Raw genomic sequence first — 144,179 nt, forward strand, 5'->3', positions numbered from 1 at the left:
ATTTATCAAGCTGTCTGAAAGTCAGAATATTTCTAGTTGCCCATGGCAACCAATCACAGCTCAGCTTTCATTTAAACAGTGCTCATGAATATTTTAATGGAGAGCTGTGATTGGTTGCCATGGGCAATATTCTGACTTTCAGACAGCTTGATAGATCTGCCCCATTCGGTTGCAGCGTTCTCTTGCCTTCATTTCCCGACACTACTGGTTAACAGATCTGGTCAAGGATGTGCAGGATTTTGTGGGTTCCTGCACTTCCTGTGCCCGAAACAAACCATCTCCTCTTAAACCTGCAGGTCTTCTGTTGCCGTTACCGAAACCTAGCTGCCCGGACTTCATGGACTACCTCTGCACATAGCTGGGGGGTCCAGTTTGTTTCCCGTTTCTGGTGGTCCCTGTGCCATCAACTACAAGTGAAGCTGGACTTCTCATCTGCTTCCCATCCTCAGTCCAATGGACAAGTTGAGAGGGTTGATCAGCTATCTCCACCATTTTGTCTCCGCCCAACAGGACGACTGGACCACACTACTCCCATGGGTAGAATTTTCCTACAACTCCCTGGACTCTGAGTCTGCCGGTTCTGCCCCATTCTTTGTTGTGTTTGGGAGACATCCACATCCACCCCTACCTCTCTCCATCTTCTCTCCAGGAGATAAAGTGTGGCACGTGCGTCTCCGCTTCCTAGAGCGCTGGCCATTTTCAGCAAAATTATTTAAACCTCCACTCCCTGACGGATCTTTGTGCCTCACAGCCTGAGAGAAAGCTCCCTAGTGATTATCCTGCATTCCTGTGTGTTCCCAAGTAAATCCAACAACGAGGAAGCAGCACTCCGTGATTCAATGGTGATATTTATTGCACCAGTGGAAAAAGATATCTTTTTCCACTGGTGCAATAAATATCACCATTGAATCACGGAGTGCTGCTTCCTCATTGTTGGATTTACTTGTGTAAGGGTCTTCTGAGCCAGAGTCCCTAAAGCGTGCACCCACATGGATCTCAATCCAGGATACCACAGTGCCACTCCACCAACTCCCCTTTCTTTGCCTGTGTGTTCCCATGTATCCTGCATTCCTGCTCCCGCATGTTCCTGCTCCTAAGTCCTGTGTTTCTCCATATTTCTGTGTTCCTGCATGCTGTGTTCCTGTGTCCCCCATGCCTGTGTTCCTGTTCCCATCTGCCTGGACCTCCCGTTGCTGACCCCCGATTGGACTTGATATTGCATCTCTGCCGCCTGCCCTGACCCTGTGTCTGGACCTGACCATGAGACTTTCTTCCACTAAGGTACCTCGGCTGCCACCGTGGGCTAGTCGCACCTATGGAACGACCTGGTGGAACCCTGCCAGAGCAAGTCAATCCCGCTTTGCGGCAGGCTTTGATGAAGCTCCATACTGGAGCCTGGATCTTTGTGTAACCAAGTGTCCCTGGTTTATTCATGCTTAATTTTGAGTGAAGATTTGCTTTAAGAAGTATCTACTAAATGCATCCAACAGTTAACATGATCTCTGCATAACCTGAGCTGTCAAATACACTGCCAACATTGAACATAGGAAAGGATAAGATGGAGGAAGTGGTTTCTTTGGCTGCCATCCATTCAGTTCTGCTTATAGCCTAAATAAGCATGAATTCAACATAATCCAATTTTGGCTGAGGCACCAGTTTTGCTGCTCAAAAATTGCTGAAAATGTGGATACAAAGGCACAGAATATATCAGTTTAATATGTGTTGCGGGTTTTAGGATAGCAAGATTGTGGTAGCTTCAACTTAGGTTCTACATGTTGCTGAATTCTGTAAATCAAGGAATGTAAGTACTACTCTACTAGGGAGTGCAACATAGCTCCATTTACTTAAACTGTTGTTAGGCAATTGTGCCATACAGGGCAATTTCTAGGAGCTTTGTTGTACAGGACGAATCTCAAAAAATGCCCCCCCCCCACGTCATTAAAATATACTGTATACAGTCATCTACACCAACACATGCTCATATATACAGTCACAGTCTTCTACACCAACACATGCTCATATATACAGTCACAGTCTTCTACACCAACACATGCTCATATATACAGTCATCAACACCAACACATGCTCATATATACAGTCACAGTCATCTACACCAACACATGCTCATATGTACAGTCACAGTCATTTACACCAACACATGCTCATATATACAGTCACAGTCATCTACACCCACACATGCTCATATATACAGTCATCTACACCAACACATGCTCATATATACAATCACAGTCATCTACACCAACACATGCTCATATATACAGTCACAGTCATCTACACCCACACATGCTCATATATACAGTCATCTACACCGACACATGCTCATATATACAGTCACAGTCATCTACACCGACACATGCTCATATATACAGTCACAGTCATCTACACCAACACATGCTCATATATACAGTCACAGTCATCTACACCGACACATGCTCATATATACAGTCATCCACACCAACACATGCTCATATATACAGTCACAGTCTTCTACACCAACACATGCTCATATATACAGTCATCAACACCAACACATGCTCATATATACAGTCACAGTCATCTACACCAACACATGCTCATATGTACAGTCACAGTCATTTACACCAACACATGCTCATATATACAGTCACAGTTGCAACATCCCCCACCGGGGCCTAGCCCTTGCGGTGAGGCCTGGAGACAGCCGGCGCCCGCGGTACCGGAGTGGCTGGCGGTTGCGGCCTAAGCACGCTATTGTCACGGTGCTTGGTACGGGGAACCGGAGGGCTGTCCTACAGCCTGGCAGGTCTCCAGCAGGGTGGTGTTGGCAAGAAAAGATGAGGGAGAGGCTGCTATAGCGGATCTCCCTGGGGCAACCCCTTAATGTCCCGAGTGTGAGTCTCTGTGTGGTGGACAGGGTGCCCGGTGATGCAGGCAGGGGTAGTAGCAGGGACCAGACGGAGGCAGAAGTTGAAGGAAACAACTTACAGTTCGTTTATTGCAACCGGCAGGAACTGCAGAAAACGTGCCTTTAACAGGTGGAGTACTGGAGAGGTATTTGGAGGGAGCCACAGGATGTAGATCACCAGCCTGGATGTAAGAGCAGGCTGGGAGGCAGCTGTGTCCTAGAGGATGCTTCAGCTCGGTCCTGGATCTCTTCAGGTATCACCCTTGAAGGTAGGATGATACCCCTTTCCTCGCTACACTAACTCTAGTCTTATTGCTCCACTTCAGGCAGGGGCTAGGCTCTTCCTGCACTGGTCTGGTATGCTAGAGACTCTAAGCTACTGCTCAGCGAACTACTCACTGCTTGTGTCCTGCAGACCCAGAGGGCCTGACTAGGACCGGTCTCTCTCCTGAGAGAGATTTCTCTCTAAGAACCCTAGAACATTCTTGGCCAGGGGGTTTTATTACCTCCCTTTGGTCAGGTGGTGGCTGCTCCTCCAATTACCTCTCAGTGCACAAAGACAGGATGTAACACAGACATTGGTTGACATAATTACATCACAGATTAACATCTGCCTTGCCAGGCAGGATTAACCACTGCAATTTCCCCTTTGATCCTATAAGGACCATGTAGTGTAATGTGGTGTTACCTACAGGTGGGACGTATTCGCAAGCACTACCTCGCCATTGCATCGGCGAGGGTGTTGCATACCCCGGGGGCAATTGAAAGAGCCGCCCTCGGCTCGACTACAGATGTTTTGGGGCACAGAGGGGGCCAAGGACACTTCTGGGAAGTGCAGGCTATGTGAGGTGTAGGGACAAACCGCCCATGGTCCTGGAGACAGGCACCTGGGTTGGTGTCGGACTAAGACAAAAATATATGTAGCTGTATGACAGTTGGTCGCTGACGCCATTAAACCGAACTGTACAGTAGGAAAGGTGTGGTGTCATGTCCTGTAATCCACTCCTTGCACCAAGGCCTGTATATTTGTTGTATCAACGCTTCTTCCCTGGCGGCAATTATATGGTGTCTATCTGCATTGCATGAGCATATGCGACACGAGTACCTCCTGACTGACAACCTTACCCATGTATGAGTGGCATCCAGGTGCTATCTCTGTAACACCCCCGGTCCCCTAAAGACCCGCAGTTTACGGACTACCCCCATGTGCAAACCTCAGTTTGAGGGATCAGGTAGCGGTCAGTGTTTTACATAGAAAGACGGTCCGACACAGCCACACTACAACCTGAAAAGCCTATGAAAGGGTTAATGCAGACTACTGGCAGATATGACAGTGTGCAACAAGTTAGCAAAATCACATTGGCTTAGCAGCCCAATGGGTACACATCTTATAACATAACGTTACAGATAGATAGGCTACTCAGAGTAGCACGGTAGCAAATGTCTCTTTTCCTGCAAAGAAAAGGCATAAAAAGTGCATGCAGAATGTCCGTACCTAAAAAGGAAGGCATTAAGTGCAAAATAATAGTCAATAGCAGTAGCAGCTTTTCCCTGGTGTATCTGGCGAAAGTCTCTCAGAAGGTCTCTAATGACAAAGTCCATCTTCTGGGTACAGCCCTTGATGTGGGGGAAAAGTGCACTGAAAAGCAAAGGGTCTCCTCTAGTGTAGAGGGACAGAGTCCTTTGAAGAAACTCTCTGCTGTGGCAGAGGAAGGGTGCTATCATAGCACATGACAATGTATAATCTCTTGACTGAGATAAATAAGGGTAAGAGTCTCAGGAAAGTCTCTGGCTCTATAGGGATATGGAGATAAATACACAATATGTACAGTGGACATAGTACCTGGAGAGGGCGACAGCCCTTCAGGGATTAGTCAGTATCGCTGGGTTCAGCAAAGACAGGATCCAGCTCCTGCAGGGAATCCTGTGCATCCTCAGCGGGAGTAGGTGCCGGCTGGGGACACCCGGTGGCAGCAGTGGGTACTGCAGGTGCAGCAACATCCTCCGAACCTTCAGGGGGAGGAGCGCTGTCGCCCGGGGTGTCGGCTGTTCCAGCCGGGGGCTCAACTGAGCCAGGGACCACGGAGGGGTCCAGAAAGAAATAAACAGGGCCCTGCGGCAGCGCCGCAGCCCCTTCCAGCTCCGGTTCTTCCGGGGCCGGGTCATCACCCCATTGGTAACCGGCAAGGGGGGATGTGGGCCTAGACGGAACCTCCGGACAAGGTTCGCTAGCCGGGATGTCTTCTCCCACCGAAGAGCCGCGGGACCTGGCAATGCTGCCGGCAGGGGAGACGGTGGGGGTGGCGCCCTGGATCATGCCCGGCCCATGGATAGCAATGGGACCCGTACTCACAATTACTGTGGATGGGGCATTCACGTGGGTCACCGCCCGGGGACTTGCAGCCGAGGAAGAAGAGGTGTTCGGAGACTCCGGCCACTCGTCGTCCTCATACCAGTCGTCCTGCGGGAAGTAACGGTCCTCATCGGAGTCGGGGATCCGGATCACGCCAGCCACCCAGGGTCCTCGAGGTCCTTCCTGCAGGGAGAACTCGATGCACTCTCCCGGCTTCAGGTTGTGCAGGCTCTCTGGCAGATCAGGCCTCTTGACAGACCGGCGGGGTATAAATACTTCCCGGCCGGTGTAGTCCTGGGTGGCGAAGCCATAGCCCTTCCGCTTGTCGAAGAACCGGACCATGCCGGTGGTGCGATTCTTCTCGACCCAAGCTCCAGCTGTAGATCGGCCGGCCATATACCGCTGGGCCTCCTTCTCTCGGCGTCGCTGGTCCGAGACAGCGTCTCGGAGTCGCCGGCGGGCGGCCTCACCTCGGCCTTGAGGCTGCGGAGGTTTCGGTGCTGGGGCTCGTGGCTCCGGTTCAGGCTCGGATCTCCTTGGACGACAGGTAGGTGCCGGAACAGGAGCAGGAACCACCGGAGGGTCAGGAACCACCACAGCGGGGCTAGCAGGCCGCGCAGCAGGAGTAGTAGGCCTCGGAGCAGGTGGAGCGGCAACACTAGGCCCAGGCGTTGGCTCAGCAGGAGTCGGGGCCTCCCCACGTGGCGCCTCCACATGGACCCGCGGTACCGGGATGGTAGCCGGGATAGGGACGAGGAACCGCCCGGGTGGGATCTGGTACTGCGTCACCGTTTGGTAACATGTCCTGGTGACGAAGGCCCGAGTCAATCCTCGGTGCAGCCGATGTCCAGCGGAGGGTCTTCGGACGGGCTGCGCAGAGACCACCACCATAGTCTCTAGGACCTCATAAAACTCCGGACGCTCCACAGGAGGGAAAGGCGGAGGACCCCACATGGCGTTGTCCTCTCTGTCCAAAGTCCACTCCAGTTCTGCCGCTTCTCTGAGGCAGGGCAGGAAGTCCGCCTCGAGCCAGTGGGAGGAGTCCAAGTCCTTCCCGCCAAGAGCTGTGGCGGGCTCTAATTTTTCCTGCGCCACAGGAGGCGGGGTTCGCGCCCTTCGTGCGTGGGTGGAGCTTGATGCGTCATCTGGGTTTCCCGCCAGTGAAGGTTTTGGCGGGCTTGAATTATTTGCTGCGCCACAGTTTCTGAGGTAAAAATCTTTAGGCGCGGCAGCGCCGGATGTAGCAGAGCTGGTACAGTTCTTGCCAGGATTAACCTCTGGAGTGCGGGAGCGGCGCTCGACAGCACGTGGCAGCAGTATAACACAGTTCATTCCAGAAACACACAAGTCCTTGGGCCTAAACCCGGATGGCAGCTGGGTTAGGCAGCACAATCTTTTAATAAAGGAAAGTCTTTAATGCCGTAATAAGGCACAGAAGTCTATATCCTGTTCGTGACGCCACTTGCAACATCCCCCACCGGGGCCTAGCCCTTGCGGTGAGGCCTGGAGACAGCCGGCGCCCGCGGTACCGGAGTGGCTGGCGGTTGCGGCCTAAGCACGCTATTGTCACGGTGCTTGGTACGGGGAACCGGAGGGCTGTCCTACAGCCTGGCAGGTCTCCAGCAGGGTGGTGTTGGCAAGAAAAGATGAGGGAGAGGCTGCTATAGCGGATCTCCCTGGGGCAACCCCTTAATGTCCCGAGTGTGAGTCTCTGTGTGGTGGACAGGGTGCCCGGTGATGCAGGCAGGGGTAGTAGCAGGGACCAGACGGAGGCAGAAGTTGAAGGAAACAACTTACAGTTCGTTTATTGCAACCGGCAGGAACTGCAGAAAACGTGCCTTTAACAGGTGGAGTACTGGAGAGGTATTTGGAGGGAGCCACAGGATGTAGATCACCAGCCTGGATGTAAGAGCAGGCTGGGAGGCAGCTGTGTCCTAGAGGATGCTTCAGCTCGGTCCTGGATCTCTTCAGGTATCACCCTTGAAGGTAGGATGATACCCCTTTCCTCGCTACACTAACTCTAGTCTTATTGCTCCACTTCAGGCAGGGGCTAGGCTCTTCCTGCACTGGTCTGGTATGCTAGAGACTCTAAGCTACTGCTCAGCGAACTACTCACTGCTTGTGTCCTGCAGACCCAGAGGGCCTGACTAGGACCGGTCTCTCTCCTGAGAGAGATTTCTCTCTAAGAACCCTAGAACATTCTTGGCCAGGGGGTTTTATTACCTCCCTTTGGTCAGGTGGTGGCTGCTCCTCCAATTACCTCTCAGTGCACAAAGACAGGATGTAACACAGACATTGGTTGACATAATTACATCACAGATTAACATCTGCCTTGCCAGGCAGGATTAACCACTGCAATTTCCCCTTTGATCCTATAAGGACCATGTAGTGTAATGTGGTGTTACCTACAGGTGGGACGTATTCGCAAGCACTACCTCGCCATTGCATCGGCGAGGGTGTTGCACAGTCATCTACACCCACACATGCTCATATATACAGTCATCTACACCAACACATGCTCATATATACAGTCACAGTCATCTACACCAACACATGCTCATATATACAGTCACAGTCATCTACACCAACACATGCTCATATACACAATACATGCTCATATATACTCTCACAGCCATATACATCAATACATGCTCATATACACTCAGTTATATACAGGCTCGGACTGGCCCACCAGAGGACCGGTGCATCCTCCGATGGGCCCCAGGTTCTTCTGCTACAGCAGGGGCCTCCATCACCATCGGAGGCCCCTGCCAGTGAAAGCATTGGTACTCGATGCGGCCATAAGCGGCAGCTCCAGTACTATTGCCAATGTAACACAGCGTTCTGCCATTAACCCTGTGCGTGCGACGTTGCAAGGAACTTTCACCAGCGTGCGTCACACTGTGAAACCAGCGCGTGATGATGCAATCACGATGCCGTGCGTCTCGTTACTGTCTAGTATACAGTCCCAGTGCAGTGGGTAAGTGAGTTTTATTATTTTTTGAACTATTCATAGTCCGGAACAAAAATAAGTAATTATGGGGCTTTTGTAAATGTGCCAAAATGTGGGGCCATTATATGAGGACTACAAATTACAAGAGGGGAGTTACTAAACTAAATATATAATAAGGATGGCAGGATAGTATATAGAATAGTATAGGGTCAGAAGAAGACTATATGTAATGAGGGGGGTCATTGCAGTACTATATATTCTAAAGGGGGCGCTACAGTACTCTAAATTAAAAGGGAAACCATTGCAGGATTGTTTATATTAAGTGGGAATATATATAATAATTCACATATAAAGGATAGGAGGAGTAATACTGTGCTGTGTCCATACATACAGGTTAGGAGTAGTAGTACTGTGATGTGCTCATATATACACAGGATAGGAGTGGTAGTACTGTGCTGTGCCCATGTATACAAGATAGGAGTAGTAGTACTGTGCTGTGCCCATACATACAGGATAGGAATAATAGTACTGTGCTGTGCCCATACATACAGGATAGGAATAATAGTACTGTGATGTGCCCATACATACAGGATAGGAGTAATAGTACTGTGCTGTGCCGATTCATACAGGATAGGAGTAATAATACTCTGCTGTGCCCATATATACAGGATAGGAGTAGTAGTAGTGTACTGTACCAATATATACAGGATATGAGTAGCAGTACTGTGTCCTTATATACAATATAGGAATAGTAGTAGTGTACTGTACCGATATTAACAGGATAGGAGTAGTAGTACTGTCCTGTGTCCATATATACAGGATAGGGGTAGTAGTACTGTGCATGGTCCCATATATACAGAATAGGAGGACTTTTATAAAAAAAATATTTCATTAGAGGGAAACAAAATAGAAGAAGAATAACTAAGGATAGCATTATATAAAACATAATTAATAAGTAGGAGCACTGTAAGACTGTATAAATGATTAATTGGAAATTATATATTAAGTAATAATTTTGCGAATGATGTCTAATTTAATTTATTAGGGGTTCAGTATTATTAACTCAAGGGCTACAGTTTGTATTGTAACATACTGAGGAGTCGCAGTGTAATATTTAATTTATGGAGAGGGCACAGTATGGTTTTGTTATGTGGGTATATTTGATATTTGTTGGGGCACAGTGTGGTCAGTTCTGTTGTAATAGGTAAATATTATTTAGGAGCACAGTGTGGGACATTGTTATCCAGGTGACTTTACATTGAAGTGACTGTGATACTTTTAGTTGCACAGTGTGGAGATATGCCACATGGCGATGAAGATATCTGAAGATAAGTAAAAACGGGGAGAAGTTGTCCTGCAGTTCAGTACCCAAAGAAAAAGACATATGACATGTGAGGTACTGTATCCCACTTCTTAATCTAATAACTGTAATTACTGACTAACTATCTAGACTATTTCCTTAATGTCAGTTCCTAAACTTCTTTATGTGGTGCAGCAAGAATATGGAGGAGATAAAGGATTATTGTTAGGTATTCTTATTGGTAAGTTAGTGCTGAGCAGTTACACTTACATCCCTGATATTTAAACCCTGGCAAAAAAAATTATCAATGTAGCCACTGTGAACTCATTTAAATATGGAGTATTTCCAGGTAGCAGTATGGTGGGCCCCAAGAATAAATTTCTCTGGTGGGCACCAGGCACCACAGTCCAACCCTACTTATATACACCCATATTACATGCTCATATACACCCATATTACATGCTCATATACACCCATATTACATGCTAATATACACCTGCAATGTCCCTGCCAATGCGCATGGCAGCGGAGTAGTTGCAAATAAGCCCTTTCACTACTCAGTACATATAGAGGTAATTGAGCAGCGGTAGATTCTGCCTGGACAGGCAAGGGTTAAAGGAATGTTAATGTTATCATCCAATGATGTTCCACTATTGTAACTGGAGTGTGATTGGAGGAGGAGACCACCTGAACAGGGATTAACTAAACCCATAGTCAGGGGAGGGGTTAGCTCTCTTGGGACCCAGCTTCTCACCGAGGAGCATCATATCTTATAGCACCTGCTCTTACTACAGGCCTGCTAGGCCTCAGCTCTCACTACAGAGCTACAGGGTGTCAGTCCACCTTCAGGGCTGATACTGAATATACTCAGGATTAAAGCTGCAGCTTCCAGCATTGGACACAGCTACATCCCAGCCTGCCCCTGCATCCAGGCTGGTGACCACACTCCTGAGGATCCTCTCCATGATCACTCCAGTACTGCACTTGTACAGAATCGTTTGGCGTGTTGTTACCATTGGTTCGAATAAAGAACTGTAAGTTACTTTTATGAACCACATTGCCTCCGTCTGGTCCCTGTATACGGCTGTATCACCATCAAAGGCGCCCCATCCATCTACCAGGGACACATACTACAGACTCTAAGGGCTGCCCCAGGGAGAACCAGTACATCAGCCTCTCCCTCAATATCATTTCTTGCCAACACCACCAGCCAGAGACCTGCCAGGCTGTGGGACAGCCCTCCGGTCCCCATACCAAGCACTGTGACACTAGCGTGACTAGGCCGCAACCGCCAGCCACTACGGTATTCTGGGCCCCGCTTGCCTCCAGGCCCCAAGAAAAGGCCAGGCCCCGGTGGGGGATGTTGCACACCCATATTACATGCTCATATACACCCATATTACATGCTCACTGTATGGATTAGCTCTGGGATCGCAGTCTCCTGGGATAGACAAGCACTTTCCGGCACATCACAGTCCAATCCAGACAAGTTGGGTGCAACTGGCCGCAACCAGTTTTATTAACTTCTTTCAAGCAGGAACAATGGCAAAACAATACAGAAATAAAATCCTATGCTGAACTATACAATACAGTAGTTTCCTCAGTACCAAGAAACTGTACCTACAGCATACAGCAATTGGCAACTCACATAAGGTTTCCCAGGAGCAGAGAGAGAGACTACTCTTGTGCAGCTTCTGACTTTTAAAGCAACACCTCAGAGCTGCTGGTGATAAGCTCCAATCACCTCAATTACCTGGAGTGGCTGAGCGGAGTAGGGACCAAGCCCTACACTCCAAACTGCAGCAGCCAGGTCCTCCTGACCAGGTTTTGGCTTCCTAGAAAATGTAGGACAGAAACCTACATACATGCTTATATACATTCACATGTGCAAGCCCATATACACATGCCTATTTACATGTTTATATCTACGCACACTTGCTCATATACACCCTCTTTGTGGTGGAGGATACAGTTCACTCCAGGACTTCTCTCCCGAGGTGAAGCACAGCCACCATCACCCTCCTCCTCATTCTTCTCTGACCCATCCTGCAGTAATCTCCTGCATTCACATGGGGGGGCTCCAAACAGAGTATGAACAGGGGCAGAATAAATGGCAGCTTTTTATCCTCTCTTTTCTCCTAGATGACAACTCAAAAACCCTCTAGAAGCCTGGTCGTTAGAGTATGAAGGAGCCCCTGCCTGGCTCCTGCTTTCACACAGGGATAGTTACCACCAAAGCTCTTCTCTTTAACATGACCTTCTATATCCAGTTCAATGGCTGATAGCTAAAAGGATCCTAACTAGATAATACATGACCTGTGCAGGTGAGAATAGAGAGCAGCTGGTAGAAACTTCTGGATCCTGAATCATACAGGCTGCCATTCTGCCGCCTCCATTGGGCCTCTGATATCTGCTGCCTGAAGGAAGATTTTCATCTTGCCTCATAGCAGATGCGTCCCTGGGCATAATCCATATTTCAGCTTCACCAATGCCCCTAATAATTACTGTGGGTTTAGAAAAGGGAAAAAAACAGGCTGGAACCGCGCTGCTCAATGTTCGTTTTTTAATTCAGGATTATAATGGACAACGCGTTTCGGAGGCGGAATGCCTCCTTCATCAGGTCCAAACACAAAAATATCTATAACAAAGATAAATAGGTATACAAAAATATCTATAACAAAGATAAATAGGTGCACATATTCTACTAAATACTAGATACAGATGGAAAATACAATTACAAAAGGTCATAATTCTATATATATTATAAAAGCAAAAAACATATAAAAGAGGTTTATAAAATGAGAGCTTCTAAGAATATGCACCTCAATTGACATATGTAGAGGTACATGTATTAGGTTGCAAATGTGTAAAATAATTTCATAAATAGATAAAATTGATTAGACAAATTCATAGATATCTAAATAATTAATAGTAGTTGGTAGTTAAGAAGGAGGAAAGAGATAAGAACAAAAAGACGATAGTGAAAAATGTCAGTTGTTCCGATAAATAAATAAATAAATAGATGAATGAGTATTTATAAAATTATTTCATAAAATGACTGATAATTAAATATATAATGGTAATGAGTAGATCCCTACCCTATTGTACTCCCTTGGATGATTGGTCCCAGATGTAACGAAAAAGGTACCCAATGTGGTTCTACAGGTTAAATGAGAGAGATGAGGGCGAGGGTAATAACTTTTTAATACAAAAGGGGAGTGTAGTGGGTACAGTGTGGGTATCTTACCACAATTGGGATCGGACCAGAAGGCAAATAATAGAGGATCTGTGGAGAGACATATTGTTATGGGGTGGGATGGGGAATCTAGTTTAGCGGTGGGTATGAGGGAAAAAATATACTCACAGGAGATGCAATGCGGGCCGGCGTGGGTGCTGTGTTGCGCGCCCCTGCCGGCTCCGCTAATGGTTTAAATGGACATAGAAAGTGGGTAGTGCGCATGCGCGGGCGGAGATGCGCACACGCAGTGGTACGTACTTTATGTAATTTCTTCGGAGTGAATGGCGCATGCGAGTACAGATATACGCGCGTGCGCTGAAAAGACAGGATCGGAGTGTTGGAGAAGAAGGAGCTTCGGGGACAGCGCTGGATAGTAGGAGAGGTTAGTTAAATGAGAGGAGTTGTGGTTACTAAATTGTGAAGGTATGAGAGGCAAGTAAAATGAGTGAAATAGTGACAACTATATTGCCCAATATATGAAATATTAAGCAAGTATGAGTGCATAGTACACTATGGTTATTAATATCTAATGATATAAAATATTGAACCTGTAAGAGGGCATGATGCATAAACTTAGAGAATATTAGACATATAAGGGGGGAATAGTGTATGGACTGGATGGTAGATTCTCGTATTGTAAATTGGAGTTGGATGGTAGATTCTTAAGAAGTGAGTTAAATGCGTTCCAGAGTTTCATTTAATCCATAAGGACACATGGTGTTCAGCTTAAAAATCCAATAATTCTCTCGTTTAATGAGCTGCGTCAGACGGTCTGGGTGATCTTTGGGGATTTGTTCAATGGGCAAAAGAGAAAGTTGATTAATGTCATTATTGTGGTGTTGATGGCAGTGTCGTGAGACACTGTGGAGTTGGAAGCCACTTTTGATTTTGCTTCTGTGAGTGTTGATTCTTTCTCTTAGCGACTGTGTGGTTCTGCCAACATACTGAAGATGGCAGGGACATTGAAACAGGTATATAACATAATCGGATGCACAGTTAAGGAATTTGTCAATTTCGAAAGTCTCTCCTGTGACCGTAGAGCAAAAAGAGTGTGTGCGGTGTGAAATGATATCGCACGTAAGGCACCTAGTACTGTTGCATTTAAAGTTCCCTTTTAGATCTGGGAATAGGGATGGTTTCATTTTCCCGAGGTGATCTACCTTTTTGGGTAGTCGCATCTTTGTGGGGGCTAAGATGGTTTTCAGCGTGGGGGCTCTTCTAAACGTGAGTTGTGGGTTGGGTGGAATGAACTCCTTCAGGTACGGGTCCTTGAGGAGGATGGGCCAGTATTTTGACAGCACCGTTTTGATAGTCTTATGGTCGGATGTGAATGTGGTGATGAAATTTGGTCCTCTGTCTCCAGTTTGATCTGTGTTGTTTTTTCCGTTGTTACTCTTAGGTAACAGGCATTCTTTTTGTGAGAGTTTTTTGGTTTTTGAGTAGGCGTCTCTTATGATGTTCTGCGGGTAGCCTTTTTCTTTGAATCTTTTGCGTAAGATCTGGGATTGTTTGTGGAACATAGCATCTTCTGTACAATTTCTTCTAATACGCTTGAACTGGCTGTACGGGACATTCGTAAGCCAGCTCTTATAGTGCGCGCTGTCAAATTCTAAAAAACTATTGACATCCACTTGTTTGAAATATGTGGATGTAGATAGGCCATTTTGTTCTTTGTTGACTGATATGAGGAGGTCGAGGAATTCGATCTGGGTTGTAGAGAAGTTTAGGGTGAGTTTGATTCCCCATGTGTTTGAATTAATTTCATTGACAAATTCTAGGATTTCCTGTTCGCAGCCATCCCAGATAATTAGAATATCATCAATGTACCTCTTGAAAAGTACAATTTTGTCTGAGAAAAGGGCGTTTTTTCTGATCAGGGTATTCTCGAACTCGCCCATGTAGATGTTTGCGTAACTCGGGGCGAAACGTGTGCCCATTGCCGTACCTCGTTTCTGTTGGAAAAGCTCTTTTTGGAAGGCAAATACATTGTGTTCGAGGATGAAACTAATACTCTGAATAAGAAAGTCTGTTTGGGGGAGAGGTATGGTCGGGTCCCTTAGGAGAGTGTTTCGTACCGCATTCACCCCCAATGAATGTGTGATATTCGTATACAATGAGGTTACATCAAGGGTAAGAAGTATCATTGAGGGTGTCCAGGTGAAGTTTTCTAATTCTAGGATTAGTTGGGAGGAGTCCCTTAGATAAGTGGGTAGGCTCTTCACATGTGGTTGCAAGAAATGGTCTACATACTCTGATAAATTACATGTGAGGGAATTAATCCCTGAGATGATTGGTCAACCTGGTGGGTGTTCCGGGTTTTTGTGTATCTTCGGGAGATAGTAGAAAAGAGCCATCCTTGGATTAGTGGGAAGGATGAATTCCTTTTCAGATCTGTTAAGGATCCCTTTCTTAAATGCATCCATCACAAAGGTCTTTGTTATAGATATTTTTGTGTTCGGACCTGATGAAGGAACGCGTTGTCCATTATAATCCTGAATTAAAAAACGAACATTGAGCAGCGTGGTTCCAGCCTGTTTTTTTCCCTTTTCTAAACCCTTCGACAACATCCACTATCACCAGCAATATTGGATTGTCAGGTTACCGCAGCAGCTCCTCTTCCCAGATGCAAGCTACCTTTATATTTATGCTAAGCATTATTGCCAATTCCTAGTGTTTGATTTAATGCTATATATCTTGCGCTGTGTTTCAACCCTTTTTCTTCATATTTATCACCTAATAATTACTGGCAGGTTTCTGCAATAACTATGTCAATGGCTAAGAGGTGTCCTCACTACAACAGGAAGCAATTACATAACTCCTAAACTATTACCACTAAGATCATCATGCATAGCATGTATGCATGCAGGACACTATGAGGGAAAAGCTGGAATTAATACCTAATTTAAAAGATGCCCACATGGCAAAATATCAGGCACAAAAGATTCTGAGGCATACAAAGTTTGTTTACACCTCCTAGTAATAAAAGGCAATTATCATATGGCAGGCCTCCTGCTGTCATCACTAGCAGGGGGCTTGTCAGTGAATGTTAGAATCTATTTAGATGAAAGTCTCCATCTGAAAATTGTCAGCCTTCGGGGGCCACAGGTAGACAGTCTGATCAGACCTTTCTCAGGCGCCAGACTTAAAACATAACTTATTGTATTAACCCCTTAGAAACCACGCTCTTTTGCGCCCTGATGACCAAGGCCTATTTTTGAAAACCTGCATGTGTCACTTTATCCGGTTATAACTTTGGAAGGCTATAACTTTCTCAAGTGATTTAGATTTTTTTTTCCATGACATTTTGTACTTCAAGTTAATGGAAAATTAAAATAAATACCATTTATTTATGAAAAAAGGTGAATTTGGTAAACATTTAGAAAAAATTTGCTATTTTCAATCTTTAAAATGTTCTGTTTTTCAAACTGATAGTCTTACTACCCAAATTAGTTACTAACATTTACCATATCTCAGCTTTGTGGTGGCGTCATTTTAGAAGTGTTCTTTTGTTTTATTATGACACTAGAAAGATCACAATTTAGAACATTTAACACCCCCCCCCCCCACATATCACCCCGTTATATTAACTTCACCCCTCAAACTATTCAAAACAGCATTTAGGAAGCTTGTTAACCCTTTATGTATTTTACAGAACTTCAAACAAAATGAAGGTTTGATTTGGAATTTTTAGGTGGCATGTCATGTAGAGCCCCTGGGGCCACATTCAGATGTGGCATTTTGGTTGCGTTTTGAACACAATACAAAGGCTCCACCTGCAATCGCATGTTGGGTAAAATTACATTTACTGTTACATGTTACATTACATGTTAACTAAATAGTTATCATGTTGGAAACACAATGGGGCAGATTTACTTACCTGGTCCATTCGCGATCCAGCGGCGCGTTCTCTGCGGTGGATTCGGGTCCGGCCGGGATTTACTAAGGTAGTTCCTCCGACGTCCACCAGGTGGCAATGCTGCGCTGAAGTCTGCTGAGGCCCGCCGGAATGCACTGAAGTTCACCCACCTATACCTGGTGAAGGTAAGCGCGAGTCCTGCAACACTTTTTTTTTTTTTAATGCCGCTGTTTTTCCATATCCGTCGGGTTTTCGTTCGGCCACGCCCCCTGATTTCCGTCACGTGCATGCCAGCACCGATGCGCCACAATCCGATTGCCAAAATCCCGGGGCAATACAGGGAAAATCGGCGCAAATCGGAAATATTCGGGTAACACGTCGGGAAAATGCGAATCGGGCCCTTAGTAAATGACCCCCAATGTTACCAAAATATGTTGGCTTCAGGTACCACAAACTTTTATCCCAGAGAATTTGTAAACTTTTTATCATGTGGTGTAGGGGGCATTTTAACCCCATGCCACTAATAGGCTTTTTTCTGTTTATCGCTCCCCACTTTCAAAAATTAATAACTTTTTTATTTTTCAGTGTACAGAGCTGTATAAGAGCTTGTTTTCTGCGTTACAAATTGTACTTCCTAGTGGCGGTATTTTATATTCCATGCTGTGTACTAGGAAGTGGAAATATAATTCAATATAATCTGGCCTTTATGGGAGAGTGGCAAGATGAATTTCTCAAAGATATCCATAAAAAGTCTTGTTTAAAGTTTTCCACAAGACACCTGGAAACACCAAAATGTGGAAGGAGGCAACACAGCTGATCATCCTGAGCACACAATCCCCACTGTCAAACATGGGCCTGCTTTTCTTCAGCAGGGACAGGGAAAGTGGTCAAAACTGATGGGAACAAGGATGGAGCCAAATACAGGACCATTCTGGAAAAAAACCTGTTAGATTCTGCAAAAGACTTAAGACTGGGACGTAGAATTATCTTCCAACAAAACAATGGGGGTCATTTACTAAGGGCCCGAATCACGTTTTTACCCGAATATTTCCGATTTACGCCGACTTTCCCAGAATTGCCCTGAGTATTTGGCGCACGCGATCGGATCGTGCCGCATCGGCGCTGGCGTGCACGCAACGGAAATCGGGGGGCGTGGCCGAACGAAAACCCGACGGATTCGGAGAAACCGCTGCATTTAAAAAAAGTGTCGCTTACCTGCACCCAGCAATGGATCTTCAACTCCTGCTGACCTCGGCGGACTTCAGCGCAGCAGCGACACCTGGTGGACGTCGGAGGAACTGCCTTAGTGAATCGCCGGAAGACCCGAATCCATCGCAGAGAACGCACCGCTAGATCGCGAATGAACCGTGTAAGTAAGTCTGCCCCAATGATTCCAAACATAAAGTAAAATATGCAATGAAATGGTTCACAAATAAATGTATCCAGATGTTAGAATGGCCAAGTCAAAGTCCAGACCTGAATCCAATCGAGACCTGAGACCATCCAACGTCACAGCTCAAGCTGTTTTCCAAGGAAGAATAGGCTAGTATTTTTTAGTCTCCCTATATGCAAAGCTGATAGAGATATACCCCAAGCAATTTGCAGCTGTATTTGCAGCTGTGACGCTCCAAAGTATTACCGTATATACTCGTGCATAAGCCGAGTTTTTCAGCACAAAAAATGTGCTGAAAAATGTCCCCTCGGCTTATAGACGAGTCACAAAATGAGTAAAAAATACTTAAAAAATAATAAACTAATATACTCACCCTCCGGTGGCCCCGATGTGCAGTGCTGCTGTCTGTGCGGGTCCTCTTCTGGCTTCCGCGCCTGTCTTCTGTCCTCTGTACATCGCGCTGGGCGCCGTCATTGCTCTCTCCCGGGCGCGATGTACAGAAGTCATGGAAGCCAGAAGACGAGCCGCGCGGACATCGGGGGAGCAGCGCTGCAGATCGGGGCCATCGGTGGGTGAGTATATAAGTTTATTTTTTTTTTTAATGCTGGGCTGGGCTGTATACTTCTGGGGGCAGGCTGGGCAGTGCTGTATACTACTGGGGGCAGGCTGGGCAGTGCTGTATACTACTGGGGGCAGGCTGGGCAGTGCTGTATACTACTGGGGGCAGGCTCTATACTACTGGAGACAGGCTGTATACTACTGGGGGCAGGCTGGGGTGGCTGTATACTACTGGGGGCAGGCTGGGATGGCTGTATACTACTGGGGGCAGGCTGGGGTGGCTGTATACTACTGGGGCAGGCTGTATACTATAGGGGGCTGGCTGGCTATATACTGGGGGGGGTCTGTGACCAATCCATTTCCAACCCTCGGCCTATACTCAAGTCAATAGGTTTTCCCAGTTTTTGGTGGTAAAATTAGGGCTCTCGGCTTATACTCGGGTCGGCTTATATTCGAGTATATACGGTAACTAAAGGGGGCTGAATAATATTGCAGGCCCCACTTTTCAGTTTATTATTTTTTACAAATGTTTAAAATTGCCAATAAATTTTGTTCCACTTCACAATTGTGTCCCACATGTTGATTCTTCACCAAAACAATTACAATTTTATATCTTTATGTTTGAAGCCTGAAATGTGGCAAAAGGTAGAAAAATTCAAGTTATTTTACATATGCACAGAACCCTCTAATTTACGTGTATACAATACCTCCATAATGAATACATACAGTCCTCCCTTTTAACTTATACTGTGCACCCCTTAATAAATATAGATAGATACTGTGGCGCCTCTTTTAACCTCTTAACGCTCAGCGTCCGATATATCGGACGCTGAGCGCATGCCGGTTCAGCTCAAGATCTGAGCCGAACCGGCATCGGGAAAGACGGGGTGCCGGCTGTGACTGATAGCCGGCACCCCAGTGTAACACCCGCGATCGGAGTTGTCTCCGATCGCGGGTGCTTAACCCGTTAAATGCCGCGGTCAGCGCGACCGCGGCATCTAACATGTATCTGGGGGATCTTTCCCCCACGATCGGCCCCCCCGAACCGTTTTCGGGGTGCGCCGATCGTTGCTATAGTAACTCTGGGGTCCGATCTGGACCCCAGAGTTACCTGCAAGAATTGCCAGTAAGATGGCGTCTGTGACGTCATCTTACTGGCACAGTGCCAGCCTATGCAAGTGTATAGGCTGACACTGATAATACTCTGCAATACATGAGTATTGCAGAATATTATCATGAAGAAGCAATCAGATGATTGCTTCTTCATGTCCCATGGTATAAAAGTGAAAAAGTAAAAAAAAAAGTTATTCAATAAAAAAATAAAGTCATAAATCACTAAAAATGCCCCAAACCCCCAAAACATATAAAGAGACATATAACTCAAAAAAAAGTCTAAATCATAACACAAACCCCACATATATAGTATCACCGCGTCCGTAACAACCCGTAGAATAAAAGTAAATCATTATTGAACCCGCACGATAAACGCCGTAAAAAAAAACTGTTATAAACCCTCCAAAAATTATGATTTTTACCTTTTCAATCCCACAAAAAATGCTATAAAATGTGATCAAAAAACCATATGTACTGCGACATGATACTGGTGCAAATTACAACATGTCTCGCAAAAAATAAGCCATCAACCAGCTCCGTAGCCAAAAAAGTAACAATGTTATGCCACTTGGAAGACGGCAATACATAAATGATAGATTTTTCCCCACATTAGGGTTTTGTTTGACAAATTTAGTAAAACGTAAGAAAATATATTCATGTTTGGTATCCCCGTAATCGTATCAACCCATAGAATAAAGAAAACATGATTATTAGTCTATACGGTGAACACCAAAAAAAAAAGAAGTAAAAAATCCAGTACAGAATTGATGCTTTTCTACTCCTGTCCTCAAAAAACGTTCCTAAATTTTCAACAATAGGTGATACAAACCCCAAAATGGTAACATTGGAAAAAGCATCTCATCCCGCAAAAAAAATGGCATCACATGGCCCCAATAACGAAAAAGCGAAAATTTTATAGCCTTCAAAAGGGGCCAATGAGGAAACTAAAATCCTGGCAGCTGCAGCGCCCTCCTTCCCTTCTGCACCTCGCTGTGCCCCCATAACACAAGTCACAGCCACATGTGGGGGGTCTTTGTACTCAGGAGAAATTGCAGAACAAATTGTATGGTGGGTTTTCTCTTTTTATCTTTTGGAAATGTGTAAATTTTAGGGCTAAATGAACGTATAAGGGAACAATATGACCATTCTAAATTTCACCTCCATTTTGATTCAATTACTATGAAGATCTCAAGGGGTTAACAATCTTCGTAAAAGCTGTTTCTGATAGCTTGAGGGGTGCAGATTTGAAAATGGGTTGGTTATATAGGGGGTTTTGATGCTAAATATGTAAAATTTCATTCCAAACTGTATTTATCCCCAAAATAGTCAATTCTGAAAATCCGGAAAAGCGATATTCTATTTGCAAGCCGCGTGACATCAAAATAAATTATCCAGACATTTCAGAAATTATGAAAATGTAAAGTAGACAAATGGGAAATGTTATTCAGCAACTTATTTAGGTGGTAAATCGATCTGCCTGAAAACGCAATGATTTTGAATTTCGAAAATGGCAAATTTTTCCAAAAATTTATCATATTTTCTTTTTTTTTGTAAATAAATGCAAAACTTATCTGCCAAAATTTACCACTAAAATGAAGTACAACATGTGGGGAAAAAACAATCTCAGAATCGCTTTGATAAGTAACAGTGTTCAAAAGTTATAACCGTATAAAGAGACGCAAGTCAGAATCCAAAAAATCGGGCTGAGCCTTAAGCTACAAAATGGCTGCGTCCTTAAGGGGTTAAAAACCATACTCCCTTTATTAGATATATATGTGATGATGGAGCCATATACATATCAATGACCGACCCCATTGATCACACACTGTAAACTACTAAGGCATCACCCATCTAGGTAGGGGGCACTGCACAGGTAAACAAAGGGAGAAAACCAAAGAATCCAAACAATGAATATTCAAAGCTGCAGCTTAAAACTTTATAAAAATGTTCTCATTTTGGTTAACACTGTAAATAGTATGAAAAATGACTCCCTCCTACATACATACATAATATTTAATTACTATTCTGAGTTGTTGAACGTACAAATATGCCCCCTCTATTGGATATATATATCCAATCTGTAAGAGATGTGATATATAATAGAGAGGGCACAGTATATATACTGTATATCTAATAGAGGGGAGCACAGTATATATATATATATATATATCTCCCCAGAAGTCACTTCTCAACCTCTCTTTCTCCTTTGGTGTCTTTCCCTCTTCTTCCAAGCATGCTGTTACTCCATTACAGAGATTAAAGACTTGTCGGCAGTTAACAGCATTGGACAGGTCCAGGGAAACCTTTCCTGGAACCATCCAATGCTGTTAACTACTGACAAGTCTTTAATCTCCCTTTCATCTCAAAACTCCCGGAACACCTGGTCTATTCTCCACTGATCCGCTATCTCTCTGCTAAATCTCTCCTTGACCCGCTACAATCTAGATTCTATGTATTTCACTGAAATTGTTCTCCAATGATCTCCTCACTGCTAAATCCAAAGGTGACTATTCTCTCCTAATTCTCCTGGAACTCTAAGCGTTTATCTACCATCTTTCCACTATTTACTATCAGAGTCTATCCTGACCTCTCCATCTCAGTCTGTGAGATCACCTTAGGCAGAAGCCCCCCTGTTTCAGGGTTGTACTGGATGGAGGATGGAAGACAGGAGGCCACAATATGAGGGGAATGAAAGACAGGAGGCCACAATTGGAAATGGAGGAAAAGAGGGGCCCCATTGTTGGAGAGAAGGGCCACACTGTGAGGACACAGAGGAGGGGGAGGATAGGAGCATTGCTGAGTTGTATAAGGGGGTATTGTATGAGTCCATAGGGGGATTGATCACTGAAAAGGGGCATTATACTATGTGAGGCCCATTAAGGTCAAAATTATACTGTGATTGGGGGTGGGGCAATAGAAGGGGTTTAGGAAAAATTGCGGGGACTTTCTGGCCCTCTTTCTTGAGCCCAAAATATGAGAGGTATGGCAGTGAGCAGTGAGCACCCAGTAGGAGCAGGAAGTGCTCTTTCAGAAGGTAACAGCCTGTGCAGCTGCAACAAAGAGGGCATTTTAAAAGTAGATTTTAGAAAGAAGGAGGCCGTGGATAATAAACATAAAAGATTACCACAGTCACAGTGCCTGGATCTATGAGTAAGTGTTCCTGCTTTATTATACTTCATTTTGAAGTAGATTTCCTTTAAATTTTCCTACAATTCTCTATTATTGGTTTAAGGGGCTTTTTGGATCCCTCTTTAACCCCTACATGCACCAGGACGTACTATAACGCCCTGGTTCTGCAGCGGTGTATGGATAGAGCTCACGGGCTGAGCTCTCTCCATGCACAGCAGGTGTCAGCTGTATGTTACCATCCCATGGGCGAGGCCATCTTGGATCGCCAATCACCGCCCCCCATGACATCATTGGACGGCGGCGATTGGCTGCCATGGCAGCCCTCAGTTTCATTAAAACTTGTAGGCTCGCCATGTGTAATGATCTCTAATAAAAATACATAAAAATAAATAAACAGTAAAAATCATAAACATCATAAGTATTGCCGCATCCCAAAATCCCAGTTCTATTAAAATGTAAAAAAGATTATTCCCGGCCATGAACACCATAACGGAAAATGTCACCCAAATGTCCTGAATTGGCACGTTTTCCCCATTTTTCCATCCATGAATACTTGAATAAAAAATTATCAAACAGTCAGATAGGCCCAAATTGATAAAAAAATAACAGCCAGGACATACCGCAAAAAATAACACCTTACATAGGTCCATACACCAAAGTGTTAAAAAGTTATTGGCCTCAGAATTTGACAACATGGCAAATATTTTTGATGTACAAAAGATTCAACATTTTTAAAATCTATTGAAACCTAATAAAACCTATATAAATTTGGTATCCCTGTGATCGTAGCAACCCAAGGAATAAAGAGAAAGTGTCATTTGGAGCACAGCATAAAACACGTAAAAACAAAGCCCACAAGAAAACGGCACAAATGTATTTTTTTGACAATTTCACTGTACTTTTAATTTTTTTCCAGCTTTCCAGTACATTGCATAAAATATTAAATGGTGCCAATAAAAAGTACAATTTGTCCTGCAGATAACAAGCCCTAAAACATCTCTGTAAACATAAAAATAAAAAAGGTTTTTCTTTTAGGATGAGGGAAGTTAAAAACAGAAACACAAAAAGTCCTGTAAGGGTTAAAGAAAGTCTACCATCAAAATGAAGCATGATAAACTAGAGACACTTACTCATAGATCCATGCATCATGACTTTGGTAATCACCTTATATTAGTTATCCTTGGCCTTCTTCCTTCAAAAATCAACTTTCAAAATTATGCTTATGAGAAGAACATGTCTCGCCCTCCCCATGCTCTCTTGCTCCTACCTCTGCCTGTGTAATCTAGCGGAACAGGAAGTGCAGTGGGAGGGAAGATCTGCTCTGCTCATTGTAACTGACTAAGGGGCACGGAGCGGCTCATTAGTATAATTATAAACGTTGATTTTAGATGGAAGAAGGCCATGGATAAAAAATATAAGATTACAGTTACACAGTTACAGTGCCTGGATCTAGGGGCAAGTGTCCCTAGTTTATAATGCTTGATTTGGATGGTATATTTCCTTTAAATTGGCTGTATAATCACTTATGACACTATGGGGCATTATGACATTTACTTACCCACTCCACAGAGTTCACAGAAAGTGCATTTTCCAGCGCACTGTGCTGCAATTCACTAAGATTGTGCGTGTCATATCCTGCATGTGTCGCTTCCCCGCTCAGATCCGCCGGAGTTCACCTTCTTCTTCCTGGTGCATGTAAGTGCATTGTATTGCGACACAATTTGAAAGTTAAATCCTGCGCTCAGTCCGAATCAGTCAGATCGTCCGACAGCACGCAGTAGGCCAGTGCAGATAAGCCAAAAACAGATTGCGTGTGAAACAATCCAAGCGCAGACACCTGTTAAATGCCTGTCAAAGCCGTGCATATACCGAAAATGGCGCACAGTCCGATGAAAGTGAGATCTGCAACCCTTAGTAAATAAGTCCCTATAAGTTTAATTATTTGGGTCTGCACAACACTAAAGCTATGAAGATTCAAAAAAGAGGATATGCTTGGCAAATTATCTTAGTGGTCTCAAGACCATGAAATCCACAAATTGTGTGGAAATTAACAGACAGGAAGGCGTTTAGTAATTTACTCTTTTCTTATTTAAGAGCTGGAATGTCACAATGTGGACTAGCACATAACTAGAATCATATACATGAAGTATACGAGGCGATATCTAATGTGTTTAGGATTTTTACTGTTTATTTATATTTATATCAGTTCTAAGGAAAGGGGGGTGATTTGAATTTTTAGGGTTTTTTTATTATCATTTTTTATAACTTTTTTAAAAAATTATTTTTACTATTTTTCAGACTCCCTAGGGTACTTTAACCCTAGGTTGTCTGATCAATCCTATCATATACTGCCATACTACAGTATGGCAATATATGGGAATTTTCCTCCTCATTCATTACAATGTGCTGATCCGGGGTTGTCATGGCGACGGATCGTGCTCCCTGATTATGTCACGGGGAGCGACGATCCTCGGCAAGATGGCGGCAGCACAGATATGCAGCACAGACTTAGCCTGGTAAGGGGTTAATCACAATAAGAAAAAATATATAATTTCCTTACTAAGCTCAATGGGAGGATTTATTAATTCTGTCGCAACCTCGACAGTCGCCATCTTGGATCAGACTAAAGAAAGCATAGCCCGCTGTATTAAAGTAGCGCACGGCTTTAAGTAATTAATGGGCAAACTGAACTAATCAGTCGGGTGCCATAAAAATGCTGACATAAATGAGATGCACCAAAATCTTACATGGACTGTGCCTTTTTTACATTATTTTGATTTCAGACCATTTTTTTCCTGGTCTGTCTTTTTTGCGCCTAAAAATGCAGACAAACTCTACATAAATGTGGCGAATGAGGGATGAGTCGGGATAATTCATCTGCCCCAATATGTTCTTTGGCTTGCAACTGTAGTGAAGGAGGATGATTGGGACCTTTTAATTGCTAACTAATATCACTTATGCCGAAGCTATATCTATCTATCTATCTATCTATCTATCTATCTATCTATCTATCTAACCTTGGAAAATAAGCAGCACTCCAGGCATCAATGCGGTGTAAAAAAGTGGTTCTTCTTTATTCCATGTACAGTGGTAGCAACGTTTCGGCTCCAAGGAGCCTTTTTCAAGCTTGTATATCCCAAATAGCAGGTTTTTTTTGTTGCTGAAGTGAAAAGGAAAGAAATCTGTGTAAAATCCACAGAGTTTCTGGAGTCATTTCTGCTCCTATCCCAGGGTATCCATTTTGGGGATCTGTATATTCCAAAATGCAGTTCTTTTTTGTTGCTGAAGTGAATAGGAAGAAATCTGTGTAAATCCACATCGTTTCTCGAGTAATTTCCAATCCTAGGGTGTCCATTTTGGGGGATCTGTATACCGAGTGGTGTAACAAGACCCCAGTGGGCCCCGAATCCGGTCCCCCAGATACCTAAACACTCCCTGCCTTCCCTATCCCGCACATTTTACTTCGAATATATATACACTCCACAGACATACACATATTAACACAAAACACATATATACACAAACACATATTAACACAGCCCCATATATACTCTACACACGCTATATTTACGCTACACATATAAATACACACCCCATATGAAACACTGAAATACTGTTGCACATAAATATATATATATATCCACATACCTGTACAATACTAATAATATTGCAGTAATGAATATACCACATACATAAATATATACCAGCTGCGGAAAAACTGCACATTACTATACATACATGCTCACTGCAACCAAGTTTTTTGCATAAGTATTCATATTTCCTTTATTTTTCATTATTGTAAGTTTACCACATGTACATATTTGTCTTCTAGTTGGTATATACACTCACCGGCCACTTTATTAGGTACACCATGCTAGTAACGGGTTGGACCCCCTTTTGCCTTCAGAACTGCCTCAATTCTTCGTGGCATAGATTCAACAAGGTGCTGGAAGCATTCCTCAGAGATTTTGGTCCATATTGACATGATGGCATCACACAGTTGCCGCAGATTTGTCGGCTGCCCATCCATGATGCGAATCTCCCATTCCACCACATCCCAAAGATGCTCTATTGGATTGAGATCTGGTGACTATGGAGGCCATTTGAGTACAGTGAACTCATTGTCATGTTCAAGAAACCAGTCTGAGATGATTCCAGCTTTATGACATGGCGCATTATCCTTCTGAAAGTAGCCATCAGATGTTGGGTACATTGTGGTCATAAAGGGAAGGACATGGTCAGCAACAATACTCAGGTAGGCTGTAGCGTTGCAACGATGCTCAATTGGTACCAAACGGCCCAAAGAGTGCCAAGAAAATATTCCCCACACCATGACACCACCACCAGCCTGAACCGTTGATACAAGGCAGGATGGATCCATGCTTTCATGTTGTTGACGCCAAATTCTGACCCTACCATCCGAATGTCGCAGCAGAAATCGAGACTCATCAGACCAGGCAACGTTTTTCCAATCTTCTACTGTCCAATTTCGATGAGCTTGTGCAAATTGTAGCCTCAGTTTCCTGTTCTTAGCTGAAAGGAGTGACACCCGGTGTGGTCTTCTGCTGCTGTAGCCCATCTGCCTCAAATTTCGACGTACTGTGCGTTCAGAGATGCTCTTCTGCCTACCTTGGTTGTAACGGGTGGCGATTTGAGTCACTGTTGCCTTTCTATCAGCTCGAACCAGTCTGTCCATTCTCCTCTGACCTCTGGCATCAACAAGGCATTTCCGCCCTCAGAACTGCCACTCACTGGATGTTTTTTCTTTTTCGGACCATTCTCTGTAAACCCTAGAGATGGTTGTGCGTGAAAATCCCAGTAGATCAGCAGTTTCTGAAATACTCAGACCAGCCCTTCTGGCACCAACAACCATGCCACGTTCAAGGGCATTCAAATCACCTTTCTTCCCCATACTGATGCTCGGTTTGAACTGCAGGAGATTGTCTTGACCGTGTCTACATGCCTAAATGCACTGAGTTGCCGCCATGTGATTGGCTGATTAGAAATTAAGTGTTAACGAGCAGTTAACGGACAGGTGTACCTAATAAAGTGGCCGGTGAGTATACATATTACAGTGGTGGCCAAAATTATTGGCACCTCTGCAATTCTCTGCAAGTATTGGCACTGTTTGAAAAATCATTTGATACTTCTCTAATTTGCGTAATTAACAGCACCTGTAACTTACCTGTGGCACCAGGTGGTGGCAATAACTAAATCACACTTGCAGCCAGTTGAAAGGGATTAAAGTTGACTCAACCTCTGAAGCCCATCTCCAAAGACCTCAATGTTCCTGTGTCATCAAGAAGTTTAAAGCCCATGGCACTGTGGCTAACCTCCCTAGATGTGGACGGAAAAGAAAAATTGACGAAAAAATTTCAACGCAAGATGGTGGATTAACATCCAAACAAGTTCAAGCTGCCCTGCAGTCCGAGGGTACAACAGTGTCAACCCGTACTATCTGTCAGCATCTGAATGAAGAGGGACTGTATGGTAGGAAACCCAGGAAGACCCCTTCTTACACAGAAGCATAAAAAAGCCAGGCTGGAGTTTGCCAAAACTTACCTGAGAAAGCCTAAAAGTTTTGGGAGAATGTTTTCTGGTCATATGAGACAGTAGAGTTTTTGTGAAAAGTCATTAACGTAGAGTTTACAGGAAAAAAAAGAGGACTTCAAAGAAAAGAACACGGGGGCAGATTTACTTACCCGGTCCATTCGCGTTCTCTGCGGTGGATTCGGGTCCAGCCGGGATTCACTAAGGCAGTTCCTCCGACGTCCACCAGGTGTCGCTGCTGCGCTGAAGACCATCGGAATGCACTGGAGTTCACCAAGCTATCCTGGGTGTAAATGTCCCCACGGTCCCTACAGTCAAACAGGTTCTCTGATGTTTTGGGGTTGCTTTGCTGCCTCTGGCACTGCTTCACCGTGTACATTTCATTAAAAGGGGCCCATCTGGGGTGGACACTTCATTAAAGGGGGCCGTCTGGGGTGGTCATTTTATTAAAAGGGGGCATCTGGGGTGGACATTTCCTTAAAGGGGGCATCTGGGGTGGACATTTCATTAAAAGGGGCATCTGGGGTTGACCGTTCATGAAATGGGGAATCTGGGTGGACATTTCATTAAAGGGGGCATCTGGGGTGAACATTTTATTAAAGGGGGCATCTTGGATGACATTTTATTAAAAGCGGGCATCTGGGGTTGACATTTCCTTAAAAGGGGGCACCTATCGTTATCGGAAACATTTTCCTACCCGGAACAATAGCTTTGAGCGCAGTCCTGCTTATTCATGAGGGAACGAGACTAGGAGACAGTGACAGCCGCATCAAGCCTGGCAGTCACCGCCGGCCTATGGTGTGGGAGGGGCGGTCCAGGGAAGCAGCAGCACCGTTTTGAGCACAGTCTGGTGTTCCCATTGTACTGTGCGGCAGTGTTGGTTGGTTTCCAATAACGCTAGCAGTGTAACACTGCTACATCTGTTGTAGTACTTGGAGCTGCTTACTTTAGTAAGAAGTTCCTAGTGCTTTTTTATAGGTGACAGGTCCTCACAAACAAAAGCATCTCATTTAGGCTTCTTGTTAATGAATGTGTGAAGTTCTCAGACCACAAACAACAGGCCCAAGGTCCATTGTTTGAGGCTTGTTTGTCATCAGCCTATAGAGCCACCTACATACTTCAATGACAATAGAAAAAGACTCTCCTGCATTAACCCATAAAATACAGATGTGTGTTAGTAGCTGGAAAACAGATAGCATGTGTCAGATAGCGCTCATTCATATGCACAAGGCCTAAAACTACACTATGTAAATGGGTTTAAAACCTTGAGATGTAATTAGTATAAATAGTTACTACCAGACAGAGAGACAGCAGAAACACTAAAAAGAAACTGCACAAGAGGCAGAACAAAGAAAAACAGAGGAATGATAATCCCTGGCAGTCTCCTCAGATTGCTTATTGTTCTGGTGTCCACCCTTGCAAAAAGTTATCAGTGTGTGTGTGCACAGCATATTTGTGCTCCATACTAATACAGGTCATTTAGTTCAGGGCTGACTGGGGAATGTTTAATGTTATTTAAATCACATTTTCATAGATTTCAGCGATTTTTCATTGACAGAAACATCCCTTGGAATGTCATTGAGAGGGTAGGTCTTTGCATCTACATGCTCACTGCAACCAAGTTTTTTGCATAAGTATTCATATTTCCTTTATTTTTCATTATTGTAAGTTTACCGCATGTACATATTTGTCTTCTAGTTGGTATATACATATTACAGTGGTGGCCAAAATTATTGGCACCTCTGCAATTCTCTGCAAATATTTTTATTGATGCATAAATACAGGTATCATTTTACATAGAAGCAAACTCTGGACCACCCAGTAAAAAGTGTGTGTCCTAATTATCCAAAAGTTAATGCTTAAAAACAGCATAAATAATTACAAGGTATATATCGACTACTGGTAAATAATGAGAAAATGCAGCATATGCAGTAAGCCAGCATGAAAGGTATGCTCAAATAACACTCCAAAGCGTCAGATATAGGTACCATACCAAACAGAGGGACACACACGGTAGTGTGGAACTATGGCGGTTACCAAATTATTGCGGGTACAGGACTACTCAAATGTCGAGGTATCAAAAGGGCTAACGCGTTATGGGCCTGATGTGTGGTGTGTGCATGAGCGGGAATGCTACGGTCATCGTGAGATGAAGCTGATAGAGAATGGGAGAAAACAATGACTGCACATGCCCCTATTACCGCTTGATATATGTATTAAAAACCATACATATTTACAGCATAGAAAAAACCTATGGATACTAAACATATATTATATATTTATCACACATAATATGGATTATAAAGTGACATAAAGTGATCATAAGTGCAAATGACATACCGGTAATCATATGGAACGAGGAAGTCCTGTGAGGCAATAAAGAAAAAAAGAGAAAAAGAAGACAAAATATACGTAAAATAGGGATCTATCTTTTGGATAATGTATCCCCTCGGGAACTTAATGAAAATTTGAGCTTTTCACCATTCCTGTAATATCTTTTATTACATAAAATCTTGCCTTGTGGTCCCCTTTTTTTATCATGTTTTATGTGTTTGGTTTTGTCTTTATTTATTTTACTCATATTTTGTCTTCTTTTTCTCTTTTTTTCTTTGTTGCCTCACAGGACTATCTCAATCAATCTGCCTCATTGGTCTACATTACCTTATGGATAATCTACATCTTACAAAGTCGAAAATGAAGGAGGAGGAAAAGCCCATATACTGCCATACTGTAGTTTGGCAGGATATGGTAGGAATGATCAGACAACCTATAGTTAAAATAACATAGGGGGTCTGAAAAATAGTAAAAATTTTAAAAAGTTTTTAAAAAATTATATAAATAAAACTAAAAATTCAAATCACCTCCCTTTCCCTAGAAGTCATAAAAAAAAGTAAAAATCATAAACACATTAGGTATCGCCGGGTCCAAAAATGCCCAATCTATCAAAATATAATAAAGTTTTTTCACTGCGTTTATCCCCATAACAGAAAATAGCGCCTAAAGTTGAAAATGGCCCTTTTTGCCATTTAAAAAAAAAATTCAATAAAAAGTAATCAAAAAGTTGTACAGTCCTAAAAATGGTAGCATTGAAAATGTCATCAAAAGTCGAAAAAATGACACCACCCACAGCTCCGTACACCAAAGTTATTAGTGCCAGAAGATGGCAAAATCCCCCAAAAAAAATTGTACAGGAGGTTTTACTATCTGTAAATGTATGAAAACCCATACAAATATTTGTTTATCAAATAGTAGACATTAGACATGTCATTTGGAGCACACAGTGAAAGCCGTAAAATCCAAGCCCACGAGAAAACAGTGCAAATGCGTTTTTTCACAGTTTTCATAGCATTTGAAATTTTTTCCCCACTTCCAAGTAAATGGCATTGAATTTAAATACCGTCACTATAAAGTGCAGCTTTTTATGCAGAAAAGAAGCTACCACTGAGCTCTTTACGTGCAAGAATAAAAAAAGTTATAGATTTTTGATGGTCAGGAGTGAAAAATGGAAATGAAAAAACAAAAAAGGGTCAGGTCGTTAAGGGGTTAAAGGTAACTTAATTTAGAAACCACTTAGAGTGTAGGATCAAGTTTGCCATACTTTACATACATACTTTACATCTGAGCAATATTAGGAGTACGTAAGGACCTGTCCAGTGGGCCATTACACATGCAAACAATGCAAAACACATGATGCTGTTTACTAATCATATGCATTTTCTTTGGAAATGCAGGTGCAATGGGGGTAAACCCCTCATTATTGCATGTGAATTGCATGTTAATGCAGTGCAACACCCCTGCATAGGCAAGGTGGTAGTTGTGAATAGCACCCTCCCCATGTCAGGAGCTGTTAGGAGGATTTATCACCTCACTAGGAAGTTTCTAGAATTTGGGATATTGTGTAATTGCAGCTGTAGCTACTGCCTGGTAAGGCTACATTTAACATTGCGATTGTCCAATGATGTTTCTATAAGCTGGAAGGTGATTGGAGAGGTGCAATCAGTGGCGTAACCAGGAGAGACAGAGCCCCCTAGAAGGCTACTGCATGGGGCCCCCGTTCCCACTTAAAAAATATAGATATTAGTATACTCACACATGCGAGTTACAATCACATATAAATAGACTCATGTGCATATACACATACATACTTTGCCATATGCAACAAACTCACATACAGTGTATATAGATACCATATATACATCACAGTATATGTTATATACATATTATGCTGGACATGTGCATTACAACATAGATATAATGGTGCATATCCTCCATTCTTTATTGTGTCAGGTCGGATGAGGAGGCCTCCTGACAATGCGGGCCCCATAGCGGCTGCTATGGCTGCTACCCCTGTAGTTACGCCCCTGGGTGCAACCACCTGACCAAGGGAGTATATAAACCCCTGCTGGGCTGAAGCACATGGTCCATCCTAGCTCTCTGTTCAGAGCATAAGAGTCTGCAGACAAAACCAGAACTCATGGTCTGTCTGCCACTGCCATTGTCATCCTAATTCCAGGAACTTCAAGTGCCTCAGGCCTACTGCCTAGCACCCAGGGCAAGTCTGGAGACTTCAGTTTCATTAACATTTCTTCAATTGGATGTTATTAAAAAAATGTTTCTGTGTGAAGATAATTTCCCATAAATGTAGCCATGTTGCCCCTTAGAAACGAGATAGCTTCCTCGGTTACGACCACCCTACACTCTGGCAGCAGTGGCCAGACATGCGATATTGAGTCCTGCCTGACCTCCTGGATTAAACGTTCATTACTACAGGACGGCTGTGGGACCTGCAGTAACTCCTGGATATTTCATATACAAAAACCTTTTGTTTATTTGTGCAATCCCTCCAGCAGAGGTGGCCGTATCCGAGGAAGCCATCTCGTTTCTAAGGGACTTTATCACTTCATTTATGGGAAATTATCTTCACACAGGAACATTTTTTTTAATGACATCTAATTGAAGAAATGTTTATATATGGCAGATTTATCAAACTGAATGTGAATGCCCAGACGAGAATACCCCTTTAAGGCCAGAACTGAGCTCCACCGACCGGACTTCCACCTGCACCAGCCCAGCATGCATCTACTATGAGGTTGCGTGTAACCTTCCTGTGGATCGGCTCTCCATGACTCTTCCAGCTTAAGAATCTGCTGTTTTATCGTTTTTGACCGTTACCTGCTGTTCAATAAAGAATTGTAAGTTGATTTGCACAGCCTCCGTCTAATCCCTTGGTCCAGGCTGCTTACCACCACGGTCTTCCACATCCATCACTCAGGGATTCATCCTATAGACACTCCGGGGTTGCCCCATGGAGATACCACTGCATCAGCCTCTCCCTACTTATTTCTTGCACAATCCAGACCAAGAACCGTGACCACAGCGTTCCCAAGGCTGCACTAGCCAGCCACTCTGGTATTCTGGACCCTGGCTGCCTCCAAGAAAAGGCTAGGCCCCGGTGGGGAATGTTGCAGCAGCCTAAGCGTTTCCTCCCACATACCAGTGAGATGCAATATCATAAAACACAATAGCAAAGGCAGGTTTTTCTCTCAGAAAAAATTAGATCCTCTCATTAAAAGGGAACATGTCAGTGTTTTTCCCCCCAACATGTCTAACATGTTTTCACACTTTGCATTTATGTAAATTAGATCTAAACGCAATATTAAAACGGAATGTACCTGCAATGAAAACCTTAGTATACATCTGTATATACACCATTCTTCTACCACTAAAAAGCTTCTCTTCTGACTATTATAAGTATTCTAGACTCACTTCACTAAAAAGACATTAGACTTCTAATATCTTATTTCTAAGATATTATTTCTAAGTAACAGTTTTGACAACATAAAGGGATATTTGCCAGAATGATAAAAAATTGTTTGGAAGCGCAATGATTTTGAACTCTCTGAAGACCGAGGTAAGTGCAACATTACGGAGCATTATGAGTAAGTTATTATTGTGATTGAGAGAAGAGTATTTGCCAGGTTGATACAATAAAATATATAATTGTAAAATACTTTATAGAAGACCTGCCAGGGTGATTTGGGAAAGTAATCCACCCTCAGTGGCTTAGTGTCCCGAATTGTCCTTCAGCTTGTCCCTATTAACTATTAACTCCTTAAGGAAGTAGCCAGTTTAAAGCTTAAAGTGTAACCGTCATTTCAAAAAACTTTTGATATGTTGTAGAGCAAATAATTTTAAGCCCTTTTGCAATTGGATTAGTTACCCGAATTCTGCTCCTTCCTCTTGTATTCTGCAGACTTCCCCTAGATGGCAGTGACTGCTCAGATGTCTGTTACTATGGACATTCCATCTTCAGAAAGAAGCCAGACTACGGAACAGGAGACACGCCCCCCGCCCCCTGCAATCAGCTGTTACCTCATGGCTCACTGCTCACAGCTGATTACCTCATGTGTCACTGCCCCAGCACTAAGTCATGTGCAGGGAGAAGCCCTAAATAATGTAATAACCAAACACCTAAATTTATCTCTCCTCAGCTTTTCCTACACTTGTGTATAACAAATAATCCACACAGACAGAAACTGCAGCCCCCCCCCCTCCCCCATCACCTCACAAAAGGAAGTTGCAGGAGACAATCTCCAAGTCTACAAGCTGTCCTGTCATGTGTTGTGCTGGAGTGTTACATAGATAGATAGATAGACATGGATACATAGATAGATATGACTTAGATAGATAGATAGATAGATAGATAGATAGATAGATAGGAGGGATAGATAAATAGGAGATAGATATGAGATAGAAAGAAAAATAAGAGAGATAAATGGATAGCTCTGGTCTCATTGGTCGGCACCTTGTGCCTGTGACGAGGTGACAAGAGGCAGGCTCCGCCCCTCCATCTTGCTGATTGTAGGTTTTTAGAGAGCTGGAAACCCTGGTTGCTATGGGCCAAAAAAGATACTAAATGAGGACCGAGAGACAAAATACTTTGAGGAATGATTCCCAGGGACACCTAGAGCAGAATTATGTATTTTATTTTTTTTTCCCCCTCAGAATGACGGTTACACTTTAAGGCTCAGCCCAATTTTTTGGATTCAGACTTGCGTCGCTTTATATGGTTATAACTTTTGAACACTGTTACTTATCAAAGTGATTCTGAGATTGTTTTTTCCTCACATGTTGTAGTTCATTTTAGTGGTAAATGTCGGCTGATAAGTTTTGCGTTTATTTACAAAAAAAAGAAAAAATGATGAATTTTTTGAAAAATTAGCCATTGTCGAAATTCAAAATCATTGCGTTTTCAGGCAGATAGATAATAATAAATTGCTGAATAACATTTCCCATTTGTCTACTTTACATTTCCATAATTTTTGAAATGTCTGGATAATTTATTTTGATGTCACGCGGCTTACAAATATTTAGCTTCAAAAACCCCCATATATAACCAACCCATTTTCAAATGTGCATCCCCCAAGCTATCAGAAACAGCTTTTAGATTTAGATTGTTAACCCCTTGAGATCTTCATAGTAATGAAATCAAAATGGAGGTGAAATTTAGAATGGTCAAATTGTGCCGGTTATACGTTCATTTAGCCCTAAAATTTACACATTTCCCAAAAATAAAAGGATAAAATCCCCCATACAATTTGTTATGCAATTTCTCCCGAGTACAGAGACCCCCCACATGTGGCCCTGACTTGTTGTATGGGCGCACTGCGAGGCGCAGAAGGGAAGGAGTGCCCTGCAGCTGCCAGGATTTGAGTTTCCTCATTGGCCGCTTTTGAAGGCTATAAAATTTTAGCTTTTGCGTTATTGGGGCCATGTGACGGCATTTTTTTTTTTTGCGGGATGAGATGCTTTTTCCAGTGTTATAATTTTGGGGTTGGTATCCCCTATTGTTGAAAATGTTGAATTTTTTTTTGAGGGCAGGAGTGGAAAATAATCAATTCTGTACTGGATTTTTCCTTTTTTTTTTTTGTGTTCACCGTATAGCCTAATAATCATGTTATTTTTATTCTATGGGTCAGTACTATTACGGGGATACCAGACATGAATATATTTTCTTACGTTTTACTAAATTTGCTTCATAAAACCCTAATGTGGGAAAAATCTATCATTTTTGCATTGCCCTCTTCCAAGTGGCATAACATTTTTACTTTTTTGGCTACGGAGCTGGTTGATGGTTTGTTTTTTGCGGGAGATGTTGTACAGTATAATTCTGGAGTACATATGTTTTTTTGATCACTTTTTATTGCATTTTTTGTGGGATTCAATAGGTAAAAATACAAATTTTTATTCTACTGGTTGTTAAGGACGTGGTGATACTATATATGTGGGGTTTGTGTTATGATTTAGACTTTTTTTTTAGCGTTATATGTCTCTTTATATGTTTTGGGGCTTATGGGCATTGTTAGTGATTTATTACTTTATTTTTTATTGAAAAACATTTTTTAAATTTTTTTTTTACTGTTTCCACCTTGGGACATGAACAAGCAATCATCTGATTGCTTGTTCATGATAATACTCTGCAATACTGATGCATTGCAGGGTATTAGCAGTGTCAGCCTATGCACATGCATAGGCTGACACTTTGCCCATAAGATGACGTCAGAGACGCCATCTTTCAGGCACTGCCTTCAGGCCCCGATCGGACCCCAGAGATCCCATAGCAACGATCGGCGCCCCCGCGGGGGGGGCGGTCGTGGGGGAAAGACCTCCAAAGGCATATTAAATGCTGCGGTCGCGCTGACCGCGCTCAGCGTCCAATATATCGGACCCTGAGCGTCAAGAGGTTAATAAAAAAAAGAAACCTTTCTGCTTACCTAGAGATGGGTCTGATGAGGCGATTTAGACCAATTTCCAGTGCTCCCTGCGCCTGTGCAGTAATTCAATGAAGCTGAAGCAGTACACTCTGACTTCATTGTGCAAGCGATATAATGTCGCATACACAGAGAACTTGAGGTGTAGTACATCGGCTTCACTGTATGGGCTTAGAGGGACCTGGTTTACTGTCCCAAATCGCCCGGACAGGTGTTTTTTAATTCATGTGTAGGGGAATAGTAAAAAGGAGTCTTAAAGGCAAAGTCCATAATTTTTTTTTTATCTGAGTAGGGGAAATAATGTATGCTAAATACTTGTTTGACAGCTGGAGATCGTTTTTTTTTTTTTTTTGCTTAAAATGAGGGTCAAATGATGCTTTGCATATACAATTAGTCACTAACATCCTGACTGACTACATAGTAACAATAATTATTATTAGGAAGCTGCATATTACAATTATAAACAGAGTGCGAACTCCCCCTAGTGGCGAATGCAGCCACACAGAATTTAACAGATTCTGTCAGAAAATAATCATTAATAATTATAATCAATAATTAATCAATAATAATTCCAGTTCTGGCACTGTCTATGCCCATCTGACTTCTGGCCCTGCTCTCCTGCAGTGAATATAGGCATACTCTGTCAGGTTACCTCTGCCTTGTTGAAGTGTATCTATGGATCAGTTCCTGCATAATATACTGTAACACCGTGGATACGGACGAAAATGTTGCGGAAAGCTACAAGCGGCTTAACAAGCTGTGTGTCAGATAACTTGATGAGACACCTGGTGCAACAGCCTGCGTTCACTCTGTACTTATACCTGATCTCCTGAAGGTGCGGTCACACGTTGCAGTTACAACTGAGGTGTTTTTAGGTGCAGTTTTGTTAATTTAACCCCTTCCCGTACCCTGATCTAACTCATCTAACGTCATAGGATGCGGGTAGTTCTCTGCACCTTGACAAAGAGTTGACACAATAGCAGCCGGGATTGCAACTATCGCAATCCCATCTGTTTAATCCCATAAACGCTGTGGTCATAGTGATGCATTGCCGCAACGATCGGCACCTTCCTAGATCGTGATGAATGCATAGGCTGACTATGTACTATGCTGCAATACATTAGTATTACAGAACAGGTGGTCCCCTACTTAAGGACAACCGAGTTACAGACAGACTCCTCTGCCCCTTGTGATCTCTGGTGAAGCTCTCTGGATGCTTTACTTTACTCCCAGGTTGCAACAATCAGCTTTAAGGTGCCTATAATCAAGTTTTTTTGATAATCCTTGGATCCAGTACAACAAAAATGTTTAAAATCCATATGTCACTGAGACAAAAATGTTTTTGTCTGGAGCTACAATTATAAAATATACAGTTCCGACTTACATATAAATTCAACTTAAGTACAAACCTTGTAGAAATCTTGTACGTAACCCCTGGACTGCCTGTATATTACAATAAAATTGTCACTGAACTTATACGATGAACGGCGTAAAAAAAACACACAAAAAAACACACAAAAATTATGAAATTTTCATATTTGACATCATAAAAAGAGCATAAAAAGAGATCAAAAACTAACATTTACCCCATTAACGTAATACCAAGAAAAAGTATAGCTTGTCCCGCAAAAAATAAGCTCTAAAACAGCTCTGTAAACAAAAAATATAAATGTTAGGCCCATTGTTACATGATGATACAAAATGAGTTCTATATTCTGCAAAACACGTTAACCATAAAAAAGCTATAGAAATGGGGTATTGCTGTAATCGTGATGACCCATAGAATAAAGAGAACAGGAGAAAAAATGCTAAAAACCATAATCAAGAATTTATGATTTTTTCAATCACCACCAAGAAAGAGTTAATAAAATCTGATTATTAACTATTTAACCCCCACTGTAAATGATGGGTTAATAAGGATTTTAGAGATTTTTATAAAAATGAGAAAAATTACACCCAAAACTCTGAATCTCCTAACAACCTAGAAAAGAGAGAGGATGCATAAAACACTATGCTGATATAAAGCAGACATTCGGGAAATGTTAGTTATAAAGTTTACTTGGGTGCTATGACTATCTGCCTGAAAATCAGAACATTTAGAACTTTGAAAATGAAAAATTTTCTCAAGCCATAAAACTTCAAAACTTTATTCTTCTTACATTAAAAAGTGCAGGAAAAGTGACATGTAGGTAACCCACCTACGCGTTTCAGCTTGCTCTCAAGCCTTAGTTGAGAGCAAGCTGAAACGCATAGGTGGATTACCTACATGTCACTTTTCCTGCACTTTTTAATGTAAGAAGAATAAAGTTTTTAAGTTTTATGGGATGTGCCACGTATACTCTTTCTTACTTGGATTACTTTTGGACAAACAAGCCTCCACTATCCTCAAAGCAAGTTTCTAGATATAAGGGTATGTGAGATATTTTTCCCTATTTTTCTCTACGTTTTTCGAATATGCAGCGTGCGCCAGATTATTGAATGCTGGCACACAGTCTTTAATTATCTGGCACACCCTGCACTGCTCTAGAAGTGCGCACCATTTTATTTTTGGTGTACCTTTAACATACAGTGTGCAACACAATATTGTTGAGTAGCTTCATTTAAAGTGTTGTAAACACTGAAAAAGCAGTAACAACCCCTTTTTGGTGTACATATTTTGTGTCTTACCAAACCCAAGCGGTAGGCACAAAACTGGCACAGACACTTCTTGAATACATGTGCAAGTTACTAAGACATTTTTTCAGTGCAAAGTATGACAGAAAACTGGTGCAGCCAGTTTAATAGATCTTGTACAGCTGTGTACTGTACTATACCACATGCAAATATGGTTTGCTCTGGCTTACCCAGCTACCAAATCGGCTTCACCATTTCTATTTTGGTTGCTGTGGGAGCACTGTTAATATATTGGCTACTGTTGGGACACATTGATTATATTGGCTACTGTGGAAGCACTGTTTCTATACTGGCTACTGTGGTCGCATAGTTACTATATTGGATGCTGTGGGGGCACCATTGCTATTTTGGCAACTGTGGGGGCATGATAGTAATCTCTAGGGGAGCAAGCGTACAGTATTACATTTTTTTGTAATACTGTAATGTATAACAAGGTGGAGTAAATGATTATGGAGTGAGGAGCCTAAAAACTTTGTGTTACTAAATCTGCAGAGACAAGTCATGGCTGGGAGAAGCTGCAATGGCGGCCAAGAAGAAGATGAAAGTCTTGTCTGATCACCAACATTATCTATGTAGTATGCTTGGTACTGGTCCTGTATCTATGTAGTTAATTGCTTTGTTCTGGTATCTTATCTATGTAGTATTATTGCTTCTGGTATCATATCTTTGCAGTAATCTTAGTTCTGGTGTTGAATCTGTATAGAAAGATTCTTTCTAGTAATGTATCTATGTAGTAAGGTTGGTTACACTGCTGTATGTAGTTAAAGTTGTAAGATTGGTTTTGGTACTTTCCCCATGTAATACATATAGTTATGATACAGTTTCTTTGAAGCAAGTTTTGCTATATTGCATAGTTATGTACTAATTAACTAAAAACTGTAGACGGTTGGGGAGCCCACAATCTTATTACAGCCCAAGGTCCATGATAATCTTAAAGTTATATAGGCAATATCGTGTAGTATTACAATATGAGAAACTAATGTGCAGGGAGGGGATATTACTTGTTATTTTACTTGCTAGAAATTCTCAGATACCGGGAATATAGAATATATTTAAGGTGGGCCTCTAGAAACAGTTTCACTGGTGGTCCCTAGGAACCTTAGTCCGACACAGTCAGTGATTGCTACTCGACTTTCTGATTCTGCAATGCTTTGCCTGAACCCAGAGAGGATTACAACATTCTCTTTCCAGTTTTCTCTGCTGTTATAGAGATCATCTCTTCCTCGCCACTTTTGATACATCCTTCCTTCTAGGATATGTATAGATATATATGAAATACTTTTTAAGATGCACCCAACTGTAAGTCATTGTAGGTATGCATATCACTCAGGTTAGATAACCTGCATACCCTATACATTGTCCATCATGTCAGCGAGTAAGGATCTCTGGAAGCTCAGGGGATAAGATAGGAGAGGTGGGCCTGTATTACATGTTTATTTTGGATATACATGGGGGGTGAGGGGTTTCCATGTTTTTTTTTTTGATAATGCACTCTCGGACATTGCTTTTTTGTAGAAAACTCATAATTTTCATTGTACGTGGGGCTTGTGGGTGGATTTGGTGTATATGTGAATTGCAAACCTGGAGTTTTTATTTTTCCATGTAAAGAGCTGTGTGACGGCTTGTTTTCTGTGTAATAAGTTGCACTTCATAGTGACGGTATTTAATATTCCATGCCGTGTACTGGGAAGCAGGGGAAAAAAAAAAAAAGTACAATTGCAGTGAATTGGTGAAAAAATGTGGGCTTGGATTTTACCGCTTTCACTGTGCGCTTCAAATGACAGGTCTACTTTATTGTTTGGGTCGATACAATAACAGAGATACCAAAATTTACCCCTTAGTGACCAAGCTTATTTGTGTCTTGATAAGTGAGGCCAATTTTTCAAAACTTGCATGTGTCGGTTCGGTACAATCACACGGATAACAAATTTATATAGGTTTTATTAGGTGTTAATAGACTTGTACCAAAAACAAATTATTACTTATACCATATTTTGACTCCTATAACTTTTTCATACTTAAGAGTACAGAGCTGTCTAAGGTGCCATTTTTTTCTGGGACGAGATGATGTTTTCATCATTACCATTTTGGGGAACGTGCAATCTTTAGATCATTTTTTATTATGGTTTTTGGGTGTTGCGAAACGGCAAAAGTGTTTTATCTAACATTTGAGTGCATTTTTCTGTTAAGGGGTTCAGCGCTGGGAATAACCATTTTCAAATCTTTGTCGTTTGGACATTTTGGGACGTGGTGATACCCAACATGTGTTTTTTTTTTTTTTACCTTTTCCCACTTTCCCCCAAAAAATAAAAATATTTGTATTATATGTGTTAGGGGCTTTTGGGACTTTTTATGAATTTTATTTTTCATTTTTATAAATGTTTTATTTTTACATATACTACCATCTGAACTAGTGATCATACTAGTGCACTGCAATAACCATGTATTGGAGTGCATTAGAAACGTCAGCCTACGCATCTGCAGGCAGTAGTCGATGACAGACCAGTCCCCGGCTGTCCGACAGTGAAGACGGCACCCCGTGATTGCATTGCAGGGTGGTGGGAGCAGAGGGAGCCCTGTTAGAGCAGAGTCCTGGCTGTCATAAAACAGCCGGGGCACTGTCTTTCCAATGGCAGTTGTCACAAAATGTGGTATACAATGGAAGTATAAAAGTATAAAACTGTAAACTTTGTTCAACAAAAAAAAAAAAAAAAAAAAGAAAGGAAGGAAGGAAGAACAAAAGATTAAGTCTTGAGGGGTTGCCCCAGACAAAATAAAATTGGTGCCACTAGAAAGGGATGCATGGCATAATAAGTAAAGACAATAATAGCAGTTTTATTCTCTGCCCAGAGATACTTATCTGAAAACAGCTTGTAACCAACCTCTAAAAACTAATGGTATGCTTTCTAACAAGACCTTCTATCAGTCATTCACTGACCAGCATAATTCTATATTACTACTACCATTTCACTGAGCAAGTTAGACATCAATGATTTCACTACTTCAGTAGTGAATTTATTGTCTTTTTATAAAAAAAAAAGTTTTATGCTTGGTAGAGCAGCGCCTATTTACATTGTGATGACATCTCTAGGCAGCCTCTGCACTAAATGAACCATAGCTGGGTACTGAATAAAGTGTAGTTATGTATAAACTTCACATATCACTTATATGGAATTTGGTCATTCAGATACAAAAGCCGGAGGCATCATTTGTAGCAGTCTTTTTACACGTAAAGAACAAGAAGAAGAGATGTCATGAGTAAGTATGGGGCATTTTTCTCCACAGTCCTCCACAAAGGCATGTTTTGATCCATCTTTGTTCCCATTGCTTCACTGCTGTTGCTTTGTTTGGAGACTTCAGCATTGTTACACAGCCACACCTGAGAACCAGAAGAAGAAATACATAAGTAGCGTGCCCTTCCCCTTCCACCGATTATTTTAATTAAGGAGGAACTCCAAAGGTATTCACATATTTAAAGGCAACTAAACCGCTATGTACAGTAGTAGTAGAACGGATGCCGTTTTAGAATATCTCATCCATACGCAGGCTCCAATATTTGCAACGCAAAGTCCACCCCACATGTCCTTTTATGCTGTGAATGCGTCTTATACCAATGCTCCATGTGAAACAACTCACCTGTGTCCTCTCAAAATGCACCAAATATTGCACTCTTTCCCACAACAGTTCTCCCTATATAACGTGCTACAACAATGAAACACTGGGAGGAAGAGCTCCTTTTCTAGGGAGCTAAAAAATAAACATGGTTTCAATGGGGGCGGCCACACACAGACTAGAGTCAAATACGAGGTTATGCTCATATTCCATTTGTGTGGCATATTCCGGGGGAGTGTTTTTGAGGCAAACTTTAAGGAGGATAACCCCCAAACAAAGGAGAGACAGGCTTCCACTGTTTACTATGGTGTAGCTGCCTCAAGAAGTACACCAGACTCACCGGGTGCAGGACTTGCAGGACTCAGTGGGACAGGTTCCAAGGTGCAGTCTCCTTAAATGATCAATTTTGGGTTGAGTGGGCGACCTACGTCAAATCAATCAGAAATAAAAATAGAAAACACTGAATTAGAGGGAAAAAAAACAAACAAAAAAAAAAACATTGGATTCTGCACTAACACTGAAGCCAATTGCTTTAGCTGTCGTTTACCATGTTAATAACCAGGGGCGTAACTAGGAGAGGCAGGGCCCCATAGCAGAATTCTGAATGGGGCTTCCTTTCTCCCCAATCACATACATTTATATACTTGCACATACAGCATATACACACACAACACATATACTTACATACAACAAAACACACATACAGAATATACACACCAAATAGTGCAGATGCTGAAGCCACCTGACACTTTGGAGCCCATAGCGGCTGTGATCCCTGTAGCTACGCCCTTTCGACTAGCTAGCTTTGGGAAATATATACAACAGCTCTGAAGATTATCTGAGATATGAAGCGGACTTGCCAGCTCGGATGTCCTTACCTTGTATAAGCCTCATACTGCACAGAAGCATGGCTGGGTGCACCAGGCGGTTTCCCAAACTGCAAACGTAGAGGAAGCTTACTCTGGAGACGGCTGATTAACCCATTTCCAAGGGGTAACCAGTCCATGTTAGGGATAAGGAATTGGCTCGGCAGAAGGCAGCACTCATCGATCAAGGCCTCATCTGGTTCACACGGGTGATTTTCATCACGGCCTACAAGACAAGGAGTATATCAGTGCAATTACATTTACAAGGAATGAAAACACCACATTTCAGTGGCCGCCCAGTTTTATCACCTAAAGAGCATGTATTTTTATGGTGCGAGGACCTTTTTTTGTTTTATTAAGTTGCACAAAAATTGTGCTGAAAAACATATACGGTATGTCAGCAATGGCTACTTATACAGCAGTGTATATATGATAGCCACAAAGCAGCCTTCAATGTGTTAAGTGTACAGTATAAGGAAAATTTAATTTTGTAGAGGTAGGGATTGGGGATAAATAAAAGAAAATTCTATAACTCATCAATATTGCAAGCACTGTTCATCTGCACTGCTATACATGGATTCTGACATATAAAAAGCTAAAACAGCCCAATACAATGGCTCAAGAAGTTTTCTTAATGATAAATCCCCCGCAAATCTCACAACCACTCACTCCACTAATACAGAAAAAATACAGCATCAGTAAAGGGGTATTCCTTTCTCCATCATGAATACAAGTAGGAATGTAGCTGTCATCACGTCAATAGTTACAGACACATGGCTGCAATGTTTCCATAACCACCAAAGCATGCCAGCTAGAAGTGGAAACAGCAGAGCTTGCTTTGCTATTTCTATAATGCAAACTACAGAAACAGCGTGAGAATCTGCGTGGTTGTTTGTACAACTCCCATCTGCAAGGATGTGCAGATCAGGCTGAATTGGGAAATCAAAAAAAACAAGCATTAAAAAAAAAAAAAAAAAAAAAGAAAAATTACTTACAGCACATCCAGAGACGAGTAAGTAGACGGAAAAGTAGAGACATGCTGTCCTGTGTATCTGATGTGGCTGTGTACACTGGAAGGCAGCTGGGTTTGAGAAGACCCCAAATTCGGATCATCACCATTAATTCACGCAGGGTACCCAATGATGCCCCATCACGCAAAAAACTGTGTCCAGGACGGAAAGAGGAGCCCTATTGATGACACATGGGATCATAAATAAAAATAGTGCCAATCATATCATAAAAGAGCTTACTGACCTTGCAACATAAACTGAGAGCCACAAGTTTAAATAGTTTTATTCCTTAATTTTGACCTATACAAAAAAGCATTTCAGTGCCTTCAAGCATACATGAAGGGTTCTTTTTCACAGGACTAGGCAAGTTAAAATGGTTAAACCTTGCTGGAGCAAGATCATGGAAGTATATCACTGCCATGCTCCTGTGGTAATCATGCCAGGCACAGCTATTGTGCCCGCATGATCATGACCTACAGACGTACATTTATGTTTATTAGCGAAGGTGCAGCACCCAGCACTCCTGTCATTCAACTGACTGCGGCGGGCCTCTACACTATGGTCAGAGAAGTAAGCAGACAACTCCGATCATAGCATTGCTGCCATTGGTTATATTGTTGGACAGCTCTCATTATAGTCAGTCCATGTAAGATGCATCGACTGCAGACCTGACAAAGTCACGGATCTATTCAGTGCCCCTTGTGATATGTCCAATTGTCCATTTCTCAATAACATATCAGTTTTTTTTTCCTGCTTTTAGTCTGCCACATATTTTTTTTTTAACTAGATGCCCTTGAGCAGGAAAAAAAAAAAATCTTGCTAAGAAGGGTCTACATCTTATAGTTCGAAGTTCGTTAGGAGGATCCAGAACTGCAAGACCATCCTGACCGCTGTACAGGATAAAAGGTGAAGCGCTAACAAAGCATTTCAACTGATATCATAGCTTCCACACTGCTCTCCCTGTCCTTTGTCCCTAAAGGACCTAGAGTGTTGTCAGAAGTATGTGAGTGATCACATGCTTCCTGCATCACTGCGATGTCCAATGGATTAAGGCCAGAGAAGTAGTTGCGGCTAGGACTGGATATAAAGAAGAGGTGTGTGTGTGTGTGTAGGTGTGTGTGTGTGTAGGTGTGTGTGTGTGTAGGTGTGTGTGTGTAGGTGTGAGAATGTATTTTTCCATTTTTTTGGTGACTAAATCTGGGGTGCATCTTATATTAAGTACCGAAAAAGAAAGTATTTATTCCTGTGAAAAATTGATGCACTAAACAGCAAACAGATTTAAGTTCTTAATGTTAGTCTAGTGTTTGGTCCATTATTTGGGGTTTATTTCCTGTGTCCCTTTCAATAAATAAGGCCATAGTCCTCTCTGATAAGTATTAGTGTTTTCCTTTAGTGCTATTTATTGTAAATAAATCTAATCTAAATATTTTTATGGTAGTAAAATTATTATTATTGATGTACATTAACAAACAATTCCATAAAGGGGTTGTGCAACAATAATCTTCACTCCCAAATTCTCCCTAAATGCTAGTTATTTTCATAGGAATGGTAAACAGTGGATATTATTGTATACGTGCCACAACAGCAAGGCAACAGGTCATATAGCTAGAAAGATAGCAGCAAGTAAACTGAAGCATAACAGAATGGTAAAATTAAATATTTATGTGCCACACTTTTCATATGCAAGTAATAGTTTTTGTTTTTTAATTTTATGTACAGAACCATACATACAAATAAAAATGGTTATAATTTTCAGTATTACCTGATTGGGAAGACTTGCTAATAGATACAAAACAAAATCACCAATCCACTGAATAAGCTGCTGCAGGGACTGAAGGGTCGGCATGTCAAGTACAAACTCTTCGGTCTTCAAGTTAATCATAACCTTGTCAATATCTAAAGACAAAGATGTACTTAAATAAATGTAAAAGACTGAAATCACTTACATAAACACAATATCAATAAGGTTCTTGCCTGTGTCAGGGAACTTATTGCAGATCTCAGTAAGCCGGTCACCTGGACTTTTATCAGGCGTGTTAAGAACATGAGGCCGAAGTAAAGACTTTAGAGTGCAGCTGATGGAGATGAGGAACAGTTTGGCATGGTAGTCACAGACTCGTGTGATCGTGCTAGGTGACAGTTTACAAAGCGATGCTTTCATGGACAGAATCCTGGTAGAAAGGACCTAAAAAAAACAAATTAAACACATTAAAAAAAGAAACAGTGCTTAACCCCTACGGGACTCAGCCTCTTTTGGCCTTAAGGAAGCGGCCCCATTTTTCAAATCTGCCCTGTGTCACTATAAGTGGTTATACCTTTGGAACGCTATGAGATATCCAGGGGATTTTGAGATTGTTTTCTTGTGACACATAGTACTTCAAATTAGTTTAAAAATTTGAATGACATATTTTGTGTTTAGTTATGAAAAAAACAAAATTTGGCAAAAATTTAGAAAAATTCTTTATTTTCAACGTTCTAAATCCTCTACTTTTGATGCAGATAGTCATAGCACCCAAATAAATTCATAAATTACATTTCCAAATGTCTGCTTTATGTTGGTATGGTTTTTAAGATTCCACATATTTTACTAGAATGTTATGAGGCTCAGAATTTAGGTATAATTTTTCCCATTTTTTGTAAAATCAGCAAAACCCTTATTTAGATGGACCTGCTCAACTTCTAATTGACACGGAGGGGCCTAAATAATAGCTAAACTCATAAATTACCGCATTATGGAAACTACACCCCTCAACTTATGAAAAACCACTTTTGAAGAAGTTTGTTAACCTTTAGGTGTTTTATAGGGGTTAAAAGAAAATGGAGGTGCAGTCTGCAAATTGTAATATTTTTTCACAATACACTCATTTTGGGTGGAAAATTAAACATTTACAATGGATTAAATGAAAAAAGGCTCCACAAAGTTTGATACCCAATTTCTCCCGAGTACACCGATACCCCATATGTGGTGGTAACCTGCTGTATGGGCGCACGGACGGGCATAGAAGGGAAGGAGGCGCCATCCAGATCAGATTTGCTATGTCACATTGTACAGGCTATAATTTTTTTTCTTTTTTTTTTTTTTTTTAATGTGGACCTATAGGGGCTTATTTCTTTTGCCACATGAGATGCACTTTTCTGGTACGTAATATTGGGGCATCTATAGCTAATCGGTGAGATTTTATTAACTCTTTGTTGGTGGTTAACCATACCATAAAAATAGTATATTATTTTTATTCTATGGGTCGCCACGATTACAAAAATACCTCATTTATATAGATTTTTTTTATTTTTTCCCATTTTTACTGAATAAAAAGTAATTTGGCAAAAATGTTGTTAATTTTAGCATCACCGTCCAGTAACAGTTCTGTTTTATTATACAGATTGTTACAGACGCAGCAATACCAAATATGCAGGTGTTTTTGTGTTTTTTATACTTTATTAAGTGTTTTTATGGGAAAATGACATTTTTGGGGCTTACCGTATATACTCGTGTATAAGCCGAGTTTTTCAGCACAAAAAATGTGCTGAAAAACTTCACTTCGGCTTATACACGAGTCAAGAAAAAAATAAAAACAGTAATACTCACCATCCGGTGTTCCGATCTTCAGCGCGGGTCCCGATCTTCACCGCGAGGCTCCCGATCCTCGGCGCGGTACCAGGCGGCGGCGGGTCCTCTTCTCTCTTCTGTAGCCGGCAGATCGCGTCCATGTGATCTGCCGGCGGGTGCACAATAAGATGCAGCGGTGTCGCGGCTGATGACGTCATCAGCCGCGACACCGCGGTATCCTAGTGCGCGCCCGCCGGGAGATCACATGGACGTGATCTGCCGGCTACAGAAGAGAAGAGGGGCCACCGTCGCCGCCTGGTACCGCGCCGAGGAACGGGAGCCTCGCGCTGAAGATCGGGACACCAGATGGTGAGTATTACGTTTTTTATTTTTTTTATTCGCTTGGCAGGGGGCAGGCTGTATACTCTATGGGGGCAGGCTGTATACTCTATGGGGGCAGGCTGTATACTACATTGGGACTGGCTGTATACTACACGGAGACTGGCTGTATACTACACGGAGACTGGCTGTATACTACACCCTCGGCTTATACTCGAGTCAATAGGTTTTCCCAGTTTTTAGTGGTAAAATGAGGGGTCTCGGCTTATACTCGGGTCGGCTTATACTCGAGTATATACGGTATATTTTTATGTATTTATTTTTTATTTATTCTAGTGTTCAGTGTTTTTACATGTTTTTACTTTTCCATACTTGAACTTGAACCAGCGATGCTCTGATTGCTGGTTCAAGTTCAATACACTACTCTACAATACTTTTTCATTGTAGAGCAGTGTAAACTGTCTGAGCATGCGCAGACAGTTTACAGTCAGACCTGGAAGGGGTCTGACTGCCAAGGACATCAGGCAGCTCCGGGGCACATGGCAGTCGTCGGGGCTTCCCAGAAGTGGATTGGATCCCGCAGAAAGCAGCGAGGGGGATCCAATCCATAGCGGAAACACCCTTACACGCCGCAGTGTTGCTTGTAAGGGGTTAACACTCGCGATCGAAGTCGGCTCCGATCGCAGGTGTTAGCGGAGGCTGACAGCTGTGATAGACATCTGACAGCCGCTGCTTCTGGTGCCGGCTCCATTCGCAGGACATTATAGCAAGTTCCCGTGCGCTTAGCATCTAGTTGTGGGGACGTACTATAACGTCCTGGTGCACCTAGGGGTTAAAGAAAATCCAGTAAATCTAATCTTCTGATCTATTATATAGATCACTGCAAGATAAAACACTGCAATGGTGGCAGGAGCTTGGATCATATGTTCTACTATCCACCTGAGAAGCTGTGTGAAACTCATTTGATCCTGCATGGCTGCTGTAATAGCTAACAAGATAGAAAAGTTAAAAAAACTGAGCAGCAGCAGTAGACCTGAATATAGGTTATGTCTGCATTCTATAGACTGATAAACATATTGGGGGTCATTTACTAAGGGCCCGATTCGCGTTTTCCCGACGTGTTACCCGAATATTTCCGATTTGCGCCGATTGTACCTGAATTGCCCCGGGATTTTGGCGCACGCGATCGAATTGTGGCGCATCGGCGCTGGCATGCGCGCGACGGAAATCGGGGGGCGTGGCCGAACGAAAACCCGACGTATTCGGAAAAAACGCCGCATTTAAGAACCGAAAATGTGTCGCTCGGGACCCGCTTACCTTCACTCAGACGGCCTCGGTGAATTCCGGCGCGTTAAAATGCTTTTCAGCGCAGCAGCGCCACCTGGTGGACGGCGGAGGAACTACCTTATTAAATCCCGGCCGGACCCGAATCCAGTGCAGAGAACCCGCCGCTGGATCGCGACTGGACCGGGTAAGTAAATGTGCCCCATAGTCTGTGTAGAGGGTAAACCCACAAAGACAGGACCATTGGCTTTTTTTTTTTTTTTCTACCTAGCCTCAGGGTCCTAGCAGCTGGACCCTTACGCATGTTGTTTAGAAATAAAGAGAAGTCTCACCTGTTGCAGTGCAGCATTCTGCTTGGTGTACTCCTCATGCAGCTTCTCGACTAAGTTGTGTACCATGTTTGGCTGCACATGAAGAAGAATGTCCCACCAGTCATAACCGGTCACCATGCAGTACTCAAGAAGGAACAGAAGATGGCGCAGTGATGTAGTCATATCAAGTGCATGCCCCATTGAAGGGGAGACTCTAAGCATGCTTAGCTGTAAAACAGAAATGCAATGAGTATAAAACATGGGAACACTTAACTTGAGGTTCTGATCCATGCATATATGCAAAACCCAAGGAGGAAAGGGGAATTATAAATGTCTACCACATGCTAACTAAAAACATTACATGGTCAGGTGCAGGGGGTGATTATATTTGTACCAGCTAAAAAAGGGGTGGAAAACCTCATATAATGTGTAAATATTTTTAGAAACGGTAAAAACAAAAAACAAGGAAACATGACTAGACACTAAAAGCAAGCTCCATAAATTTCCCATGAAAGCTGTTGAAGCAAATGGCCATTTCATACAGGGTATTACAGCACCCATATTCTTTTCTACTAACCTTTCCCTGAGTGTCTAAGCCAACTAAAGCAAGAGAGGTCCAGGACATCTGTAAAGCTTTAAAGTGCACACAAGGGGTTGGTGATCGCTGGCGTTTTAAGCTGGGTTCTTCAGACTGACGCATAGAGGAGCCAAATAAGACAGCCATTGTCTGTAGAGATAGCCTATGCACAATATGCACATTGCCATCATGGAATGCTAGAGCAAGACCTGTTAATGGGATAGAGGTCTAAATATTAGGAAGGCACATACACAATATGATCTATTCATTTCCATCAAATAAAACATTTCACCAGAAACACTAGGACATCTAGGAATATCATACCTAAGCCAGGATAGAACTTGGTATCATTTGCAACTTTGATGTCTGTATTAGTAAGTGAAATTGGCAGTTTGGGCAATGCCACAGCAGACACACGCTCCAGTTCATTGGTAGCAGATAATATTCTCCACTTTAGGATCATTGGTTGCTTATCACTTACTGAAAGACAAAAGTTACCTCCATATTGTAAGATTCCAACATTTATAGCAGCATGTGCATATTACACACACATTTAAAGTCAAACACATACTACATGGTATATGGTCAATAGTAAATAGACCCTCTTTCTATTTGGTCTTTTTAGCCACATCAACACTATGTAAAGGATCATGTCATCTCAATAACTATCCCATCGTTGGCATGTTAAATCGCTCTCTTCTGTTGGTCACAGACCAATATAATCTCAGAAAATTCCTTAAATTCTGAGCACCGATATACAAGCAGAGGTTTAAAGTAAATCAGTAGACACATATAATGCTAGGTTCCTTTAGTAAAAGTGCATAGTGCATATGGACAAACTTTCTCTGCTCCCATCCCTACTCCATTAACCGCCAATAGATTTTCTATTTTACGTTTGTTTCTCGCTCCCCACTGTCCAAAAAAATAACTTATTTAAAATATTTACAGAGTCACACAAGGGTTTGCCTTTTTTTTTTTGAGTAATAAATTATACTTTGTAGTGGCAGTATTTTATGTTATGTGCCATGTATTGGAAAGCTGGAAAAAAATTCTAAATATGGTGAAATTGATGGGAAGACACATTTATGCCATTTAGAACATTTATGCACAGCTTTTACTGTGCACTGTAAATGACACCTTTACTACACCTATTTTATTCTTTAGGTTGGCAGGAGAACAGGTTTCAACATATTTTAATAATTAAAACCTTGTGTACAAAAAAGAAAAATTATTTTGTTCATATTCTGACATCAATAACTTTTCATACTTCGGTGTACGGACCTGTGCAGTAGTCATTTTTGAGGGACAAGCTGACGTTTTCATTGATAGCATTTATGGTACTGTACGTCCTTTTGTGCACAATTTTTTATCAGTTGTGAAATAGTGAAAAAGTGGCAATACAGACATTTGGGCTCTATTTTCCGTTACAGGGTTCACTACCAGGAATAACCATTTTTATATTTTGATAGAATTGGAATTTTGAGACACAGCGATACCGTACATATTTATTTGTTTTTATTTTTGATCTTGGGAAAGGGGGGGTGATTTGAACTTTTATGTTACTTTTTAAATTTTATTTTAACTTGTTTTTTATTTACTCCTCACTGGCATCTCCCATAGGACCAGTGACACAGTGCCGCATACAGAAAGGTTAACTTTGATCTAACTTATCTTTTTTATAGCAAAAAGACAGTTTTACTTTGGCAATGTGTACGCTATTCTCTATTGTTCCCTTTAAAGTGTTTAGGTATTCATACATAAATTACACTGCTTATGAAGAAGACCTACTTACCTCCAGGAGACAACTGCTGGAAGATATTATTCAGAGGAAGCCCCTCTTTCCGCAGGGACCAGCACTCTGCTACACTGGAACACTGATTGGAGGCACAGAGGAGCACCTAAGAAAAAGTGCACACATTGACATAAAAGCATTATTTATAAACCTACATAGCTCCATTAAAGGGAAGAGAAAGTATTACGATAAAAGGAACGGGTCAAAATAAATTTGTAGAACTTTCTCCTATAGAGGATATATGAAACAGAAAACTAAAATTTAAAAACTTTAAATAGAGTACAGTATTCATACATTTTATGCCAAAATTAACTAAGAATGTGTCTGATGGTTTGTGGCTTTTGAACAAATAATACCTTATGTGTCTGATTTGAGAAATCAGACTTGAAGCCTCATCAGATACATGAATTAAAGTGGAATTTCAACAACCAAAGATCTAGAAAATCTAGAACCAAAAAAGTATTATTGGAAAATCCTATCACTTCATACAAACAATATTTATTTGTTGAAATGGGAGCACCTCTTTAATGTGCACTATATTCACCTCTGTACAACTCTATGGAATACATTGCTGTGTTATGATAATCAGGTAATTAAAACAGGAGGACTGATGTAGTTCCCTTTAGAATTCAGATCCAACATAGTATATACATGTAGTATATTTTTTTTACATAGAGGTACGTGTTATGATTCATGATTTAGGTGGATTTCCAAATTTTGGGGGGGATTTTTATAGTATACAATGTGCATGACATGACTGGTTGTGAAGGATCCTTTGTGATTCTTTCCCTTTTCATGTAATTATAGGGGTAAAAATTTATAGAACATCTGTTGCAGAAATTAGAGTTTTTTTTCTAAAGGTTCTTGGTCTTTGAAATTTACCTGCTCAGACATATCTCTAGCAAGGAACTTAAGATGAGTCACTGCAGGAAACTTGTCCTTGCGTGCAGGATCTGTGGTGCAGCGCATGAAGAGTGACGGCAGGATTTCAGTGTCAATCTTACACTTTTCGCTCACAACAGAAACACAGACTTTATAGAACTGTACTGGAGATGTACTGCTTCCATCACACGTGGCCACAACAATGTTCCCACCTCCTGTAAAAGCAATGTCAGCCAGTGCCACCCTGCATCGGAGGCGGCACAGACTTTCTGTAGCAGTCAACACTTGTCCATTGGGCTTTAGCAAAGACACTGTCACCAATCCACTGACAGTAACAGCTATCCATCCTTCCATCGGTTTGCCTCCAAACAGGGTGAGGGATGGGGAAAACTTGACACGCGAGAATTTTTCGCCAAAGCTGGAAACACCAGACTGGTAAAAGAGAATGAAAACGGAGCTTGAGATAAAAAATGGTTTAATACTTAATTACTTAGTAATATTTCAAACTTTTCGAAGAAAACTGACCTTTTCAACATGGAGTGCCAGCTTTACTCCATTATGAAGCCATGAAAGAGCAACAATGGGGTCACCATCCACTTCACTTCCAACTAAGCTTTGCCAGCTATTTGCTAAGTGGTCGGTCATACCCCAACATTTTATCCGACCATCTGCATCAGCTGAAAGAAGACGGGATCCTATAAAATAAGAAAAAAAAGCTGTTCAGATCATCATTTTACTAATATTTATTCCTACATAGATAATGCTCTATGTACATTTAGTCTTTTTCCTTTCGTTGGAAGTAGGGATCCTCCTGACATATACAAGGGAAGGCCGCAAAGTATCCCATTGTATAAGCATACTGTAGTGTGGGATATGTCTTCTTCCTCACGCCTCCCCCTTCTACCAGCAGCCAGTGATTTGCTGCTGCCGCCAACATCCAGGTCGTTTTCAGAACGCCTAAATGACATGATGCAGGATTAAAGCCAAACCAGTATAACTATTCCAGAAGGGAGTGAGGCTTTTGACTAGGATCCGGAAGCAAAAGGTCTCCTAATCATTACTGTTTTTATGTGCCCTACATGAGACACATGTGTGCCAAGGACACAACATGTTTTAGCTTATTTGCAAATGGCTTTGCAGGGTCTAATTATTGATTTTTAGAAAGCTATAATAATTCAAATTTTGCCATGACTTACCAGACTGGTCCCACTCTAAGCTGGTAATAACTTCCTGGTGTCCAGAATTTATTGAGTAGACATCCCAAGGATGTTCTGTATCCAGGATGTGGATCATGTGGGTAAGATCTTCAATGTGGGATAAGAAAAAAAAAAAAAAAAAAAAAAGTACATTAACTTCAGCAAGCCAGACATTGTACAATTATTTACATTGTTATTGTCTTAATGTAGTCTATGCAGACCACTTATTGATTGTACTGCACCATGGAATTAATGGCACTCTATCAATAAATAGTAATTGTTACAACCAAGTGTCATACATGACTATTGAGCCAACAAGCAATGAAGGGGCAAGGCTCTCAGATTCTACATTCTCCAACCAATGCCATGGTATTGGTACTGAATGATGCCTTTAAACAATATATTTAGTTCTGCAGAACATTATTTTAGGTCCATAACAGAAGATCCACCTTGTTCACAAATACAAACACTAGTAAGTGATCACCACCTGCCAATAAGTAGAAACCAATTCTGTAATTTGGAGTAACTGCTTGCCTGGGGTACCAGGCGATGCCTTTCTGAAGAATGAGTAACCATTTACAACATCGCTGCAATACAGTATGTTCCCGAGTGGGGTTCTCCTGTAATAGCAGATGCGTTTTGTAATATCTATATACAGTACATCTGGACAGTGTTCATTCTATTTTGAAGAAAGAGTTGGTACATTTCAATAGGCTCCCACAAAAAACATGTTGTTTTACACATTTGTAACATGTTGTAGAGTAGCAACGCAGGGGCTTTGTCATTATCTATTGGGGGGGGGGGGGGGCAAGACCAAAAATCATGTACTTATCAGCTATCTAGGTGACAAGTTGCAAATTTAGCAAATCACCTGAAATATATAAATGGAAGGTTTCACCCTCCAAATGAAAACTTTGGCAGATACTGAATAACAAACAACAGTTTGAATAGAGCCTTGAAATGAAAGATGGCAAAGATGTGGTGCTTGTTGTCTTCTCACATGTAAAAGGGGTTTTCCATTATACACATAAGTGTCTGAGACCCCTGCGGTCCCAGTGACTGAACATCTAGCATGCCTCCCAACTGCCTCATATTGTGCCACCCAGCTATCCCTTGGTGCTGCTTAATAAAAATAAATAAACACCAGCTACTTTTCTGTCTTCTGCTGTGTGTTGCCCTGAAGTCAGCAGGGGGGGGGATGACATCATATAATACTGTCTGCTGGCTTCTGCTATACATAGCAGCAGAGCAAGGTCGGCTCCAGGTTTTTATAAGCCCCTGGGCGACAGAGACTCAGTGGGCCCCTTTGCAGTGAACTCAAACTAAAACAGTCCTTAATATTCCCTAGTCTAGTATATCATAGCAAACAGCCTCCTCATGGTTATTTTATATAAAGCCCCCCCTCGCAGCTCTGAGCCCCGGCACTTGCACAGGTATGCCCTGAGCTGGGTGCCCCTGCAGCAGAGGGACAGTAATAACGCAGACAAGCTGACAGCTCTCAGCATTATCTTTATATTTAAGTCTGACAGAGTTGATGTCCCGATACACACTAAGGGAGAGATTTATCAAAAGTGTCAGAACAAAACTGCGCTAGTTGTTCACGGCGACCAGAGCCCAACGTTTATTTTCCCACAGCAGTTTACAAAATGAAAGCTAAGCTCAGTTTTGCTCTCACTTTGAAAGAACGGGGCACAAATATCTCTCTCACCATCAAGTGAAGTGTGTATATATATGTATGTATCCATTTATATGTAATATAAAGTGGTACCACACTGTCCAAGGTGTCTCTCCATCTCACAGTCCACCAACCAGACATGTGAATACATTGTCAGAGAGATCTCCCCATAGATCCTACATATTATCAGCATATACTATAGGCAGCATCTAGGAAAACAAGAAGCCATCAGATCTCAGTGATTGTTGACCACCATACTCCAGCACATCAACATTGAAATATGAAATGATATTGCTGTCTAAGTGTTGGGTGATCCGGGGTGGCAAGACCAATGACACAGTGTGGGATTATTACATCACCCTTCCTTACTGTTACCTTTCTCCTCCTCATTGCGCTGGTCCGTGGTGAAGGCGATCAGATTGCGGCAGGACCAGGCGCACACCAGGGGTATGGATGGGCAGTGGCTGGTCCGCGGCTTCCTATCCCATTCACATATATAAGCCACGTCCATGGCGACTGTCTGCCCGCCGGGGCCCTGAATGCCGGGCGCGAGCCTGCAACACGGACGACAAGGAAACATGCATCATGTGCGGATATAGAAGCGATGATGTACACTGTATGAACACGACCATAGCATACAACTTACCAACTAACTGAGAAGCTTTCAATGGAGCGGCGTCGCGATCCGATGACGTCAGAGAACTTTGCATATCGTTCGCTTCCATGATGCATTGCAAGGCGCACTGTTCATAATCATAACGCATCCAACTTTTATTACAAAGCCGAACAGTATGAAGAGTGAAGCATATAGTAGGAGACTGACATTGCACAATAATATAACACAGGGCGACCATTGTAAGTACAGTCTCCATGAGCTTACACGTCCGACTTCTGGGGAGTACAAATACCGCTGCGGCATACGGCTAAGACGTGCTCGCTTCGGCAGCACATATACTAAAATTGGAACGATACAGAGAAGATTAGCATGGCCCCTGCGCAAGGATGACACGCAAATTCGTGAAGCGTTCCATATTTTGTGTCCTGCTGATATTTGGTTTCTTATTGCTTTATCGTGAATCACTGTATACTTTATGTCACTGTCTTCAGACCTGCCAGATATATATATTATATATATTATAGATATATATTTTTTTACTCTCTCTCTCTCTCTCTATAATATATATATACCTACCTACATATATAGACTGGCTGGGGATAATGGGCAGAAAGGCAGAAGGAGATGCCAGTCACTTATATCACAGGCTCCATTGCAGAGGTCAGCATAAATCTCTTTCAAAATATCGCAGTACACAGCAAAATGACTGACCACTGCATACCTTCTAACTTTTGTGACAGACAAAGAGGGACAAAAAGTACCCCCTTTTTTTTCCTACTAAACCATGCCCATTGACCCACCTCTACCCACCTGCAAGCATAGAGTATCGACCTGAACGCAGTTCATGCCCCATTTCAAAAGCCATAACTTTTTTTTAACTTTTATATAGATGTTTGAGGGCTTGTTATCTGAGGGACAAATTGTACTTTTTAGTGGCGCCATTTAATATTCCTGGCAATGTACTGGAAAGCTCAAAACACTCAAAAAGTGCAGTGAAATTGACTAAAAAATGTATTTGTGGCATATCCTTGTGGGCTCTGAATAACACCTCCGCTTTAGTCTTTGGATCAGTACGATCACAGAGATACCAAATTTATATAGGTTGTATTAGGTTCTGGTATAGATTTTTTTTTTTATTCAATCTTTTGTACAAAAAGAAAATTGCCATTTTGACAAATTCTGAGACCAATTCTTTTTATTCTTTGGTATATGGAGATGTGTAAGGTGTAATTTTTTTGCAGGACACGCTGACCTATATGACCATTTGTTAATTTTTTTAAATTCAAATATTTAAGGATAGAAAAATTTTGATAGGGTATTTTGGGATGTTTCATTACTTAACATGTTTATGATTTTTACTGATTATTATGTGTTCTATGGAAAAGGGTAAATGTTTTTCTTTCCATTTGATTTTTACTATTATTTCAGACTCCCTCAGTGGTGGTAAACCTATGGCACAGGTGCCAGAGGTGGCACTTAGAGCCCTCTCTGTGGGCACCCAGGCCATCACCAAAGAGGACGCATGGTATATTCATGGATCTCCAGACAGCCCAAGACTTGCTGCACTCAGTGTTATCTGAGACTACAGGAGACATGGGAATGTGTGGTCAGATCTGGATTATGATTGTAGCTCCTGCTCTAGGCCCGAAATTTCTTCCTACTCAGGGGAACCTAATTTTGTCCTCCTTGTTCCTACTGTATTGGAGTTCTCAGGATACTGATACGATTAAGAGCTAAGACAGGGAAGGGAGCAAGAAGTTACTGCTTAAATTTCCATGTTGGCCCTTTGCGATAAGTGGGGTTTAGTTGTAGTTTGTGGACTCAGTCTATACAAGGTTAGCCATCACTGCCCTAGGGTACTATAGCCCTGGGGGTCTAATTGCTCATACAATATACTGCAATACTACTTTATAGCAGTATATTGTACTTTACTGCTTTCCATATGCAACATCCCCCACCGGGGCCTAGCCCTTTGAGGTGAGGCCTGGAGACAGCCGGGGCCCGCGGTACCAGAGTGGCTGGCGGTTGCGGCCTAAGCACGCTATTGTCACGGTGCTTGGTACGGGGAAACAGCCTGGCAGGTCTCCAGCAGGGTGGTGTTGGCAAGAAATGAAGAGGGAGAGGCTGCTATAGCGGATCTCCCTGGGGCAACCCCTTAATGTCCCGAGTGTGAGTCTCTGGGTGATGGACAGGGTGCCGGTGATGAAGGCAGCCGTATTAGCAGGGACCAGACGGAGACAGAAGTTGAAGAAAACAACTTACAGTTCTTTATTTGAACCGGCAGGAACCGCAGCAAACGTGCCTTTAACAGGTAGATGGGGTGCTGAGATGTGAGTTGGAGGGAGCCTCAGGAGATAGTTCACCAGCCTGGATGTAGAGGGCAGGCTGGGAGGCAGCTGTGTCCTGGTAGGAAGCTTCAGCTTGTCCTGTAGGGCTTCAGGTATCACCTTTAAAAGGTAAGATGATACCCCTTTTCCTCACTACACTAACTCTAGTCTGATGCTCCACTCTTCAGAGGCAGGGGCTAGGCTCTTCCTGCTCTGGTATGGGCTAGATAGAGATTACTCACTCACTCACTGATCTCTAGGATTCTACGAAAGTCCTCTTTCTCTCCAGAATCTGAGACCTCTCTCTTTCTGGGAGAGACTTCTCTCAGAATCCTCCAGAACATTCCTGGCCAGAGGTTTTATTACCTCCCTTTGGTCAGGTGGTGGCTGCTCCTCCAATCACATCTCAGCTTACAGAGGACAGGATGTAACACATATCATTGGACAACAGCATCTTGCATCATACAAAATACTTAACCTCTGCCTTGCCAGGCAGGATTCACCACTGCAATACCCCTATGTCCTATCAGGACCATGTAGTGTAAGGTGATTACATGCAGGTGGGACGTATTCGCAAACCCTCCCTCGCCATTGCATCGGCGAGGGTGTTGCATACCCCGGGGGCAATTGAAAGAGCCGCCCTCGGCTCGACTACAGATGGTTTGGGGCACAGAGGGGGCTAAGGGCACTTCTTGGAAGTGCAGGCTATGTGAGGTGTAGGGACAAACCGCCCATGGTCCTGGAGACAGGCACCTGGGTTGGTGTCGGACTAAGACAAAAACATGTAGCTGTATGACAGTTGGTCGCTGACGCCATTAAACCGAACTGTACAGTAGGAAAGGTGTGGTGTCATGTCCTGTAATCCACTCCTTGCACCAAGGCCTGTATATTTGTTTTATCAACGCTTCTTCCCTGGCGGCAATTATATAAGGTGTCTATCTGCATTGCGTTAGCATATGCGACACAAGTACCTCCTGACTGGTATCCTTACCCATGTATGGGTGGCATCCAGGTGCTAACTCTGTAACACCCCCGGTCCCCTAAAGACCCGCAGTTTACGGACTACCCCCACGTGCAAACCTCAGTTTGAGGGATCAGGTAGCGGTCAGTGTTTTACAAGAAAGACGGTCCGACACAGCCACACTACAACCTGAAAAGCCTATGAAAGGGTTAATGCAGACTACTGGCATATCTTCTGACAGTGTGCAAACAGGTTAAGATCACATTGGCTTAGGAGCCCAATGGGTACACATCTTGAACGGTACAAACGTTACAGAGGTAGATAGGCTACTCAGGGTAGCACGGTAGTAAATGTCTCTTTTCCTGCAAAGAAAAGGCATGGAAGTGCAAACAGAATGTCCGTACCTAAAAAGGAAGGCATTAAGTGCAAAATGATAATCAATAGCAATAGCAACTTTTCCCTGGAGTATCTGGCAAAAGTCTCTCAGAAGGTCTCTAATGACAAAGTCCATCTTCTGGGTACAGCCCTTGATGTGGGGAAAAGTGCACTGAGAAGCAAAGGGTCTCCTCTATGTGTAGAGGGACAGAGTCCTTTGAAGAAATCTCTGCTGTGGCAGAGGAAGGGGTGCTATCATAGCACAAGACAATGTATAATCTCTGGACTGAGATAAATAAGGGTAAGAGTCTCAGGAAAGTCTCTGGCTCCTTGGGGTAAGGACAGAAATATACAATATGTACAGTACAGTACCTGAAGTGGGCTACAGCCCTTCAGGGGTTAATCTTGCTGCTCAAGAGCAATGGCTGCAGGCATGGAAGCAGGAACTGCAGCAGGGACATCATCAGCCTGGGTGAAGAAAGCAGTGTTGAGATCTGTCACCTGAAGACATCTGGTGGTAGAAACTGGAACTGCTGACATGGAACACCCAAAAGCTGGAGCTGGAACAGCAGGGAGGTCATCTGCGGCGGCAGGCATCTCAGCAAAGGAAGGAGACAGGCACTTCTCTGGCTGACCTTCTGTAGCTGGGGGCGCTGTGGAGCGCATGATGATGACCGCAGGAGCTGTAACTTCTTCACTGCTGACAGCTGAAGGATTGTTGTTCCTGGACTGACCTGTAGCTCTTGGGGGCGCTGTTGCGCTGGCGGTGGTAACCTCTGTAGCTGGCAGGGCGTTCTCACCGGACAGCCTGGGCCTCTTAGCAGGTGGTCCTGGATACTCCGCAGAACGGTCAGCAGCATTAGATAAGGGGTCAGGCCCCTTTAAGAGAGTCCCTTTTGTAGCCGGGCCTCCTATGGGGAGATGTTGACCCTCTGCAGGGAGGCCGGACTGTACCCCAGCCGGGGCTAAGGGAGATATAGTCACAGTCACTGTGATATAGGCCCTGGGGGCCATGGTACTCACATCCGCGGTGGTCCTCAGGAGGTCCGGAATCGGAGGAGGCAGCCGCTGTGGAGAATCCGCCATTGAAGACTGCGTACGGGAGACAGCAGTAAGCGGTGCAGCAGAGGAAGGTGCCCGAGGCTCGTGGGCAAGCCATACGACACTTGGTTCTTCATCTCGGAGGCTGTGCGGCATGTCGGCAGGACAGAAGACGTGGAGAAATCCAAGATGGCCGATTAACCTCTCTGATGCTGGATGGCGGCTGCGCTGACTCTGAGGTACCTCGTGGGCTCTCACTGGCGTTGCAGCGCGGGAGAGTTTCGCGCCAGAGGGCGGAGCTTGAGTCTTTCCCGCCAGGAGTTGTGGCGGGCTGAATTTTCTGCTGCGCCACAGCGCGCTGAGGCAGGATTCGCGCCATACGCGCAGGGGGCGGAGCTTAGCGATGTCTCTGGGTTTCCCGCCAGTGAAAGTTTTGGCGGGCTGGAATTACTTGCTGCGCCACAGTTTCTGAGGTAAAAATCTTCAGGCGCGGCAGCGCCGGATGTAGCAGAGCTGGTACAGTTCCTGCAGGGATTAACCTCTTGAGTGCTGGAGCGGCGCTCGACAGCACGTGGCAGCAGTATAACACATTTCAATCCAGAAACACACAATTACTTGGGCCTAACCCGGATGGCAGCAGGGTTAGGCAGCACAGTCTTTTTAATAAAGGAAAGTCTTTAATGCCATAATAAGGCACAGAAGTATCAATCCTGTTCGTGACGCCACTTGCAACATCCCCCACCGGGGCCTAGCCCTTTGAGGTGAGGCCTGGAGACAGCCGGGGCCCGCGGTACCAGAGTGGCTGGCGGTTGCGGCCTAAGCACGCTATTGTCACGGTGCTTGGTACGGGGAAACCGGAGGGCTGTCCTACAGCCTGGCAGGTCTCCAGCAGGGTGGTGTTGGCAAGAAATGAAGAGGGAGAGGCTGCTATAGCGGATCTCCCTGGGGCAACCCCTTAATGTCCCGAGTGTGAGTCTCTGGGTGATGGACAGGGTGCCGGTGATGAAGGCAGCCGTATTAGCAGGGACCAGACGGAGACAGAAGTTGAAGAAAACAACTTACAGTTCTTTATTTGAACCGGCAGGAACCGCAGCAAACGTGCCTTTAACAGGTAGATGGGGTGCTGAGATGTGAGTTGGAGGGAGCCTCAGGAGATAGTTCACCAGCCTGGATGTAGAGGGCAGGCTGGGAGGCAGCTGTGTCCTGGTAGGAAGCTTCAGCTTGTCCTGTAGGGCTTCAGGTATCACCTTTAAAGGTAAGATGATACCCCTTTTCCTCACTACACTAACTCTAGTCTGATGCTCCACTCTTCAGAGGCAGGGGCTAGGCTCTTCCTGCTCTGGTATGGGCTAGATAGAGATTACTCACTCACTCACTCACTGATCTCTAGGATTCTCCGAAAGTCCTCTTTCTCTCCAGAATCTGAGACCTCTCTCTTTCTGGGAGAGACTTCTCTCAGAATCCTCCAGAACATTCCTGGCCAGAGGTTTTATTACCTCCCTTTGGTCAGGTGGTGGCTGCTCCTCCAATCACATCTCAGCTTACAGAGGACAGGATGTAACACATATCAATGGACAACAGCATCTTGCATCATACAAAATACTTAACCTCTGCCTTGCCAGGCAGGATTCACCACTGCAATACCCCTATGTCCTATCAGGACCATGTAGTGTAAGGTGATTACATGCAGGTGGGACGTATTCGCAAACCCTCCCTCGCCATTGCATCGGCGAGGGTGTTGCACATACATCCCCTGGAGCAGCACAATGTTATAGAACATAGTGGTGTGAAGGGGTTAATGGACCCCACATAGTATAATGTCCCCTTCCTGTTGCCAATACCCCGTAAGGACTCATATAACACCCCCTCGTTCATTTTATCCTCCCTTACTTTTGGTTCCCCACTTTTATTTATCTCCTCATACTTACATGGCACAAGTACTGTTTTGTGGCACATCACAAGTAACACAATTAAGTGTCAAAAATAAAACTCCACATCGAAAAGGGGGTTGAAGATTATTGACTGGTCTAAATAAGCACCACAAATTGCGCCCAAAAAGTCTTGTGAAACAGTAAAAGCAAAGATCGGTCAGTAAAATAAAGCCAGGTCCTAAATATACATGTCCAAGAAAAAAAAAGGCATGAGGTTTGCACACCAAAAAGTTAAGTAATTTTTACATTCCCCCAACGTATCTACTGTATTGTGGATTGAAATGTTTAGGGATGTCTTTCACATATCCAAGCCACTGAATTAACAAAGGAAAAAGAATTTCATGTTGCTTCTGGTATAGTGCAGCCGTGACGCAAAATTATACACTGAAAGGGGCATTCTGTGCAAAACATTTATCATATAGAGTCCGACTGAAATGTGTTGTACGCCCTATGTTAAAGGTGGACCAAAAAAAAGTTGGTGCACTCTGTCGGAGCATTGTAAGCACATAATATGCAGACAGCACAAACGTGTATGTTACAGGGGAACATTCTTCATAACTGGACCTTCTGCTCTATTATTATATTACATATAGTGTAAATGGATACAGTATATACTGATAGCAGCCACTGATATTCTGTGGTATGATGTCAGTGTGTACTGAGCCATTGAGTCATTAACATATCAAAAGGCTTTGACAGTAAGAAGCCACCATGAACCAGGTGTGAGATTCCCTGCACACTACTGGGGTCTATCCTAAGAGGGTCTTAGGGTGGAGTTATAAGGGGGTGGGAAGGGACTACACACAAGGATATTTAAGCATGGTAAAAACAGAAATCAAGCTCTCTTGCTTCCTGGCCCCCTGGACGACTAGCACTTAAGGAACCAGGTCAAATATTGTGTGTGCTTTCTGTGTATGTATATAACTTTATAAGTAATTATAACATAGTACTTATTATAATATAGTAGACTTTATACGTGTACCGATAGATATTCCAGGTGTTATGTGTTTTACCATATATATACATAACTAAGTGTTTACAGTGAGTATGTATATATTAGTGTAACTACATGTACAACCTGTAGCCGTATCCCATTCACACGTGGATCTCTGCCCTGCACGTGTATTGGAGGATTAGATATATAGATGCTATTGTGCATGAGTCTCTATATGTACATGTATATGGTCAGGTATTGGATGTGACTCCTGCCTTAGGATATATCCAGGAGCTGCTGTAGTGTTAGATTATATTGTATATACATACACATTACTGGGGTCCAGAAGGGGACAGGAAAAGAGGTTTGTGTGCAGTTGTGTTCTCTATGTATTTTGTATTGTATTTTATGTAGTTACTTTGTCACATGTATGTTGTTAGTAAAGTCTTTTTGTATCTGCGAGGGTTGTATGTTATTCCTGTGATATATGAAGGACTGGAGTAGGTGCTTATGGTAAATAGCACAGACTAAGGGGCTGGACAGAACCACTGAAACCCATAGGAACTGAGCAAAAACCCAGTCCCAAACTCCCCTATATCAGTGTACATACTGTGTGCCAGTAAGTTTGTCTGATCAAATTGGCTTTTGTGAAGCTAGCCCAAGATGACCAATGAAAGGGACCAGGGTGATTTTTTTTTTCTCCACTTTACGTTCATAATCCTCCACTTCTCCTATGATCTTAAAAAAAAAAACACTATTGAATCATGTGCATGTTCATTATTTCTAGGCTTGGTTATATCGAGGACACCGATCCGTACAGATAGAAAAGCACCATACAACTCACATCAAAAAGATGTAATTTAATAAATGTTTATTGGCAATATATTTCTATCAAGTTGAATTTACTTTAGCAGGATGCAGACAAGCAACAATACTATTATTATATTTCTTTGCTAATTAAATCACTTCTCCCCTATGCTAGCCCCCCCTCCCCCCACCTCTACATGACAAACTCACTACAGCTCACTAGAACTGTGAATCTGCAGCACGGGGGGAATCTGGTAACACTCCCCTATAGACCTTAAAGGTTTAGGAGCATAGTTTTAAAAGTTGATTTTTTTGAAGGAACGAGGCCATTAATAACAAATATAAAAAGATTAGCAGAGTCACACAGTGCCCAGATCTATGAGTAAATGTCCCTGATTTATCATCCTTTTAGTTTACCGGATGTTAACCCTCTACATGCTGTCTGCAAAGTTGCTGGCAGCATGTAACAGCAGGTGCATTGGCTGCCACCATCTTAACTGTAATCACCCCTCCTGTGATGTTATGATAAGAGCCTAAGACTTGAAATCTTTGCAAAAATTTGGTGGTTAGTTTCAGCATCGAAAATATGGACGAGGCTTATGAGAAAAGAATCCTTGATCGGGTTCGCAACAACAGTTACGTTTATTTCTGTGCCGGAATCAGCGATCTGCCAAAACCAACAGGTAGGCAAAGGCTTAGACAATACACTGTAAAGATTCTACAGATTTATCATCCAGTAGCCACAGTGATACATATGGAATATTTTCATACGGTTAAACCTTGCTAGACAAATTTGAAGTTAGATATTAATTATATATCTCAAATAAAAAAAAAATGTATAGTATTATAGAAGTCGCCCCAAACATCTCATAAGCAAGGGCTCCACCTCCAAGTTCTAGTGAGGCTCCATGAACAACCAAGCTAGCCTATAATCACCTCCATCCCAGATGTTGTTGGGACTGGTGGCAATAGACCCAACAAGCATTTCCATTCTTCACCTGTTGAAACAACTTTATTTTGTGTGTAAAACACTGAAGTTGGGTTATCACATTACTTGGATGTGCTGGTGATTAGGTTTTCAGAGAACCACAGCCTAGTGGTTTCACAGCACAACCTGCAGGTAATTAGTAGCATCAAAAAGATGTACTAAACCACCCAAGGAGGCTATAAAGTACTAACCATAGTGCAGACTGCTGTAAAGTGTAGGGTACATTATTTTATGACGCTTAATATAGCTTATTATAAAATCTGTAAAAGCAGTGAGTAACTGCCCCTAAACTGTCATACAGAAAGTAGCTTTTGCTAGGGGACATCCGTATTCCGGACTGGACTAGTGTAACAGGCAGGAGACACCTGACCTCTGCCATGACATCAGATGAATTCATAGACCATGAACTCTTCCTCATTTTAAAACGGTACAACCATAAATGTAACTTATTTTAAGTGTTAGAAAATAATTAAAAGATATATAAAAATATTACAAATTACAGGAAGCATGGTGTGAATTTGTATTCAGATTCCTGAACCATCTTAAACTGTAATGAGAGCAATATGTCTGTTGTGTTTACCAGCTTTCCACATTTTTTGCCTTTGCAGTATTGCTGTAGCGCAGTCAGATTGGTTTTAAAACATTTGTGAACAACAATTTTATAGTCAATCAAAGGTCTGGACTTTGACTAAACCTTTTGTTCATGTTGTGATTTGTTCAGTACTTCCAAAGGCTTTATGTTCTATCCAAGTAGTCCATTTACTTATATAATAGTGAAAGTCAGACGTTACCACTGTGCTAAAGGAACTTTGTTGTTACTTATTATTGGCCATTTATGAAGGAGTTCGTGTTTGAATCGGAAATTTGGCTCACCGACAAACAAACCTGACGACGACGTGATGCAGGCACATCAATGCTTCATAGGCGATAAGAAATAAAACATGGCACATTCCATTCTCTCTGAACCCATTTATTACACACACTGTACCCACAATTAGGATTATTTAGCACCTGCAACAGCATGCAAGCCTTGCTTTACAATCAAGAAGAAAGCACAAGTATTGAGCTTTAGGCCCCCTGCACACAAACCAAAAAAAAGAAAACAAAAGTCTAGAATATGTTTTCATGTTGTTTAATGGGCTCATACACATGCCATAGTTTCCACGGCCCTGTGAATGAGCCAACTGCCCGATATAAAAACTCAGAACAGGTCCTATTCCTACCACAGTGTGCAAGCAGCATTTCCTATTGTTCACGGCCTGTGTCACACACTTATGACATGTGACCTCTGACTCCTTGTGTGTGGCCCAAAAAATGCACCTTTGTGTGCAAAAGACAGCAGTCCAAAGTCTTTGGGGTACAAGAGATCATAAAACTTTAGAACACTGAAACAGCACCTTATTTTACAATAGGGGGTACTGCTCACAATATGCATGAAGCCGACTGGATCATGGAATTGGCAGCCATCTGTTGCTACAATGTAGACAATACATGGAAATATCTGTGTACACAAGGTAGAAAAAGTATATTAGCACCATTAGTAGATCATTCATAAACATTGTGCCTACAAAAGCTTTGTAATAGTAGATAGAATTAATGATCTAAGAAATATTTTTCCAATACCATCCAAACAGTTTCCATAAGGTGGTTATACTGTAGCCTATTGTGAACACTGCTGCACAGTGTTGAGATGGAAGTGGTGCTGTGTAGAGGGCGCTGAGAATTAAAACCTGCAGGGACCACTATGTTTTATAGACTCCATGGCCCCTTCATTTTTTTATTTTTTAAAGGGGACTCCAAAAATCAAAGGCCTATAACTGGCAAACTTTCAAAAATAGGCAAGAGGTTACTATGATGAGGATACCCTTAGAAGGGTAGTTTGATGTGATGAGACAATACCACATATACATACATACATATACATTTCTTAAAACCTAGCATTTCAACAAACTTTGATTAAATCTTTAGTACAGTAGGTGTACATGAAGAACACCACTATTTGTGGTTGTTTTATGACTTGCATTCTACTTTAGCAGTGTGGGTAAATAGAGACCAACTGCTATCATGTCTCCAATCTGAAACATCTAACTATAGTTCTGCTCTAGTGAGGATTCACAGGAGATTTTTTTTGTCAGGCCTCATGCATACGAAAGGATGCTCGCTGGGTGCAGGAGAGAGCACCCCTCTCCATAGAAAGGCTAGTGTAATAAAGCAGAACAAAGGCATCTCCTGTAATTTTCCATGTTCAGTCATGGTGTGGGGAGACAGCGTGAGATCACTGCACCATATCTAGGGGCTAGAAGTCTATGGGGACCTTGATGCAGCCACAAATTTGAAGGCTGGATGACAGCTTCCATTCCGTTCATGTGCAGGAGGTTGAAGATTGGGCGTACACATTGCGTTTCAATTGCACACAATACAGAACACCTGTTGCTCTGTGTTGCGTTTCAATACACTATTTAAAGGCAACAAGTGATATTGATATTTGCACCTACTATTGATTCAAAGTTTGTTAAAAATCTAGTGACTATTTAAGATGGAAAACCTCTGCAGACATCTCTATTATCCTGTACAAAGTCATTTGGCTTCTGTCAACTTCTACGTGTTGGTGCAGCCAGCTATACAAATATATATGTACAATTATACATAACACATTTTTGATTTACGTCATTGGTTGCTCTGCATAAAGGATTATTGTTCAGCTGTGAGCCAAGATAAAGGACAATTGTGACACAAGATTGCCATTTACAGATCCCTGTACATATACATAAGTCACCAGAAAAGAAGAAAATAGCAGGTCACAGCAAAATAATAACACTCCGTGCAGAGCGATATAGAAAAATGCTGCTGGTTGACAGATACTTTGCTGGATAATTCGGTTTCTCAAGTAAATGGTTGAGGTCAGCATTTCATCTGGAGGTAGGATGAAAGCAGCAATTCTGGAGGACAGAACACACTGTTCCTGTTTACCACACGCATCTGACGTTTGCCTTCAAAATTGGAACCTAGAATGAGGGGGAAAAAGAATTTACTAGTTGGTTACATTATTTTTTTTTTTAACTTATTTCAACAGTCACATTTGTAGTATTTTAAAGAGATCCTATTATTAGCAGACAGCCCATTACTAGAGCTGTTGGGTGCTGTATACAATTTGGCCATTTCAGAAATACGCAGATGGGTGACATATTCGACCAGAGTAGCAGCTCTTCTCCAATCAGAAAAGATGATGGCACTATAAATACCAGCTGTTGTGACACAAAATACAGTTCACAGGTACTGAAGTCTACAATGTGTGGCTATGTATTAAAAGGGAAGAAAATCTATCGCTGGAGAATACCCTGTAGAACCCTGGATCTACTGAGATGTCATAGGTACATTCTATGACCAGCAGCGATTTCTAGAACAAATAGGCTTGTACGGTTCTACAGAGCCAATATAACACAGTAGAAACTGCTCAGATAATTTACCAGTAATCTCAAAGCACCACTGGTTACTTAGAAGTATCGGTGTCTAAGCTATAGGCCGATAGTAGACAGACTCTACTTGTGCTCTCCTCACCAACATGGTTGAGGACTGAAGGACATCTACCACCAGGATCAAGGATTATAAACCAAACACATTGGCATACTGGTGTGTGTCCCCTCTGGCAGGATCCATTAATCTTTTAGCATTATATGTCCTTTAAAATTATGCAAATGAGTCTAAGGGGCTCTGGGCTCCATAGGTGTTCATTGACCCTGGAGCCGCTTAGGCTCATTTACACAATTTTTTCATTAAAAACAAGGACATAGAAGCTTAACCTCTTAACGCTCAGCGTCCGATATATCGGACGCTGAGCTCAGTGACTTAGCGCTCAGCGTCCGATATATCGAACGCTGAGCCGATGCCGGTTCAGCTCAAGATTTGAGCCGAAACGGCATCGAGAAACACGGGGTGCCGGCTGTGACTGATAGCCGGCACCCCAGTGTAACACCCGCGATCGGAGTTGTCTCTGATCGCGGGTGATTAACCCGTTAAATGCCGCGGTCATCGCGACCGCGGCATCTAACATGCATATGGGGTGTCTTTCCCCCACGATCGCCCCCCCCCCCGAATCATTTTCGGGGGGCACCGATCACTGCTACGGTATCACTGGGGTCCGATCTGGACCCCAGTGTTACCTGCAGGAACTGCCGGTAAGATGGCGTCTGTGACGTCATCTTACTGGCAGAGTGCCACCCTATGCAAGTGCATAGGCTGACACTGATAATGCCCTGCAATACATAAGTATTGCAGGGTATTATTATGAACAAGCAATCAGATGATTGCTTGTTCATTTCCCATGGTGGAAAAAGTGAAAAAGTAAAAAAAAAAAAATTATTCAATAAAAAAATAAAGTAATAAATCACCAAAAATGCCCAAAAGCCCCAAAACATATTAAGAGACATATAACTAAAAAAAAAAGTTTAAATCATAACACAAACCCCACATATATAGTATCACCGCGTCCGTAACAACCCGTAGAATAAAAATAAATAATTATTGAACCCGCACGGTGAACGCCGTAAAATAAACTGTTATAAACCCTCCAAAAATTATGATTTTTACCTATTCAATCCCACAAAAAATGCTATAAAAAGTGATCAAAAAAACATATGTACTCTAGAATGATACTGGTGCAAAGTACAACGTGTCCCGCAAAAAACAAGCCATCAACCAGCTCCGTAGCCAAAAATGTAACAAAGTTATGCCACTTGGAAGATGGCAATACAAAAATGATAGATTTTTCCCCACAATAGGGTTTTATTTTACAAATTTAGTAAAACGCAAGAAAATATATTCGTGTCTGGTATCCCCGTTATCGTATCGACCCATAGAATGAAGATAATATGATTATTAGTCTATACGGTGAACACCACAAAAAAAAAAAAGTAAAAAATCCAGTACAGAATTGATGCTTTTCTACTCCTGCTCTCAAAAAGAAGTTCCTAAATTTTCAACAATAGGTGATACCAACCCCAAAATGGTAACATTGGAAAAAGCATCTCATCCCGCAAAAAAAATGCCGTCACATGACCCTAATAGCGCAAAAGCGAAAATTTTACAGCCTTCAAAAGAGGCCAATGAGGAAAGTAAAATCCTGGCAGCTGTAGGGCCCTCCTTCCCTTCTGCACCTCGCTGTGCGCCCATAAAACAAGTCACGGCCACATGTGGGGGGTCTCTGCACTCGGGAGAAATTGTAGAACAAATTGTATGGTGGGTTTTGTATTTTTATCTTTTGGAAATGTGTAAATTTTAGGGCTAAATGAACGTATAACCGGCACAATTTGACTATTCTAAATTTCGCCTCCATTTTGATGTAATTACTATGAAGATCTCAAGGGGTTAACAATCTTCGTAAAAGCTGTTTCTGATAGTTTGAGGGGTGCAGATTTGAAATTGGGTTGGTTATATGGGGGGTTTTGATGCTAAATATGTAAATTTTCATTCAAAACTGTATTTATCCCCAAAATAGTCATTTCTGAAAATCCGGAAAAGCGCTATTCGATTTGTAAGCCGCGTGACATCAAAATAAATTATCCAGACATTTAAAAAATGGTGAAAATGTAAAGTAGACATATGGGAAATGTTATTCAGCAATTTATTTAGGTGGTAAATCTATCTGCCTGAAAACTCAATGATTTCAAATTTCAAAAATGGCAAATTTTTCAGAAAATTCATCATATTTTCTTTTTTTTTGTAAATAAACGCAAAACTTATCAGCCAAAATTTACCACTAAAATGAAGTACAACATGTGGGGAAAAAAACAATCTCAGAATCGTTTTGATAAGTAACAGTGTTCAAAAGTTATAACCATATAAAGCGACGCATGTCAGAATCCAAAAAATGGGACTGAGCCTTAAGCTGTAAAATGGCTGCCTCCTTAAGGGGTTAAAGAAGAGCAGATCCTGCCAGAGGGGGAACACACCAGTATTTCCAGGTGCTTGGTTTATAACCCTTGATCCTGGTAGTAGATGTCCTTTAAAGGGGTACTCCAGTTTTAAATAATAGTTGATCAGACACCTTTACCAATTGGCTGACTGAAGCAGCCCGACAATAGCTTCCACTGCACAGGCCGACAAAATCTGGTGCAGTCATTACACAGATGCACAAAGTACTGTACTGCACTGTCCTTAGGAAGTGGGCTTTTCTGTATACAAAATCTACCAATGAACTTTATTTTACTACGGTTTTCCACCATCAAACGAAGTAATTCAGTGCTGTTAGCTTGTGCCCAGTGAATGCACTGCACAGATGAATTGGGCATCATTTCCAAACACTATAGCTATAGCTATAATTGAGGATTTCCCAAACACCGTCCCAAAACAAATTCCAGAGTTCTTACTGGCAGAGGCCAGATCCATGTACTGGCAAACAGCATGCAGCAGGAGGCGCTGGTAACTGTGAAAGAACCAGATGAGAAACTATGAGACTGAAATATAAGGCACTTGATCTACTCAAATGTTAATATGTAATAAAGGCTATCCTAAAGTTAACATATAGTCATAACCAACATATTAAAAAGACTAAAAAATATAAAATATTTAAAGAATCTGGAAATAGACTGTTTATTTAGCACCATTTTAAGAGTTCTGTATTCCCAAAGCAGTTGGTTGTTACTACACACATGATATAGAAACCTATAACATCTGAAAACGTGTTGACTGGTTAAAGGTGTCAAAACAAAGACTCAAGATGGTGAACTACAACAAATGTTTATCAGGTAAAGTGTTTAAAGTGTGACCGTCATTTGAGTTAATTATGTGGGGGAGGAAGTTTTTTCTAATATACTTTATGAAACTGTTATTTGTAAAGAAACAGACTGCAATTCTCCCTCTTGTACAGAATTGTATTCCAGCCTGTATAGTGTAGGTTTATGTGGGATGAATGCGAGCTTACATCTAGTCTCCCTGCATTTGAATCCCCACAGCTGTGTAAACAATACCTTTGCATACTACAGTCAGGGAGAGCAGAAAGGGTTAACCCTAACTGATCAGAGCTGTGTAAACAGAGGAGTCAAAGTCTTCAGTCGGGTAGACAAATCAGTCTTGACTACAGAGAAGTACAGATGTTACTAAGGGGCACTTTGCAGCTTGTTTCTTTAGATATCGAGCAGAATTTCTCATCAAAGCATATTATTAAAAAAAATAAATCTAGAAATCTAGAACAAAACAATGTAGACCACGCAAAACACATGGTCCTCATTCCTGTCTGCTTTTCAGTACAAAACCATATGTGATCGGGACAAGCAAAGACTTATTGCTTTTGAATTGCATTTTAAAATGTGCGAACATGGTCTTATTCACTTTCCTTGATTGGGAGGAGCAAATTCAGCCAATTTGTTACAACGGTGTGGCAATTTTCTACAGCACTGTGTACTTCATACACAGAAAACCAGTAAAAGATCTTATTTAGGGTGGTTTCACAATGGCGTTTCTTTCACATCAGTGATATTTCACTGAACCCATTTTGGCTTATGGACTCATACAGTTTGGTTTTCTCTTCCTGGCTTCACTGATGCCTTACTGACCAATCCTTTTCAATGGGCTTTTTCACATTTAGTTTTTTTCCACTGATACTATGTCATCAGTGAACACAAAAAGAAAGTGTGAAATAGCCCATTGAAAAGAATAGGCCAGCAAGGCATCAGTGAAAAATCACCTAAGCCAGGAAGAGAAAACCAATCTGTAGGTGTCCAGAAGCCAAAATGGGTTCAGTGAAATATCACTGATGTGAAAGAAACGCCATTATGAAACCACCCTTAGAGTGTAAGCCCTCCATTCAATAGTCTATACTATAGATGTTCCAAAACACCCTGTTATTGTTTTTTTTTTCCCAGCAGTGATTTTTCACTGAAGCCATTTTGGCTTATGGACACATACAGATCGATTTTCTTAGTTTCAGTGATTTTTAGCCTTACTGAACCAGCCTTTAAAAAAAAAAAAAAAAAAAAAAAAATTGTGAAAAAGAACCCCAACACATTAGGCATCAGTCTACAAAGCCAGGAAGAGAAAACCGATCTGTACATGTTCATGGGCCAAAATGGCTTCAGTGAAAAATCACTGATGTGAAAAAAAAAAAAAAAACAAAAAAAAAAAAACACAATGAATCCACCCTAAGAATGGAGAGCTAGTGGAACAAACAGTCCTTGTATTATTAAAAAAAAGACATTTATTAGAATTGGATTACAATATTATATATTGCATTGTAATACCACATTTTCTGGCAGTGGACACACAGTAGTGCACACTGCACTAAAAGTGCATTGGCCCGTGTATAATGCAGGGTGCGCCACAATTTGTCTCAGACGCTTCTTAAATACCTGTGCAAGCAGTTTGCACTGAAAAGTACAGGCAAAGTGTGACAGAAAACTGGTGCTTTTCTAACAGAAACAATAAAACCTTTGTCTGTTATTGCAGCTCAGTTCTATTAATGCAAATAGGGCTAAGGTGCACTACTAAACATATGCTATGTGCTGTATATAAAGCAGCCATGATTTTCTACTCCTGGGCTATCCTATGAGTTTTAAAATGTATATGGTGAATTTGTAGATAAATAAAAAAAAATGCTTAAAAAAGAACCAGGTCAGCACAAGGCAATACAAGAAAATTCACCATTTATTCTGTTCTGCTGCTTAAATCTCAGGAGAGGCGTGCTGTACATATACTTGTGAATTGGGTACCTGGCTTTATTGAGAACTATTGGAGTTTAAATCACTGCTTGTAGAGAATGGTAGGATCTCAAAACTTAGTAGTACGTGCCCAAAGAAATGGAAAACAAAAATACTGTATTACAGTAATTGTCTTTTTTAAAAGCAAATATCAAATGTGCACATTCAGAGGGAAAACATACATGAAATATATTTGTTCTACAAGAAGGAATACAAAGCGTCCCAGGGGTAAAAACAGAATACGTATTCTAGGCAAATAGTCTGTGTAAAAGCAGTTCAGATGCATAATTACTTTGACCAAAGAGGGTGGTACAAGATAAAGGCATCCACCATTGTGAATCCCTGTGCCATGAACCACCAGACTTGCTTTTTATTTAGCATTAGTTGCAAGCTTGAAAAAGGCTGAACACAGCCGAAACGTTGCAGGAGGTGGAATAAACACCAAGTTTGTTTTCACGTTTTCACTATTTTGGAGTGCTGCCATTTTCTCTATTGGATAGAGATATATATGGATATCAATGGACCTTCTGTTATTTTCCATGACTAATCTATTACGAATAATGGAAAAAAAAGACATGGGTTGCAAAGCTTTTTTACCCCTGCTATTAATAAGGGAGTGTGTAACAGAACCTGCTGAACATAGCTGTGAACTTAGCCAAAGACTAACAAAAAATATACAGCCAGGGAGGCTGCAATGTTCCATTCTTCCTGTCAAAAGAGCCTTCATAATAATAATTATTCCCGATAGGAGTTTGTGTCCCCTTACATAGAAGCCTTTGCGCTACAGTCCATGTAGGATCAAACAGAAAAGAGACCAACTGAAGGCCAGTATCCTGTTTTTAAGTTAGAAATACCTGTATGCAGTAACACTCGCTGAATTATATATACTCTAGGGCAGTGATGGCAAACCTTTTAGAGACCGAGTGCCCAAACTACAACAAAGACCCGCTTATTTATCGCAAAGTGCCAACACAGAAATTTATTTGTGATTTATACTTCCTTCTCTGTCACAGTTTTCATTGATACCAGCCCCTGAGGACACCAATAAAGCAGAAAATAGTCCCAGGTATAGCTGTCACTTTAATATAGCTCTGTGCACAGCAAGTCCTGGGCTGTCTGGGACTGCAGGAAGATACCAGGAGTCATCTCTGGTGATGGCCTGAGTGCCCACAGAAAGGGCTCTGAGTGCCACCTCTGGCACCAGTGCCATAGGTTAGCCATCACTGCCCTAGGGAAATAGGTTCTTACTGAAGGAAAAAAGCCTGGAGTGTTTCTTTAGTTAAATCTTATAGCAACAAACCAATCAGATGAAGTCTCATGATGCATTAAAGGTAAGTGCTGACAGACAATACCTGTTTTCCATCATAGAAATATACACAGATTCCGGGCTGACAGAGAAAAAGGAGAGCATCTCCTCTTCCAAGACCTCTAGTGTGCCCTGTTGAAAATAGAAAAAAAATAATTCGGGTGGTGTTATAATGAGAAGATCAGCAGCAAAATTCATTATTCAGGTTACAGACACTTCTCCTGTCACTCATAAAAGATGGCATGAGGCCATTGCTGCTAGAGTTTCTAATGCATAGGTAGATACAGAAGTCAGGCAGCAGCTTATCCTCATCTTCCTGTTAAAACATTTACTGGCCGATTCACACAGGGATGTTTATAGAAATGATGGAAAAGCATAGGAATAGATGCGATTTGTTTTCTCCTATGTATAGCATGTACACTGGAAAAGCTCCCAACCTACACACCAACACGTTCATAGGTTTCCATATCCAGACAATACTACACAAGCCTTTACACATTGCAGCATAGCCAACATGCATGATATGGCCACCTTATAGAATATCTTGAGGACCAATACTGGATGCGACCAACACTACTGAAATGTTAAGCAAGGCAAAACATAACCAAAGTTTAATGCAGTGGGGGAATTTATTCAGACTGGTGATCCTGCAACTGTATCCACTAAGAGGCTTAAGCCTCAGTGGCTACAGGTGCAAACTCTGCAAAATCCAACTTGTAAACCAGGTCACAACTGGAGTTTTTTTATATAGTCTCCTATGTATATATACATTGCCTCTACCCATTCTTAGTCCACCCCACTTGGAGAGCGTAAAAAAAAAGGGTATGATTAATCGCCCCCAATTCTTTTACATTCAAACTAAACTTTTGAAAGGATAGAAGATCTATCCAATATAATTACCATTTTATTAGTTTTTATATCCAAAGTTACACACAATGGGGCTTGTGAAGGAAACCGCAACGTTCCGGATCCCTGGAGGGTACGTAAGGTCACTCAGTTATCCTTTTACAGACACTCCCAGAACGCACGGGCTCTGAGAGGCGCAGGAAGTGATTTAAAGTTGTCCACACAACTTCCGGATATGGCACAACCCTAAATCAGATCCCTGAATGGCTATAAGATCCCTCTCACTAGCCGCAGTGAGACAGAATATTATCAGCCTTATGCTGCCACCAATTCTCCTTTAATATAAGCCCGGTCCGTAACGGGATTATATAGGGTGAGGAACCAACCCGGTAGCATGGATAAAAGCGAGAAACCCGGACGTAAGATTCGTGATCGAGATAAAAGAGCAACACAGATTAGATTTTATATTTAATTGCCTTAAGGGCACACTAGACAATACAGTACACACAATAGATATATACAGTAAACAGAGTACAAATTACAAGGGTAGCACCACAAGTCTAAGCAGTTGGTTGGTTAGTTAGTTACCTTTGTGTGTGGCCTAATGGGGATGGATAGTCCACACTTTTAGATCCTCCCTGCGCTTAGTTGATGTTAGTTTCCCCCAGGACAAAGACACCGGCCCCTTCAAGGGCGCCCGATTATATCAGGTGTGGACACACCTCTGCCCATCCTAAGGGGGGTCAATGGTCCCTCCTACCTGATATTACATCCAGAGCCCTGGAGAAGCCACAGCTACCCCATGGGTAGGTCCTGGGGTCATGGTTCTGGTATCATTGCATCCGGGTGAATCCCAGGATCGCATTGATACCAAACCTGACCCATTTGCTATGGTCCTATCCAGAGATATTGATATCTCGGGATCTGAGTATCCTAGAGCAATGAACAATGGGTTGTTATGATTTATGGAGAATAACCAATCCAAAAATGTATTTGGTGTTCTGGTGAGATGGACCATAACTTCATAACTGTCTCTATACAACCTGGTGATGTGAAAGTTTTAATGGCTCTTTGTTTGCGACTGGGGAGGCGAGGGGGGGGTGAGGCCTGCAGTCGGTTTGTCTGTATAGGTCTTTGAAGCCCGGCCACATGCTGGTTTTGTCAACAAGCTGGCTCAATTAGGTTAATTTATGGTGGTGAATACCAGCAGGCCTCCCCTTCCCCTGGTCACATCATCACACCTCCCTCCTAAAGAGGGCGCTAAGGGGTAATACCTTTGTGTTTCCCCATGCGCCCACTCACTACCTCTCTAAGCCTGAGAGATACCCAGCTGTGGCGCTGTTGCACCTCAGGAGGCACCCGGTATGCTGAAAACTGGGATGGGGTTTGGTCCCCGGGGTCCATGTGATGGACTGCCAACGGGTTCCTCCCAGGTTGGTTGCTGAGCAACTCCCGGAAGGGGTGAAGGGTTGCCCACAGCTGGGACCTTTGGTCCACCCGGAGCTGCTGGCAAGCCTCCACATCCGCAATGGGTTCCTCTGCCCAAACTGGACAGAGTACCATTGCATGTGGGTCACTGGGCCATACCTCTGGTGTACCCTGCTGAATTGTCCTCTGGTACAGTCGCCCTTGCTCCCAGGCCCGCTTGGAGTCGGAGACCAAGGGAGACTCTACCACCTGCTTCTCCTTAATTTTCAGGCAAGCGTCAGCGTCTAACGCTGCCGGAAACTCCTGGCAGGACGTGGCAAGAATTGGTGCAACTGCCCCATCTTCTGCTGACTTCCCAGGATCGATCTCCTGGCCTCTGTCTGACATGGCAGCCAATTGGTCGGAAGGGAGGAAGGCAGTGGACCCCCAAAGGGCCTCGACGCTACGCCTGCACGTCACCGCGGCGATGGTCGCCGTGACCGCAGGTAGTGTCTGCTTCCTCTCAGCTTCCAACCCAGTCTCCAAGGCAGACAGACTGACCTGGTGCTGTGACATTCCAGTTGGGGATGGGCCATGTAGCGAGTCCTTGCCGTGAAGACCTACCTCTACCGGCACTTTCCCGTCCTCGCTGACAGGCCCTCCCTCCTGAGACCACTGACTCGACGTGGTGAGAGTAGAAGAAACCCCCACGCCTTCTGCCAGTTCCGCCGGATCTGTCTCCTGGCCTCCATCTGACCTGGCAGCCACTTGATCAGAAGGGAGGAAGTCGGCAAGCCCCCGAGGGGCTTGAACGCTCCAGCTGCGCGGCCCAGCGGCGATGGTCGCTGTGATCGCAGGTAGCGTCCGATTCCTCACTGCCTCTGACCCAGTCGCCAGGGCAGACGGGTGGGCCCTGTCCTGAGACAGTCCAGTTGGGGATGGGCCACGTAGCGAGTCCTTGCTGTGAATACCTACCTCTCCCGGCACTTTCCCGTCCTCGCTGACAGGCCCTCCTTCCTGAGACCACTGACTCGATGTGGGGAGAGTAGAAGAAACCCCCACATCTTCTGCCAGCTTCCCCGGATCCGTCTCCTGGCCTCCATCTGACCTGGCAGCCACTTGATCAGAAGGGAGGAAGTCGGCGAGCCCCCGAGGGGCTTGAACGCTCCAGCTGCGCGGCCCAGCGGCGATGGTCGCTGTGATCGCAGGTAGCGTCCGATTCCTCACTGCCTCTGACCCAGTCGCCAGGGCAGACGGGTGGGCCCTGTCCTGAGACAGTCCAGTTGGGGATGGGCCATGTAGCGAGTCCTTGCCGTGAATACCTACCTCTCCCGGCACTTTCCCGTCCTCGCTGACAGGCCCTCCTTCCTGAGACCACTGACTCGACGTGGGGAGAGTAGAAGAAACCCCCACATCTTCTGCCAGCTTCCCCGGATCCGTCTCCTGGCCTCCATTTGACCTGGCAGCCACTTGATCAGAAGGGAGGAAGTCGGCGAGCCCCCGAGGGGCTACAACGCTCCGACTGCTTGTCCCAGCGGCGATGGTCGCTGTGACCGCAGGTAGCGTCCACTTCCTCTCCACCTCTGACCCAGTCGCCAAGGCAGACGGATGGGCCCGGTCCTGAGACAGTCCGGTTGGTAAGGGGCCCTGCAGTGGGTCCTTGCCGGGAAGACCCTTCCCGTCCTCACTTGCAGGCCCTCTTACCTGAACCCCCTGACTCGACGTGGTGAGAGTAGAAGAAACCCCCACGTCTTCTGCCAGTTTCCCCGGGTCTGTCTCCTGACCTCCGTCTGACCTGGCAGCCACTTGATCAGAAGGGAGGAAGTCGGCGAGCCCCCGAGGGGCTACAATACTCCGACCGCGTGTCCCAGCGGCGATGGTCGCTGTGACCGCAGGTAGCGTCCACTTCCTCTCCACCTCTGACCCGGTCGCCAAGGCAGATGGACAGGCCCTGTCTTGAGACAGTCCGGTTGGGGATACGCTCTGCACAGAGTCCTTACCTGGGCACTTCAATAGTCCCGGTATTTTCCCGTCCTCCCCTGCAAGCTTTCCCCCCTCAGCTGTTAGCCCCCTGTCTCTCCCTAATCTAGGAGTGTCAGAGGACAACAGGTATCCAGAGGATGACAGGCCACTCCGCATAGTAGCCTGACCCTCTGCTTGGATGGTCCCCTCCCCCAAGGGCAAAGTGGGACCCATGACTCTACCCACCCCCACATTCCTGGCAGTAGGTAGGTCACACACATCAGTATTATCATTGACAATATCAACATCAGAGTCATAACAAGTCTCAATAACAGTTACAGCGGCCGGCTGCATATTGCTGTCTGAGCAATCAGTGCCTGATGATTCTGGGGTCACATACCGTGACACTAGTCGGCCCAGGTCTGTTCCCAGCAGAACACTCACAGGAAGGTCAGGTGACACGCCCACCTCCCTCATGCCCCTCCCCGCACCCCAGTCCAAATACACCTTGGCAATGGGCAGAGCTGGTTCTGTTCCTGCAAATTCCAGAAACCGTGAGCGTTTTCCCAGGTATCAAATCCTGTGGGGACACCAGTTCAGGCCGTACGAGGGTCAACCCAGCACCAGTGTCTCTCAGTCCCATGGCCCTAGCCTGGCCTATGGTGACGGGCTGCAAATTATCAGGGGACCTCCCACCACCCCCACCCACAAACAAAACAGGAGATGGTGTCAGGGACGGTCCTGGGCCTCTCTGGCGCTGTGGACACATGGCCTTGAAGTGTCCTGGTTGTCTGCAGAAATGACACAGATGGTTTTCGCCCACTGATGTGAAGAGGGGAGCATGGGCAGGTGCCCCCTTGGGTGCAGGGGCAGGGGTAAGAGGGATGGTGTTCGTCTTACCCCCTCTCCAGCCAGCAGGTCTCCTGGTCTCCAGCGTCCGGTTGTTGCTGTATTCATCTGCCAGGCCAGCTGTTTCCAAAGCATCTTTGGGTTTCCGGTCACGAAGGTGCTGCTGTAATTCCTCCGGGCAATTCCACAAAAACTGCTCGATGGCGATTAGCTGCTTCAGCTGCTGGAAGGTGGTAAGTCCCAGTCCTGAGGTCCACTGGTCCACTGCTCGGAGAAGAGCCCTCATGTGATCAGTCCAGCTGTCAGCAGACCCCCGCTGCAAACTCTGGAGCTTCTTCCGGTAAGTCTCAGGGGTCAGGTTGTACTGACGGACCAGAGCCTGCTTGATATCATCATAGGTCAGGGTGGTCTCACTGGACAAATAGCCAAATATCTCAAGGGCCTTCCCTCTGAGACGAGGGGTAAGGTACCGAACCCATTGGTCCACAGGCACATGGTACTGTTGGCAAGTTTTTTCAAAAGCCAGCAAAAAAGTGTCCAAGTCAGTACCCTTATCCAGCAGGGGAAAGTCCTCAGTCCGCAGCTTTGGGACATGGTTCTCCGGCAACACTGGACTAGCAGAAGCAGACTGTTGTAGCTGGAGCATCTGCAGCTGGTGTTCACGCTCCCGTTGCCTTTCTGCAGCTTGGGCTTGCTCTCGTCGCTCTGCCGCCTCTGCTTCCATTCGCTCTCGCCGCTCTGCCGCCTCTGCTTCCATTCGCTCTCGCCGCTCTGCAGCAGCCATGAGGGTCTCGTACGCAGCATGGTTCCCCGCCTGTAAACTGGACAAGGCAGCTTGAAAGATGGCCGCCAAGCCCATCAGACCATGTGGGTGGGCGGGCAGTGGGCGGTCCAATGTGGGACTGACCACTGGCGACTGGCTCCTTGGGCAGACTGGGCAGAGCTCCCCCTCGCCTTGAACAATAGCGCCCCCCACCTCCTCCTGGTCCAACTGCGGTACTGCATCGTCCTCTGTAATGTCCACAGCACTGGCAGCATTCTTCCTGCCTTTGTTCCTACCGGCCATTATCACAGCTGTTGGTAACTAACAAAGAACTGCAACTTGATGTACCTCACACCTTACTGTAATTGCACTCTGCTTGTGTCTAGTGCTGAATTGGTCTTAAGATCCCAACACAAACGCTGCTGTTGGCAATCTTTAGTATTTGAGAGTATGGATTACACAATCAAACACTATTATCTCGATTATCCCACCGCTTGCCACCAATGTGAAGGAAACCGCAACGTTCCGGACCCCTGGAGGGTACGTAAGGTCACTCAGTTATCCTTTTACAGACACTCCCAGAACGCACGGGCTCTGAGAGGCGCAGGAAGTGATTTAAAGTTGTCCACACAACTTCCGGATATGGCACAACCCTAAATCAGATCCCTGAATGGCTATAAGATCCCTCTCACTAGCCGCAGTGAGACAGAATATTATCAGCCTTATGCTGCCACCAGTTCTCCTTTAATATAAGCCCGGTCCGTAACGGGATTATATAGGGTGAGGAACCAACCCGGTAGCATGGATAAAAGCGAGAAACCCGGACGTAAGATTTGTGATCGAGATAAAAGAGCAACACAGATTAGATTTTATATTTAATTGCCTTAAGGGCACACTAGACAATACAGTACACACAATAGATATATACAGTAAACAGAGTACAAATTACAAGGGTAGCACCACAAGTCTAAGCAGTTGGTTGGTTAGTTAGTTACCTTTGTGTGTGGCCTAATGGGGATGGATAGTCCACACTTTTAGATCCTCCCTGCGCTTAGTTGATGTTAGTTTCCCCCAGGACAAAGACACCGGCCCCTTCAAGGGCGCCCGATTATATCAGGTGTGGACACACCTCTGCCCATCCTAAGGGGGGTCAATGGTCCCTCCTACCTGATATTACATCCAGAGCCCTGGAGAAGCCACAGCTACCCCATGGGTAGGTCCTGGGGTCATGGTTCTGGTATCATTGCATCCGGGTGAATCCCAGGATCGCATTGATACCAAACCTGACCCATTTGCTATGGTCCTATCCAGAGATATTGATATCTCGGGATCTGAGTATCCTAGAGCAATGAACAATGGGTTGTTATGATTTATGGAGAATAACCAATCCAAATATGTATTTGGTGTTCTGGTGAGATGGACCATAACTTCATAACTGTCTCTATACAACCTGGTGATGTGAAAGTTTTAATGGCTCTTTGTTTGCGACTGGGGAGGCGAGGGGGGGGGGGGTGAGGCCTGCAGTCGGTTTGTCTGTATAGGTCTTTGAAGCCCGGCCACATGCTGGTTTTGTCAACAAGCTGGCTCAATTAGGTTAATTTATGGTGGTGAATACCAGCAGGCCACCCCTTCCCCTGGTCACATCATCACAGGGCTCGTTTACTAAGGGTCCGCAGACTGCATTTCCGTTTGGTTTCCCGACTATTTCCGATGTGCGCCACATTTAACAGTGGATTTTGGCGCAATCACGCCGACTTTCATGCGACAAATCGGGGGCGTGGCCGTTGGACAACCCGACTGATTCGCATTAAGCACGGGATTTAAAATTCAAATTGTTTTGCAAGACATGCACGCACATACACCGGGAAGAAGAAGGTGAACTCCGGCGGACCTCAGCGGGGAAGAGACACATGCAGAATATCGGGCGCACAATCTTGGTGAATTGTGCCGGACTTCATCCTCGTCCCACAGTCCGGTTCGGAGATCCCGACGGGATCGGGGAAGTAAATGTGCCCCAATATGCGAAAGTAAATGAAAAGAACCCCAATGTTTTTTTTCCCAATCCCAACATATTTGGATTTTTTCCAGCTTTCCAGTAGATTGTAAAGAATGTTAAATGGCGAATATAGGAAAACAAGCTGATATATCGGCCAAATGAAAAATAAAATGTTATGGTTTTTGGAAGGAGGCGAGTCGATGGAAATGGAGAAGAGTTACAGCAATTATGATTATAAGCATTAAAGAGGTGAAAGTGGTATATGTCATTTTGGTTTTAATCCCCATCTTGGTGTACAGTAATATATATATATTATGTGTTTTTTTTCATTATCATTTTTCCTACTTTACTTTGTATTCTAGGAATTTATTTTATGAAATTAAGGAAGGAAAAAAAAAATCCAATCCACAATTGTTTTTTGTTCTTATGGTGTTCACTGTGCAGACTAAACATCCGGAAACATTTCTTTTCCGTTTCATGAATTACATTCATATCAAAACAAAGTGTATACAGGTAGCCCCTACATAAGAACACACGACTTACAGACAACCCCTAGTTACAAACGCACCTCTGGATGTTGGTAATTTCATGCATTCTAGTCCAAGGCTACAATGATCAACTGCAAGAGCTATTCAATTGTGTCTGCAATTAAGATTTGTTAATACTGGTTCTCATTCCAAAAGGTTTAAAATCCACAGAGACAAATTCACAGAGACGAAAAAATTTTTTGTCCGGAGTTAAAATGATAAAATATACAGTTCCAAATTAATGCTTGTGCCCTTACACTGTACTTATTCAACGGCACCGTACAAACCCAGCTCTGCAGAATAAAGCCTATTTGTGACAGACTATCATTAAATGGTTAGTAACCAGACCAGCTAGAAACACTATGTACTATACCAAGTGCTGACTCACAAGCAATGTATTTATCAGCCTTAAACAGAATGAGTGGTATGGCAGAAGAATTGTTCCAGAAAGAAATATGCCTGACAACACAGAATTTATTTAATGCAAGGACAGCACGAGCCATGTCAAAAAGTCTCGATGACTGGAGGCCATTAATAACACATAAAGGAATACTGCAACACAACACAAGGATCTACAAATCACACACTTACTACCTCCCTTTCAGACACAGTACATAGAATACATTCCTGTCTTTGTCAAATGGAGAAGAGCATTAAAAAATAGATCAACAGTTTCACTGAAATGTAGAAAGCATAATCGTTGCTGGAACGGGGTCACTGCGGACTGGGGGGTGCCCGGTTCTCAAAATTGTTCCAAAGGATAAGCAGATTTTATTAGCGCAGATTTGGTCACAGATTATAATATGGACAACCTTTCTTGTATGCAAGTTACCAAAGGACTCTCACAAGGTGTTTGGGTGGAGATTTAAGATTTAAAGGGGTTGTCCACTTTCAGCAAATAATTGATATGGTTTGTGTAAGGAAAAGTTATACAATCTTCCAATATACTTTCTGTATCAATTCCTCACAGTATTCAAGATCACCGCTTGCTGTTATTCTGCATAAAAACTTCTTGGTTTACCTTCAGGTCACATCATTACTCTCGGTTTGTGCACCTGTATGTCCATCACAAGACAATGGACATATTTCTAGGAGCCTAAAGCAAACTGGAATTGTTAAATTAGATTACTTTCAGTAAATAATATTAATGTAATAAGTTAAGAACCCCTTTAAAGAGGACCCGTCACCAGATTTTGACTACCCTGACCAACAACACCTGCTGATAAAGGGTTACAAGTCCTCCCTATATCACCTTAAATTATTATCATGTCTGGCGTTTGTGAGTCTTCTCCTCCCTCAGGCTGGCAGTGAACCACGTGTTACACGTGTTACATTCATGACATGTGACATTGTTATTGTTAGACGGTTGGAAGACCTGCAAACTGTACACCATGTATGTGATCACATGAGATAACAGAAGCCGCCGTGGAGGATGAAGTGGAGTAGAAGTCTATGGAGAATGCTGTGACTTCATGTGGTCAGATACATGCATGGGCTACAGTTTGCTATTGTTAAGAGGGTAAAGGACCTGAGATGATGTCACTCTGGTCCCATGACATGACCTGTGACCAGTAAGGAGGCATAAGGCATGAGGAGGATTAGATGGGAGGAGCCAGATAAGCAGGACACGCCTCCTCTGATGCCATGGAAGATAGAAGGTAAAGGTAATTTTTGTGGATGTAATGTAAACAATTTTTAGCTAAAAGAAGGGTGTCAGTTAAACACATGAATCATGCTCGCTGACGTGTCTGGAATAGTTAGGATCTGTGGAGTCGTACTAAAGGCCACCTATTAGTTGGTCTATTTGGAATTTTTCAGATAAGTTGGAAAAACTGCTCGTTAATGGTCTTAAACCCTCAATAAATATGGGGTATGGCATTTCAGGAGGAAATTACAACAGAATTTTGGTGTAGACAGGTAGACATCTCACACTTCGGGGGAGATTTATCATAAGTCTCAGAGCAGAACTGCTCTAGTTGCCCATGGCAAACAATCAGAGCTCAGCTTTCATTTTTCCACAGCTGTTTATAAAATGAAAGCTGAGCTCTAATTGGTTTCCATGGGCAACTAGAACATTTTTTACCTCAGAAACTCATGATCTCCCCCATGGTGTCTATGTTTAGATAATCTATGGATTAAGTTATCAACTGTCAAAAGTGTGAAAATTGCCAGAAAAAAAAAAGGCTTAAAATAAATGAAGGGGTTAGCCTCTACCACAACAGTGGATGTAGGAGCTTTGGGATATCCTTGACATGGCAGTTGTATTCAGGGAAGAAGCTTGCACATACAGCAATGAGCACAGACATCAGAGGTAGTCCAGAAAGTGAATCTTTGGCCTTCTGTCTGGACAACAGTGTATTTACCAAATGGGTGAACCAATTAGGGGATTTTACTTATACTAGTAAACATTGGTATTTGTGGCCCTATTTATATAGTAAGGTTATTTTACACACACACACACACACAACAGGTATTTACCATTGGTATTTGGCGTCTTTTTAGGGTGCAACGAAGACTACGTTGGATCCTCTGATAACACTCCTCTGGGCTATAAGCAGGATGCTCTAAAATGGTGAAGAGAAGAATTGTTAGAACAACCTTAAATAAAAGAAAGTCAGTAAGTCAATAAAAAAAAAAAAATTGTTGCATAGCATAGATGCAAAGGAAACGCATGCAAGTGTGTTCATATAGCATAAACACACCTTGGCATTTCTTTCATTTTTTTTTTTTTTCAATAGAGAACGCAAGATGTATCATTATACATGTAAGAGAAGTGATAAATAATGAAGTGTTGTTAATAATCCTTGTTTCCATGACAGCACAAAATTGTGAAAATCCAGTTGTCACTGGAATGAAAAATTTTGTCTGGAGCTACAATTCTAAAATATACCAGTTCTGCATTACATAGAAATTAAGGGCTCATTCACATGGCTGTACTGGGGGCTGCGATTTGGTCAAATGATTTGTGACTAGTTCACACCCCCCTTTGACCTCTACGGCTCCCGTTGTGGTGATCACATGGAGGTGCGTCATTGCTTCGTGACCAAGTTGGGCGCACGCTGCAAAGTATAGGACTTGTCTGCCTATGGAGGGGAGGAGATTTGAAAAAGCTCTCCCCTCCAATCGGCCCTGTGCCGTCCGGGATTTGGTCTGGGCAAGCACACCGCCATGTGAATGAGCCCCTAGAACAAACCTAAAGAAACTATATCATACGTAACCCTGGGACTGTCTGTATTATGATTTACTGTTGGTTCCCACCAATTTGTGGAACTGTACTAATAACATTTGCAAGTAGTTTCAAATTTTTCTTTAGTTTCAGATTTTTTCAGGTTTTAGATTTTGCAGGTTTATTCTGTAGATTAATAACCTTGTTAAATAAAATATAGCGTTATCTAATCTATATGACAAGCAGTGACACCACAATAGGACAGCCGCAAAAAATAAGCCCAGCCAGTTGCCCTGCCCCTTCAAGTCAGAACAAACTAGAAATAAGGTCCCTTACCATTTTTATTTGCTTTATTATACACTGATCTCTATGCTCAAGGCATTTAGAAGAAGCTTTATGTAAAAACGTACATATATTATTTTATGCAAAAATGGCAACTGATCCTTCTGATATCGCTTAAGGCACAAAAAGTTACATATGCACTATATCACGGGTGTCAAACACAAGGTCAATGGGCCGGATTTGGTCTTGTGTTATCTGGCAATTTTTCCCCCTCAGTGAAACATAAATCGGGGGAGGAAAGCAGGGCATTTTACAGAAATGGGCCATTGTACTAATGGCTTCTGCAGGGGCAAATACTGGCCATTCCGCCAGCTCTGGTTATTCAACCCCTTAACAATCAGGCCCTTTTTCGTTTTTGCAGTTCCATTTTTTTATTTCCCATCTTCAAAAATCTGGAACTTTTTTATTGTTCCATAAAAAGAGCTCTGTGAGGGCTTGTTTTCTGCGTAACAACTTGAAATTCATATTGACGATATTTAATATTTCATGCCGTGTACTGGGAAGCAGGAAAAAAACATTCCAAATGCAGGCAGTCCCCGGGTTACGTACAAGATAGGGTCCGGAGGTTTGTTCTTAAGTTGAATTTGTATGCAAGTCGAAACTGTATATTTTATAATTGTAGACCGAGACAAAATTTTTGGCCCCAGTGACAATTGGAGTTTAATCAGCTGTAAGGTGTCTGTAATGAAGCTTTATTGATAATCCTTGGTCCCATTACAGCAAAAAATGTTTATTGAAATCTGGTACTATAGTAAAGCATTCAGAAAGCTTCACCAGAGGTCAGAGGGATCTGTCTGTAACTATGGGTCGTCTGTAAGTCGAGTGCCCTTAAGCAGGGGACCGCCTGTACAGTGAAATTGGTGGAAAAATGCATTTGCAACATTTTATTATGGGCTTGGTTTTTACGGCTTTAACTGTGTGCCCCAAATGACAAGTGTTCTTTATTCTTTGGGTCAGTATGATCATGGGGATACTAAATTTATGTAGGTTTTAAAATTCTTTATTTTGCCATCTTCTGGTGCTCCTAAATTATTCATACTTGTACGGAGCTGTGTGATATGTCACTTTTTGAGAGATGAGCTCACATTTTCATTGCTACCGTTTTGAGAACTGTACAGCCTTATGATCAATTTTTATTACATTGTTTAATATGTTGCAAAATGACATTTGGGTGCTATTTTTCGTTAAGAGACTTAAACCCTGGGAATAACCGGGGAATAATAAATCAGACATTTTGGGACGACGATGAGCAGAAACTATAAAGCCAACCCGAGGCTGTCATAGCATAGTTTCCCGAGAGAGACAGATGGCAGCGCCCAAGTGCTGCTGGCTTTTTACCGCTGGCGATTGAGGGGTTAATACACCGATCGCAGGTTTTAGTGGTGGGTTTTTGCTGCAATTTGCCTGAGCTTATTCAGCCTGTGAGCCCTCTTTACATACCCACAGTAGATGTGTGACCTGGATATGTTAAATCTTTCCAAAATTATAACCACTTATAGTGACACGTAGCAGTTTTGAAAAAAATTTGGCCATTTTAGGGAAAAGACATCTATTAGAATACCTATTCTCTTATCTTTGCATTTATTAGCCTTCTCTCTAGGTTTCCTCACTTCCTTCTCCAGATAAACGAGCACTTTCTCTTGCTCTTCTCCAGAACGGTTCATGAAATCATTCCAAATCTGTGTGTAACAAAAAGAGACAAAACAATACATTAAAGAACAAACCAGTGAAGAGTAATACAAAGTACTATTAATCTAGGGTACATTTAGATGGCTGTCTGTGGGGGTGTATATGCGGCCCCATAGACAGCAATGGCGGCCCAGCAGCAGTACGGTGGCACCGCTCCACGCAGTACACGGGGAAAAGATAGAGCATGCGCTATCTTTCCCTGCGCGTGCGTGCCGTGTGCTGCTTTTCTCTATGGCCAGCCCCCAGGAGTATATAGCCTGCCAGCCCCCTGGAGTATGTAGCCCGAAAAAAAAATAAGATGTACTCACCTTTCGACGCCCGCACATTTTTTGTACTGAAAAACTCAGCTTATACTCGAATATATACGGTCAGTTATACTATTTTCCAAGAAATGATCTCTATCTTTCTACAGGAAGCTTCATAGTTCACTTTCAGTGGACAAAAATCTGTCCATGGCCATGTGACACACGGCTTGTAAGTATCACAGAGTGACCAGGGACAGATCTGGTTTTAGGTACAGTTTCATAATTGAGCAGGTCAGACACATGTATCAATCTGTCTATAGCAGAATACTGAAGTAATTTGCACCTGAAATGCTGTGCGCCTCATTAATGAGGAGGTTTAGGCAATTTTCAGAAATGGCGGCGTGTCCTCATAGGAAAATTTAATACTGTGGCACAGCAAACTAAACCAACTAATAGGAGGTGCAAAGACTCACCAGCCTTCTACTGCACCAGATTTTTTGAGAAGAAACCAGACAAAGTAGTGATATATTAAGAAACTGCACATAAACCCACATCAAAACCGATTACAATGCAGTTGAGATGCAGTTTTAACTGCAACTTGTTACCGCACCTTCGAGCTTCCTTTAGAATGTCAGAAAGCAGAGATCTAGAAAACTGTGAGAAAACAGAAAGTGTATTGGAAAGGTGTATGTCTTCAGTGACACATCCACAAAATGCCAAATGAAATAGATGTCAGATGCCACATCCAAGTAAAGTGGATCCAATGACCTCGGTTTAACGACATGAAGGATAGATTTCTGTTCTCAGACATTAGATTTCCAACGCAGCCTGGGATTTCCAGGACCAGCTCATCCAGCAAGCTTCCATAAAAATCAAACTATTTGTAGGACTAAACGCTCTACCTTGTGCCTCAGAGAACTTCTTGGATCAGCACATCCTATAAGTCGTTCCAAAAGTTCTTTGCAGTACAAGGTGGCTGAAGGGCACTTGCAGGTCCTTGTCCTGCTGTTCAATTATGGTAAGGGGATATACAGGTTTAATGAAGAAAACCCACTGTAAAAGTAGATTACAGAAGCAGATAGCAGCCCAGTGCAGCAGCTATGTACATGGCTTTGCCTACATACAACCCTTTGAGATCGGCGCCCAGGAGAGGAGGAGCTGCTCAGCCGGGCCCTTCTCCATAGCAATGAATGGGGCATGGCGCTGTATTCCAGGGAAAGACAGGACACGTACCATCTTTTCCCCGGTTACGGAAAAGGTACAGTGCTGCACCATACCATTTCCATACGGCACCATGCGCCCATTGCCGTCTATAGGGGGGGGGGGAGAAGTATCTACGGTGAATATAAGTCCGCCGTATATACATCCCCCACATGGCTGTGTGAATGCAGCCTAAGATAGAAAATAGAAGAGGGAGAGGATGCATCGGCATCTTCTCATGGTAAAAGCATTGGGGAGGGGGATTTATTGTACTGCCACTTACTTACTAATAACCTACCTCAATGTACATCTCATTATTGCAGGCTTCTGCAAATATGCTGGGAGATGCACAGATGCAGGTGTCAACATCATCAGCAACACAGTCATCACTTTCAAGCAGTGTCATTAGATAGCGATCTGCAAATAGATATTTCATGTTGTAGGTACAGTCACACTTAGAAATATTCTATAGCACTGTAGCCCCAGTCAGCTCTATGGCACTGCCTGAGAGAAAAAGATTTCACATGTAATTGCATCCCACAACACACGGTTGTTACAAGTAAATGGCCCAACATCAATACAGCAAGCAAAGGGTACTGCAGGGTTATTTACAGACCATGTGAACTTTTCTGCTTTCTGGAACAGATACACAAAATAAAAACACCGACCATTTAGGGCATTTAAATAATAAGCTCAGGGAAAAGCCATCTGTCAAAGCACATTTATAGGACAGCTTCATAAGGGAGGTGCTGTGCAGAGCGGTTCTATTCTGCAGACAGCGCCTTCCCATGGATTTTCTCACTGTTTTCCAGACGACGAAGACTCTTGCGTCCTTTGGCTTTCGGCGTCAGATCAGAGTTACGCACTGCACGGTTTATGTAGTATTGCTTGCGTTTTGCACTTGAAGTCTTCTTAGATGGAGAGCTTGGCAAAGGAGATAAGCAGTCCTCGATTAACCTTAAAGAAAAAAAAAAAAAACACCTCACGTCAGTGGCTATACAGTGTGACACTGCATTCTGCGTGTGCAAAACAGCTGAGCGCACAAGTAACATACATTCTTTTAATCCATGAAATCTATTTAAGGGAGAAAGGTAGGCAATTGTTCTACCATTTGTGCAATCAGGCACAATAGATATTTAACAGTTAAACAAAATGGTTCCAGATTCACAGATATATCTATCTATATATATATCTATATTTTTTTTAGTATAAGCTGAGCAGAGTAGCATAAGCTGAAGCACCTAATTTTAACACAAAGTGATAAGCCTAGAGTGGGAAATGCAGCAGCTACTGTTTAATTAAAACGTCCAGCAGCACCCCCCCTTAATAATGAAATGTCCACAGCAGCCCTCATCATCATAATGAAAAAAAGGCAGAGGCACATCTATGCACTGCTTCCCATACAGCGTGCATGGGCGTAGTGCATGGACTTGCCAAGGGAAAAAGACAAAGCTGGAGTGTGTGCCGCGAGTACAGAATTTGTTTTCTTGCAGTGCTATGGTATCTTCCACTGGGATGGGCCCAAAGTCCCCCAGCTGTGGGCAATGCTCACTTGAGTAATAATAATAATAATAATAATAATAATACTAATCTTTATTTATATAGCGCCATCAAATTCCGTAGCGCTTTACAAATCATAGGGGACATGTACAACTATATTACATTACAAAGAACAAACAGTCATATGGAACAATAGGAGTGAGGGCCCTGCTCACAAGAGCTTACAGACTATGAGGATGAGGGGGTGACACAAGAGGTTGTATAATGGTCCAGCCATTCTTTATAAGGGAACAATATAAAATAATTTAATAAATAATTTACTAAACAACGATGTTGCTGCTTGAACCAGCCATCAGCCGCCATCTTATTTACAGGGTCCTAGGTGAAAAAGACTGCAGAGAAGCCTGGAGCTTATTATATATCTGCTGTTTGCCAGATAACATATGGGAGATAGGACATAGGATGGATTAGTAAAGGGAGAGTTGACATTTCATGCAGTTAGCGAGTGTGATAGGCTTGCATAAAGAGATGGGTTTTAAGAGCACATTTGAAGCTTTGGAGGGTGGGTATTAGTCTCAGAGTCTGGGGAAGGGCATTCCAGAGAATTGGTGCAACTCGGGAGAAGTCCTGGATACGTGCATGGGAGGTTCGAATTAAGGTAGAGATTGATCTAATGTCACTGGCAGATCGAAGAGCACGGGAAGGGCGATAGACTGAGATGAGAGAAGAGAGATAGGGAGGTGCAGCATTATTCAGAGCTTTGTGGATGAGGGTTATTATTTTAAGTGAATACGGAAGGAGACAGGTAGCCAGTGCAGTGATTGGCACAAACTGGAGGCATCCGTGTAGCGTTTGGCCTGAAAGACGAGCCTGGCTGCTGCGATAAGAGTAGATTGAAGAGGAGAGAGTTTAGAGAGTGGAAGACCGATTAGTAGGGAGTTACAGTAGTCTAGTCGAGAGTGAATAAGTGCAACAATTAGCATTTTAGAAGTTTCAAATGTCAGAAACGGCCGGATTCTGGAGAGGTTTCAGAGATGCATGCGGCAAGAGCGAGCAAGAGATTGAATATAAGGTGAAAAGGAAAGGTCAGAGTCCAGCACAACCCCAAGACAGCGGGCCTGCTGCCTCTGTGCTATAGTGATCCCACAGACCGAGATGGAGAGGTCAGGGGTGGTTTGGTTAGTAGATGGTGGAAAGACAAGAAGTTCAGTCTTAGAAAGATTAAGTTTCAAGAAGAGAGAGGACATGATGTTAGAGACAGCAGAGAGACAATCACTAGTGTTCTGGATTAAGGCAGGGGTGATGTTATGTGCAGAAGTATGTAACTGGATGTCAACCGCATAGAGATGATACTGGAAACCAAATCTGCTGATGGTTTGTCCAATGGGGGCAGTATAGAGAGAGAAGAGAAGAGGACCTGGGACTGAGCCCTGAGGAACCCCGACACTGAGAGGAAGATGAGAAGAGAAAGATCCAGAAAAGGAGACACTGAAAGTGCGGTCAGAGAGATAGGAAGAAAACCAAGAGAGTGCAGTGTCCTTTAGGCCAATGGAGTGAAGTATCCTAAGGAGGAGCTTTGGCTGAGTGGCGTTTTTTTTCAGCACAGAAATTGTGCAGAAAAACGTATACAAGTATATAAGGGAAGTAGCCAACGGCCAGTAATTGCAATTACTTTCGCCTTGATGCCCCTCCAAGACAAGGCGGCATGGAGGGGAGTGAAGAGGATGCTTATGGCAGTACAGGTTGGCCGCACAAGACATTCATCACTTGGACTATGCACTCGCTATAGCAGGCCTGGTGTAGAATTGTAGGCTGCCCCGTCCAGCCACCAGCACCTTCTGATGTATGCCCTCACTGTGTTAATACTGATTAGGTGTTTATGTCTTTCAATTTTAATTAATGATTTATGTTAGGGATAGAGGCACTTAGTAGACAGTAATAAAACGTAAAAGGGGTTGATCTCTGTCAAAAAAAAGTTACAAAAGGCAAGTACAACAACCTAACAGGGTCACCCATATAGTACACGGACCCTGCTATAAAGCAGTCAGCACCAGCAGGTCATGTGACCATGGGCAGCCGAACTTCCTGTGGCACCCCATGTCCCGCTAGTTTACAGAGAATAGAGGGGCCTGTGCAGTCATTACTGTAGGCACACCCCCTCTGTCTTAACCACTTTCATAACAGTGGTCGGAGTGGCATGAGGATGTCCTTGGCACACTCTCCCAACCACTGATATGAGTGTGGTTATGATGGAGGGGACATGTAGTAATGACTTCACTGGCCCCCTCCATCTGCAACTGGATGTCCTGATTCCTGGGGTCATGTGACCCGATGAGAATGTTACTGGCTAGTATATATTATCTCAAAATTGCTATGATGATCCTGCATTAAAACTTAAATTGCAACCCTACACGTTTCCTTTAGCCTACAGTTATCAGGGGTCTAGTTATAGCTGAAGGGCAAAACTGAGTAACTATGTTGGTAGCATAATTTATATTAGCCATGAGTCAATCCCCCCTCCCTAAATGCGTATTTAGGATAAATAGGCTTAGTCAATCTTTGTGGTCTGGAGACATCAAACTCTGCCTTTGTACATGTTACTACTACAACTACAAAGCCGACAAAAAAAATCCTATAAAAATCCCATTATCCTGGGTCACCTTTACATAAGATAACCTAAAAGGCATTTATAAGCACCTGAAAGCCGAAATACACATTCACGAGAGCAGCCAGAGTCCTTTAGAAGGCATATACACTACAATATGACTGCACGTTACTCCATTGTTGTGGCCATTAAATACATAATGAGTGTCCAGCACCAGCTCCATGAAGAAAGCATTAGAGCATCATGCTGCAAAGCACAAACAAATTGACATAAAAGCTCGGAAGACTGGGGCCATGGAATGGCTACAGGCCGGCTCTCTTCACGTCACACTGAAGTGGGCATTGTTAGATATTAGGACCATTTCATGCTGGAACTCTATGTTGTCATTTCACCTTACATACAAGAGGCTCTGCACTCAGCCTGCATTGTGCGCAGGCCGAGGATTATCCAAAGTGAAGATTAACAAAAGGGTCTTTTTATTGAAATGCATTCCTAACAGCTGATCTGCAAAGTGCCAATAGAACGGTGGGCACCAGCGACATTTCGGTGTGTTTAGTAGTTAGCGAAGCCTATACTTTCTCAAATGCTTTCTCCTCAGGCTGTTTCTATGCCCTGCAGCGCCGCTAAGAATAAACACACACTACCTTCTGATGATATTACAAGCGTATTTTCACAGTGAGAACATATTTATCTTTCAAGTCCACTAAAAGTTATAATCAAGCCCCATTATGTACATTACTTTCAAAGGGAGAGTATAGCACTACCGCAGCACTTCCGGTTATTAGGACACATTTCATCAGCTGAAGATGGAAAACAGTCTCCCTACATTGTAAAATCTTACATTCTAAGTAGCATTGCGGTAAAGAAAGTGATGAGAAATGGAAAATCAGATCTAGATGTCAGAATGTAGAACTCATTCTTTTATAGGAGGGAAGGTTTAATAAGAATTTTTTTTAATATGAGGGGCAGCATAAAAAAAAAAAAAAAAAAAAAAAAAGTTTTTGATGCATACCATCAGGTACAGCTAGGGCCAGATATATTCGGAATAAATATATTTAAGATACAGTAATTGTGTTTATTTTCCTATTTAGGCTAAATCTCCACAAAGTGGTTGTGGAGGGACGTTAAGGAGGTGAACAGCCCCGCAACTGTGTACATGACCCGTCCCCCCCCCCCCCCCAGAAATAATGTTACCTTCATTGATCAACACTTGATGGATTGCCACACCATGCCACTAGAAGAGTTTTACAAAATTATCAAATAAAAATTACCATATCAACATAAAACCTTTATCTTGCTAAAAACATAAGAGAACAGAAATGATTGTAGCACAGGGAAAGAAAGTTTGCTGAAGTTACAACAGTCACCAATCAGTAGGTATAGGCCTTTGCTTTGAATGACTTCAGCACATTTGCGTCCATAGGACATCACTAGTCTCTCACACTGCTGTGGTGTCCAAAAACCGTCTAGCTCATCAGAACAAAAAATAACCGTTCGGGGCCTGGTTGTGAGGTTAATTTTATTTCTTTATAGCAAATTGATAATAAAATATATTAAAATTGGTGATAAAAAAATGTTTAAAAGGAGACTCATTTCGTAGCCCGTGCCGGGCTCATCATCAGTCCATTGTGGTGGATTTTGGCTATAACTTTGTCACGAAGGCTTTCCCAGAGGGATTGGATGAAGATTGTTTCAAAGTTTTCTGTTCTAAGGAACTGCTTTACCCTTGTTGCCGTTTGCCAGGGGCATTGCTCTGCATACAAATTGCTGGCTGCTTAAAGTGAAGAACGCTTGGAACGAACCACGTGTTGTTGAAGAAGGTTCTGATACACACTTGAATTTACTCTGCCATGTAGCTTTATAAGAGGTCCAACTCCTGCTGCAGAAAACATTCTCTAAACCATGACACTTCCTCCACCACCTTTCACTGACTTCTTTAAACACTTTGGTTTCAGTCTTTCCCCAGGGTATAGATAAACAAGTTTAACATCAGATCCGAATTTATGTGAATCTGTGATCAAGCACACTTTTTGAACCCCCCCCCCCCCATGTCCTCACAGACATTATTTAGCTTACCCCCAAACTGTTTTAATAAAACCTCTGACATTAGTGGTTAAAACAATAAGCTATATTTAAGTTTACTTGGCTCCCTGCCAGCTCGTGTCCTGGGTCCAGGGCATCACTGCTTTCCCCTGCCGCCTCTTGCAGATAGTGGAGGCAGGCGGCACGTCTCCACTGCATCTGTGAGGAGGAAGCAGAGTTTGCATACCTAGCTCACTGCCTAGCAAACCTGTGCTCCATGCGGCGCATACACAGATAGCAGTGGAGATGTTTTTGAATTTCTGAATTTTTATTAATAGTTCTACCTACCAATGCTCACAAGCCTATGACAGTGATAAAGAATGTATCAGCCGCATACACAGGTATGTTCTGCTCTGAGTTTTGTCGGCTCACCATGTCCGTATGTTTGAGCCCACAGAAATTAATCTTGCGTCTACACTCCAACTCTGCTTAGAAGGCGTTGATTCTACTCAGGGTTTTGTGTGTGTGAACTGTGGCTAGGTTACTGCTGTTTGGGGTGATTGAACACCACCAAGCTTTTCTGCAGCCCAGCACAGTCAAATAAGGGTTACTAGAGTGATGAACAGCCGATCCGGTCAGCTGCTGGGGGTGGCATCCAGGAACTTTCTTTTATATCTGCTCTGTTCCATTACACCTTGCGGTTTCTTACTAATTTCTTTATACCTTTTCCCGTTTTCTGCAAGTTACTTTGCTATTCTGTGTATCAGACCGGTTTCCAGTAATTTGATTCTGTGCTTTGTCGCCATCTTGGCTTTGACTTGGTTCTGTTAAATTCCAATTGTTGTTTGTATCTGTTTGTCCCTCTATTTCCTTGTGTTTACGCTTGTCTGTCTATTGCTTAATCTTAAACGTCTGCTCCACCATCCTACAGCTACCAGAAGTAATAAGTTTTCCCTATCTGCTTGCAGGATCTCTCATGGTCTGCTTTGCAGCTTCCTGATAGTAGAATCACCCTTATCAGGGCAGTATATCTGCTTTAGGCAGGTCTGTAGACAGCGGGGATAATGCAGGGCAAGTTTAGCCAAGCTGACAGTTTGGACCAAGTCTAGTTGTGGTTGCGCTGGACAGGTATCTGACAATAGGTGTATCAGTATGTAGGTCCACCATAAAGAAAAGAGCAGAGAGTTCACCACCAAGTGCAAACCATCAGACTCACTGGAAAGGCCAGATAAAAGCCTTACAAATAAAAACTCCTAAACCTACACTGCTCACCCATGCCCCTTTCCATAGAGTAACATAGGGCCCGGCGCTGTATTCTGTCGAAAGATAGGACATGTCCTATTTTTCTACGCGCTATGGAACCATGAGGCCATTGAAGTGTATGAGGGAACGTATATATATGTCCGCCATACTTTCCTGTGAATTTAGCTTAAACTGCATGGGACAAAAAGCCATTTATAGTACTATTGGTCAGTTAAAGGGAAATGCCTTGTAATGTACTTGTGAAATGATTTTGCAAGTACAAGATGGTTGTAGAAAAAAAAAAAACCTAGTCAAGAAGCATTTACACAAATTATGCAGTTATTTCAACCTGAACACAGGGACATGAGGTACTCTGTGCCATCCAATTATCCATTTAAAACAATACACCATGGTAGCAACTAATTCTTTGAAATAAGCACTTGCTGCATGATTACAAAGCAGCATCACATCTGCAAAGACAAGACTACTCCATTTTACTCTGCTCCTGTGGTTGTCACCAGCCAGAATGAAGCATTTACATAAAAAGCAGTGGAGATACATAAAAGTAAAGGATTTCCAAGCTGTTTTCTAACTGTTATAGTGGCAGCGCTGGTGTTCTCAACAGGTCCGATTCCAACTGAGCCTAAAACCAGGTGACCACGAGCCCAGTTCAGTCTGAATAACTCACTCCGTGTGATGGCTGGATTTATCGGACTGGACTTTACAACCGAGTCCAGCGGTTCAAGGTTCTCAGAATGAACCTGCTTGTAGGCATCAGGTCTCAGGCTGTGTTCACACCCGATGTTTCTGGTGCGTTTTTAAATGCAAACATAATATTGAGGAGCTCGGCCAGAATGCTTATATGCACTGAAATGTATGCGTTCTAAATTGAGAACTACGAGGGAGATGTATTAATCTGTCTAGTGGTGGGCTGTTCAAATAAATGGCTCTAACAGCCAGCTCATTCATGTGAACGTCAGGAGTCTCCTCTCCATACACCCGCAGCTGACGTACTGGTACTCTTCTTAGTGAGCGGGAGCCTAATGATTCAACTCACTAACGAGAGCCCGACTACCCACCAGTAGTCTACACCAGAATACTAGTGCTCTTTGCACCTAAACTGCCATGTGCCACATTTATTGAATGTTTTAGACCATTTTTTGTAAGTTTTCAGACTAGAAAAAAAAGAGGCATGCCCTTTATTAAAAAAAAAAAAAAAAAAAGAAAAAACCCTGATTGCTGCCTCAGTTCTGGAAACCAAAAAGATCTTTCTATAATATTAAGCTGTGAAAGCTAGTAAAATGAGATCTTCTCGGAAGACAATTAGTAGCTTGAACACACACACTCTACGTGATCATCTGCTTTTCGTGAATATTGCATGGTCATAACCTATATAGTTGACTCACGTCTTAGCCCATTTCTGATTCATTCCTAATAAAGGCGTTAACAGACTGCTTCATTTTAACTGAACGGAAAACACAGATGTAGGCAAACCATGTAGACAGGCCAGTTAAGCTACTTTAGGTGTCTGCTCACCACTGTTTTTTAATTTCCATTTTTCACTCCCCACCTTCAAAAATCAATAACTTTTTTTATTTTGGCCCATAAAGAGCTGTGTGACATTTTGTTTTCTGCATAACAAATTGCACTTCATAGTGATGGTATTGAATATTCCATGCAGTGAACTGGGAGGCGGGTCTACTGACATGTCTACTCTACTCTTTGGGTTGGAACGATCACAGGATACTAAATTTGTATAGGTTTTCTAATGTTTTCATACATTTACAAAAATGAAAACCTCCTGTACAAAAATAGTTTTTTGATTTTGCCATTTTCTGGCGCTAATAACTTTTTTTATACTTCAGTGTACAGAGCTGTGGGCGGAGTCATTTTGTGCGACTTGAGGTTTTCAATGCTACCATTTTTTAGGACTGTACGACCTTTTGATCACTTTTTATTGATTTTTTTTTTCAAAATGTGTCATTTTCGAATTTGGGCGCTATTTTCCATTATGGGGTTAAATGCTGTGAAAGAACATTATATTTTGATAGATTTCGGACGTGGCGATACTTAATGCGTTTGATTTTTACTGTTTAATTATATTTATATTGGTTCTAGGAAAATGGGGGTAATTTTTTTTACTTTTACTATTTTTCAGACCCCTAGGGTACTTTGACGAGAGCCTCGGTTCTTCGGAAGACATGAGGCTGTCATGGCAACCAATCGCTGCTTCCCAATGACATCACACCCATGCGTCGCCATCTGTTTGAAGCTCACGGCAGCTTACCGGATGTTACCGGTAAGTCTTTGCTGCAATATGCTGCGGAGAGGGCTCAGCCTGTGAGCCCTCCCCATGCACCCGCACCCCACGCGCACCATTTTATTACTGCGCAAGGGGTTAAGGGTGATGCCACACATGGCGTTTTTGGTCCGTTTTTAAAAATGTGTTTTAAGTTCGTTTAAAACACGTGCATTTTTAAAAAGCAACTGTTTTTACCGTTTTTCATGCGTTTGGCTGCTTTGAACTTCAAAGCAGCCAAACGCATGAAAAATGGTCCGTTTTTAAACGGACTGAAAATGCATGCTTTAAAACGGACCAAAACGCCAGGCTATTTTACCTCTTTTCATCAGCCCCATATGTGTGCACATACCCAAGAAAGGTTGGTCTTTTAAAAATCTTGTTATTGGACTTCAAGAAATTGACTGTAATTTACCAAAAATAGATGAAAATTCTGCCCACAATGGGTAATGTCTCTGTTACAGAAGGGATAACTGCTTATGGATTTCTTCAATAAGCAAGTTAGTAAATTAATATAAATGTAATATGAAGACTGAATTAAGGGTCAGTTTCCCACTTCAGCTGGACAGACCTGGCAGGACCATCACACCTCAAATTCCTGTGACACTCCTGTGGTTGCTTGGGGGGATGATACAAACTTAGCTGGGCAACCTAACAAACACCCTGATTGTTTATCATGTATATATAAGAATGTGTTTAAGTCTTTATATTTAATGGTAAAGGGTTTAAGTGTAGAGTTGTTAGTGTGTATTTATGTATAGGTATCTGATTATTGGGAGTGAGAATGCTCTTCTATTATAGCCAGATTGTACATTTATATGGCTATGTTTGTGTATCCCAGATATGATCTTGGAGGGAGCTGATCATTATCTCCCAGAAAAACAGTTCCTTTGTGTACCACACCCTAACAAACCAAGCCGGACTTGTTATAGTAACTGGGGGGGACAAGCCATAAAATAAAGATGACACAAGCCAACCGTCCTTATTCCATCAGAAATGTACAATCATCTAATTGTATGACCAATCAGGAGAGACCACATTATACTCTATGGTTAGAATGTGGATAAAAACAGGTCCAGTGGGTCATTAGGGGAGAGGACGGTGGCCAATAAGGAAGGAACACGTGTGTCCAGGAAAGAATGAACACCAGGAACTGGGCCACACAGCTGTATACAAGGAAGACCACTGGACGGTAGCCACGATCATATAATTAGAGCTAGAATATTGTGCACGTTATTTTAATGTTTTGTATGCCTCTATTGTTTAGTGTGGTTTGTCTATTTAATGTTGGGGTTTTTGTCTGTTATTCCAGTGTAACGCACGCCAGTTTTTAAACCTTACAAAGCGGTATAGAACCGGATTATGGATGACATAACTAATAAAAGTTGTTTCTTGGAGCTCATTGATGTGGTTCTGAATTCTGAAAAAACCCAATATAGCTGTAGATATCCATGTGTTCTAACATATGAATACAAAATTTCTTTATATATTGGGTAACAGTTTCACTAGTAGCCACAACGTGCTTTATTAAAAGGGTATCCTAAGGCAATGTCAATTGAAGCGAACCGATTGAAGAGAGACCATTCAAACGTAATGCAATGGGGGGGGGGGGGGGTGTTAACTTAGCCTGAAATTGGCAATAAGCACCCAGTGTTTTGCAGGTATACAATGCAAAACATTGGGTGCTTGTTGCCATGGCAATCTGTATCCTATTTTTCATGTTTCCATAGACTTTTAAAGGAAGCTGCAAACACTGCATATGAACAGCTCTGAGCTTTTTTTTTTTTTGTTTTACAGCCACCAAACGAATGTGTGGGAAAAAAACATTTTACACGTTGTGTACATAAAGGTTGAACCCCTTCCCGCAGTTACAGCACCTTGACATGGAATAACAGTCTGTTTACCCTATAGTGTATTGTCGTGACGATCAGCACCCTCCATGCAGGGCACGTAGGTGCCGATCGTTGCCATGGCAACCCCGAGGTCCGATAAGGACCCCAGAGCTGCCTTCAGTAGCAGCCTGTTAGGATCGTGCTGAGTGCTTATGTCAGCCTATGCAGAAAGTGATCAAAAAGTAACATTTACCCCACCATAATACCAAGAAAAAGTACAGCTTGTCCCACAAAAATAAGCTCTAAAACAGCATTGTAAACAAAAAAAATTATAAAATGTTATGCCCATTAAGACATGGTGTTGCAAAAGCAAGTGGATTTCTCTCAAAATGAGTTCTATATTCTGCAACAAGTTAACCATAAATAACCTATATAAATGGGGTATCACCGTAATCGTGATGACTCATAGAATAAAGATAACAAATTTATATGGAACAGTTAAAGTCCAGGGAAAAAAAATACTAGAAACAAGAATAAAAGACCTGTCTTTTTTTTTTTTTTTTCATTTCCATCTTTCACTTTAAAAATCTATACATTTTTTATTTTTCCATGTAAATAGCTCTATAATGGCATGTTTTCTGCGTAACAAAAAAAAACTTTAAATGAAAGAAAATGGTCTTGGAATTTGCGGCTTTCACTGTATGCCCAAAATGACATGTCTACTGTATTCTTCAGACATTTACAAAAATTAAAACCTCCTGTACAAAAAAAAAAAAGAAAAGTTTATTTTGCCATATTTGGCACTAAAAAACTATTTCTATACTTCGGTGTACAGAGCTGCGAGTCATTTTGTGCGATTTTTGATGACGTTTTCAATGCAATTTTTCAATTTTCAGGACTGTACGACTTTTTATAACTTTTTTATACTTTTCAAAATGACAAAGAAGTTCCATTTTCAATTTTGGGCGCTATTTTCCGTTACGAGGTTAAACACAACGAAAAACCGCTATTATATTTTGATAGATCGGACATTTTCGGAGGTGACGATTCCTAATGGGGCACATTTATTTACCCGGACCAGAGGAGATCCCAAAAGTGCATTGTCCGACGACAATGCACTGTGCCTCGATTCAAGGAGATCATGCGTCAGATATCCTGCAGGTCCACCGGAGTTCACCTTTTTCCTCCTGGTGTATGTAAGTGCATGGCTTGCGACAATTTTTAAGTTAAATCCCGCGCTCTGTCCGAATCAGTCAGATCGTCAGACGGCCCCCGATTTCTGTTGCATGAAAGCCGGGACTGAAGCACCAAAATCCGATCTCATGTGACACAAATCCCTTCTAAATCCCTGTCCTAGCTGCGCGATCCCCGAAAAACATCGGAAAACCCAACGGAAATACGGCCAACGGAACCTTAGTAAATAAGCCCCAATGTGTTTATGATTTTGACTATTTATATCAGTTCTAGGGAAAGGGGGAGATTAGAATTTTGAGGTTTTTAATTATTTTTTTAATTTTTAACTTTCACATCAGAATTCAGAACACTGCAGAAAACTAGACAACGGCCAAGTCACAAAACTACACACGTACCATAAAAAGTCACAAAAAAAAAATTATACACGTGTTGTATATTAACAGGCTTAAGGTATCTTTGTATGGTAATCTCCTGACAAGTATGGAGACGTCTGTAGTATGATCCCGGATCCGCTCTCACCCCATGCACCGAAGCATTTAATGATGGAGGATTCCATATAATTCTTAGGAATGTCATAGCTGAGCAAGGTTTGGGCATCTTCAGGGTGTTGATCCGGGTAGCCTTCATCAGTTTTCTGGGGTCAGGTGGTCGCCAGCTACATTTTACTTGAAGGGAAGGACATTTCCAAGAATGCCATGGAATCCCCAGTGCAGGGCTAGGGGTGAAAGCAGACGCCTCCATACTAGCAGGTCAGTGGAGTCATAAACATAGATGTGGAGACGCAGCACATTCCATAGACATGATGACAGCCGCTGCCCCGCCCCTCCAGCTGTCACTGCTTCCCCCGGTGACCATGACCTTCTGTGCCCACAGACTCACCGGGGACTCTCGTTCTCCCCCACAACCCCAACATCGGTGCTGCGGTTATTCACCATCTTAGCTATCGGTGGCTTCTCAGCTGTTGTTTGTTGAACGGAAATAACGTCACGAACGCCGCGCCTATGTGATCAGGCAGTGACCTCATGAAGCACATGCACGCCCCCTGCCTGTGCCGTGACGTCCTACAGGGCCGGGCTCTGCTGGCTTCCTGTGGGCGGAGCGCAAGCTGCCATATCTGGGGAATATGAGACGTTTGTAGGTCATGTTTCTGAGCCTATAAAACTAGTGGGAGAGGCCGGGTGCGCGCATGCGCATTGCACATACTGTAACCCATCCGTCGGGAGATGCGAAGAAGTTGATAGTTGATATAGTCAGGATCCCACCTATACTGCACAGAGGACCTTGGAAAATGGCAGTTAGACTTTTAAAGGTTGCTATGGGAACTGTAATTGTGATAGACTAGAACCTCTAGAACACCGGTGTTCGCATTCTCACCAGGGTCAACATAAAGCTCGTGGTATCTTCTCCATCTGTTTAGTAGATACATTTATACAGTGTAACCATTACAATCAGCCATTTCAGGGCAACCACAGAGCCGCCACAGTGCCACCCCCAGCAGTCACAGAACCCCGAGAGTGCCCACCACCAGCAGTCACAGAGCCGCCACAGTACCCACCCCCAGCAGTCACAGAGCCGCCACAGTACCCACCCCCAGCAGTCACAGAGCCGCTACAGTGCCCAACCCCAGCAGTCACAGAGCCGCCACACTGCCCACCCCCCAGCAGTCACAGAGCCGCCACAGTGCCCAACCCCAGCAGTCACAGAGCCGCCACAGTGCCACCCCCAGCAGTCACAGAGCCCTGAGAGTGCCCACCACCAGCTGCCACAGAGCTGCCACAGTGCCTTCCCTCCAGCAGTCACAGAGCCGCCACAGTGCCCACCCCCAGCAGTCACAGTACCCACCCCCAGCAGTCACAGAGCCGCCAAAGTGTCGTCCCCAGCAGTCACAGAGCCCCCACAGTGCCACCCCCGGTAGTCACAGAGCCGCCACAGTGCCCACCCCCCAGCAGTCACATAGCCGCCACAGTGCCCACCCCCCAGCAGTCACAGAGCTGACACAGTGCCCTCCCCCCAGCAGTCACAGAGCCACCACAGTGCCCACCCCCAGCAGTCACAGAGCCGCCACAGTACCCACCCTCAGCAGTCACAGAGCCGCCACAGTGTCCACCCCCAGCAGTCACAGAGCCGCCACAGTACCCACCCACAGCAGTCACAGAGCCGCCACAGTGTCCACCCCCGGCAGTCACAGAGCCCCCACAGTGCCACCCCCGGTAGCCACAGAGCCGACCACAGTGCCCACCCCAGGCAGTCACAGAGCCGACCACAGTGCCCATCCCAGCAGTCACAGAGCCGCCACAGTGCCCACCCCCCAGCAGTCACATAGCCGCCACAGTGCCCACCCCCCAGCAGTCACATAGCCGCCACAGTGCCCAGCCCCCCAGCAGTCACAGAGCTGCTACAGTGCCCTCCTCCCAGCAGTCACAGAGCCGCCACAGTGTCCACCCCCAGCAGTCACAGAGCCGCCACAGTACCCACCCCCAGCAGTCACAGACCCGCCACAGTGTTCAACCCACAGCAGTCACAGAGCCCCCACAGTGCCAACCCCGGTAGTTACAGAGCCGCCACAGTGCCCACCCCGGCAGTCACAGAGCTGCCACAGTGCCCATCCCAGCAGTCACAGAGCCGCCACAGTGTCCATCCCTAGCAGTCACAGAGCCACCACAGTGCCCATTCCAGCAGTCACAGAGCCGCCACTGTGCCCAACCCCAGCAGGTACAGAGCCGCCACAGTGCCCAACCCCAGCAGTTACAGAGCCCCCACAGTGCCCAACCCCAGCAGTCACAGAGCCCCCACAGAGCCCATCCCCAGCAGTCACAGAGCCCCCACAGTGCCACCCCCAGAAGTCACAGAGCCTGCACAGTGCCTCCCCCAGCATTCACAGAGCGTCCATAGTGAACACCCCTAGCAGTCACAGAACCGCCACAGTGCCCAGCAGTCACAGAGCCGCCACAGTGCCACCCCCAGAAGTCAGAGAACCACCACAGTGCCTCCCCCAGCATTCACAGAGTGTCCATAGTGCCCACCCCCAGCAGTCACAGAACCGCCACAGTGCCCACCCCCCAGCAGTCACAGAGCCGCCATAGTGCCCACCCCCCAGCAGTCACTGAGCCGCCACACTGCCCTCCCCCAGCAGTCACAGATCCGCCACAGTGCCCACCCCAGTAGTCACATAGCCGCCACAGTGTCCATCCCTAGCAGTCACAGAGCCGCCACAGTGCCCATTCCAGCAGTCACAGAGCCCCCACAGTGCCCATCCCCAGCAGTCACAGAGCCGCCACAGTGCCCAACCCCAGCAGTTACAGAGCCCTCACAGTGCCCAACCCCAGCAGTCACACAGCCCCCACAGAGCCCATCCCCAGCAGTCACAGAGCCTGCACAGTGCCACCCCCAGAAGTCACAGAGCCGCCACAGTGCCTCCCTCAGCATTCACAGAGCATCCATAGTGCCCATCCCTAGCAGTCACAAAGCCGCCACAGTGCCCATTCCAGCAGTCACAGAGCCCCCACAGTGCCCAACTCCAGCAGTCACAGAGCCGCCACAGTGCCCAACCCCAGCAGTTACAGAGCCCTCACAGTGCCCAACCCCACAAGTCACACAGCCCCCACAGAGCCCATCCCCAGCAGTCACAGAGCCCCCACAGTGCCACCCCCAGAAGTCAGAGAGCCACCACAGTGCCTCCCCCAGCATTCACAGAGTGTCCATAGTGCCCACCTCCAGCAGTCACAGAGCGCCACAGTGCCCACCCCCCAGCAGTCACAGAGCGCCACAGTGCCCACCCCCCAGCAGTCACAGAGCCGCCACAGTGCCCACCCCCCAGCAGTCACAGAGCCGCCACGCTGCCCTCCCCTCAGCAGTCACAGGACCGCCACAGTGCCCAGCATTCACAGAGTCGCCACAGCGCCACCCCCAGAAGTCAGAGAGCCACCACAGTGCCTTCCCCAGCATTCACAGAGTGTCCATAGTGCCCACCTCCAGCAGTCACAGAACGCCACAGTGCCCACCCCCCAGTAGTCACAGAGCCGCCACAGTGCCCATTCCAGCAGTCACAGAGCCCCCACAGTGCCCAACCCCAGCAGTCACAGAGCCGCCACAGTGCCCAACCCCAGCAGTCACACAGCCCCCACAGAGCCCATCCCCAGCAGTCACAGAGCCCCCACAGTGCCACCCCCAGAAGTCAGAGAGCCACCACATGGTCGGGTGTGCCGCGGGGAAAGTTCCCCAAACTATGGTGCCCCCTGTGTTTTGTTTCCCGGCAATGCGCAGCGATGCGCAGTCATGGCTTCTTACAATGAAGGAGACGTGTACAATAACACATGCAGGTTATTGTACACACGTTGTGTGTGTCTTTCCACCATTCCTGCCAGGATATCCCTTATGTGTTTATTGAAACAGGCCCAGGTTTCACACTGAGTGAGTAAAATAAATTTAGAATCTATATTATTAACTATATGTGTAATATGACTATTTTAGTGTCATTTTGTGCTATTTTGGTTGATGGTGTGCCCCAGGATTTTCTAAGTATGAAAAAGTGTGCCGCGGCTCAAAAAAGGTTGAAAATCACTGATATAAACGACAGGAGATGATAAGCATCTTCACCCGGACATTCAACCAAACGGTATTAAAAGAGCAATACATCCTCTGCCCACACGGGGACCCTGGAGAAATGCCCCGTTTACCACCCCCTAACACCAGCCCTGGCAGCAGAAATGTCATGTGACCAGGGTATTTTAGCCTCTTAACATTAGCAAACTGTAAACCAAGCATATATCACATGAAATCACAGCAGCCTGCATGGAGAGGAGTAGAAGTCCATGCAGGCATGCTGTGATTTTGTATGTCGTTAGATAAGTGCAATGGGTACAGTTTGCTATTGTTTAGAGGCTAAAGGACCTGTGATGATGTCACCTGGTCACATGCAAAAAAACACAGATGTATGCTATATGACCAAAAAATATGCAATTTTATTAGTTATTCAAAACACAACAAGAACAGACAATTAAAAACATCTAAAAGTGTGTACAAAGCACACAAATACAAATCAAGCAGAGCAACCCAGCATATGATAGTGTTGGTTGCTCTGCACACCACCAGCGCCCCCTACCTGCAGAGGAACCCCTTCTTCTGCATAAGTGTGAAACAATATATAGAGGTAGATAGGTAAAAAAACCAGTGCTTGTCCCTAAGCAAGAATGTATTTTGACTGAATAGTCAGATATTAGAAATATGGGGAGCAAAACCCCATGTAACTATAGAGTGGAGTGGGAACAAACCCAGGAACCAAACATGGTTTACCTGCAGTGATGACAAAGTCCTGTAGTAAGGAGCGGTAGGGGGGAAAGAAGGCTGGGGAAGAGAACCCACGCGTATCGCTAGTCGCCTAGCTTCCTCAGGGGTACTGGACTTGCTGTGTGATGCCCGTTTTATGGGGACGCGGATCTACGATGTCAGCGAGTTCGAGTCATGTGACTTCTGGCGGAAGTGGCATGTGCCGCGAGGGGAGGATTCCTCCCTCGTAACTATTATGTAATGGGAGTAAGTGTTCGTGCATGCGCCACACCGCACGATTAGGTAATCGTGCAAGTGCCTGTGTCGCGATGTATTAGGCAAAGGGAAAAGTTGGTAACTATCATGTCTGAATAGTAGTAAGTGTTTGCGCATGCGCCACACCACACGATTGGGTAATCGTGCAAGTGCCTGTGTTGCGATGTATTAGGCAAAGGGAAAAGTTGGTATTTACTAAAAATCTATGTGCATGTGCTTAACTAATACATACTTTTGGGCTAACTAGTAATTGTATTCATACAAATGAATAATCAACAATTCAAAATATCCTACAAGTGGCTAAACGTCAGATAGTTACTAGGGCTCTGTAGGAACCTGCCACTATCTGCATTTGTGAAAAAATTGCTGACAGGTGCCCATAGGTGTTACATAGGTGTTAGATTGTGAACGCTCACAGGCAGGTTCCTCCTTCCACTTGTCTCCTGATCAATGTAGATTTGTATTTTGTACTTGCATTTGTTCTTGTCTTAATGGAATGCATGTGAACCTCTTACTGATTGTCCAGCGCCAGGGAATTAATGGTGCTCTATAAATAACTAATAATAATAAGGGAAGTAATAATAAGGCTCTTTACATATTTCTTTCTCCCACAGGTGCAGTTTTCCCTCTTCATCCCACTCCCAGGTAGCCTGCTGGTCTTGCTGTCCTGGATACGCAGAATGTTCTCACTTTTTTTGCAGTTGATGTTCACGATCATCATTTAGGTCCAGGTGCTCTAGATTGTCCTAAAATGAGTCACTAGGTTCCTCACTAATGTATAGGGGAGATGGTTGGTACTGAATAATCAAGTCTGATACAGGTCTTTCAGGGTTTCTGGCCTTATTGCAACTTTAACTGCATTGAACATCCAGACCACTTCAGGTCCACATCATTGGTACTTAAATGGTTCAGTGCCAGATAACCTATCTAACCATCCTATCTAATCCAAAATTCCAAAATGGTACTTCAAAAAACAAGGCGTCAAACAATTCTTAAACTGTCTTCACAAGCGAGTTTGATCACTCAAACTAACGCATGTGCTTCCCCGAATGACCAACCTGAACGATGAGCAGACATGTTGAGTTCATTTCCATCTGCTCAGCATTCCTAGAAGCACACCCACTGGGAAACATTAACTAAAGTTCTTGTGCCAGTTTTCTGTCAGATTTTCATGTGAAAACTGCTTGCACATATGTGGTGTGGCACTTCTTAAATATAAGTGTCACATGCAATCCTTTTGCGTCGTTGTACCATTCTTCACGCACCACATATATTGTCACTGCAGGGGGGTTTCTGGTGCTCAGTCAGACCATGCAAAATTCGACACAAGTGTGTTGCATTTCCCATGATAAAGGTGCACCAAAAAAACTGTTTGCACTTTTTTTAGTAAATGTGGCCAGACTCACTGTCAAGGCAGCTTTTGAAGCATTTTATTCTAGATGAGTGTGTTAATTTTAGGACAAAATGAACATATTAGTGATTACATTTTAAAATTCCAATAAGAACTTTGGAGCATATTCTATAAAATAAATAAATGGGTTAAAAATCTGATTTATCGTGATTTAATAGGACTTTTTAAGCCCCTATTGAAATAAAATGGTCCCTAAGATAAGAAATTCAGAAATGCTAAAATTTGGAAATTTTCTTGAAAGTTTAAAAAGCTCTGCCCAATATGTAATCTTTCTGGCATCGTAATTGTCAGGCTCCAGGGGACCAACTGGACCACCCCGGACGATGACGTAAGCCGACACCTGGGACTGGAATCTAAGTGGCACCCGGTTTTCAGCAGAGCCTGCCCCAAAGCGGGTTAGACTTGTTGAGGCATTTTACCACCAGGTTGTTCCACAGGTGCAACTTTGTCCACGGTGGCAGCCAAGGCGAGGTACACAGACGTTAAGCAGAATTGTAGTCGGGGACAGGCAGAAGGTCAGGACAGGCAGCATGGATTCAGAGGCGGAGACGAAGCAACAGGTCAGGGCAGGCGGAACAGGATCAAATTCAAACACGGAACCGCGGTCACAACTGGAAATCACACTAATAACGCAGGGAATCAGGGAACAAGCTTTTTCAACAGCACTAGGCACGAAGATCCGGCAGGGTGTGCATGGAGATGCTGATTTATATAGAATTGTGGGAAATGGCCAGTGGCAATTAATGATGCGTTGGCACTCTAATCCTTTGAAGCCTGCGATACATGGTAGGAGTTCAGGATGCGCATGGTGGGAGGAAGGCGCAGTTTATAGGCCACTGGATTGATGTGCCTCACCACCTCGTAAGGACCCAGGAAACAAGGACGAAGTTTGGGATCTTTAGTCAGACATACCTGGAGGACAACTGGACTTTTTCACTTGGAGAGAAGATATGAGGAGGTCTGCGTTTCTTATCAGCCTGGAACTTGGTTCGAGCAGAATCCTATAGCAAGGAAAGGCGAGTCTGCGCCCAAATGGACTTTAGATCCTGTACAAATTCTCCAACTGCAGGAACATCCGAGGACACAGGTAAAGGAAGAGGAGGGTGTGGGTGCAGTCCATAATTGATAAAGAATGGAGCAGAGTCGGCACATCCTGAATCCAGAGAGTTATAAGAGAACTCCGCCCATGGCAACAGAGTGGACCAGTCATTTTGACAAGCAGAAACAAAATGGTGGTAATTGAAGCCCAGAGTCTGGTTAACTCTTTCCACTTGGCCATTAGACTGTGGGTGATAGGCGGAAGAAAGGTCCAATTTAACTTGAAGCTGTTTACACAGGGATCACCATTATCTAGAAACAAACTAAATCTCCCGTTCAGAAACGATGTTCTGGGGAAGTCCATGGAGCCGGAACATGTGATGGAAGAACAGGCTGGCAAGATGGGGAGCAGACGGCAGACCAGGCAGAGCAATAGAATGAGACATTTTGGAAAACCAGTCAGTAACCACCCAGATGACGGTATTGCCAGAGGAAGGCAGAAGGTCCGTGATGAAATACATAGCAAACGTGAGTCCAAGGGCAGCTGGGTATCGGCAACGGCTGAAGTAGACCAGCAGGTTTCAGATGAGACAGCTTAATTTGGGCACAGGAAGTGCAGGATCCCACAAAGTCCCGTACAATCTTGACCAGATCTGGCCACCAATACAAATGGGAAATGAGGGTGACAGAGTGCTGCACCCCAGGGTGCCCAGCCACACGTGAGCAATGTCCCCAAGTCAGAATCCTCTTCCGAAGAGCAGGTCGGACGTAGGTCTTGCCAGGAGGTAGCTGCAGGGGGTCCACTGGGGCGGCCACAACCTGTTGCTCCAGAGGGATGACATTTCCTAGGAGCCGGTTCTTCACCACTGACATCCGAAGCACGAGAGAGAGCATCAGCCTTGATGTTCTTTTCAGCAGGAAAAGGTAATTAAAACGGGAAAAGAAGAGAGACCAGCGAGCTTGTTGTGGATTGAATAGCTGAGCAGTCTGGGGATAGAGAAGATTCTTGTGATCTGTGTATATTCAGACCGGAAAATGAGCTCCCTACAGGAGATAACGGCACTTGTCTAAGGCAAGTTTAATCGCCAGCAGTTCGCGGTCCCCAATGGAGTAATTCCTCTCTGTGCAGGAGAAAGTCTTTGTAATTCACAAAGCCCAGAAATCTCTGTATTGCATGGAGTCCTACTGGGCGTGGACATTGAAGAACTGCAGACAACTTGGCAGGATCCATCTGTAGGCCCGGTCGTCTCCTTCGCGGATAACGATGAGGGTGTAGGTGGTTGTAGCTGATCTTAATGGTAACCTTGTTAAGACTACGATAGTCTATACATAGAAGGAGTGACCCATCCTTTTTGGTCACAAAGTAAATGCCTGCACCAGCCGGAGAAGAGGATTTACATATGAACCCCTCCTGTAGGTTCTCTTTGATGTAGTCTGACATTAATGCGGTTTTGGGCACAGAGAGTAGGTACACCCAACCCAGAGGAGGAGATGTACCCGGCAGCAGATCAACGGGGCAGTCGTAGAGACGGTGTGGTGGAAAATTTTTGCTTGCTTCTTCATCAGTGTAGGGAAAGAACTTGTGGGCTGAGTTCTCTCCACAAATAGCAATATGAGTTGTATAATACAGCTGACACCTGCCTGTCACTGATGCGGTCACCAGTTGTTAAGTGATGCAGTTAACCCAACAACGACATCCACGTCAGGCCCCCGCCATCTTGGATGGCAGCCTACAGTCTCATAGTTATTCGTAGTCCTGACATCCTGCCATAGCTTTAAGAGATTTAAGTCCAATAGCTTTAAGAGATCTGTCAGGATTCAGGGGTAGTGGACCCACTGTACCCCTACGAGAGACAGGGGCGTAACTACAGCGGTAGCAGCCATAGCAGCCGCTCTGTAGCCCGCAGTGCCAGGGGGCCCCGTTATCCAACCTGACACAATAAATAATGGAGAATGTGCACCATTATATCTATATTGTACTGCACATGTCCCGCTTAATATGTATACTGTGATGTATATATGCAGTATCTGTGATGTGTATATGGTGTCTATATACACTGTATGTGAGTATGTTGCATATGGCACTGTATGTGTGTGTATATGCTGTGTGTGCACAAGAGTGTATTTATATGTAATTGTAACTCGCATGTGTGAGTATACTTAATATGTATATTTTTTAAGTGGGAAGGGGGGCCCCATGCAGTAGCCTGCTAGGGGGCCCTGTCTCTCCTAGTTACGCCACTGGCGAGAGATGATGTAAGCCGACATCTGGGAGAAGAGTCTAAGTGGTATCCGGTTTTCACCACAGCCCTCCGCAAAGCGTGTTGGACTTTCTGCAGCGGGATACCACCAGGTCGCTCCAGAGGCACACAACACCTGTGGACAGAATGTTATCTTCGGGCTCCCAGGATCTTTTTTCTGGTGTGAACCCCTTCAAGTCGATAAGGAAAAACCATCAGAAGGGATAGACAGAGGGAGAGGTGGGTGTGGAGGTTGGAGCGGGCCTACTGGCTTGAGACGTGATGACTTATTTTGGGCACAGGAAGTGCAGGAACTCACAAAATCTTGTACATCTTTGACCAGACCTGGCCACCAGTAATTAGAGATGAGAGAAACAGATTGTTGCATTCCAGGCTACTCAGCCACACAAGAGCAGTGTCCCCAAGTTAATATCCTCTTCCCAAGAGCAGGTCGGACATACGTCTGGCCGGGAGGAATCCACAGGAGCAGCAATTACAAGTTGTTCAGGAGGAATTATATGTTGTGGAGCCAGTCCTTCCCCAATTGCGTCGGAGGCACAAGAAAGAGCATCGACCTTAGCATTCTTCTCTGCTGGAAAATTAGAAGAAGAGAGACCAGTGAGCCTGCCATGGGTTGAGACGCTGAGCAGTCTGGAGATGAAGGAGGTTCTTGTGGTCTGTATTGATACAGACCGGATGACAAGCTACTTCCAAAAGATAATGCCACTCCTCTAAGGCAAGCTTTATGGCCAGAAGTGGCTTTATGGCAGTGGTGGCGAACCTATGGCACGGGTGCCAGAGGTGGCACTCAGAGCCATTTCTGTGGGCACTCAAGTTGTTAACCCAGGACAGAGTTCATCAGACAGGAACAAATCCACCAAATCTTCCTGCAGTCCCAGGCAACTTAAGAGATGCTGCTCTCAGCGCTATTTTAAAGCGACACTTCATTGGCTTTGGAACTGCGGGAAAATTAAGAAGGTGTGGACAGGGCTGCATTATCTTTGAAGGTCATCCTGCTGGACCCGACCATTCTTCCTCTACAGAGAGATCCTGGAGAGAAGCTACAATGCCGGAGTCTGAATTTGCCCTCCTTCTTTCAATTGTATTGAAGCCTCAGGGGGCTGATACAATTGAAAGATGTGGAAGAACAGGTAGCAAGAAGTTACTGCTTAAAATGTTGGCACTTCACGGTAAATAAGTGGATTTTATTTGTCGCTTGGGCACTCGGTCTGTAAAAGGTTTGCCATCACTGCCCTATGGAGTAGATCCACTCAGCAGCTCAGAAGATTTTGGAGAAGAAACCGCAAGTGAGGCAAAGGCAGACTTCAACTTAGAGAATGCTTCTTCAGCCGCCTGAGGTCAGTGTTTAGGATCGGCGTTCTTCCTTGTCACTGCCACAATGGGAGACACAAGGGGGAGAATTGCGGTATGAACTGCCGGAAGTAATTAGCGAAGCCCAGGAATATCAAAGTTCTCCTGGGCGAGGACAGTGAAGTACTGCAGACAACTTGGCAGGATCCATCTGTAGTCCCTTGTCAGAGATGATGTTAAGGGGCAGCACGGTGGCTTAGTGGTTAGCATTACAGCCTTCAGTGCTGAGAACCTGGGTTCAAGCCCTAGGGTCAATATCTGCAAAGAGTTTGTATGTTCTCTCTGGGGCAGATTTACTTACCCGGCCCATTCGCGATCCAGCGGCGCGTTCTCTGCTGCGCTGAAATGCATCTGATCGCGCCGGAATACACCGAGCTGGACCAGGTGAAGGTAAGTGCGTCCCAAGCGACACATTTTCGGTTTTTAAATGCGGCGGTTTTTCCGAATACGTTGGGTTTTCATTCGGCCACGCCCGTCGCATGCATCCCGGGGCTATTCAGGTACAATCGGCGCAAATCGGAAATATTCGGGTAACACGTCGGGAAAACGCGAATCGGGCCCTTAGTAAATGACCCCCTCTGTGTTTGCGTGGGTTTCCTCCCGGTCCTCTGGTTTCCTCCCACACTCCAAAACATACTGGTAGGTTGATTAGACTGTAAATCCCTTTGGGGACAGGGACCGATTTTGCAAGCTCTGTGGAGCACTTCGCAATCTGTGTGCATCGGGTGCCACTACATGGAGAGGATCATGAGCCCCCGCCATCGTGACGAAGATCGTCACTCCCCGTAAGAAAAAAATGACACCACCTACAGCTCCGTACACCAAAGTATGAAAAAGTTATTAGCACCAGAAAATGCCAAAATAAAAAAAAAATAAAAAACTGTACAGGAGGTTTTAATTTTTGTTAATGCATGAAAATATTCTAAAACCTATACAGATTTGGTATACCCGTGATCAAACTGACCCAAAGAATTAAGTAGACATGTCATCTGGGGCGCACAGTGAAAGCCGTAAAATCCAAGCCCACAAGAAAACAGCGCAAATGCGTTTTTTCACCATTTTCACTGCATTTGGAATTTTTTTCCCCACTTCCCAGTACATGACATAGAAAATTAAATATCATCAATATGAAGTGGAATTTGTTACGCAGAAAACAAGGCCTCACAGAGCTCTTCATGTGTAAAAATAAAAAAAGTTATAGATTTTTGAAGGTGGGGAGTGAAAAATGGAAATAAAATTTAAAAAAAAGGGCCGAGTCATTGAGGGGTTAAATAAAGAATTATTATTATTTTTATTATTGTTATGTATCCGAGGAAAGGAAGACTCTTGATGGAAATACCACTTCTCGAGCTTGGCATCTAGGCGATTGGCCCATAGGTGCCTGAGAACTTGCCATACAGACAGAGGCAGCAGCTCTGTAGGGAAGTTGTGAGGACGTTGCGGTGACAGAGTCTTTATAGCTCTATCCAACTGCATGGGGTTCTCTGCAGCAGACAGGGAGGGCAGCAGAGGCGGTGTTTGGAAGACTGAAGCAAAGGGGGGCAGTCGACGGGTCCTGGTCTCCGCTTGTTCAAGAAACTGTTCCTCAAAGCGCTCTGAGAAGCAGATGTCAATCCGAGTGGCCAAGCAGGGCCGCATCTGCCATGAGGCGAGATGAAAATCTTGCCTGAGGCGGCAGAATGCGGAACCCTTTAAAGAGTGGCGAAATTTGGCGCTCTAATGTGGACGATTCGGGTGCCCGTTGAGAAGATCCGTGAGAAGACGGCAGCCCGGCGCCGTGGGAGCAGCCTGCAGGTGAGTATAATTTTTATTGTTTTGCCTGTACTTTTATTAATTAAATGTGTCTAAAGGGTGAATACTAATATAATGGGGTAGGGGTGGGGAGGCTTAGGGGGTGGGGTTAGAGGGGGTGTGCTGTGTATTTTATATGGGGCCAGAATCGTTTTATACTGGAGGGGGTGGGATGGTTAGGGGTGTTTGCTGTGTATTTTATATGGGGCCAGAATCGTTTTATACTGTGGGGGGGGGGGGGGGTGCTGTATATATTATATGGGGCCAGAATCGTTTTATACTGGGGGTGGAAGTGCTATATATATTATATGGGGTCAGAATCGTTTTATACTGGGGGGGGGCTGTCTATATTATATGGAGCCAGATTATTTTTTTCCTGGGGGGCTGTATATATTTATATGGGGCCAGATTTCAACTGGGGGGTATACAGTATATTACTAAGCTGGGGGCCTGTATATTGATTGATGTGCTGTGCATGCTATAATTCCAGTAGAATATAAATATATAATATATATAATGAAGGCATGCTTTATATGTGTGGAGAGTGAGGTCAGTTGTGTTGTGAGGGGTATATATTATTTAGGAGTGCAGTGTTGTTATCCAGGAGACTTTATACTCTAAGTGACTGTGGTATTTTAAGGGATGCCTGGTGGAGATGTGCTGCACTATCTGGCCGTGATTCAGCCGTTATAGGTCAGAGAACCTGGAATAAAGTCCTACTGATGGAAGAGATTGTCATCTATAAGGTACCAGATCCCACTAATGACTCTGAGATCCTGTAGCCAGTCACACAGTGTCAGTGAGCCTGTCTGTGGGCATTTACTAAACAGGGAGCGGGCAATGGAACAGTAGTAGGGGGCGGGGGCACAGTTTAATATTCACTTTCAGGCAGCAAATATGCTACAATTGGCCCTGTGGTCAAGGACATGACAGCACTCAGAGAAGATGAAGAAGATGAGACCTCTCAGAGAAGACAAAGATGCCAGTGCTTTCATGGAAAGAAGACTGATCACAAAAGCCACCTTTGACCGTTTTGTGGTGAACTGCGAAGGCATCAATTCAAAGTGCAAGGAGCACAGCATGAAAAAACCCCGGTAACTTGGTTTCTCCATCATACTACGTCCCAAATTTATATAAATTAATAGTTATTGTCCTCGGAATTTCGCAAAATGGTAGATATTTTGTTTTGTACATAAGATTTACATTTTTTAAAATGGACTAAAACTTAATAAAACCTACATAAATTTGGTATCCCTGTCATTTGGAGTGCAAAAAAGCTGTAAAAACAGAGCCCACAAGAATATGTGTTTTTTTGGCAAATTCGCCATACTTGAACTAGCCAGCACATTGCATGGAATAATTAATGGCGCCAATAAAAATTGCAATTTTTCCCGCAGATAACAAGCCCTCGCACATCTCTGTAAACGTTAAAAGGGTTTTCCCCAATGGGTGTGGTCTAAATAAAGGGGTCTGACTTCATTGAAAGATGCAGGTACCATAATCTAAGCCAACTAATATGAAGTGCAAAGTAAAATTAACATCACTTACTGTGAGGCTGCTGCTGTCACCTGTCGGTGTTGGCCTGGTCAATCCGGCTCTTTTTCTGGTAGTCTCCTCATTACTGCCAATCCTTCTTCATCGGGTAGAAAACGTTATGGAAACTTCTCTTGGTCGTGACTTATCTCTGCAGAATTTGCCACCTTGGTGACTGTGGCCTCTGGAAAACATCTCCGAACTCTGCACCTAAAAAATCACAGTCAATATAATGTCACCTAGATAACAGCCCCCTGCATATATAGAAATACACTGCGACCCATCAATATACTATAATATGTACTACCATATAAATTCCCCCATTCATTAATCCAGTAGCCACAGTATATAGGTAGACCATGCCCTCAGTATATAGGCAGCCAATATATATCCAGCCAGCCACATAGTATATAGCCAGTAAGTCCCTTGCCCCCCAGTATATAGCCAGCATGCCCCATGTAGTATATTGCCAGCCTGCCCCCTGTAGTATATAGCCATCCTGCTGCCATGTAATATACAGCCATCCTGCCTGCCTTTAATTATATAGCCAGCCTGCCCCCTGTAGTATATAGCCAGCCTGCCCCTTATAGTATATAGCCAGCCTGCCCCTCTGTAATATATAGCCAGCCCCATGTAGTATATAGCTATCCTGCCCCCTGTAGTACATAGCCAGCCAACCCCAAGTAGCATATAGCTATCCTGTCCCCATGTAGTATATAGCCATCCTGGCCCCTGTAGTATATAGCCATGCTGTCCTCATGTAGTATATAGCCATCTTGCCCCCCGGTAGTATATAGCTTGCCTTCCCTCCTGTAGTATATAGCCAACAAGCCTCATGTAGTATATGGCAAGCATGCCACTCTGTAGTATATGGTAATCCCCATGTAGTATATAGCCCTCCTACCCCCATGAAGTGTATAGCCATCCTGCCCCCATGCAGTATATAGCCATGCTGTCCCCATGTAGTATATTGCCATCCTGCCCCTCGGTAGTATATAGCTTGCCTTCCCTCCTGTAGTATATAGCCAACAAGCCTCATGTAGTATATAGCCAGCCTGCCCCTCTGTAGTATATTGCCAGCCCCATGTAGTATATAGCCATCCTACCCCCCATGTAGTGTATAGTCGTCCTGCCTCCATTAAGTATATAGCGATCCTGCCCCCTGTAGTATATAGCCAGCGCCAAGGAGTATATAGCCATCCGGTCACCATGTAGTATATAGCCATACTGTCCCTCTGTGGTATATAGCCAGCACCATGTAGTATATAGCACTCCTGTCCCCATGTAGTGTATAGCCAGCCTGCCCCCATTTAATATATAGGCATCCTGCCAGCAAGTAGTATACAGCCACAGCCATCTTTCCCCCTGTAGTATATAGCCATCCTGCTCCCTGTTATATATAGCCATCCTTCCCACATGTAGTATATAGCAGACCCATGTAGTATATAGCCATCCTGCCCCCTATAGTATATAGCCATCCTGCCCCCTGTAGTGTATAGATATCCTGTACCTTGTAGTATATAACCATCCTGCCCCCTGTAGTATATAGCCAGCCTACCACCCAAGTATATAGCCATCCTGCCTCCATGTAGTATATAGCCATCCTGCCCCCTGTAGTATATAGCCAGCCAGCCGCATGTAGTATGTAGCCATACTGACCCATGTGGTATATAGCCATCCTGTCCCCATGTAGTATATAGTCATCCTACACCCTCTGTAGTATATAGCCATCCTGCCCCCTGTAGTAGATAGCCAACTTTCCTGCCTGTAGTATATAGCCAGCCAGCCACATGTAGTATATAGGCATCCTGCCCCATGTAGTATATAGCCATTCTGCTCCCATGTAGTGTATAGCCATCCTGCCCCCATAAATATATAGCCGGCTCCATGTAGTATATAGCCAGCCTAGAGAAACACTAGAGAAACTATGTGGATTTTACACAGTTTTATTCCTATTCACTTCAGCAACAAAAAAGAACTGCTATTTTGGGTATACAAATTCCCAAAACAGACACCCTGGAATAGGATCAGAAATCACTCCAGAAACTATGTGGATTTTACACAGATTTCTTCCTATTCACTTCAGCAACAAAAAAGAACTGCTACTTGGGGTAGACAGATCCCCCAAAACGGACACCCTGGGATTGGAGCAGAAATTGCTACAGCACAGTACAGTACAAAAAGCTAGACGCTGGAGACAGCACATGCAGTGTGAAAAGCCGTGATTGGAAATGGCTGCCTGTTTTTATAGGGCTGTGTGACATCACAGAAGCCTGCCGGTCGCTGATTGGCTTACAGGTCTGCACATGTGATTGAGCGTGTTCTTTTCTTCTTCCCATACTTCTTCCCATTTTGGTAATAAAGTAGAAAAAAAGTTGTTCCCACGAATCACCATAAACTTCGAATTCGTGATTAGGATTCGCCCGTTTCTACTTGTCACTACAGGGCAGGAGGTGAGGGAAGCGCCCTAGGCGATCACCTACCCCTCGTCCTGGCCGTGGTCCTATTCACCAGAAGCATGTGATAGCACTTCCTATTAGTTGGTCTAGTTTGCTGAGCCACACATTGTTCGTAGTGTCCTATTCATAAGAAGCATGCTATAGAACCCCAGTAGCTGAGCTGATTTATTTATTGTTTTTTTGAGAAAAGATTCAGGATAACTTGTCATATATTCATTAATATACCTGTCATGTCAGTCAATGATAGGACCTCCAAGGCTAATCAATAAAGAGGAAGTATAAATGAATAAAAGTTGATATGGTGATAGCAAAGTACTTATCCCAATTTACCTAACATGTTGTTTTTGTGCATTGTCTATTACTTGATAGTTTGCTGTTATGGCTTCTTGTTAGCAGATTTCCTAATTCCTTGAAATTCTATGACTAATGTTTCATGAGCCTTATCTTGGAAATTAAATTTATTTATTAAGTCTTTTTAGACTATACTTTAAACGTCAGAGAAATAAATTCCCTGATTCCCTGATCACGATGTCTATATTTTTACTATCACAGTCATGTCAGCAGCTTAATAAGACCATTTTATTCATCAGCTATAGTTATTAATTCCATTCACATCTTATTTCTGATGTCAGTGTCCTCAAATCCTTGTCCCAATGTGTCCTAATATGTGCACAGCATGGTAGGGAAAGACTGCTTTTTCTTTAACCCCTTAGTGCTCTGCGCCATAATAGTAAAAATAGTAAAATAACTAAAAATTAAAAAAAAAATTAAAAAAACCTAAAAATTCAAATCACCCCCTTGCCCTAGAACTAATATAAAACTAAATAAGCAGTAAAAATCTTCTTTAATTTTATTACGACAGAAGGATTACAAATCGATGAGTAATTTTTAATATAAATTGAAAAAAACACTGCACGTTCTTATGGGCTCAGTTTTTACGACTTTCCCTCTTCGCTCCAAATAACATGCCTACTTTATTCTTTGGTTCGGTGCGATCGCGGTGATACCAAATTTATATAGGTTTTATTGTGTTTTAATACATTCTCAAAAATTAAACGAATGTGTACAAAAAAGAAAATTTTTTTTTTGCCATCTTCTGACGCTAATAACTTTTTCATACTTTGGCGCACGGAGATGTGTGAGGGGTCATTTTTTGCGAAATGAGGCGATGTTTGCATTGCTACCATTTTGAGGTCTATGCGACATTTTGATCATTTTTTATTTCATTTTTTATGTTATATAAAAAGGTGTAAAAGTCGCATTTCGGACATTTGGGCGGCATTTCCCGCCTCGGAGGTCACCGCCGCCCGTAAACGTTTTTATATTTTGATAGATCGGGCATTTTGGGATGCGGCGATACCTAATATGTTTGTGATTTTTACTGTTTATTATGTTTTATATCCGTTCTAGGGAAAGGGGGGTGATTTGAATTTTTAATATTTTATTAATTTTTTTTTATTTTTTAAACTTTTTTTTTTATTTTTTTTTTTCACTATTTTTTAGACCATCTAGGGTACATTAACCCTAGATAGTCAGATCGCTCCTACCATATACTGCAATACTTCTGTATTGCAATATATGGCATTTTTGCAGCACATTCATTGCAATGAGCCACTGGCTCATTGTAACGAATCTGCAGATGCCAGATAGTCTCGGGTCAAACGAAGACCCGAGGCTACCATGGCAACCGATCACGCCGCCGTCTTTTAAATGCCGCCGGCGACTTTGCTGGCCGCATTGAAAGGGTTAATAGCCGCAATCGGTGCAAGCACCGACCACGGTTATTATCGGTGGGGGTTTGCTGCAATATGCAACAACCCCCACCTCTGTATGAAGAGGACTCAGCCCGTGAGCCCTCTTCATACATACCCTATACCTCTGCGCCGAAGAGCTACGGCGCAGAGCGTTAAGGGTTTAATGGAGACCATATTTAATATTCCATGTCATGTAATGGTAAACAGGAAAAGATTTCAAATGTTATTTATATTTATATGACTTTTAGGGAAATGGGAGTGAGTTGAATTTTTAGGTTTTTTTTTAATATCATTCTTTTTTCACTTTTTTAAATTATATTTTTACTATTTTTCAGACACCCTAGGGTACGTAAACCCTAAGTTGTCGGATTGATCCTACCATATACTGCCATGCTACAGTATGGCATTATATGGGGATTTTACTAATTGTACACATTGTATTGAATAGGGTAAAATGAGACAACCTCGGGTCTTTGGATGACGTCAAAGGGAGCGGCGATTTTCACCAAGATGATGCGGCGCCATTTTTTTAAAGCCTCCGGCACTGATCGTGGGTGTTACCGGTAAGTGTTTGCAGCCCATGAGTTCTCTCCATTCAGCCACAGCTGACGTATGTCACGTACTAGTAAGTCACGTGTCCGTAAGGGGTTAATAATGGCTTTTACAAAAGGTGTTAGCCCTGTGAGAGCTCAATGGTAATTAAAGCAAACTTTTGTTGAAGTTTAGAGTGATCCAATTTTGGCGGTTATACACACATTTAGCTCAAAATTATTCACAAAAGATAAAAGGAGAAAACCCATGATAAAATTTGTTATGCTATTTTTCCCGAGTACATCAACACAGGTCTGTAACTATTAGTGTGTGTATGGCAAATATGTACAGCATGCTTGATACTGTGGGGAGGATTTATCAAGGTTTGTATCTCACGCTGTTATTAGTGCACACTTCCAGAGCAGTGCAGGGGACACCAGATCAATGAAGACTGTGTGCCAGTATTAAATATTTTGGCAAACTTAGAACATTACTGAGGTGCAGTTTGCACTTTTGATAAATCTGAACAAATTGTCAATAAATCTCCCCAAATGTGTTTTGTAACTTTCTGAAATAGATTTTCTATATAAAATGATCTCTGTGGGACACCCTGAAGTTGGACTATTCCTTTTTTGCATTTTGTACATTGAGCAGTAGAAGTATGTGCATGGTGTTCCTCTTGATACATCCAAACAATCCCATCCTGCATCCTCCCAACCCTTACCACCGATCCACCCCCGTTCACTACACAGCCATTAGCCATATAGCAATATTGGTATAATAGGAAGAGGAACCATCCTTTATATCTATCCCTATACAACACAAATAAAAAGCATATGAAGCAATGATAGTATATTCTAATGATTTCTCCAACTCCACCCTCCCCCCCATATAGTTTCTAAAAGGAATAGCATTGCATTTCAGGTAGACCCCTTGCTCCAATTTAATTGAAGCATTCCCTGAAAACTCTTTAGTCATAGAATTCTCGCAGAATCCCTGAACACGCTGTGGGGAATTGCTCTGGCAAACACTAAGTAGTTAAACTAATTTACTCAACCCCTTCAGGACGTAGCCAGTTTATAGCTTAAAGGGGTGTTCTCATCTGGGCACTCACATTCAGTTTCTTTTATCTGCCATATGTAAACATTTCTTCAATTAGATGTTATTAAAAAAAATGTTCTTATGTGAAGATAATTTCTCATAAATGTAGCCATGTTGTCCCTTAGAAACGAGATGGATTCCTCAGATACGGCCACCTCTGATGGATTGAGTGCACAAAGAAACAAAAGGTTATTGTATATAAAATGTCCGGGAGTTACTACATGTCCCACAGCCGTCCTGTGGTAATGATCGCTGAATCCTAGTGGACCGGCAGGACTCAATACCGCATGTCTTGCCACTGCTGCCAGAGTGTAACGTGGTCGTATCCGAGGAAGCGGATCTCGTTTCTAAGGGACAACATGACTACATTTATGAGAAATTATCTTCACACAGGAACATTTTTTTAATAACATCCAATTGAAGAAATGTTTATATAAGGCAAATGAATTTAATTAAATGTAAATGCCCAGATGGGAATACCCCTTTAAGGCTATAAATCTGACTTGCTTCGCTTTAAATGGTTGCAACTTTTGAACTCTTTTATTTATCAAAGTGATTTGGATATTTTTTGCCACTAGCAAGTATAATTTGTTAAGCAGAAAACTAGCCCTTACTTAACCTTAGTGGCGCCATTTATTATTCCATTCAATACTGGAATAGCTAGATACTGGAAAGCTAGAAAATAACTCCAAGTGCAGTGAAATTAATGAAAAAACATGTTTGCTTTGTTTTCTTGTGGGCTCTGTTTGTATGACTTTCATTCTGTGCTCTAAATGACACTTCCTCGTAATTCTTTGGGTCAATATGATCACAGGTTTTATTAGGTTTCAGTACATTAAAAAATTAAGTACAACATTTTTTTTGATGGAAAAATGGTGAAAAAGTGGCTATTCAGACATTTGCTATATTCGTTCACGGTTGCTAATAATCTTTTTTATATTTTGATAGAACAGGCACTTTGGGTTGCAGCGGTACCTAGCATGTTTAGAATTTTAACCAATTATTTTTATATGCGTTCTAGGGAAAGGGGGATTCAAACTTTTACAGTTTTAAAAAAAAAATGTAAATTTTTTTAATTTTAAAAATTTTAAAATTTTACTATTATTTTAGACCATCTAGGCTACTTTAACCCAGCATTGTCTGATCGCTCATACTATATACTGCAGTACTACTGTATTGCAGTATATAGCAATTTTACTTATGATCTATCATAGTCAGTTACAGGCTATTGGAGATTATTATAAATGGCAAATTTACGAGTATCTATGAGCAACCAATCGCACCTTCCGATGACGTCTCAGGGGGCGCCAATCGCCCATCCAAGATGGTGGTGCCCATCAACAGCAATGTTAGGTGCCGTGGCCGGGTTCAACTGCTGCACTTAAATGGTTAACTGCCGCGATCAGTGCCAATACCGACCGCAGCAGTGACAGGCGGGTGTCAGCTGTATTGTAGCTGTATTTGGGCCCCATGGCACAAATATAGGAAACAAGTATAAAGTTATATATACAGACTCACATATCTAATATTTTATCTCGATCTCCTTGTCTTCTACAACATTTTTTCTACAACATTTTTACTACATCTTACTAAAACTCTACTATGATCACTACAATGCTTATAGTATAACCCTTGCAGCATAAGTACAAGCAGGCCATCGGACAAAAGTTCCTATCGTGAAACAACTCAATTAACCAGTTCCTTACTCATACGATGTGCTATGCTCTGTCTGACATCTGTATCCCTCCCCCCTCCTCCCATCCAGATCAGATTTGCTATGTCACATTGTACAGGTTTTTTTTTCTTATTTTTAATGTGGACCTATAGGGGCTTTTTTCTTTTGCCACATGAGATGCACTTTTCTTGTACGTCATTTTGGGGCATCTGTAGCTAATTGGCGAGATTTTATTAACTCTTTGTTGGTGGAGAAAATGAAAATCATCAATTTTTAGGAACATTTTTATGTGTTTTTTTTTGGCTGTTAACCATACCATAAAAATAGTATATTATTTTTATTCTATGGGTCACCACGATTACGAAAATACCTCATTCATGTAGATTTCCCCCCCCCTATTTTTACTGAATAAAAAGTAATTTGGCAAAAATGTTGTTAATTTTAGCATCACCATCTTTCATATGCATAACTTTTTTATTTTTCTCCTCACAAATCTGTTTAAGGGCTTATTTTTTGTGAGAAGGATTGTTATTTTTAGTGGGCTTATTTTAGAGTGCATAACATTTTTTAAATCACTTTTTAGAGCATGTTTTATAGGGTATTAATTAAAAATTATCTTTTTTGGAGCGTTTTTTTTTTACGGGGTTCACTTTGCGGATCTAATAACGATTCTGTTTTATTATGCAGATTAATACGGACGCAGCGATACCAAATATGTGGGGGTTTTGTGTATTTTATTAAATTTATAAAATTTTTCGTCTGACAAATCTTGTTAGGAGCCTATTTTATGCGAGAAGAATTGTTCTTTTTAGTGGGCTTATTTTGGAGTGCGGAACATTTTTTTAATCATTTTTTAGAGCATTTTTTTTAATAGATATTAATTTAAAATTATCTTTTTTCAGAACGTTTTTTGCGTTTTTTTCTCCGGCGTTTACCGTGCAGGTCCATTAACAATTCTGTTTTATTATACAGATTGTTACGGACACAGCAATACCAAATATGTGGCGGTTTCTTGTGTGTGTTTTATACTTAATTAAGTGTTTTTATGGGAAAGTGACATTTTAGGGGGTTATAATTTTATTTATTTATTTTTTATTTATTCTAATGTTTGAACTTCAGTGTTTTTATCTTTTTTTTACTTACACATACTTGAACTTGAACCAGCGATGCCCTGCAATACTATTTTATTGTAGAGCAGTGTAAACTGTCTGAGCATGCAGAGCATGCGCAGACAGTTTACAGTCAGACCCGGAAGGTCTCCAGCAGGTGGTGTTGGCAAGAATGATGTAGAGGGAGAGGCTGTAGTACTGGTTCTCCCTGGGGCAGCCCTTAGAGTCTGTAGTGTGTGTCCCCGGTAGATGGATGGGGCGCCCTTGGGGGTGATGCAGTTGTAGCAGGGACCAGACGTAGGCAATTTTGTGCATAAAAGTAACTTACAGTTCTTTATTCAACACGCCAAACGATTTGGTACAAATGCAGTACTGGAGTGATTTTGGAGAGGAACCTCAATAGTTGTCTCACCAACCTGGATGCAGGGGCAGGCTGGGATGTAGCTGTGTCCAATCTTGGAAGCTGCAGCTTTGTCCTGTTTGTGGTTCAGTATCACTCTGTGTCAGGTTGATGAGCTGAGGCCTGAGAGATCTGCTCTCTCTGAAGTTTCTAGAACTCTTTCCAAGCTCTGACTTAACTACTCCCCTGACTTAGTTACTCCCTAGTCAGGTGGTCTCCTCCTCCAATCACACTCCAGTTACAAACAGTGGAACATCATTGGATGCTAACATAACATTGCTTTAACCTTTGCCTATCCAGGCAGAATCTACCGCTGCACAATTACGCTGAGGATATGTATAGTGTCCTGCAGAGGAGCTAATCAGACTCACTAACAGGGGGGACACACATATAAAGGGGCTTATTCGCAACAACTCCTCTGCTGGTGTTTATGTTTGACAGTGCACTCCCATGTACCTTAGCGGTTCTTTCCACTTTGTGGACACACATACTATTATATTAACTACTATGGGATGGTGAGGGTCAGATCGGACCTAAATAGGAGGTGTTTTAGTTGCTTTGTGTACCCAGATGAAGCAACATGTGCATTTGGAGGTACTTTGCTACGTTTTAATTGTTTTTATCATTGTCTGTGTGGTATTTTTTGTATATATTCAATAAACTTTACAATCTATTGCTTAGCCTTATGAAACATTGGGGCACATTTACTTATCCGGTTCCTGTACGATCCCCAATCCGGACTGTCCAACGAGGATGAACTCTGCTGCGATTGATGAAGATTATGCACCCGATTTCCTGCTTTTGTCGCTTCCCCGATCAGGTCTGCTGGAGTTCACCTTCTTCTTCCTGGTGCATGTAAGTGCTTAGCATGCAACGCAAATTTAAATGCTAAATCCTGCACAGTCCTGCGCAGATCCGTTGGATCATCTGACAGCCCGCCCACCCCGATTTGTGTCACGTGAAAGCCGTCGCGAATGTGACACAAAACGATTGCGTGTGACACAATCCCCGATGCGATCTCCGAAAAGTTGGGAAAACCGACGAAAATGCGACTGCAGGACCCTTAGTAAATAAGCCCCATAGTGGTTTCTCTTTGTGGTGTATATCTATTACGATTATGATATATTGCAATTCCAGAGACCCAAAATGGGCAATATTAGAGTTTGTGGACACAGGGATACCTGAGACTACTGACTGCGATTTCTGCAGCAGGTTGCAAAAGATCTCCTTAACTTAGCCCTGCTGAACCCCCTTTAGAATGTTTTTAATAAAGTTACACTTATAATGGAGGCAGGCTGGATTAAAGCCTCACTAAGTATGGAGAGAGGAGTGGAGGCTTTCTTTAATATATGCAACGATGATGTTGGATTTGCCTCGGATAAGATGCTAGGGGTTCAAGTGATGAGCAATTCCACAACCTATTTAATTATATTCTGTTTTTTGGTTTCTGTTGTTGATTGTTTTATTGACCCCCCCTTTTGAATAGCTTGAGGTTGGCCTGCATATAGAATACATGCCACAGCGTGTTGCTACAGAAAGCTTATACTGTTTCTGGGACTTTTTCGCCTGACAGACTGATTTATCTTTACTTCATGGCTATATTCTTTCATCTGCAAAGACCTTCCTGAACTTTGATTTTAAAAAGGTCGCACAAAAGTCCCTAATTTTTGAGCAACCTATTTTAATCTATTTCTCACGTCAATAGAGTTTTTTTGCCCAATAAAAATGTAGCTTTTTGTAACAGTTGTGCAAAGAATTGCAACTTCAACATCTATATATGAAATCAGCGGAACATTGGAAAATTCAGTGCACTTACCTGAGAGGCTGAAAAGTTGAGAAAAAAAAGTGCAAATCAACAATTGTGCCCAGAAAGTCTCATGGTGAAGTGCAAAAAAAAAGGAAACTAAATACCTCCTGTTGTCTAAATTAAAATGTTAATAAAAATAATAATAATTCCTTCATTTATATAGCGTAAACAGATGCAGCGCTGCATAGAGTGTGCCAAATCGGCCCCGGTCCCCAATCTAATCAACCTACCAGTGTGTTTTGGAGTGTGGGAGGAAACCGGGGGACTCGGAGGAAACCCACACAAACACAGAGAGAACATACAAACTCTTTGGAGATATATATATATATATATATATATATATATGTAATTTAAATACATGGAATTTTAAAGAATAGAAAATTTAATTATGTGCTCAAAACAAAGGCTACATGACAAAAGAAATCTCTGCAAAGAAGAAACAAGAAAATGAGAAAAGAATTTCCAATTTTCTGATGTGATATGACTAATGAATGCATTATCGTTTTTTTATATTCTAAAGGATCATTTTTTTGTTTTCATAAAAGAATCAGTTTCATCGCAATTTATTTAATTATTTCTTTTAACAGAGCAATTAAAACATATTTTTATAAATATTCATAACTCCACACCTTTGAAAATAATAGTTCTTTAAGAATTTATCTGTCTGTACATATGAGATGCAACAGCATTACAAAAGCCATATAACATTAAAGCATTCACTGATGGTAGACTGTCCTCACCTAACTGCTCATTAGCTTGTCCACGGGAATGCACTGTTTTTCAATTTCTCAGGGATGGTCGTATTCCTCCAAAATCAGCCGCTCTAGCAGGAGGGACGAGGGGGGGAATATTGAATTCGGGTGCGTAAATAAATTACAACCCAGCGGATCCAAGTCACGCTCTCTTGATGTCTGCATTAGCATATTTTATAAAGCTGATTTTGGAGGAATACGGCCATCCCTGAGATATTGAAAAACAGCGCCTTCCCCTGGACAACGTAATGAGTAGTTAGGGGAGGACAGTTTACCATCAGTGAATCTGTTGGTAGATATACTTTAAGCCCTCCTTCTCCTGTGCTTGGTCAATGCTATACGAGCTGCAAGACAATGGGGCAGATTTACTTACACGGTCCATTCGCGATCCAGCGGCGTGTTCTCTGCACTGGATTCGGGTCCGGCCGGGATTTATTAAGGCAGTTCCTCCAACGTCCACCAGGTGGCACTGCTGCACTAAAAAGCATCGGAACGCGCTCAAGTTCACCGGCCTATTCCTAGTGAAGGTAAGTGCAAGCTCCGCGACACATTTTTTGTTTTAAATGCGGCGGTTTTTCCGAATCGGGTTTTCGTTCGGCTACGCCCCCGATTTCCGTCACGTGCATGCGAGCACTGATGCGCCACAATCCGATCGCGCGCGCCAAAATCCCGAGGCAATTCAGGGGAAATCGTTGCAAATCGGAAATATTCGGGTAACACGGCGGGAACACGAGAATCGGGCCCTTAGTAAATGACCCCCAATTTATTGAAGCAGTGTAATGCAGGGACTGCAGTGAGCCCTGTGAGCCCTGAACAGAGCCCCTTAAATGATCACCTGCCTGCTTCCTGACTCTTACCTAACCAGAGGATAGTAACTAGTCAATGTTCCCTTCCTAAGCCTAAGGACACAAAACAAGACTTACAAATAAATAACACAAAAGAGAGATCAGAAGTCCGGGTCACAGTAAAGGGATAATCAAAATACGTAAGCCAAAATTGGATAAGCAAATATACAGTAGAACAACAAGAGAAGATAATGTGGAGCTAACCCGGAAATATAACCAGCAGAAAACTAGGTGAGAACAAGATCTATATAGGTGAGCCCCAGCTGACTGGAAAGAGGCCTGTCCATCACAGCAGGTTACCTGTTGCTAGACCAGAGATGAGCTGAAGAGGAACTAGGTGTGGTGCAATTCGTCTTAATACAACCAGCAACATAAACCACAGTTCATACATGGAATGTTAAATAAAAACACTGTTAAATTTAACGCCTTAGTGACCACCCATATGGATTTCTAAGGGGCCTTACTACTACTCTGTCAACCAAAAAATATTAAAGTTATGTCTCCACAAAGATGACCATACGAAAATAAATAAGATTATCTCTATATTAGTTTTTCTTCTGTAAAATTGTAAAAATAAATAAAAAACTGTATAAATGAGGTATCACTTATCGTTGTGATGTATAGAATAAAAATAATGGGGCTCATTTACTAAGGGTCGCGATGCACTGGGATTGTGGCGCACGCAACCCTGTTTGTGGAGTAGCTGTGTTGGCTTCCATGCGATACAAATCAGGATGCATGTTGTCGGACGTCCGACTGGTTCGGACTGAGGGCTGTATTTAAATTATGTCGCGAGCCCCATGTTTAAAATGCACAAAAAAAAATGGTGAACGCTGAGCGGGGAAGTGACACATTCATGATTTCAGGCACACGATCTTAGTGGATAGCCGTACGCAGCATTATAGATGGACAATGCACTTTCAGTGAACTCTGGTGACCTTGTAAGTAAATGTGCCCCAATATATTCTTTTTATGGTATCGTGTACGGCCTTGAAAAAATACAAAAAGAAAGGGAGCCAAAATAGATGATATTCTTTTCCTCAATACTTGCAAATACATGCAAATCTCATTTATGAGCTAATGACCCATTAAAATGAAGCATTTGTAAAGTGCATCTAAACTTGCAGAAAATAAGCCCTTATGTGTCCAAATTGCCAAAAAAAAATAAAGATTGTATAGCCATTAAAAGGTGACATTGCATAATCTGCTCTGAATGGCGCATCTTCCCTTCAATGCCCTGGCGTGTGCTCATACAGCCGGTTACCACCACATATGGGGTATTGGCGTGCTCAGGAGAAATTGGGTATCAAATTTTGTGGACCGTTTTAGTATTTTATCCACTGAGAATGTGTCGATTGTTTTAAAAACACTTTCATTTAGAGCACATGATTTTGTTAAAACAATTAAAGGGTTAACAAACATCATAAAACTTGTTTTACATACGTTGTGTAGGTTCTATAATGGGGTAATTCACGGAGTTTTACTATTATTTAGACCTCTCAAAATGACTTGAAATCTGAGCAGGTCCCTCAATAGCAGGATTTTGCGTTTTTTATGAAAATGAGAAAAATCGTACCTAAAGTTCAAAGCCCCACAACATCCTACAAAAATGTCTAAAAAACCATGTCAACATAAAGCAGACATTTGGTACATTTTTTTATATTATGATATTAAGATTTTTTCCATATTTTCACCAAATATCAGTTTTTGTCATAAAGTATAATGTTAAGTGTAACCAATTATAGTGAGACATGTCAGATTTGAAAAAATGGGCCGTGTCAGGAAGATGAAAAGTGGCTTCGGCAGTAAGGGGTTAAATATACTCAGGATAGCAAAATAACACATTCTCTAATTCACTGTTATTTTAAAAAAAACATGTTATTTGGTTTTCCAAAACAAATAACAATAGTCAAAATATTAATACACACACATACTATTGCGTAACAGTCAATTATTCAACCTGCAGTGTCAAGATCATGTATACATGCTTGAAATACATAGCAGTTGTTTCAACTATTCCATTTTAATTGCTATCAGCTTACAAGTGGATATATAATTGAATAAATAGTGCATGGAGTACGGACCTATCCCATCTCCCTCAGTGTTGACCCACTGTTCAACTTCCTGGGGGATGTCTGACACTACTTTGCAACACTACAATCTCAATGCACTGTTATTAACAAAACTTCAGCATTTTGCAGATATAATTCCAATCTGTCTCTATCAGTCCTGCTTTCTGACTCAGCAGCCATCTTGCCTGACATTGTGGAGCTGAGCTTCTTTTTTTCCCTTTGCCCTCTACACTAATACACACTGACTTCCTGACGGCAAATAACAGCAGCAGCAAGAAGAGACATACAAGCTACAGGCAGATAAGTTCTTTATCTGGAGAGGGGGATAGCATGAGCAGAGATGTTGCAGAGCTGACTGTGTCACTGTGTGTAATATGCATCTCATGGATCTCATCATCTCATCTCTGATCTGTCTTATCTCTCTTTCTATGTGACAGATACTAGTACAATGTTCAGAAGCTAAATGGAAGTGTATATAAACCACATCTAACCACATTGTCAGCACACAGCAACTCACAGCACTACAGGAATCATGAAGTGTCTGCTTACAGAGACACTGACCACCAGTGAGCAATACGAGCTAAAGCAACAAGTAAACTTGTGAAGTAATTGGTTAAAATGATCTTTATTGTGTAACATAACTAGGACAAAACCCTTTAACGCCTAATAAAAAACTAGGTATCCCTCACATTGTACCGACCCAAAGAATCAATCAGAGATGTCATTTAGGGCACCAGGCAAAGATGAAAAAACAGAGCCCACATGAAAATGGCGCAATACCCCCTTCTGCATTTTATTTCCATTTTTTACTGGGATATAAAATACTGCCAATAGGAAATAAATTTTGTTACACAGAAAACAAGTTCTTATACAGATACACACACAAAAAAACAGCCCACTGATGGGGTTAATGGAGGGGGTTAAAATGCCCCTATATCACATGATAAAAAGTTAACAAAATATAGTCAAACTCTGGGATAACGGATTTGTAGTTCCTTTAGGCCACATCCACTTCACCCGAGAGCTACAATACATGACCCCTTTCTAAAATCTTAAATTTATTAGGCCTCAATCATAAAAAACTCTGTCAGCAAAAAGCCCACGGTGTAGGCTTTCAATAATCAACTGGTGGCCACTGTTTGCCTTCTTGTATACCCAGAATAAGTTGGCATTATATTTCTGTATAGTCTGAAAACTGAAACTACAACAGTAGCTACCTTTTACTTTCAGTAGGTGGCTGAGCTGCAGCTGCAGATTCTGCTTGGTAAAAGGATAAAGAGTCATCAATACAAAACTCTGGTCAAAACCTTATTTTTCAACAAACATAAATTAATAAGCTTAAGTGAGAACTTTTAGGCCAAGTCGCTTCCACCCTACAACAGCTGCTTGACTCCTGACTGCAGCATCATGCCCCGGTGACTACTCCTGCGGTAGTTATAGCAACTACCCCTGCGACTTTGCCTGTCATCCCAGCTTGTCCACCAGCACCAGGTTTTTTCTTTGTCACCAAGAAGAACGGCTCCTTACATCCCTGTATCGAGGGCTGAACAAGATCACGGTTAAAAAACGCTGTCCTCTGTCGTTGATTATGGAACTTTTTGATCGTCTACGTGGTTCCAGGGTTTTCTCAAAGCTGGATCTTCGGGGTTCTTACAATCTCATTCGGATCCGCAAAGCTGACGAGTGGAAGACAGTGTTTAATACTCGTGATGGGCATTTTGAACATTTTGTAATGCCTTTTGGTCTGTGTAATGCTCCTGCCGTCTTTCAAGAATTTGTTAACAATATATACTCTCCAGACCTGGAATCCCACCAGACACACGTACGTCAAGTTGTTAGTCGACTTCGGGCCAATCATCTGTACGCCAAACTGGAGAAATGCCAGTTTCACCAGCACAGTCTTCCATTCCTCGGTTACATAATAAGAGGCCTTCAGATGGATCCCGCAAAACTGTCTGCTGTTCTTCAATGGCCATGCCCAGAAGGTCTCCGAGCCATACAGAGATTCCTGGGGTTTGCGAATTATTATCGGCAGTTCATTCCTCATTTCTCCACTGTCGTGTCTCCCATCGTGGCACTCACTAAGAAGAGTGCCAATCCACGTGCCTGGTCTCCTACAGCTGAAGAGGCCTTCTCCAAGTTGAAGTCTGCATTTGCCTCAGCTCCAGTCCTCTCTAGGCCTGATACGAAGAAGCCTTTTCATCCCGAGGTGGATGCATCCTCCGTAGGAGCTGGAGCGGTGCTCACCCAGAGAGGGCCTAAGGGCCGAGACTCCATATGCAGCTTCTTTTACAAGACCTTTTCCCCAGCTGAAAGAAATTATTCGATTGGAGACAGAGAGGTGTTGGCCATCAAGCTTGCGCTAGAAGAATGGCGGTATCTTCTGGAAGGTGCTCTCCATCTCGTGAGTGTGTACACTGACCACAAAAACTTGTTATACCTCCAGACAGCCCAGCGCCTCAATCCCACCCAAGCCCGATGGTCTTTGTTCTTTTCCCGTTTCGACCTGCTGATCCATTTTCGTCCCGCTGACAAGAATGATGAAGGTTGATGCCCTGTCCCGGGCTTGGATGTTGTCGGAGCAGAACCAGCTCCTCAACACATAATCTTTCCAGACCAGCTTGTTATTGCAGCTCCAGTGGATCTACGGCAGCTACCTCCCGGGATGACGTATGTCAGACCTGCTCTCCGGAGGAGGAATTTATCTTGGGGACATTCTTCTCATGTGGCTGGGCACCCTGGGGTGCAACGCACTGTGGCCTTCATCTCCCGCTACTACTGGTGGCCAGACCTGGTCAAAGATGTTTGGGAGTTTGTGGGATCCTGTTCCTCTTGTGCCCGCAACAAAGCCTCCCGTCTCAAACCAGCTGGACTGTTACTGCCGTTACCGATACCCAGTCGCCCGTGGTCCCACGTGGCTATGGACTTTGTCACCGATCTGCCTGTCTCCTCGGGCAGTACTGTCATCTGGGTGGTGACGGACCGGTTTTCAAAGATGTCCCATTTTGTTCCCCTTCCAGGTCTTCCGTCTTTCGAGGAGTCCAGTTTGTATCAAAATTCTGGCGTTCTTTATGTCACCACCTGGAGGTCAACCTTGATTTTTCCTGACACCCTAAGAGCGCTCCAGACGACAGGAGAATCTGTGTCTCTTCTGTGCTAGTCTGGAACACTTTCTCGGGACTTGTCCTCTCTGTCCATAGCGTCTGGGAAACTCACGCACGTAGGGTTCCTGGGAGAAGCATCCCTACGTGACAGCAAGCTTCTCCATGACTGAACATACCTGTCCTACTCCACTCTGGGACAGGTAGCCAGTTTAAAGTTTCTGCCTTCCTGGATTCCGGCACTGCAGGAAGTTCTTTCATTGGGGACCAGAATGCCAGTCATGCTGTCTCGTGGCACTTCATCCTATATCCACCATGGCTTCCAAGCCCCTGGTGGGTCTTCCCGCCAGGAAGGAGTTTGATGTCTTCTCGGAGAAGCAAGTAGAGACTCTTCCTCCACACCGACCCTACGACTGCTCTATATAACTTTGCCAAGCACGCCTCCTCCACGGGGATGGGTGTATCCATTTTCCATGTCTGAAACTGCAGCTATGCCTGCCTATCTGAAGGAGAATCTACAGAAAAGGTTTATATGCAAGTCCTCTTCTCCTACCTGTGCTAGGTTCTTCTCGTGGGCAAGAAGAATGGCTCACTCCATCCAGTCATAGATTATCGCAGTCTTAACAAGATCACTGTGAAAAACTGCCTCTGATCATGGAACTTTTCGACCGCCTACATCAGGGGCCAGGAACCTTTTTGGCACACTGATACTACACACACACACACACACACACACAGTACAATACATATGACACACTGATACTACACACAGTACAATACATATGACACTGTTACTGTACACACACAGTACAATACATATGACATACTGAAACTGCACACACACACAGTACAATACATATGATACACTGATACTGCACACACACACACACACACACAGTACAATACATATGACACACTGATACTGCACACACAGTACAATACATATGACACACTGATACTGCACACACAGTACAATACATATGACACACTGTTACTACACACACACACACACACAGTACAATACATATGACACACACACAGTACAATGCATTTGACACACTGATACTGCACACAGACACACACACAGTACAATACATATGACACACACACACAGTACAATACATATGACACACTGATACTGCACACACACACACACACAGTACAATAGATATGACACACTGATACTGCACACACACATACACACAGTACAATACATTTGACACACTGATACTGCACACAAACAGAGTACAATACATATGACACACTGATACTACACACATATGACACACTGTTACTGCACACACACACACACACAGTACAATACATATGACACACTGATACTGCACACACACACACACATGGTACAATACATATGACACACTGATACTGCACACACACACAGTACAATACATATGACACACTGATACTACACACACACAAAGGGGGTCATTTACTAAGGGCCGATTCGTGTTTTTGCGACGGGTACCCGAATTTTTCCGTTTTGCAGCGATTTTCCCTGTATTGCCCCGGGATTTCAGCGCACGCGATCGGATTGTGGCGCATCGGCGTCAGCATGCAGGCGACGGAAATTGGGAGGCGTGGCTGTAAAAAAATCCTGACGGATGCAGAAAAAACGCCGCATTTAAAGAAAAAAAATTGTCGCAGGACATGCACTTACCTTCATCCAGGATGGCTCGGTAAACTCCAGTGCGTTCCGATGTTCTTCAGCGCAGCAGTGACACTTGGTGGACGTCGGGGGAACTACCTTAGTGAATCGCTGGAAGACCCGAATCCACCGTAGAGAACGCGCCGCTGGATCGCAAATGGACCGGGTAAGTAAATCTGCCCCAGTGTCTCAAAAAACATAGTCACTCAGTCCCCTGCTGGTCTGAGACTTTTTATGAGACTTTTTGCAAAAGTCTTCGGTCATGAATCTGGCTTTGCACTAGGGGAATTTATGTTTAAGATTAATATAGAGGTGTATGTAGTCCTGTGATTCTTTAGCAGTGAAAAGTCTCAAAAACGCTCAATTTGACTACTTTTTTTTTTTACGCCAAAAAAGCCTAGGAAAACCAATGATAAATAACCCCCAGGGTCTTCACCAAATCAGACCTACATGGGGCCTATAATCTAATCTGAATCCACAAAGGCGATGAATGAAAGACCGCCTTCAATACTTGTGATGGACACATTGAGTATCTCTTCATACCGTTTGGACTTTATATACTTGTGGTGGTCTACCTGGACAATACCCTGGTGTTCTCTGCTGACCTCGAGTCCCATCAGTTACATGTACGACTAGTCCTCAGGCGCCTAAGGGCCAATCGCCTATATGCCAACCCTGAGAAGTGTCTGTTCCACCTTCCCTCAGGTATGATCTCTGACAAGGGACTACAGATGAATCCCACAAAATCGTACCATCCAGAGATTCCTGGGCTTCGCCAATTACTTCCGGCAGTTCATACCGCATTTCTCCTTACTCGTGTCTCCCGTTGTGGCACTGACCAAAAAAAAAACGCCTATGTTAAGCTCTAGCCTCCAGCAGCTGAAGAAGCTTTCTCCCTTGAAGAAACCATTCCTGCAAGCCTCCTTGGTAGGAGCTGGAGCCGTTCTCACCCAGAAAGGGCCCAAAGGCCAAACTCTCTATTACGTCTGCTTCTGGAAAACCTTCTCAGCCGCATAGAGGAACTACTCCATAGATGATTGGGGACTTCTGGCCATAAAATTCGCCTTGGAAGAATTTGGAAAATTGCTGTTCAATTTGTATACCTCTTTACCTTTCCAATAGAATAAAGTAACATGAATACATTAGGGCTCATTTACTAAGGGTCACGCTGTTCACTTTTGTCGGACTGTGCGCCTTTTTCGTGGATTGCACAGCTTAGACATTAGGCATTTAACAGGTTTTTTATTTTATTTAGACTTCAGTTAAAATGCAATACATTCAAAAAATTCTTTTCAATTTGTTTATAAGATGCCAATCTCTTGCACGGAGAAAAATTTTGATGGGTACCAACGAACAATTTTTTAAAAACATGAGAAAAAGAAAAAAGGAAAAAAGGAGTAAGAAATGTTAAAACTTATGCACTGGGCGAAGGGAGGTCCCGGCTGGTGAATGAGAACGCTAGATATTGCATCATTATTTGCCCGGCCAAAACATAGTTACATTTGGATTTTGCAATTACCATTGTATTTGCTGTGTAATCGCTATGTGTAGAATATATGTTTTTACCTTTTTTGTCCAGGGATAAGAAGTATGTGCCGGTCACCAGTGGGCAGGTCTCCGCCCGGTGATTGCCTCGACGCGCGTTTCGCCAAACGGCTTCGTTATGAGGAATTTAACAGGTGTCTGCACTATGATTTTGGCACACGGGATCGTTTTTTAACACAGCGTGCCGTCAGACAATCCTACTGATTTGGACTGGACATGGGATTTAAATTTCAAATTGTGTCGCGAACCCACGCAATAACATGCACCACTTAAAAGATGGTGAACTCTGTTGGAGTGGGGAAGCGACACATGCAGGATATCGGGCGCACGATCTTAGTGAATCGTGGCACAGTGCATTACCATCGGAAAATGCACTTTTGTTGAACTCCAGCGGACGGGGAAGTAAATGGCCCATTATGCCAACTGAACATAGAAATATGATTTTTATCAGTTAGTAACTCATTTAGGTGGTAATACTACTGTGTTTCCCTAAAAATAAGACAGCGGGGCAGTGATTTAAAACGGGATTGTGTCAAAATCGCGATAGCTTTCATGCGACAGAAATCGGGGGATGGGCCGCCGGACATTCCAACAGATTCGGACAAACAGCGGGATTTAACATTTAAATTGTGTCGCAAGCCAAGCACTTACATGCATCGGGAAGAAGAAGGTGAACTCTAGCGGACCTGATTAGGGAAACAACAGATGCAGGATATCGAGCGCACGCTCATGGTGAATTGCGGCAGCTGTGCATTCTCGTGATGGAATCTAAGAAATGCAAACAATAGAGCTAGAGAGAGAATATAACCAGCAAAGAGTATAGCACACACAAGATATTCATTAGAGTGGGACTTCAGATACAGGTTAAAAGGGCAGAGCTCTGAGAATCTGAGCATGTTAACACTTACTGGATCAGGACCAAGCTCGCAAAGAGCCGAGTGTGGTAGATTCAGTCAGCAGCCTAGCCACTTGAGCACTGTTCAAATGAAGAATTCAGCATCATCTCAGCCCGACTGAACCAATAGCAGAAGAGTCTAGATGTAACAGTGAGAATGAGCCTAGTCCTGAAGGTCTTAATCAAACCATGTGGTTTTGAAAAATGTAATATTATTATATGCAATATTTTTGATTTTGCTTTTGTAAATATAAAATAAAGTTTATACCAACTACCCCGAAGAAATAAACACTTACAACTGCGTGACGATGGATAAAATAGGCCACAGCAGCCTGTTTATTTAACAAACATATAAACATATAAAACAGTATAAATTAACTTTATTAACAATTACAAATGCAATCAACAGACCGAATTGACAAGGCCTAAGAGGGGTGATTAGCAATGCTACTATTAACCATTACCTGCTTACCCCCGCCGCACCACGACGGCTTGGGAGCTGACAAATATGTCGCAGGTAACCATGCCACCTGTACCCACCTCCGGGTAGGCCAGCTACAAGAACCATCAACCTCCATTCCCCCTTTTGGTTATGCGCGCAGCGCCACACCATTTGCGAATTTCCCAGCCAAATCCCCCTCAAAGGCCTTATCCCGCCACGACTAGGCAGGTGTAACACCTTACACCTGCCCGTCCCTCCACACCTGAAAAGCCAACTCCACACCCGACTGAATGCTCCACGCCCACATGTCTGTGCCTATGTGGTTCAGATGAACCCCATCCCTCCTCCACACAGAAGGGTCAACGGATTCCAAATCTGGATGTCTCACCACCACTCTCCCTTGTCGCGCAACAATTTTGACACAGATTTGTTGATCTTCGTTTGAACTCCTCCTCCCAAACCACAATCCCCACTACAATTAGGATCAATTCCAAGAAAGCAAGATTCCTTAAAAAACCAGCTTCTATCCAAGCCACCGGCCACTCATGCGCCATCCATTGAGTTCGAAAAACAGCACCAGAACCCAAAGATCCTGACGCATCTGTAAAGAACTCCAAATCCGCATTACACACCCAATCCTCCAACCACAACGACCTCCCATTATACTCTTCCAAAAATTGAGACCACACTGTCAAATCTGCCCTATGCGCCCCCGTCAGTCGTATAAAATGCTTAGGATGTTTTGCCCCCGCCGTGGCAGCAGCCAGGCGACGGCAAAAGACCCTGCCCATTGGGATTATTCAGCACGCAAATGCCAATTTGCCAAGCACTGACTGGAGCTGCTTCAGATGGACCTTACGCATGGACCTAACCTCATTAATTGCGTTACGCAAATCCACCAATTTTTCTCTGAGGAAACCTGCATCGCTATCGAATCCAACTCGATACCCAGAAAACTAAGCACCGTTGTAGGGCCCTCTGTCTTTTCCTGTGCCAATGGAACCCCAAAACAAGCTGCCACTCGCTCCATGGTGTGCAACAAAACCGAACACACCCTAGAGCCAGCCTGGCCAACACACAAGAAATCGTCTAAGTAATGAATAATTGTATCAACACCCGCTTCTTCTCTAACCACCCATTCTAGAAAGGTACTAAACGTCTCAAAATAAGAACACGACAACGAACAACCCATGGGCAAACAACGATCCACATAAAAATTCCCCTCCCAAACACAACCTAACAAATGAAAGGAGTCCGGATGGACCGGCAGCAACCTAAAAGCGGCCTCAATGTCTGTTTTACCCATCAACGCACCCAAACTGCACTTCCTCACTAACTCCACTGCTTTGTCAAATGACACATAAGTAACTGAAGACAGATCCTCACCTATCCCATTGTCCACGGAATCACCATGGGGATAGGACAGGTGATGAATCAATCTGTACTTATTGGGCTCCTTCTTGGGCTCTCGGGGATACCCGCAAGTAAGGCCAAGGGGGGGTCCCAAAATGGGCCCCCCATCCTCCCCAGAGACAACTCCTTACTCAGCTTCTCCCCCACTACTTCCGGGTGCTCCAAAGCAAACTTCAAATTCCCCCCACCCTGCTGATCAAACCTGCGCTTCCCAGGAATGCGGAAACCAAACTGAAAACCCTCCCTCAACAGCACCGCTGTCTTTCTATTTGGGTACCTACTTAGCCATGGAAGCATCTGTTCTAACCTCACCGGAGTCCTCCCTTTTTCGCACAGGATCAGCGGCACCTGGTCTCTGTCGCTTAAAGCACCTGTTGTAACCATGACTGCCCCCACAGTGGGAGCACTCATGTTTGAATCTGCATGTGTTGGCAAATCGACAGAGGCCTTCGTTGAATTGCCAACAGCATCCAGGTCTAGGCGCGACTGCAGACGCTTCGTGGGGTTGCCCGCTACTAGGGGTCGTTGACCCGAAACCGGTCCGAAAGGGCTGCTGCCCCATGCGCGCAGCTGTCATCAAATCCGTCCACAAACTATATCTTTATGGTCCCAACAAAGGGAAGGTCTAATTGCTTTTCTCTGGCGAAACTTTTCATCGTAACGAAGCCAAGCTAAGCCACTGTACGACCTATAAGCTTCGCCTATGGAGTCCATATACTTAAATAACGCTGAGCAGTACTCCGGTGGTTTTTCCCCTATGACGCTAGCCATGATTGCGAACGCCTGCCACCAATTCAAGAAAGTACGTGGAGTTAGCCGATAACGGCACTTCTCCTCGTCCTCCCTCCTATTGATGACAGGCCTTCCCTGATCCAAATTAAACTTCTCTAAAGGCAACAATGAGAAAATTTCCACATACTCATCCTTCCATATCTACTCCTTCACTTCTGACTTCAAATGCGACCCCAAAGCACCCGCAAAACACACATAAATTTCCCCGCGAGCTGCATCCTCTAATCTACATTCTGGCATGACAGGCATCACCCCTCTCGTCACAGGCACAGGTGGCTCCTGTGCCGGGGGGTCCGCCGCCCACACTTGCAATGGAGAAGCCACCACGGGCCGCTCAGCTACCGCCAGGT

The 144,179-nt window shown here is 43.3% G+C and overlaps 2 protein-coding genes and 1 non-coding gene across 4 annotated transcripts; 1 reads left to right on the plus strand and 2 right to left on the minus strand.

The window, feature by feature from the left end:
- Window positions 1-41,715: 41,715 nt before the first annotated feature.
- Window positions 41,716-57,630, minus strand: MED16 (mediator complex subunit 16). The gene is made up of 15 exons (XM_072111299.1): window positions 57,530-57,630; window positions 57,259-57,437; window positions 55,209-55,316; window positions 54,538-54,707; window positions 54,013-54,444; window positions 53,131-53,236; window positions 51,663-51,818; window positions 51,339-51,547; window positions 50,783-50,989; window positions 47,255-47,465; window positions 47,043-47,176; window positions 45,266-45,458; window positions 44,283-44,496; window positions 43,745-43,828; window positions 41,716-43,171 (listed from the first exon to the last, which is right to left on the minus strand). Exons 1-15 carry the CDS (start codon window positions 57,613-57,615, stop codon window positions 43,045-43,047), a joined length of 2,616 nt encoding a protein of 871 aa, XP_071967400.1. The 5' UTR covers window positions 57,616-57,630; the 3' UTR covers window positions 41,716-43,044.
- A 183-nt stretch (window positions 57,631-57,813) lies between these two features.
- LOC140087527 (U6 spliceosomal RNA) lies at window positions 57,814-57,920 on the plus strand. Its single transcript, XR_011850010.1, has one exon. It is a non-coding gene; the product is annotated as a U6 spliceosomal RNA (small nuclear RNA).
- A 9,897-nt stretch (window positions 57,921-67,817) lies between these two features.
- On the minus strand, window positions 67,818-105,819 carry R3HDM4 (R3H domain containing 4). 2 transcript variants are annotated; one of them, XM_072111313.1, is made up of 9 exons: window positions 105,749-105,819; window positions 105,425-105,659; window positions 92,654-92,808; window positions 92,150-92,268; window positions 90,279-90,396; window positions 87,688-87,773; window positions 76,906-76,991; window positions 73,229-73,284; window positions 67,818-69,868 (listed from the first exon to the last, which is right to left on the minus strand). In XM_072111313.1, exons 2-9 carry the CDS (start codon window positions 105,478-105,480, stop codon window positions 69,765-69,767), a joined length of 780 nt encoding a protein of 259 aa, XP_071967414.1. In that variant the 5' UTR covers window positions 105,481-105,659; window positions 105,749-105,819; the 3' UTR covers window positions 67,818-69,764. The 2 variants fall into 2 exon arrangements, with proteins under 2 accessions (XP_071967414.1, XP_071967424.1); XM_072111323.1 differs by lacking the exons at window positions 73,229-73,284; window positions 105,749-105,819 and having other exon boundaries at window positions 105,425-105,694.
- Between the last annotated feature and the right edge of the window lie 38,360 nt (window positions 105,820-144,179).

Source organism: Engystomops pustulosus, chromosome 1, assembly GCF_040894005.1.
Source record: "Engystomops pustulosus chromosome 1, aEngPut4.maternal, whole genome shotgun sequence".
Classification (NCBI taxonomy): domain Eukaryota; kingdom Metazoa; phylum Chordata; class Amphibia; order Anura; family Leptodactylidae; genus Engystomops; species Engystomops pustulosus.

Bases quoted from the DNA above. Each gene is read 5' to 3' on its own strand.
- MED16 (XM_072111299.1), bottom strand. From the start codon at position 57,615: ATGCATCATGGAAGCGAACGATATGCAAAGTTCTCTGACGTCATCGGA. The intron at 57,438-57,529 runs GTAAGTTGTATG...TCCGTGTTGCAG, and splicing joins GAAAGCTTCTCAGTTAGTTG to GCTCGCGCCCGGCATTCAGG. The intron at 47,177-47,254 runs GCAAGAACCTTA...CTTTGTCTTTAG, and splicing joins CAATAAGTTCCCTGACACAG to ATATTGACAAGGTTATGATT.
- R3HDM4 (XM_072111313.1), bottom strand. From the start codon at position 105,480: ATGGTGAATAACCGCAGCACCGATGTTGGGGTTGTGGGGGAGAACGAG. The intron at 87,774-90,278 runs GTATTCTAATAG...TCACCATTTTAG, and splicing joins ATGCAAAGATAAGAGAATAG to AGCATCCTGCTTATAGCCCA. The intron at 73,285-76,905 runs GTATTGTCTGTC...GTTCTTTCACAG, and splicing joins ATTTCTATGATGGAAAACAG to TTACCAGCGCCTCCTGCTGC.